General features: G+C 48.7%; 5 protein-coding genes and 1 long non-coding RNA gene across 16 annotated transcripts in view; 4 read left to right on the forward strand and 2 right to left on the reverse strand.

The window, feature by feature from the left end:
* Positions 1-5,105, forward strand: part of GPR157 (G protein-coupled receptor 157) — a 15,117-nt gene extending 10,012 nt beyond the window's left edge. For all 4 annotated transcript variants that reach the window (XM_074377492.1, XM_074377493.1, XM_074377495.1 and 1 more), the window contains 3 exons: positions 494-707; positions 3,871-4,065; positions 4,464-5,105. In XM_074377492.1, coding sequence (XP_074233593.1) covers positions 494-707; positions 3,871-4,065; positions 4,464-4,667 — 613 coding nt within the window. In that variant the 3' untranslated portion in view covers positions 4,668-5,105. The remainder of the gene's footprint in view (positions 1-493; positions 708-3,870; positions 4,066-4,463) is intronic.
* A 5,654-nt stretch (positions 5,106-10,759) lies between these two features.
* On the forward strand, positions 10,760-40,120 carry SLC2A5 (solute carrier family 2 member 5). 6 transcript variants are annotated; one of them, XM_045518563.2, is made up of 13 exons: positions 10,760-11,109; positions 11,600-11,825; positions 28,269-28,367; positions 28,970-29,130; positions 32,762-32,886; positions 34,207-34,359; positions 37,115-37,240; positions 37,345-37,532; positions 37,618-37,728; positions 38,185-38,286; positions 38,597-38,672; positions 39,134-39,261; positions 39,354-40,120. In XM_045518563.2, exons 2-13 carry the CDS (start codon positions 11,781-11,783, stop codon positions 39,555-39,557), a joined length of 1,518 nt encoding a protein of 505 aa, XP_045374519.1. In that variant the 5' UTR covers positions 10,760-11,109; positions 11,600-11,780; the 3' UTR covers positions 39,558-40,120. The 6 variants fall into 6 exon arrangements, with proteins under 6 accessions (XP_045374519.1, XP_045374520.1, XP_010955889.1 ...); XM_045518564.2 differs by having other exon boundaries at positions 10,760-11,092; XM_010957587.3 differs by having other exon boundaries at positions 10,760-11,825.
* LOC105071002 (uncharacterized) lies at positions 14,365-20,927 on the reverse strand. The gene is made up of 4 exons (XR_835470.3): positions 20,793-20,927; positions 15,658-15,754; positions 14,880-14,983; positions 14,365-14,728 (listed from the first exon to the last, which is right to left on the reverse strand). It is a non-coding gene; the product is annotated as an uncharacterized LOC105071002 (long non-coding RNA).
* Positions 40,121-49,213: 9,093 nt separating the features above from the next.
* On the forward strand, positions 49,214-66,901 carry SLC2A7 (solute carrier family 2 member 7). Of its 2 annotated transcripts, XM_074377828.1 has the most exons (11): positions 49,524-49,550; positions 51,579-51,581; positions 51,829-51,949; positions 52,675-52,827; positions 54,341-54,466; positions 54,925-55,112; positions 56,484-56,594; positions 59,123-59,224; positions 62,094-62,169; positions 63,987-64,126; positions 64,715-66,901. In XM_074377828.1, the coding sequence occupies exons 1-11, from the start codon at positions 49,539-49,541 to the stop codon at positions 64,934-64,936; spliced, it is 1,254 nt and encodes a 417-aa protein (XP_074233929.1). In that variant the 5' UTR covers positions 49,524-49,538; the 3' UTR covers positions 64,937-66,901. The 2 variants fall into 2 exon arrangements, with proteins under 2 accessions (XP_074233928.1, XP_074233929.1); XM_074377827.1 differs by lacking the exon at positions 51,579-51,581 and having other exon boundaries at positions 49,214-49,648; positions 51,825-51,949.
* A 14,433-nt stretch (positions 66,902-81,334) lies between these two features.
* CA6 (carbonic anhydrase 6) lies at positions 81,335-104,420 on the reverse strand. Its single transcript, XM_045518377.2, has 9 exons — positions 104,354-104,420; positions 100,124-100,264; positions 97,684-97,863; positions 92,014-92,162; positions 91,718-91,810; positions 89,496-89,565; positions 86,114-86,271; positions 84,037-84,160; positions 81,335-81,792 (listed from the first exon to the last, which is right to left on the reverse strand). The coding sequence occupies exons 2-9, from the start codon at positions 100,200-100,202 to the stop codon at positions 81,680-81,682; spliced, it is 966 nt and encodes a 321-aa protein (XP_045374333.1). The 5' UTR covers positions 100,203-100,264; positions 104,354-104,420; the 3' UTR covers positions 81,335-81,679.
* Positions 104,421-132,548: 28,128 nt separating this feature from the next.
* ENO1 (enolase 1) overlaps positions 132,549-140,223 on the forward strand; it is a 14,695-nt gene continuing 7,020 nt past the window's right edge. Inside the window, exons 1-4 of one of the 2 annotated variants that reach the window (XM_074377504.1) lie at positions 132,549-132,696; positions 135,418-135,511; positions 137,961-138,056; positions 139,148-139,206. In XM_074377504.1, the coding sequence (XP_074233605.1) occupies positions 135,427-135,511; positions 137,961-138,056; positions 139,148-139,206 (240 nt within the window). In that variant the 5' untranslated portion in view covers positions 132,549-132,696; positions 135,418-135,426. Of the gene's footprint in view, positions 132,697-135,417; positions 135,512-137,960; positions 138,057-139,147; positions 139,207-139,529; positions 139,589-140,223 lie in introns of both variants that reach the window. The other variant, XM_074377503.1, reaches the window with a different exon arrangement.

The following is a 140,223-nucleotide window of genomic DNA, read 5'->3' on the forward strand; positions in this document are numbered from 1 at the left end:
AGGACCTTGGAATTCCCCACCCAGACAACCCCATGCCACCAGGGCGTGCTCCCCTGGAGCCAGGCTGGCCAGGGAGGGCTGACTGTCAGCAGGGTGTGTGGATGAGGCCCGGACACGTGGGCTGGTGTTTGCAGGCCCCTGGGTGCAGGAAGGAGCCAGCTGTTCCCAGGCCACAGCATCCCAGAGCCGGCCTCCAAGGAGCCTGGCAGTTCGAAATAGAACCTGAGGGGTTGGGAGGGTGTGTCTGTCCAGGCGAGATGCCGGGACATCCCTGGTGTCCCCTTCCCCAGGCTCTACGACTTCAGGGTGGGCCTGGCGGGTGGGGTTGGGGGCTTTGAGGACTCCCGCCCCTCTTTTCTCCAGGGACACTGTCTGTTCCAGACTCCCGAGGGCACTGCTCTCCTTGTCTACATGGCATCCCGGTCACTTCGCCCTCGCCCTGCCAGGAACCGGGCCTGACCTCGCTGCCTCCCGTTTGCTCCTTATTCCTCAGCTGGGGGGTCCCGCTGGTCATCACCGTAATAGCCGTGGCTCTAAAGAAGATCGGCTACGACGCCTCGGACGTGTCCGTGGGCTGGTGCTGGATTGACCTGGAGGCAGAGGACCGCGTGCTGTGGATGCTGCTGACTGGGAAGCTGTGGGAGCTGCTGGCCTACGTCACGCTGCCCGTGCTCTACCTGCTCATCCGGAAGCACATCGGCAGAGCGGTAGGTGCCCCTCGGGGCCCCGCCCGAGCTCTGTGCGGCCGCGGGGTCCCAGGCCAGCCCCCCTGGGGACAGGCCTAGTGACAGGCCAGAGGGACAGAGGGTTTGCTGTGCTGGGCAGCGGGACCACACCTAATTACGAGAATTGTGGGCTGTCTGGCTTGCTAATTACGCAGCCCTGTCAGGAGCGGGTCCTGTGATTCCTACTTTTGTGGATGAGGAAACAGGAGCTTCCCGAGGTTAAGGGGCCCCCCTAAACTCGCCCAGCTCAGAATGAGCTGCTTTGGAGTCAGAAGGCTGAGGGCTCCGCCTGTGTTCTGAGCCACAGCTCTCTACTGCCCCCTCCTGGAAGTCTGCCATGGTTGCTTAACCTTGAGAGGAATTTGGATGAAAGATGAGCAGTATCCAATAAGAAGGGAACTGGCGTGTGCTGGGGAGGGGAGGGGAGGCCGTGGAATTTTATAATCAGTGATACAAATAACTCACCTCACTATCCGTGGTGATTAAAATACCATAAATGGTAGACTTTTCAGGCTCGCAGGAATTCATAAATCAATAGGCAGGGCTGGCCAGGAGTCTAGGAGACTTCTGACAACGTGGGTTGGCCTGCAGCTCTAGGAAGGAGTGGTTTTCCTCTTGATAATCTGGTGAAATTGTCCCTTGTTCTGGCCTCCTGGTTCTGCAGATGTAAAGCATGGGCTTCCTCCTGGCCACAGGCAAACTGCTGCCAAAAAAAGGCTCAGGTTAGCCCATCCATTGATCTGCTTGACCATTTTATTCAGTGCATCTTTACTGAGCATCTACTATGCACAAAAGCTCTGTGTGGCCCGGGAGTTTGTAATGAGAACTCAGGCGTGAGTCCTGCCCTCCTAGAAGGAGGCAGAAGTGTGAGTGATTACGATGGAAAAGAAAATGTGACCCGTGGCTGGAGCAGTAACACAGGCTTCCGTGAACACTCTGGGGACAGACTTCCAAGCTCCTGCTGCTGGTGTGGGGTCCTGTGTTCCTTTTTGCTCTGAGTTTTCAAGGCTGACGTCGTAGGAGAGTGTGTCCCCATCTTTCAGGGTGTGCTGTTGGTGTCAGCCGCCACTGCCAAGTGTGCAGGGTGCTCCCGCAGCTGTCTGACCCTGATCCGCACCCTGTACTCCCATCTGTGTCTTCCCGGACACAGACTTGTTCTCTTTGTACTTCAAAATTTACCTGATTCTCACTCCTCCCTGCCACCCTCCTCTGGCTCAGCTTGGAGTCGTTGACAGAGATGCTGGCAGGGCTTCCCAACTGGTCTGAAATCCTCTTTGTCTTCTTCAGGCTTTCTGGTTGGTCTCCTGCCTGGGCTGGGGCTGCGCTGCTCATCTCCTTTTTTCTGCGGCCCTGGGAAGGTCTCAGGCTCCCCGATGAAAGCTCCCAGGAGCTCCCCCTGGCTCTGCCTAGGAGCCCCACCCCCACCCCACCTCCAGCTGCGTGTCTTTCTTCTTCCCTTCCTGTAGCGGGGCAGGAAGCCTGGGGCCCTGCCTGTGAGGCTGACCCTCACAAGTGTGAATGGGGCGTCTTTTACAACTCTGTGAATGTTTCCGGAAAAAAGGAATAATCACGGGCAGGGAGGTGAGAATGAGTTGTTCCTGCCTCCAGCTAGGAGGGAGAGCTGAACATAAATGAGCTGGAGCAGGCTTTGCTCTTAAGAGGAGTGGGCCAGCAGCCCTAGCTGGTGCCCGGCGGCTCCCCCCACCCCCGCCCAAGTGGTTCTGGGGGGTAGGGGTGGGGCGTGCAGCTCTCTGGGTGCTGCTGACGGTCCCAGGGGAGGCGGCAGGTGCTCTGAGCAGGTGAGCTGCACCAGCTTGGGTGCCCAGAGATGCCAGGGTGTGTGGCTTCTCTCCTAACCTGGGCCTTCAGTGTCCCCACAGATGACCAGGCTCAAAACCACATCTTTGTTTTGGAGTAGGTTTTTTTTTCCCGTCTATTTTTACAAGTGCAGTTGTGATCTGGAACTCCCTTTCCTCTCACTGAAGGGCATGCGGAGGAGCAGGGAAGCCAAAGCAGGTGCCTGCTCACCTTCTCCTTCCGCCCCAGCTTTGGTGGAAACCCCTGCTGGGGGCAGGCCGGGGTGGGGCCCAGCAGCCCTGTGCCCTAGATTGGGGGGTGGTTGCATTATGGAAGGAGAGGGTGATCGTGAGTAATAGGTTTGATAAACAAGGGTGAGTGGAGTGTAGGAAGGAGGATGATAAAAGCTATGAAAAGCAGATAGGAATAAAGAGCTGGCTGTGGGGACAGGACCACCCGGGGAATGCCTTTGCTGTGTAAAGAGGGCTATCAGGGTAGGCCCTCTCCAGAAGGTGACATTGGAGCAAAGACTCAAAGAGGGTGAGGAGTGAGCCACGCAGACCTCTGGGGAAGAGCATTCCAGAAGGAGGGAGCAGCTTGTGCAAAGGCCCTGGGGTGGGGGTGTGCCTTGCATGTCTGGGGCATTAGGAAGCCTGTGTGACTGGAGTGGAGTAAACAGGGGGATAGCAGCAGGGATGAGGTCAGAGCTGCACTGGGGTGGGGACATTGTAAGGAACGTGTGAAATGGGGAGCCACCGAGAGCTTTGAGTGGAAGACTGGCTTGGTCCGACTTCAGTTTTCAAGGAACTGCACTGCTCCTGTTTTGAGAATAAGACTAAGATGGGGAGGGATCAGGGTGGGGAGGGCGATGGAGAGGGTCAGTTAAGAGGCAGTTGAAAGTATCCAAGGAAGCAGTGGTGGTGCTTGGACCAGGCTGGCGGCAGTGGCAGTGGATAGAATATCCAGGTCTGGGTCTGTTTTAGAGGCAGAGCCCTCAGGACTTCCCTGGGGATGGGCTGTGAGCTGGAGCACAAAGAAGGGTCAAAGACGGCTCCCAAGTTTTGGGCCTGGGCAGCTGGAAGGGCAGAGTTCCCTTAGCTGAGATGGGGAAGCATGCAGTGGGCTTGACGGTGGAGGTCCATCACCCATTTTGGACACCCATGTGGGGATGTGGAGCAGGCAGCAGATGGAGTTGACGGGAGATCAGAAGGATCTGGGCCAGAGGAGGGAACCTGGGAGAAGGCATCGCCCACCGTACATCCTCCCCCAGCCAGCCTGTCCCTGCAAGGGTTGTGAGCAGGGCGGGAGGTGCGTCTGGCTCACCCCAGCTCTCTGTGTTCCCGCCCAGCACGCAGCGCTCTCCGAGTACCGGCCCATCATCTCCCAGGCGCAGCAGCTTCAGCGCCAAACATCCGTGGCCGATAAGAAACTGGTCCTGATCCCGCTCATCTTCATTTTCCTCCGGGTCTGGAGCACCGTGCGCTTCATCCTGACCCTCTACAGCTCCCCAGTGGTGCAGTCGCCGGTGCTGGTCGTTCTGCACGTAGGTCTGCCCAGCCCCTCCCCTGGCGCAGCCCAGCTCATCCAGCCCGAGCTGCACCCCGCCTTCCCCTCGCCCACAGGGAGCCTTGACCAGAGGAGGTGGGAGGTCAGTGTGGCCCTGGGGCAGCCCGGGGGAGCTGCGCGGCTGCCCAGTGGCTGAGGAGTAGCCCCAGGGGAGTTGACTGATCCGAAGTCCTCCCCCACCCGGAAGACCTGGAGACGTGCACCTGCAAGTTCAGGCCCACCCCGAGCTGAACCACACTGCCAGGGTCACCGCAGACCAGCCTCAGGGGGTGGAGGGCAAGGTCCTGGGGTCCCAGCCCTCCCCAGCCCCCTCACGTGTGGGGATCAGACCCGCTCCAGCCCTGGCCCTGACACCTCTTCTGTTCTCCCGGCCAGGGTATCGGGAACACGTTTCAGGGAGGTGCCAACTGCATCACGTTCGCCCTCTGCACGCGCGCCGTCCGCACCCGGCTCCTCTCTCTCTGCTGCTGCTGCCCTTCTCAGCCCCCTGCCCAGAGCCCTCCCAAGGCACCGGCGCCCTCCCAGACAGGCCAGGCCCAGCGACCCACGCGGACCCCAGGCGAACTTCCGTGCACCTGAGCTTCTCCCTTCCTAGATCTGTGCATGGGTGCTGTGACCTGGGGCCCGGCGGTCTGAGCGCTGGCTGCAGGGAGCGGGCGTGGGTGTCGGTGCGCTGCCGGCCTTCCGCTAGCCAAGCTCTTGACCCCTGCCGGGGAGCAGCGCAGTCTCAGCTTCTTCTACCTCCTCGACCCTCAGGCGCACGTGCCCCTCACACTGCATCCTTCTGCACCCGGGGGTAGTCATCTGCATAGGGTTGGCACTGAGATTCAGGGAAACTAGAGGTATGTGATCATTATCAGGGCACCTTGTGGTCCGGGGGTCCTCGGCCTCATGACCACGCAGCACTGTTTACAATTTGAGGGACCCACACCTGTGGGAAGAGCATGAAGAGACTTGTACACTGTGCACCATCCTAAATAAAATGTCAGGGGGACCAGAGATGTGTCCCCAACCAGACGCCACGGAGCAGATTCCTTGTTTATCAGAGTGTTGCAATTCTCCCAAGAGCCTGGCTTTTCTTGGATAGCTCTGCTGGTCAACAGAAGTGCCAGTTACCTTTAACCAGGAGGTTCCCTGGTGACCACCGTGAGCACAGCCCAGCACAGCTGCTCAGGACAGCCGGTCTCCTTGGGACCTCCCAGGTTCTCTCTGTGGGCTGCCAGCCCTTGATGGAGATTGTGTTTGAGTTTCAAGCCCGGGCCAGAATCCTGACACTTAAAATACAGGTCCCTCCTCCAGGGCAAGAGCTGGACCAGGACAGGAAGAGGCCGCTGCAGGGAGTCCCCCGGGTTCCCCACTGCCACCCGGGTCTGTCCTTGTGGAGACTGAAATAGGGGTGGGGTGGGGGAGGACCTGGCTTATCAACTTCCTAGTTTAATGTTTTATAGGAAAGGTGACCAGAGAGGGAGTGAATCATCCAGATCCTGATTCCTCCCTGACGGTGAAGGTTCTGGGAATTGGTTAGGGGAAACTGACACACACACATCACGGGGTGATTATTTACATTGAAAAGAAAAAGCATTTAAAATAAGCATATGTATCTCTGTGAGAAGTGGCTGTTCCACCAACACGTTCCACTTATTTCAGAAAACAGTTTCTCTGTGAAGTCACAGAAGGCACTGGCCAGGAGTGAGCCTAGGGGGAGAAGTACAATTTTACCCGGTAGATGCCCCCCCCCTTGGGTCCCATGAGAACTCTGCAAAGCTGGAATGACTTTCTGAACCTATAATACGGTTCTGGATTAAAACCGCAGCCACACCGTATTGTTGATGCCCGTTTTACTCCCAAAAGCAAAACTCTGTAACCGGAGGGGAATCTGAATAGGCTTGTCCTCTACAGAGCTAGGTCCAGAGTGCTCATTTGGGGTTTCCTTTAAAAAAAGGTTTTATGAAAATCAGCAAGAGGTAGACATCCCCTCAGGATTCAGAGAAAGCTCTGGGCTGCCCTGCAGAAAGCTGCTTGTCAGTAGGTCAGTCTCCTTACAGAAACGGCCCATATGCGGGGCACCTGGTTCCCCTGAAGATGTTACAGCACGTCACGGGCACCTGACTGGTAAGGACCCTCACGTTAGCTTCTGGAATGGAGCAGAAATTCAGGAAGTTCCTTGCTGCAGAAAAGAAAATGACTCACGGCTGAGTTAGAGCATGGGCCATGGGACAATGATGCCGGAATAAAGCCTGCTGTGAAGGGGGCCCCCGGATTCCTCGGCTCAGGTGGTGCAATGCCGGCTCCCGCTGGGCGTGGCCTCTCCAGAACCAGCCTGAGACCTGGGTTTCCCCAGACCAGCCGGGAAGGACCTGCAGAGGGAGTCAGGGCTCCGAGAAGAGCATCTCTGTGTGCCCGGGCCTCCCTCGTATTCTCCTTCCACCTGTTCGTTGCTGCTGTTGTGCTGTGGGGTGCAAAAACCACCCCAGAGTTGCACCTGGCTGTTTCCGTTTCAACTCCCTCTGCTCCACACCACGTCTCTGCAGATGACTGGATGTGTTAGTACTGGGGGGGGGGGGGCGGGGGGGAGCATGTCCCAGTGCCCGGGGCCGGTGCTGACGGCAGCAGAACCTTGGAAACACAGCATCACCTCTTTCTCGGGTCAGTCTAGCTCGGCGGGTGGCGTTCAGGATGTGTGAGGAGGAAGTCATTTCCTGAAAGTCCAGGAGGGGCTCTTGCCTCGGACCAGAGCAAGACGAGCTGTGAGCCTCTCACACTTTGCTCGGCCTCAGGGGGTTCCTTCTCTTCTGTCCATGTGGTTCATGTCTGTCCACCCTCACCCCTCGGTTACAGGTGTGTGTCCTCAGCCTGAACAGGTGCTAGTTCTCGTTCCAGTGTGTTCTCAGCCCGGTGCCCCTCTCTCCTCAGGTGCTTGGTCTTTTCCTCAGGTCTCCTGCGCACTTTCTGCCTCTTTGGGCTCCTGAGTCGATTCTGTCTGCGTTTGTTTTTCAATAAAGATGAGGACTTGGCCCAGGCTGAGGGTGCAGACAGCTCGTCATACACCCACGACAAGAAAACACCTTTCTTCAAACTTCCCATCACGCCACAGTAACATCTCATGCGGTTTTTTGCACGTGCAGGTTGTACTGAAAACCCTCACCGTCTGGGTCAAGGCCAAAGTCTTGCTGCTCTCAATTAAATAAAAGAATTATTTTTCTTTTGCGTGTTTGGTGAACTGATTGCCCATGATGTGTGTGTGTTGAGGGGGATGTGCGGGGAGGAAGGATGGGGCAGGGCGGCTCAGACCGACCTGTGCTAGTGGGGGCGCAGGTCCAGAGCCTTCTGTGAGGTTGGGCCCTGGAGACGACGTCTGGGCCCTTCTCTGTGAGCAAATGTGGTCACGTAGGAGGCTGCCGGGTTGGCATAGCCAGCTTCTCCTGAGTTGGCCTGATAGAATCACAGGTGTCTGTGGACGAGGTGGAGGGTTAGAATACAGATTCCCAGGCCTCATCCCATATGAGGATCAACAGATCCAAGTTCCAAGGACCCACACTTTGGGGCTAAACTTGCACAAGTGAGACACTCCAGCACTGGGCCACCTACTGTGCCTCCCTTCCTGCACGATTTTGTCACAGCCCCGTGACCCACCGCGATGGCAGCTAAGGCTCCCTGGCAGCCCGGGACCGCTGGCACACCAGGGCTCTTCTCTGAAGGGAGCAGCCTTCCAAAATCAGCCTTCGGAGCCGCTGCCTGGTTTTGTGCAGAACTTCACAGCCCGTGCAGCCCTGCCTTCAAGTCTTTTTTTTTTTTTTTTAATTGCTACATCTTGGGAACTTTGCTCTTAAAGATGCTGCTTGTTTCTTTGTTCCACTTCCTGGATCTTGTAAAGCTAAAAATACATTAACTTTGAAGAGAACGAGAAGATGAGCCGCAAACTAGGAGAAATATTTACAAGAGACACATTCATGTAGGATGAGGGTTGTTAACCTACTGTAATCATTTCATAATATATGCAAATCGCCCTCATTCTCTACGCCGTCAACTTATATTGTGATGTATGTCTCAGTGAAACGGGGGGGGGGGGGCGGAGGGAGACATACCTGATAAAGGACTGTTCCCAAAATTACAGCTGAGGGCAGAGATGTGCAGGACAAGGCGCGGGGAAAGGACACAGAGAGTCCGTGCCCTTTGAGTTCAGTTATCCCCAAGCCTCTATGCTCTCCTGTCCTTTCAGGTTTTTATGGAGGCTTCATTGCATGATTGAGTAAATCATTGGCTGTTGGTAACTGATTTAACCTCCAGCCCCTCTCTCATCCCAGGAGGTTGGTGGGGTCGGACTGAAAGTTCCAACCCCCTAATCACTGGGCTGGCCACCAGCTCCATCCTTGGCTCACCTAGGGGCTTATCCAAAAGTCATCTCATTGACATAACAAAGACACTCTCAGTGCTGAGGAAGTTCCAAGTATTTTAGGATCTATGTGCCAGGAACAGAGGAAGACCAAATACATACTTTTCCACTATAAATCACAATATCACAATGCTGTTCCATATCATCCCATGCTGTTCCCTCTCCCTGGAAAGCCTTCCTTTTCCCTTCCTGCCTGGCTTCCAGCTTCTTTAACCAACAGACACCTTGAAGGGCACCTCCCTCTGCTCCGTGGCATTCTAAGCAGACCACTTGGATGCCACAGTATCCGCAGAGACCAGACGTTCCCGGGACCACTCTCCTGGGCCTGTTTCCCCAGAGCCTGCCCTGTTCCCAATTAGAGCCAGACTAGCACGCACCTGGGCTTACAGCTGAACGCCTTTTACATCTGAGAAGGTGGAGTTTGGGAGGAAGAAGTAAGCCACACTCTGAATGAAGCCTGTAGGTTCAAAAAAACCAAAAAACAAAATTAAAAAAAAGCTCAGAATCACTTATTAGAGCAGAATCCAGAATCCAGGCTCCATGAAGAAAAGGTTTTCCTGGTGCTATGGGGTCAAGACACTGTGAGTAGGTAACAGTAGTGCTTACTGACTCACCGCATCTGGGGCTAAATGAGGTGGCCGTTCTCAGCAGAGCCTCGAGTGACTCACGGGTCGCAGACCCATAGAGTCTGCCCTGCCTTTTGATAAAATCAAACCGGGCACTGCCTGCAGGGTACGGAAAAGCACTCACAACGAGGCCCTAGTGGGGTCTCAGAGCAGGAGGGGCATTTAGTGGAATAAACGTTTAGTGGCTTTAAAAAAAAATTGAAATATAGTTGATATATAAGTTAGAGGTGCACAAAATTGTGATTCACAATTTTTAAAGGTTATACTCTATGTATAGTTATAAAAAATATTGGCTCCATCCCCCGTGCTGTACAACATATCCTTGTAGCTTACTTTATGCATAATTGTTTGTAACTCTTAGTCCCCTCCCCCTACATTACCCCTCTCCCCTCCCCTCTTCCCATTGGTAACTGCTAGTTTGTTCTCTGTATCTCTGAGTCTGCTTCTTTTTTGTTCTATTTACTAGTTTGTTGTATTTTTTTAGATTCCACATATAAGAGATACAATACAGTATTTGTCTTTATCTGTCTGACTTATTTCACTAAGCATAATACCTTTAGGTCCGTCTATGTTGCTACAAATGGCAATTTTTCATTCTTTTTCGTAGCTGAGTAGTATTCCATTGTGGGGGGGGTGTGCATGTGTGTGTGTGTATCACATCTTTTTTATCCAGTCATCTGTTGATGAACACTTAGGTTGCTTCCATGCCTTGGCAATTGTAAATAATACTGCTATGAACACTGGGACGCATGTATCTTTTCTAATTAGTATGTTTCTTTTTTTTTCAGATATACACCCAGGAGTAGAATTGCTGGGTCATAGGGTAGTTCTACTTCTAGTTTTTTGAGAACCCTCCGTGCTGTTTTCCATAGTGGCTGCACCAATTTACATTTCCACCAACAGTGTACAAGGGTTCCCTTTTCTCCACATCCTCACCAACATTTGTTATTTGTGGTCTTTTTGATGACAGCCATTCTGACGGGTGTGAGGTGACATCTCTCATTGTGGGTTTTGATTTGCATTTTCCTGATGATTAGTGATATTGAACAACTCTCCATGTGCCTGTTGGCCATCTGCATGTCCTCTTTGGGAAAATGTCTATTCAGGTCTTCTGCCCATTTTTGAATCAGGTTGTCTGATTTTTTTTGATGTTGAGTTGTATGAGCTTTTTATGTATGTTGCATATTAACCTCTTATTGGTCATATCATTTGCAGCCCCCTTCAGTGGGTCATCTTTTTGTTTCGTCAAAGGTTTCTTTTGCTGTGCAAAAGCTTTTAAGTTTAATTAGGTCCCATTTGTTTATTTTTGCTTTTGTTTCCTTTGCTTTAGAAGACAGATCCAAAAAAAAAAAAAAAAATCATTGAGTGTGTCTTGGAAGTTCTTGGAGAGAACTAGAAGTTACTTGTGGAAACAAAAAAAATGTTGCCCACGATTCCAGTCCTACAAAGATCAAGTTATTAGCCCCTGACCTATAATACACCCTGAAAGGAATTCAGGGTGAAACATCCTGTGTTTTGGGTACATGGGCCCCTAGACAGTCCAGATGCATATCTAAGGAAGAATTTTGATGACCCTAGATTCTTGCACCTTCTCATACACAGCAAAGCACTAAAATCACTAACTGGAGAGATCGGCTTTTTTTGTGTGATTAGCAGTAATCTTTTACCAAGATGTATGCTTGACTACATGCATTTCCCAGCCAAAAACTTTCATATACGTCCTGGCTCTTCTAATACCTCTTCAGGGCAGTCTCTCAGAGCTATCTGGGAGGCTGTCTCCCAGGCTCCAGTAAGACCCTGAATAGACCTCAACCCACAGCTCTTAATGTTGTGCTTTTTTTTTCCAGCTGATACGTGCACTTTGCATCTCCCTGGACCAGTCTCCTGGGAGTCGTAAAGTGATGCTGATGAGGGCACTCATGTCTTCACTCAGCTGCGTCTTGGCAGACAAGCCATGGTCCAAGGAAAGGGGTCAGAAGAGACAGGTGAGCCCAACAACCAGGTATGTGAATGATGAGTCTCCGGAAGGAAAGAAACTGAGTCAATGATGACTCTGCCTTTCTGAACTGTGTCACTCTGGGCAAAAAATTGTGACCTCTCTTAGTCTCCGTTTCACCTCAGACAGAAATAACACTGAGGCTGAGATGAGACCCGGCACTCAGCACCGTGACTGAGCCAGGGCCAAGCTCTACGAGCCCCCGCTATCGTTAGCATCAGTGAATCTTTCTTGTGTAACCCAAGGGCCACTCAGGAGTCCCTGCTCCCGCCCCACCCCCGCCCCACCCCCACAGCTGGTTCCGCCCCTCTGCTTCCAGCGCCCCAGGCCCCGCTCCGGATGGCCCCCGGAAGAGAAAATCTCACACTGCCTCTCCCTGGGCAGCCCCTATTTAACAAGTGTTTGGGGAATTTCTCACGACCATTAGGTCAGGGATGGGAGCAGGCCCTCCTCCCCTCTAAGACTCTCGGTAGCCTTTCTTCTCCCCGGCACACAGCCAGTCCCTGGATTTGCCTGGGCCTCCTGCACCTGGGAGAGCCTCTCAAAAACCAGTAGCCAGCGTTTGTCTCTGCCCTGTCTCTGCCCCACCATCTTGGGAGGAAAAGCAGACGGGAGAGTCCAGAGCCAGCGGAGGGCAGGAGCTGAGTGCCGTCTGAAGTCAGCCAAGCAGCACCCAGATGAGTGACGATGGAAGCACGGGGGGCGCCGTGTCGAGCCTGGGGGTAAGTCCACCCTGGCCGGGCCCAGGTCCTGGGCACAGGTCCCGGACACCTCGGAGCTGGGTGTCTCGGGACAAATCGTTGACACCGTATTCGGGAAAAGCACAGAGCAGTGCGCTGATTTCATGAGAGCCAGAACCACCGGGGGTTCTGGTTAAAACGCAGGTTCTGATTGAGTGGGTCTGGGGTGGAGTCCGAGAATCTGCATCTCTCACAAGCTCCCAGGTGAGGCGGTTGCTGCCGGTCCGCAGACCTGTGAGGCCTGGAGGAACTCTGGTTCCAGGGGCTTCAAGAGTGTGGGCTGATGCTTGCGTGTTTGGCTTTGAGGGGAACTTGAGGGGCCGGGCAGCACCCGCTGGGCTGCCGACTTCCATTAACGAGCCCCTCGGGGTCCCAGGTTGGAAAGGCACGCTGTGCTGTCTGGTCCTGGGGCCTCGTGTAGTGCTCGGTTCCGTGGGGCGCTGCAAATGCTCAACGACAGGCCGGGCTGGGAGGGGAGGCATTGATTTCTAGCCTTTGCTGGCACCGCTGATGCTCCCACTGAGGGCGATTTCAGACGACTGCAGGGAAAAGCATCCGCTTCAGTGGAAAGCCCTGCACTGTTCACAACATAACTTAACTTCCTGACGCTACAGGGCTGTGCCCTTGTAAACCTTTGAGCTTACAATTCTGCAGGTTGTAGGTAACTGACGCTAGGACTCACAGAATTCAACATTAAAAACAAAACAAAACAAAACAAACCTGATTAAAAAATGGGCAGAGGACCCAAACAGACATTTTTATAAAGACATACAGATGACCAACAGGCACATGAAGATACACAACATTATAAATCCTCAGGGAAATGCAAATCAAAACCGCAATGAGATATCACTTCACACGTGTCAGAGTGGCTACTATCAAAAAGACAACAAATAACAAGCAGTGGTGAGGATGTGGAGAAAAGGGAACCCTGTACACTATTGGTGTGAATGTCAATTGGTGCAACCATTATGGAAAACAATATGGAAGTTCCTTAAAAAATTAAAAATAGCACTACCATATCATCCAGCAAGTCCACTTCTGGGTATTTAGCCAAAGAAAATGAAAGCCCTAATTTGAAAAGATATATACACCACTATGTTCACTGCAGCATTATTTACAGTAACCAAGATATGGAAGCAACCCAAGTGTCCGCTGATACATGAATAGATAAACAAGATGTAGTATACACACATGCGCACATACACACACACACACACACACACACACACACACACAATGGAATACTACTGAGCCACAAAAAAGAATGAAATCTTGCTATTTGCCACAACATGGATGAAATTTCTATGTGGAATCTAAAAGACAAGACAAGTGAACACCCATACCAAAAGAGAATCAGAGCCGCAGACACACAGAACAAACAGGTAGTTGCCAGAGGGGAGGAGGGTGGGAGGATGAGAGAAGTAGGTGAGGGAGTTTAGGAGGTAGAAACTCCCAGTTACAAAATAAATGAGTCACAGGTATGAAATGTACAGTGTGGGGAATATAGCCAATAACTATGTGACATCTCTGTATGGGGGCAGATCATAACTAGATTTCTCGTGGTGATCACTTTGAAACATATAGAAATATTGAATCACTCTGTTGCACACCAGAAACTAACAGAGTGTGGTAGGTCAATTATACTTCAAGAACAACAAACAAACAAATTCATAGGAAAAGAGATCAGAATAGTGGTTGCCAGAGGCAGGGATGAGGTGGGAGAGGGGGAATTGGATGAAGGTGGTCAAAAGGTACAGACTTATGAGAGAAATAAGGATTAGGGATGTAACGTACAACATGATACAGATAATTAACACTGCTGAATGTTACATATGAAAATTGTTAAGAGAGTCGATCCTAAGAGTTCTTGTCACAAGGGAAAAATCTTTTTCTTTTCTTTTGTGTCTGTATGAGATGATGGATGATCACTGACCTCCCTGCGGTGATCATTACATGACATAAGTCAAATCATGATATTGTACCCCTTAAACTCACACAGTGCCGCATGTCAACTCTATTCAACAAACCTGGAAGGAAAAAAGTCATAATTTTTACCTTTTTTGGAAAATTGTCTTTTAACACTATTAACGTGAGGTCACTAACCACCGAGTCGGGAAGAGATGGGCAGTGGGACACCATTACAGAGTATTTCAGCATTTATTCCCTTTCTTTTATAAGGAGAAATTCACATGACATAAAATTAACCTTTTTTAAAAATCTTTTTTCTTTAAATGAAGTCACTTTTTTACATGAATATTTAGTGTGGGCTCATCCTTAAGAAAACATGTAAGTGAAATCATGATTTTGATTTGCCGGTTATGTTTTTATACTTATTGAAATAAATACAAAGCCATTAGAAAATTTTAATCTACCTGCATACTGCCTAAAATTCTTATTTCCCGTGCCCTCAGTTGTGTGCAGGTTAGACTTAGGGAACCCAGACCTGGATGAGAGCAGAAGCCACTAGGATTACATATGTTTTGTTTTCTTTGCCCTCCCTTGGGTTCCCCCAAATTAACCTTTTTAAAGTATACAATTCTGGGGTGTTTAGCACATCCAAACTGTTGTATAATCACCACTCCATCTGGTTCTGAAACATCTTCATCACCCCCAAAGAAAAACTCATAGCCGTGAAGCAGTCACTCCTCACTCCCTTCTTCCCCCCAGCCCCTGGCAAACACCAATCTGCTTTCTGTTTCGATGGGATACGCATTTTCCGGATTTGTGCTGGCATCTTTCTCTTAGCATGAGGTTTCCAGGCTTGGGAGCTCGTATCAGGACTTCATTTCTTTTCACAGCGGCGTACTCTGTTGTGTGTCTACGTCACAATTTGTTTATCCAAGCATCCACAGGTGGACATGCAGGCTGTTTCCCCCTTCTGGCTATTGGGATAGTGTTGCAATGAATATGCATATACATACATTTGCTTGAGTATTTTTTTAAAAATCTTTTGGAATTAAATTATCTCTAGGAGTAGAATTGCTGAGTCATATGGCAATTCTAGGTTTAACTTCTTGAAGAGGAACCACCAACCTGTTTTCCACAGCAGCTGCCTTATTTTACATTCCCACCAGCCACGGACAACAGTTCCAGTTTCTCCCCATTCTTGCTCACGGCATGGATGAACCTGGAGGACACTATGATAAGACAGTCAAAAAGACAAATGCTTGGAGAGTGTGTGCTTAGCATGCAGGAGGTCCTGGGTTCAATCCCCAGAACCTCCATTAAATAAATAAATAAGTAAAACTAATTACAATTACCTCCCCCACCAAAAATTTAAAAATTGAAATTTAAAAATAAAAATAAAATAGTTGGACAAAAAAATTAAATGCCTGACAGACAATAGATTTTTTTAAGATTAAAAAATACAGACAAATACTCTATGATCCTACTCACACGAAACAAATAAATAGTCAAGTTCATAGTAACTTAAAGTAGAGTAGGGGCTGCCAGAGCTGTCGTTTGATGGATACAGAGCCTTAGTTTGGCAAGATCAGAAAGTTCCAGAGATTGGTTGTGCAACAATGAACATACTTAGCACTACTGAAGAAGACACCTAAAAATGGTCAATTCTGTTGTATTTTTTTTAATCAGTTTGGGGAAAACAAGGTTGTCCACCCAGGGTAATGTGTAACCATCACAAGCCACTCGGGTCCCTGAGGAGCCTAGTGACCCCCTGGCTTTTACGCATTCTGTTCCTGACACCTAAGGGTCACTCCCTTTTGTGCATAAGCACTCTGACAGGTGAGGTCAAATTCTGTTCTTGGAAAGAAAACTTAGGAACCTTGTAACTTCTCCAGCATTTACTCACCAGGTGTGTCAGCAAGATCCGCAGCCTTTCTCCCTTGGGGGCGTCTGATAAAATCTTGGGCCTGATTCGATGATGGATGGCAGAGTCTGGAACTGGCCTGTGGAGCAAGAAATTTAGTTCAGATCAGGCATGTGTTCTCCCTCTTCCCACCCACGTAGCAGAGTTAGGTTCTGATGGCCAGAACCCAGGCAGGCCCTGGTGAGGTGTGGTTGGCCCCACTGGGCTTGGGAAGTCTTATGTCAACCTACTGGACCCTCGCACCAGGGACGTTGCCTGCACAGAGAGCTGGATGCATGCTGAGACCTGTTAATTACCCCTTCCTCATCTGAGCCTAGCAGGGGGATGACCGGGAGCTGGTTCCTGCCTTCCTGCCCCTCCCTCCAACCAAGCAATCTGCGCACACACTGCACCCTTGCTGCAGCCTCGTTTTGTGCAGACACCCCTGCTATAGTGCAATACATGTGATCCTAGAGGACCCCACATTCTGTCACGTGGCACTTAGAAAATAATAAGGCTTAAGGGAAGAGAGAGTTGGGGCAGACCATTCGAATCCCATGCAATTTTTAAATCTGAGCACAAACGAAATCAAATGCAGTCTTGGTGGAAACAGCAGCCTGGGTCACTCTCCACTGACACGTGCACCCAGCAGTCTGGGGGTTCTCGCTTCCCCCTTAAAACGAGGGTCCTTAGGCCGTTGGCTTTCAGGAGAGAGCTTAAAATCACAACTTAAAATCTGATTTAGGCTGTAGTCAATTAAAACAAACAAATACATTTATATGAAAATGTCTTCATAACTTCTTTAAGGGTGAGAGTCCCTTCCGGTTTTCTGTCCTAACAGACTTTCAGGCAAATATTTCATGGTTACATCAGTAAGAATTAGGTTCAGCTGCAAGGGACAGAAGATGAAAAAGAGGAGTGTTTTTTGTTTTTTGTTTTTTTCCTCCCTTGGGAAGTCCAGGTAGTGGTCTGGGCTGGAATGGCACTCCACAGGGTAAGGGACCCAAGCTCCTTCCATCTTGTTGCTCTGTCCTGTGTAGCCTCAGTGACATGGTCCAAGCTGGTGGTATCCACACTTGGGGCATCAGGATGGCAAAAGGGACAAGGAAGAGAGCTTGGTTCTTAGAAGCCAAGTGCATGACACCTTCTCAACGCTCCATCAGAGAGAATTTATATGTGTCTATGCCAGCTGCAAGGGTGATGGGGAAACACAGGTTTCCTTCGGGCAGCCTCAGGTCCTGCCTCCAGTTCTATTACTATTGAAGAGGGACTGGGCAAATGGATTTGGGATGGGTTGGGGGAGCCATAGCAGTCTGTACAATAGAGGCCTGGGACAAAACTTTAAAATTCAAGATCATTCCTAACAGAAATGAGCCAGCAGTGACTTGAAGTCCTGGTATCCTTGCTTGGTCTCAGAACAGCCCGGGGATCTGATTTGCCCACCTGCTTTGTGATGCTAACTCAACATCTTACATTCTGGTTAAATTTTCCTATATACATTTTTTTTTTTAATTTGGGAATGCTTCATTTTCAGAAAGATCATCTTTATTTTTTGTTTTTTTTTACAGCAGTAATAAAAAAAGCTCTTAATTCCCCTTGGTGTCAGTCACCAAGCTTTGTCAATTTTACATCCTAAATATCTCTCAAATGCATTTACTTCTCTAATCCCTTCCAGCACGCTGGTCCAAGTCACCATCATCTTTCACCTGCTCTACAACAAAGAATTCCTGCTCCCTCTCCTCTTCCCCAACTCTGCTGGGTTCTTGTCCCCTCATCAGTTCTCCTCTAGGCAGCCACAGGGAACTTTTAGAAACACGAATCTGAGCACCCTCCAAGACTCTCAGTGCCTTCTCTCTGCTCCTAGAACAAAAATCAAGCTCTTTAACGTGGTCTACAAGTGCTAAATGGAGTCTGGCCCTGCCCACCTCCCAGCGTCTTCCTCTGTCTCCTCTTCCTCCCTGCTTTGTGATCTTCAGCTGCACTGACCTTGCAATTTCTCTCCTACCACAGGGCCTTGGCACGTACTTTTTCTTATCCAGAAGGCTCTCTCCACCATCCCATCCCCAGCCCCATTTGCTTAGGTAAACTCTTCTCATCCCTCCTTCCCATCTCAGCTCAAGCTCACTTTTCTTTCTCTGTCTTTTTTTTTAACTGAGATATAGTCAGTTTACAATATTGCATCCCCTTCTGGTGTACAGCACTGTTTTAGTCATACACATACATACATACATTCCCTTTCATATTCTTTTTCATCATAGGTGGTACACAAGATACTGAATATAGTTCCCTGTGCTGTACAGTAGAAATTTGTTGTTTATCTATTTTGTTTTATTTTGTTTATTTTGATTGAGTTATAATCAGGTTACACTGTTGTGTCAGTTTCCGATGTACAGCACAGTTTTGTTTATCTATTTTATATATAGTCAAGGTCCCTTTTCTAGGGAAGCCTTCCCTGACCAACACCCACCCCGACTTCCTTCTTTAGAGTCCTTTTATAGTTATAATTTCATCAATCTGACTAAATTCTGTTTTCTCAACTAGAGTCTAAGCTGCATGGGGACAAGGCTATTTTTTTTCCACCCTGTTGTATCCTCCATCTAACAGAGTAGTAGATTCAGAAAATATAAATGTAAATACATGTTAGAATTAAAATCATCCATAAATCTCTCATCCCAGAATAACCACTGTTTTCAGATTCTAAGTCTCCTAAAATTGTGTTCCTACCTATTTACATTTTATGTTAATAATAAGGATTCCAGAATTGAGATCTGGGACCCGAGTCCTCGTGTCAGAATCCTTGGCAAGCCAGGTTTCCTGACAAGCACCTTCTCCGCTGTGAGAGGTTCCAGGGAACCTAAATCAGCGCCCTCTGAGAAAGAGGGAAACTGGGCTTCTGTTCCGTTCTCCATCAAATGATAAAATCCTAATATAATTTCCCTGTAATGAATCAAACTGTCTGGAAGGTGGGGGAGAGACCGTCAGGAAGGCCCTGGTGGGATCCGGGTCTGTCCACTTTCCTTTTACGTTACAAGGGATTCTTTGGTTCTCAACAGAGGTAGTTTCAAACACAGGCCAGTTTCTTGGAAACATCAGTACGTGTTCCTGTGACACACCTTGGCCTGCTATGTGCAATTAGCCAGAATGTCCTTGGGTTAATCAGTGCTGTTTATTCTCGTCATTTTAAACCCAAGGCAAAAACAGGTTTCAATAGGCAGGTTCCCTTTGTAGTCCAGACAGGACTGAGAGGAGGGCAGGGCGGGGAGGGCGAGGACCAGTGATGGGAATGAGAACCGCCCCCACCTCTGTTTTTCAGTTCCCTTGGGTTATAAACATGGAAAGTTCAGAAAACTGAAAAGGTACTTGCAGCCGGGAGGGTACAGCTCCACAGCAGAGCTCACGCTAAGCACCCACCAGGTCCTGGGTTCAATCCACTAAAATGCTCGCGTACATTTCTCCATTAGAAAAATAATAAATAAACCTAATTATCTCCCCCCCCCCAATTTTTTTTTAATGCTTGCAGTGGGTGAGCCCAGGCCGCACACCTCGGGTCAGCCGGGGGCCAGGTCAGGAAGGACCCCCCAGCAGGGGCAGTCCCTGCCTCCCATCAGTGGGCCGCTCCTCGTCCTGAGCCCCCAGATCCCTGGGCGCGCGAAGGACCCCCAGAGGGGCCTAATGGCGGCGCGAAGCCCAGAGGCTGCTGTGCCCGGTCCCGGGGCCGGGAAGGACCCTGCAGGGGACACGAAGGACCTGGGCAGGGGCAGTCCCCAAGCATCTGGGCCCATTCCCTTCTGCTCCAGGCCCTCCGGCGCCCCAGGCGCCCGCGGCAGGGGCTGTAGGGTCCCGGGCAGGCGTGCGGGCGGCCAAGGAGCGGCCCCGCGGCCCAGGCCCCCGCGTTCTCTCCCGCTCGCGCTCCCCTCCTGCCGCCGCGGAGGCGTTGGTGACGCCGAGGCTGTGCCTGGATCCTGGTCTGGCAGGAGCCAGGTACTGCGGCTCCCCGCTGCCCGGACACACAGCACCCCCGGGCTCGGGCCTGGGCCGCCGGCGGCTCCCGACCATCCAGGTGGGCGCGGGGCCGGGCGCGGCCGCAGGGCGCGCAGTGGGAGATCTGGGCCAAGGGCGGGTCTCTTGATTTTCTCTGGGCCTGGCGATGGCCGAGGACTGCAAACTTTTGACGTTTCTTTTTGTTTACGCCAACTGTACTCTCCCTTCCACTCCCCAGTAGTGGGTTCTCACCACCCCTCCCCCACTAAAGTGCCTTTTCTTTGGAAAATCTTTCAAAACGCTTTGAAATAACTGGAAACCTCTGGTCTTGCCAAATCTTAGTTGGAAATCGCTGTGTCAGGACACAGAAGGAAAAGAACAGGAAGAAGTTAGAGAAAAGATATGGTCCATCCCCGTCACCCACCCCCACCGCCCCAAGATTGGGGATGTAAGGACGCCCCAACACACACACAGACACAAGGGCCATTGCACTGTCACCCTCCTCACAGCCTTCCCCACGGTCACCTGCTCACAACTCCTGAGTTTGCCACTGATGCCCAGACTAGTGCCAGATACACGGGGGCCCCCAGTTAACAGTTATTTGAAGGTGAACAAGGGAAAGTTGTGACTACATTCACTGGCTTTGTGCCACAGCAAATAAAACGGAACATGCCCTGTAAAGACGAAAGACGATGGGCCTTGTGGGACTTTGCTCTGGATTTTGGCCACTTGAGCTGGTGTGCCCCATGGCAGCGGGACACGTGCTGAGCACAGGGGGCCGGCGGTGGCCTGGCCATGCGTAAAGGACCCAGTCAAGCAGCTGTGACTCACTTTCCTTGCCCTGCAGATAAAGGGATTTGAAATATTCACTGCTTTTGCAATAGTGATGATTACACAGAAAGCAGCGTCTTAGAGCCAGCCTGAGTTCCTTAAAAAGGAAAATAAGAGACTTTCTGAGAAAGTGTTGCGTGGTAATTTGGGCCAAAGCCCACTCTTCAGTAGAGAGACTTGGCTGCAGGCTTCCTGGCAAGGACCACTGCTGAGAAGCCTCTCATGACCCCATCTCTTGCCCCCTTGTTACCTGGTGTGTTGTAGGGTTGGTGGCACCTGTTGCCTTCCATGTGTTTGTGACAGAAATAACCCCTCCAGTCACTCACCACGAGCCTGACTGGTGGAGGCTTTCGCAGTAAGGAAACGCCGCAGACTGTCCCAATCAGGAAGGCACGGTGCCTGCAGTCCCTGGGGGGTGCCCGCTTGCTGAGCTAGACCCCAGACATCTCGCTTGAAAGAAGAAGTGAAAACAAGGCAAACCTCTGGGTTCCCGAAAGGGTTATTCCGCCTTAGACTGCCTATAAAAATGCTATTGGCTGTTACCTGGCCTGGCCAAAGTACAGCCGGAATGTCTTCTCTTGCCATTCAGTGCATTTGCTAATTTGGCTGAAGGGAAGTAAGCAGCAGTCTGCGCTTCCAGAGCAAAGATGGAGCAACAGGATTCAGTCAAGAGGGACGGGGTAAGTGTGCTGGCCAGGGAGGCAGCGGGGAGCAGCCCCGCCGCAGGACCTGTTCAGCGCTGTAGGGGATGCTCTTGGGAGCTCTGTGCACCGGAGGACCGTTGAGGGCACCTACCCCCGCCAAGTTCACCCAGCAGCTGGTCTCTTACAGGGACTAGAGAGAGGAGAGCTTTAGAGACATGTAGATTTAGAGGTTCTTTGGGAATCAGTCTCCTGGAACAACTCTTAAAAGTACCTGGAACTGAATGGATGAGACAAAGGTCTAATTTGTCACATCCTCCTTTAACCGTAAGAATTTGGGGTGAAAGGATTGTAAAACCATCAACAGAATCCTTACATGTTGCTTGTGAGATGTTTTTTGATTTGTTTTGATTTTGGCTTCAGCGCATTTTATTTTTATTAAAAAAATTTTTTTAATGGAAGCAGCAGGGATTGAACCCAAGACCTTGTGCATGCTAAGCACATGCTCCGTCATTGCCTGTGCCCACCACCCCTTCGGAGCATTTTAACTAACCTTTTCCATAGGTAAGTGGCTAAGCCAGCAGGAAAAGAAGATAGGCTCAGAAAAGATGTTGCAGGATTTGAATTCAACACAAATCTGGAACAGAGATTTCCTCTCTCTTAGATAATGAGACTCCATTTTTTTAGAGACAAAAGATTTTTCCGGACCTCTCCTCACCCACCCTGCCCTCCATATAATTACCCTTGTACTTTTAGAGTCTCTTAATTGAGGAAAATGCATAAGGACAGAGAGGTAATATAAATTTATTAACACTTAAGAAATTTGCGTTTTATTCATCACAACAGCATCTGCTTATGTTGATGGTGGGAGGTACCTATTTTGCAAATTATTATTTATTCAGTCGTGGAGATGAGACCCTTGCCATAGGCAAGTTGGACACATGCTCTGTAGCTTATAGATTAAGAGCAGATTTGAGAGGTAGAAATACCTGGGATTCATTCCTGCTCCATCCTATTCTAGCTGTGGGAACTAGGGCAAGTTATTATTTTTTTAACATATATGTATTCTTTTTCAGATTTTTTTCTATTATAGGTTATTACAAGATACTGAATATAGTTCCTGTGCTCTACAGTAGGTCCTTGTTGTCTATTTTATGTGTGGTAGTGAATATAAATTAATCCCAAACTCCTAATTTAGCCCTTCCCCCCTCCCCACACTTTGGGCAAGTGATTTAACTGCTCTGTGCCTCAGTTTTCTCATCTATAAAATGGGAATGATGATGATACTGCCTCAGAGGGCTGCCCGAACAGTTAAGCGAGGTAATGTATGTCAATTACGTGGCGCAGAGCAGGTTCCTATTAAATATTATCACTTTTTTTTTTAAATCATCCTTTAGAGCAGGGCACTACCGACATTTGGGGCTGATGGATCTTTGCTGGAGGGGCTGGCCTGGGTGCTGTGGGGTGTGTAGCAGCATCCCTGGTGGCTACTCACTGGATGCCAGCGGCACTCTCGCCAGTGAGAGGGGCTGCTGTAGGGATCAGGGTCAGTGCGTAACTTCACATGGGATTGTCTTGTTTGACCTCATGAGAACAAGAAAGTGCAAGGTCAAATGTTAGCTCCTCTGTTTTATTGAGAAGGAACTGTGAGGTAATGAGAATGCAGGAGTTCCGGGGGGGCAGGGGAGGCCCTGGTCTGGTCTGTGTCCCCTCTTCCAAGAGAAATGCACCGCCCAGCTGTGCCTGCCGGCGCAGCTGCAGAATGGAAACGCCTCAGGAGGTGATCCCTGAAAAAAATACTTTTTGAAAGGAGATGATTAAACGGTCGTAAGCAAAAGGTACGGGCTGATCCCAGCTACTTGCCCCCCAAGATTCCCCGAGGAAGAAAGCCTCCCCCAGGGCCAGGTGGGAGCAGGCTGCCCTTTCCCAGGTGCCTGAGGGCGTTCCCGCCCCTCTGGGTAAATAGGTGCTGAGTCTCCTGGGAGACATCAAAACAGAGCTATTCCGACAGTGACTGTAAGAATCTGCAAATGTGAAGTGAACCCCAGGAAGGATTTAGAAGCCGAGGAGAAGGGGAGGGGCTGTCTCAGGCCACAGAGGCTGGGTTGCCAGGGGCTCAGGCTAGTGGGCAGGGGCCAGCTCTGTCCCCCAGGGGTTGGCTTTGTGACCACCGCCTCACTGGTCTTTGGGTTCCTCATATGTAAAGAGAAAAGGCAAGAACCTGGTGTGCATCAGTGACTTTCTGCCAGGAAAATAGGACTCGTGGCCTGAAAGAAAAAAAATAAAACGGGATTTTTTTTTTTTTAATGCCAAAACGCTTCAGAAAGTGAAAAGACAGTTTTTTTGTGGAGTGCTTCCGCCACCAACCAATTTAGTGCTGCTGAGCAAGTAACTTCCCCTCTGGGTCCTCACTGTTAATAGTTAATAATAATAGCAAACCTGTGATGTAGTGGGTAACACTTGTCACATGTCCTACAAGCTGGCCGTCTAAGTGTTTCACATGTATGAACTCCCCACATCCATCCTGTGAGAAGCAGTATCATTGCCCCCATTTTACAAATGAAGGAATGGAGGCACAGAGATGTTTCGTAGCTGGCCTAAGACCACACAGCTAGCAGCAGGAGAGGCAATATTTGATCCCTTGCTCCAAAGCCCCACAGCAACGAGGCACCTTGGGCTTTAAAGTGTTAGGGCGTTTGTCTCTCCTCTCTCCCCTCAGCACTCAGACCTCAGGGTCTGTTTGTGAAGCTTTGGGTTCATTCCATACTGTGATAAAGTGACTTAGAGTGTCCATGATTCATAGGAACTCACTTTTCCGGGGATATTTGCATTCTGATTGGAGATTCCTGGCCAGGAAAAGTCTTAGACCGAGAGTGTCTCTCTGGTGGTAGAAATGGAAATTGGAAACAAATTCTTAACAGAAATGGTTTGGGTGGGGCTGTCTTCTCAGCAGCCTTGAGTCACACCCTATCAGAAGGCTAGCCCTGAAGGTGGTTATTTTACTAAAGTCTCATGATGTTTTCAGCCTTTTGAAAAACAGGAAGCCAGGTAACTGTAGGCATGAGAGATGTGGCTCCTGGTTTCTCCCAAAAGCACAGCTCACAGCCACTGCTCCCCTCTGGTCTCAGAAGGGGCCCCCTCTCATTCGTGTGTTGAGGCCACTGAGCCATTTATCATTTTAACAAGCTGGCCAGAGACCTGGACATCATCTTTGGCCCCTTCCTCTCCCTCATGCCCTAATCCAGCCTAGTACCAAACTCTTTTTTTCCCCTCCTGGAAAGAAAAAGAAAGAGAGAAAGAGAGAAAGAGAGAAAGAGAGAAAGAAAGAAAGAAAGAAAGAAAGAAAGAAAGAAAGAAAGAAAGGAAGGGAGGAAAGAGAGAGAGAGAAAGGAAGGGAGGAAAGAAGAGGGAGGGAAGGAGGGAAAGAAAAGGAAAAATAAAAAGGTGGAGACGGTATAGTTCAAGTGGTAAAGCACATGCTTAGCATGCATGAGGTCCTGGGTTCCATCCCCAGGGCCCCTAAAAATCAATCAATCAGTCATATGACCCAGCAATCCCACTCCTGGGTATATATCCAGAGGGAACCTTAATTCAAAAAGACACATGCTCCACAATGTTCAAAGCAGCACTATTTACAATAGCCAAGACATGGAAACAACTTAAATGTCCATCGACAGATGACTGGATAAAGCAACTGTGGTATATTTATACAATGGAATACTACTCAGCCATAAAAAAGAATAAAATAATGCCATTTGCAGCAACATGCATGGACCTGAAGAATGTTATTCTAAGTAAAGTAAGCCAGAAAGAGAAAGAAAAATACCATTTGGTATCACTTATATGTGGAATCTGAAAAAAAAAAAAAAAAGACAAACTTATTTACAAAACAGAAGCAGACTCACAGACATAGAAAGCAAACTTGGTTACCAGAGGGGGAAGGGGATGGGAAGGGATAAACTGGGAGTTTGAGATTTGCATGTACTAACTAATATATATAAACTGGATAAACAACAAGTTTATACTGTTTAGCACAGGGAACCATGTTCAATATCTTATAACATGGTGAAAAAGAATATGAAAATGAATATATATACATTCCTATATGACTGAAGTATTGTGCTGTAAACCAGAAATGGACACATTGTAAACTGATTATACTTCAATTTTATATATATATATATATATATATATATATATATATATATAAAATTAGAAAAATAAGTAAATAAATCTAATTACCTCCCCTCCTAAAAAAACCTAAAACTAACTAACTAAATAAATAAATCACTCTTCAAAAAAATTTTTTTTAAAAAGGAAAGAAAAAGAAAGCTTGAGCCCTGGCTTTCTCTTCCATGCCTTTTTTATGTAGTTACTTTATCGAGAATGTAACCCACAGATCATACAATTCACTCATGTATACAATTCAGCGATCCTCTGACATGTCTAACCATTCCCACAATCAATTTTAGAATATTTTCATCACCCCGGAAAGAAGCCCCGTGCCCACTGGCCATCACTCTGCATTTCCCCCATCCCCCTCCCTTCTCCCCCAACCCTAGGCAACCGTTGATTTATCGTCTGTCTCTGTGGATCTGCCTGTTCTGGGCACTTCACATAGATGATGGGACCAGACAATAGACGGTCTCCTGTGACTGGCTTTGTTCACTCAGCCTGTTCTCAAGGCTCATCCACTTTGTAGCAGGTGTCAGTGCTTCGTTCCTTTTCATGACCGAAAAATATTCCGTTGTGCGGGCATCCCATGTTTTGTTTATCAGCATGGCCATTTGGGTTGTTCCCATGTTTTGGCTATTATGCATAATACCGCTGTAAGCATTTGTGATCAAAGTTGTGTGAACGTATGTTTTCATCCTCCAGCGTGTACGCCTAGGAGTAGAATTGCTGGGCCACATGGTTACACTCTGTTTAACTTTCTGAGGAACTACCAGACTTTGCCAAGGTGGCTGCCCCGTTTCCATTCCCATCAGCAAGATGAGAGGGTTTCAGTTTTCACCACATCCTCATCAGTTAGTAGTATTCTCTGTCTTCCTGGTTTTAACCATCCTAGTGAGTGAGATGTGGTATCATATTGTGGGTTTGATTTTCATTGTTCTCACAGGGTTTCAAACCCTTTGATTTTCCTTCCTAAATAGTCCTCAAAACTGGCACTCCTCACGCCTGCCACAGCCGCTCCCCCTACCCAAACCCCCAGCCTCTCTCAGTCGCTTTCCTGACTCCACTTCTTAACCACGTCCGTGGATTTTCTTCGTAGAATTTACTACAGTTCTAGTTTAATACATTATTATGTAGTTTTTAGAAAACAAACTGTGGTTACCCGGGGGGAAAGGGAGAGATAGATTAGGAGTTTAGGATTCACATATACACGTCACTATATATAAAATAGATAAACAATAAGGATCTACTGTGCAGCACAGGGAACTATATTCAATTTCTTGTAATTAGTAATGGAAAAGAATCTGAAAAGAAATGTATATGCAGAACTGAATCGCTTTGCTGTACACCTGACACGAACGTTGTATATTGACTACACTTGAATAAAAAATAAGAATTCTAAAAAACTTTAAAAATTATTATGTAGTTAAAAAAAGTATCTTTCCCATTGGAGCACAATCTTCTCGAGAGCAGCCGTTTGGCTCACCAGACTGTAGCCTGGTACCCAGATCACAGTCAGCTGTCAATAAACATTTGTTTAATGAATTTTGTCCATGAAAAATTAATCAGCAGTCAATCTAAGAAAGAAATGGAAATTTTTATTCAAGCCATCCTGAGGATTATAACCTGGGAGACAGTCTTTCGGAAGGCTCTGAGGACTGTTCCACCTGTTAGAAGTCAAAGCACAGGTTTGTAAATTTTTGAGACAAAGGGTTATTTATTTACATCAAAGTAACACATTGACAGTTTACACAGTCTAACAAGGCTAGAAGTGGGTAATTGTGACCCTTTACAGGATTGAGAAAGGAATGTTATCTCCTAAGGATTTGTCTTGTTAGTGCCAGGAAGAAATGCTTTCTTCCTTCCTTCCTTTCTTTCTTTCTTTTTTTTTTTTTTTTCTTTTTTGCAAGTAGACATTCCTGTGTCTTCTAAGGGGATCTAGTTAATGGTTACTGCAGACACCCACACACACTAAAAGGGAGGGCGACAGTGGCTCAAATGACAGAAAATTTTATGTTAAATTTTTCTTTTCCCTCCTTAACAAGAATTTTGTTTCATAAGATTGAAGACATTCGGACCAGCAAGGTCAGTGAAAGTATCTCTGCTATTTCCACCAAGGCTGAGCCCTGATTCCTGCAGGTCCATAGAACGTGCCTGTGGCTTCAATCTAAGTAGGAAACCAAAGAACAGAAGGTGAATTATGGGATCCAGGCTTAGAGATTCTACAGCCTGATAAGGACTTCAGACCTCAAGACCCATCACAGCAGAGCGTCAGAGTTGCACCCATAGTGGGGATGAAGACGCCCATTGCACTTAGAGTTAATCATTTACTGGGAAGAGACTTAGAAGAGATTTTTTTTTTCCTTAAATGGAGGTCCTGGGATTGAATCCAGGACCTTGCACGTGTTAAGCATGCACTCTACCACTGGGCTACACCCACCCCCCAGAAAAGGAGAAAGTTTAATCAATAGAAATCAATCAAGCAATAGAAACAGCTATGGGGGAGGGGTCTCTGTTTTACTCTCCACTATATCCTAGTACCTAGAACATAGAACAATGCCTGGCTCACAGTATGTTGAACGAATGAGTGAATGAATGAATGAATGAACACCCAGAGCGCTTCAGGAGGCGAGCTAAGCTGGTCCTGTACTACATTTAGGTGGGACTTGCGGGGGTAGGGGTGGAGGGGGTGAGGTGGCGGTGTGCGTACTTGCGGACCCCCTGCCTTTAGAAAACACAGTGCAGCAGCAGCCCTGGAACCCGCCTTCCCCCCGGGCACAGCACCCACTCCCCCTTTTGTCACCTGCTCCCCCTACTTTTGTCATCCCAAGGTGAGTGGAGGGTAAGTTTCAAGACAGGGAGCCGGTGAAAGACCTCGGATCTTCAGACCCCATTTCGGCCGTCTTTCCACAAGACCTGAGTAAATCAGGAGTCCCCTGGAACCCCGGGCTGCTCCCCGACCTCACGCCGTGATCTCTCCTCCCACAGAGGCTGACACCCGTGCTTGCCTTGGCGACGCTGATCGCTGCCTTTGGGTCGTCCTTCCAGTATGGGTACAACGTGGCCGCTATTAACTCTCCTGCCGAGGTGGGTCATTGTGGTGGGTGGGACACAGCCCCCAGTGAACAGGAGGGTGGGTTTGGAGCAGCCGGTGCCCAGGTGTGGCCGCCAGGGTGGGACTGCACACACACGGGGGACACACGAGGGGGCCTCACATGAAGGAGTTGGAAACACCAGGAGACACACAGCCCCGGCCCCAGGGGACTTGCAGGCATGGGGACAGGGGATACATGGGGTCCCCAAGCCTCAGCTTCTCATGGAGAGCCAGGCCTGGCTGGACACACGGTGGGGGGTCGCTCTGGGGGGCTCTGATCTTCCATAGCCTTGCAGTCCATAGAGGCATCTGGAGGGGCAGGGGTCATCCAACATTGATTCCTTGATTGGAAGGCTGGAGTCACTCCTTCCTGGCGCTAGAAACATCCTGGGCAGTTTGCCTCTTAGAGGCCTCAGCGCCCTCCCCCTGGGTGCCCCCTGCTCATTGCTGTTAATCCTCACTCCCTCTCCTCCACTTGATAATGTGGATACCCGTGTGCCCAAGTCATCCCATTGGGTGGCCTGATAATGTACATTGTTCTTTCTGCAAAGCCAGCTCAAATGCATTTGGTGTTCTGTTTTGCTCTGCTCTCCAGCTCATGAAAGCGTTTTATAACGAGACCTACTATGACAGGATTGGTGAATACATGAGCGAGTTTTCCTTGACCTTGCTGTGGTCTGTGTCCGTGTCCATGTTCCCCTTCGGAGGCTTCCTGGGCTCCCTCATGGTCGGCCCCTTGGTGAATAAATTAGGCAGGTAAGGGAAGAATTTCCAACTCACTGAAACTCAGAGACCCCTTCAGCATTGAAAACCTGGGCCGAGAGCAGAGATTGTTACGGCAAAACTAGGTCGTGACCGCGGTGATGATTTTTGTTTCCTGCTGTGGTCTTAAGAAGACCAGGTATTGTCCAAGTGCCTTCTGGGGACTTAGGCCATGAGGCTTCAGGGCTGGAGGTGGGTGTGGGTGACGGGTCTCAGGCTCTGGAGTGACATGGGACAAGCAGAGGGTGCTTCAGGGCTCAGGACTCACTCCCGCTTCTGCAGTTCTCTTGTCTCGAGGTTTTCCTTACCAAAACGTCCTTTTGGTCTTTGGATGAGTCAAACGCCAGATGGCATGGCCAAGACTCAGGCCCAAGGTTGACTGTAGCCTCGTGTTCTTGAACTCCTTCTCCTAAATGAGCACAAACTAATTACTCTGTTCTTTTACCTCGGGATCAAGTAACATGCAAAATTTTACCCAAATTAAATTCCTGTGAAGCTCTGAATTGGCTGAGATGAATGTCAGCCCCTTCAGTGTGAAACGTTGTGGTCTGAAGGTGACGCTTACTGTGAGTGTCATGAATTGCCAAGGACAGAGCTTGAATCCCGGCCCCTAATTCTAGAAGCATTCGAGATTCTATATTTGATTCCAAAAAAGATCCTTCAGACCTCACATTCCCCTGGTAAATTTCATGGGCAGGAGAGGGCAGCCTTGTTATGAACGGAATTTAAGAATTCCTCCCTCCCAAGCCCCTCCCTTCCAGGGTGAGCTCATGGAGGCTGGGTGAGGTCAAGTTCCCGTTCTCGGTCACAGATCTAGTGATCTCAAGGGTGAAGGCCAGACCTCGGTTCCTTCTCCAGTCATTTTCAAAAAGAATCTGAGAATAAAACCACACAAAATGTGGTTCAGCGATCGAGGGATCCTTAAGTCCTCCTGGGAGGTTGGTGTTGAACTCGCAGTTCTCCCTGTTGACCACCAGGGGGCAGAACATCGGTCAAACCTTAGTGGGATCTGCAGGACACTCTGTCCCTTGAGGACCAGGTGTCTGGTCTGCAGATGGAGCTGACAGCGGCTAGTCCAGCTGTCTGCATGAGAATGTGATAAGTGCTATTCAGCCGTCCACGATTTTCTTAAAGATGTGTCAGTGTTTTTTAACTCTCAGTAGCAGCTAACCATTGATTGATACCAGGTTCCTACGTGCCAGGCTCTGTCCTAAGTGCTTTTAGGGGATGTTACTTCCTCCAATCCTTACAAAAGCCCTACAGCACAGAGAGGTGCTGTAACTTACCCAAGATGACACAGCTGGGAGGAAATTTCACTTCTGAGCATGTGCAAATAACGTTCACACTGTACCCTATCAGGCATGTATCTTCTCAGTCTGCTGCTTTTTGTTGTTGTTTGGTTTGGTTTTGTTTTTTTAATCAAACATGTAGTATCTTTTTGATATGAAATCTTTAAATATTCAAGTGGTCACATTTAACTCTCACTTATGTTTTTTTTGCTTTTCTGTCTTCAGACAGTCTTCCCTACCCGATGTCATAAGGATAGTCTTCTATAATTTAAAAAATAACTTTACAGCTTTGTTTTTCTCAGAGAGATTTGGAATTTTATGTTGTATATGGTGGGTAAGTGGTAAGAGAGAGCTAATTTTATATTATGTTTTTCCATGTAAAAAATCAAACTTATCTTAGTTATCCACGTTCCTTTACTCTTCTGTGTTAGGCTTAAAATCAGTTTACCAAAATCCCTGAAAAAAGATTCTGCTTGGAATTGCTTTGGATGCATCATTTAATTTGAGGAAAACTGATATCCTTTCACTGTTTCATCTTCCCTTTCATGAGCAAGTTATGGCTGATTCATTTACCTCAAAACTCACTGTGGTTCCTTGCCTGAGGTTTCATGTCTTTGTCATCAGTTCTGGAAAGTTCTCAGCCATCTTTTCTACAAAGATTTTCTCTCCTCCATTTTCTATATTCTTTCTTCTGGAGGTTCCTCTATGTTTGTGTTGTTGTTGCTGCTTTATTGACTTCTTTAAAAATTTATTTTTAAAAAATTGTGGTAAAATATATGTAACATAAAATTCACCATTTTAGCCAGTTTTTAAGTGTATGGATTCACATTGTTGTGAAACCATCACCATCATCCATCTCTAACTTTTACAAAACGGAAACTGTGTACCCATGAAACAGTAACTCCCCATTCTCCTCTCCCCCCAAGTCACCATTGGACCTTCTGTCTCTGTGAATGTGACTACTCTGGGGACCTCATATGAATGGAATCATGCAAGGTTTGTCCTTTTGTGGCTGGGTTAGCTCACTTAGCCTAATGTCCTCAAGGTGTTTATATACTGTAGCCCGTATCAGAACTTCTTTCCTTTTTAAAGCTGAATAACATTCTCTTGTATGAATATACCACATTTAGCTTATCCATTCATTCACTGAGGGACATTTGGGTTATTTCCACCTTCTGGCTATTGTGAGTAACGATATTGTAATCCTCCACATCTTAACCTCTCATATTTCCCATCTTCTCTCTCTCTCTCTGTTGCTTTCTATGTAACTTCCTCAATGCCTTTCCATTCATTCGTCCTCTCCTCAGCCATAATTCACCTACGTGTTTTTTATTTCCGTGACTAAATTTTTCATTTCAAGAAGTTTTTTTCGTTTGTTTTTAAAATCTGTCTTTTTTTTTTTTTTTTTTTTGATATTGCTTTGGATAGTTTTCGTTTTAAATAGTTTCTTGTTCTTCCTTTAGTACCATTTTGATTCCTTATTTTATGACACTACTCTTTTAAAACATATTTTGTAGCTTCTGTCTAATCCTGAGGTCTGACACTGGGCTGTCTGTGCGTCCGGCCTCTTGCTTGTGTGTTCCCTAAGGGCGCTGCCCCAGGGGCCTTGACTGCGCCCGATGGGCGTCGCCTCTCCAGAGAGGCTCTTCCTCTGCCTTTGTCTGACCCTCCAGGGCCCAAGTCCACCCCGAGTCTTGACTTAAACGGGAGTGCTTTTTAAGGTTTATTAAGTTTGATGTTTGTTGTCGGTTTCTAGGGGATACCCTTTATCTGTTTATGTAAGTTCCCTCATTTTTATAGTTTGTTAAGGTTTTTTTTTTTAATCATAATGGGTTTCAAATTTTATTGACTTCTTTTGCTGCTTCAATTGATAATCCTATATTTTCCCCCAGTGTGATCTTTAATATAGTGTTTTTAACTGGGCAAGATGTTCATGTATGCTGTTGAAGTCGATCTGCTAATATTTATTTAGGATTTTTGCATCTATGTGGCTAAGTGGGGTTGGCCTAAACCTTTCCTCTAATGTCCTTACCCAGTCTGGGTTTCAAGATTACACTGAAATCATGTTAGTTTATGGTTGCAAAACCCTCTACTGTAGTGTAATATGCGAACCTTCCCCTCTGTTCTCCACCACTGATGCCCTCTGCATCAGGTCACGTACATTAGCTCCCACAGAGAATATTCCCACACCAGGCCATGCACTTGACCTGAGTCAGTCTTAGGTCAACAGCAAAACTCACAACACAGCAGCGACCGCTGTTCCTGAGTGGACAAACATTTGTTAAACCAATGAGTGAATCCTTAAGCCGAACTAACTGATATTTTGTCCTCTGCAGAAAAGGAACCTTGCTGTTCAATAACATCTTCTCCATCGTGCCCGCGGTCTTAATGGGGTGCAGCAAAGTCGCCGAGTCGTTTGAGATGATCGTTGTCGCCAGACTCTTGGTGGGAACATGTGCAGGTAAACTGTTCTGTGGTTCAGGCCGCTCGAGGGGGGTGGAGAACGGGTGCCTGGGCTCTGGGCCGGTCGGCTGTGTCTGAAGCATGCAGGTTCTGCATGGGGTCAAGCTGTTCCTACATCTCTGCTGTGAATAGACCCCGAGGCCCCACGTGGTGGGGCCGTGTGTGGGTAGCAGGCAGACCTTCACTGTGGAGTTTCCTGCGAAGAAAGCTGTTCTTTGAAAGACCGAATCTTAGAATCCGAGGGGTCCCTCCAACCAGTCCTTTACCTCAGTGTTTTCTATACTGCAAGTCAGGACCAGCTCGGCGGGGGTGGGGTGGGGGGGTGGGGGGTCATCTGTTTAGCGAGCAGCGTTTTCTTTTTTTTTTTTTCCTACTGGGGTAGACTGTGTCACAGGTAGCAAAAGTAAGGACTGTCTTTTGAAACTTCTGTTTCAGTTCTTTATCTACATGTGAGAACCAAGTTGGAGGTAAAATGTATTTCTGTATTTTGTACTGTGGGTCGAACACGTTTTTGAGAAACAGACATCAAGAAGTCTGGTGTTGGGGGAAATGGCGAGAAACTGCAGGGTCGAGGAGTTAAAGGAAAAGCAAAATTCCCAAAGAGAGAAGAGGCCACTTCGAGGAGAGAACGAAGGGTCCCCTGGCCAACCTCCTTCGTGCTGGCTTTCCCCGAGCGCCCGGACGCTTATCCGCCATCTGGGTCAGAGCCCCGAGGCGGCCGGCCCGGCTCCTGTGGGTTTTCCCTGCAGCCGGGCTCGACTTTATGAAAAACAGGCAATTCCTGGAAGTTGTCAGCAGAGGGCAAGTGCAGACCCGTTTCTGTCAGCGTCCCAACAATTCAGAGTTGATTCCAACAAAGAAATGCTAGGCTCTAATAGATAAAGAATGGCAGTTTAGAATCCTGACCTTTGCTGTCAGACAAGCAGAACTGCAAGTCAGCAGCTCTTCGGCTTTCTGGCCTCAGGACACCTTTACATTCTTACAATTATTGACACTTCCCAAGAGCTTTTGCTCATAGGCATTGGATTAATCAATATTTACCAGGAAGACCTGACTGAGGTCCTGGTGGCCTGTGTCCCCAGGTGACACCAGTCCAGAAGCAAGGGCTCTGTCCATGAGCTTCTTTGCTCAGAATATTTTCTCTTAAAGTTTAAAGGACTAAGAATTGAAAAGAGGTGTTTGCTTACTCCTGCGGTTTTGAGAATCTCTCAGCCCCATTAATGTGACTGCTGCGTCAGAAGAAACGTGTTTGAAGACACAGCTTGTCCCCGCCAGCCTAGTGTTTCCTGATCGTGTCTTTATTTCAACCCCCTCCCAGGCCTGTCTTCCAATGTCGTCCCTATGTACTTAGGGGAGCTGGCCCCCAAGAACCTGAGGGGGGCCCTGGGGGTGGTGCCCCAGCTCTTCATCACCATCGGCATCCTGGTGGCCCAGATCTTTGGTCTCCGGAGTATCCTCGCAAACAAACAAGGTGAGCTCAGGGCGCCTCCAGACCCCCAGCCCGTTCCTGCGAGCTGGTCTTTTCTCCCTGACAGGCTGTCCTGGGGGCCCCCGCATGGCCCTGAGCCCCGGTGCTGAGGTGGTAGCTGCACAGAGCGGGCCTGAACAAGTAGGTGGGGACAGATAGGCTGACATTCCCTAGTCCCTCTTGGGACACGGAGGAGGTGGCTTTGAGGGAGCCAGAAGCACTGCTGTCTTTCTCTTGGCCAGCTTGGTGGCTGTCACCCCGGGGCCCGGGGCATGTTAATGACGGCCACCTGGGGGCCAGGCTTGGCGCTTAAAGCCTCCCGCACCGCTTCACTGGGGCCTCCCAGCCCCGCAGCTGCCCAGGGGCCCATGATCATCCCCTTCACAGACCAGGAAAGAAGGTCACTTGACCCGGCCCCCAGGGTGAGGTGATGAGTCCCCAGGGCTGGTGTCCACTCCAGACCCTAACTCCGGGACACAACCCCCTCCCCAAGAGCCCGGGGCCTGGCACATAGTAGGTGCACAGCAACTCATAACTGTCATTGTCTTTGCATGACCTCCCCTTTCTTTGTCTTGGGTCTGGAGCCCCTGAAAGGGGATCACCATTCATAACAGCACCAGTCAGAGCGTATGAAGTGCTCTTCATGGGCCAGACATGGAGTCTTTTATGTTAGTCCACTTGATCCTCCAGACAGCCTAGGAAGCATGTACTGTTACTATATACCCATTTTATAGATGCAGAACGTGAGGCACAGGGAGGCTGGATAACATAACACGTCCAAGGTCGCCTTAGGGCACAAATCCAGGTCGTGCAGGCCTGGGTCCGTGTTTAACTACCATCTCTCCCACCTTTCAATCCCCCTCTTAAAGAGCTGGGACCAGGAGTGAAGGAGCTAGGTTCCTGCCTCCCGGTGATGGCATGTAAACAAGCAGCAGGTCCCAGAAACATCCACTGAGCCCTGGCATCTGGGGATGGAGGACCAGCACACCAGGTGTGGGCAGAGGGGACGGAAGCGTAAAGCTCTCTGTGCGGTCAGGGAGCTGCAGGTGGTCTGGTGGACTCCACTTTGTCCCTCCACCCTTGGTTGTCATAATTGGACCATCGGTAACCTTCCTCTAGACAGAGTGTGGAGGTCAGGGCTTGGCCATATTCATCTTTGAATCTCCAGCACAATTCGTGGCACGTAATAGGTGCTCAGGAAAAAGGAAGGGAGGGAGGGAGGGAGGGAGGAAGGAAAGAAGGAAGGAAGGAAGACCAGAAGGAGGGAAGCGGGGAGGGAGGAAGACCAGAAGAGAATCGTGTCAGAGAATTTTTGGGAGTGAGGGGCACAGGAGGTGGACAGTCACAGCACAAAAGCTGCAAAGAAGTCAGAGGACCAGGACTTGAACAGGGCGTCCAGACTTGGGAGTTAGGGGTCTCCAGGACCTCGTAAGAAGAGTTTCAGGGTAGGGGGTGGGGTGGGGCCGGGAGGCCAGACAGTAGTGGCCCAAATGGCAGGGACGTCCACTTTTGCTGAAGGCTGTGCAAGGAAGGGTGATGGAACAGGACCCAGATGAGCTCTGCCCTGGATTCAGATCCAAGGGGCGGGAGGAGGTCGGGAGGCCAGCGATCCAGGGTTCAGTGTCTGGGTTCGAATCTCAGCTTTGCTTCTGATCTTGGACAAGGGAGCTACAGCCTCCACCCTCAGTGTTTGCAGGTGTGAAAATGGGGTTGATCCCGGTACCTGCCTCACGATATTGCTCTAACGGGGAAGGGCTGCGCAGGAGGAGCCGTTGGACTGGCACCTGGCAGGCAGACGTCCGTGGTCGTCACCCACATACTGCAAGCCCCCAGAGGAAAGGGGCGAGTCAGGCACCCACGGCCCGAGAAAGGACCTGAGCTACTCACTTACTTAACCGTTTTTATTGTGAGATAGAACACCCATAAAGGCCCGGAACTAGAAGCTCGCTGCCCCCTGTGCCCCTCAGGCACGGGTCTCCCACCCCCAGGAGCCATCACGTCCTTGCTCTCTCCTGCGGTTTCACCCCTTTCCTCCAAGGCAGAGTTAATTTCCCGTCTCTGCACTCTATGCAGTGGAACCTTATCGTGTGGGTCATTGCGCCCAACATTGCGTCGGTGGGATTGGCTCCTGCCCTGACTTGCTTCATTTTCATCGCAGTGTAAAATCCCGTCTTACGAATGAACCCTGATTTACGTATCTGTCCTACTGGACATTAGCCTTGTTTCTGGGCTTTGTTTTGATCATCAGTGCTGCTCTGACCATTCTGTTTCCAGTGTCCCGAGGGCCCGGGCATGCTCCTGAGCAGGATGCCTGGGTCAGAGCGTGTGGGGTGTCCAGCATCACTAGCTGCTGGCCAGACTGTCCCCTCAAGATGCCATGTGTCCACACGGCAGTGTGGAGACATCCCATCTGCCCTCATTCTCGCCGGCACGTGGCACGGTCAGAGTTGTCGGTGTCGTCCATCTGATCGGTGGTGGTGGTCACTCATCACTATCCATTCTGGAAGCACTTAGAGTGCCCACTATTCCTTAGGCACCACTCTACGTGCTGGGGACACGGGATGAGAAAGACACAGCCCTGTGCCCGCAGAGCCCCTGCTCCCGCTCCAAAGAAAGCCAGTCAGGATAATGGGCCAGAGCAGCCAGCTGGGGTCCCCGGGGCTGGAGGGGACGGGAGCAGGAGGGGACTGAGGGTGGGGGGCCTCTCTGAGAGCTGGGCGTTGGGACCAGCTCTCCCGTAAGACTGGTTTCCTTGTAGGCTGGCCCGTCCTCCTCGGGGTGACCGGGATCCCGGCGGCGCTGCAGCTCCTCCTCCTGCCCTTCTTCCCCGAGAGCCCCAGGTACCTGCTGATTCAGAGGAAAGATGAAGAGACAGCCAAAAACGGTAAGGCTTTCCCGTGAGATGAGGAAAGGGGACGGAGGTGGCGGCATCCTTGCCCCGGGGATGCCGTGGTCCACCCCCAACGCCCCCTCTGCTCCTTCCCCCAGCGCTGAGGAGGCTGCGCGGCTGGGACGACGTGGACACTGAGATAGAGGAGATCCGAGAGGAGGACAAGGCCGAGAAGGCGGCGGGCTTCGTCTCCGTGCGGAAGCTGTTCAGCATGAGGTCCCTGCGGTGGCAGGTCGTCTCCATCATCGTCCTCATGGGCGGCCAGCAGCTGTCGGGAGTGAACGCGGTACGGGGGCAGCCAGGGCCGAGGCCGGGGCGGCAGGCAGGGGCGGGGATGCCCCGGCCCCACCAGCCTCTGGGGTTCCTTCCAGATCTACTACTACGCAGACCAGATCTACCTGAGTGCGGGGGTGAAGGAGCAGGATGTCCAGTATGTGACGGCCGGCACAGGCGCTGTCAACGTGTTGATGACCGTCTGCGCCGTGAGTGTCCCCAGGAGCTGAGTCCCCTTTGGCCGCCCAGGATGGAGGGCACCTTGAGAGTGACACTCTTGGCTGAGGAAGGAGCCCTCGGTCCCCTCATCTCTAGCCTCTGGGGTCTCCTCAGATGACAGCCTATTTCTTGGGTGGGGCAGCTTAAGGCCCCCCAAAATGGACACCCCCACCCTCCACTCTAGAAACTTCCACCGTGTGGAAGCATCTTACCCTGGGGGCCACTACCTGTGCCAGGGCCACCATGTGACAAATGGGGCCCCTGGACTGGGCAGTGCAGTGGCCTGCTGGCTATCCAAGGACACACACACGGGTGGGTGGGTGCACAGCACACCCGGCTCTCCTGGGAGCTGCCCCTTCAGAAGGAGTGTGCAGGGCGGCCAGGACTTCCTGTCCGGCGGGACACGGGGCTCCTGAGCCTCCCTCTCCCCACAACTTCCCCTCCAGGTGTTCGTGGTGGAGCTCCTGGGGAGGAGATTCCTGCTCCTCCTGGGCTTCTCCATCTGCTTCGCCGCCTGCTGCGTGCTGACGGCTGCCCTGGCTCTGCAGGTGAGGCGGCGGGGCCTGGGGTGGAGGCACCCACCCCGCGCCCTCATGCTCATTGTCAGGAAAGAAGGCCAAAGTGTTTCCTCTATCACCATGAGTCAGATGCCTTGGGCAGCCCCCACCCCCACCCCAGCAGCCCACTGCCTGCTTCCAGCCGATCTTCCGGAAGCCTCCAGGTTGAAGGAGGCGCCAGGTGCCTGCCCTCCCACCCTGGGCAGAGCATCTGGCCTCTGGGGACCAAGATTCCTGGTGCTCTTGTCCCCGGCGGTCTCCACTTTGCCAGGTGTGGTCCAGCTCTGTTCTCCCTGCACAGGATGCGGCATCCTGGGTGCCTTACATCAGCATCACCTGCGTCATCTCCTACGTCGTAGGACACGCCCTGGGGCCCAGTATGTACCCCGAGCTGCTTCTGTGCTTTCATTGCCCCTCTCCTGTACCATAAGCCCTAGAAACTTCTATCCTGAGCTCCTTAGAGAGGCTCCTGGGAGGGCGGGATGTGGCCCCGAATGGCTTCTCTGCCTGTGTTCTTGTGGCAGAGGGGCTTGAGTGGAGCACGACTAGAGCAAAGACAGCCCATACAGGCTGGAACACGCTGCTTTGTGCAGCTGGCACAGAAAGCCTGACAGGTGGTCATGGGCCCCTTTGAGGGACGTCACAGGGTGTCGCCTATCGTGCCCAGCTCTTGCAGATGCCTTCTCACACTGCTTCTCCACGGGACCAGGAGTGCTGGCGTCGCGCCACTCCGCCTTGGGCCAGATGCCTCGGGCACCTTGCCCTGGGAAGGGGCTCCAGGACCCTTTGTGGGCTCGCTCTGCTGACAAGGAAGACAGCTCTTCCTCTCCTTCCCCAGGTCCCATCCCCGCCTTGCTCATCACCGAGATCTTCCTGCAGTCCTCCCGGCCGGCTGCCTTCATGGTGGGGGGCAGCGTCCACTGGCTCTCCAACTTCACCGTAGGCTTGATCTTCCCGTTCATTCAAGTAAGTGTGACCCGGGGGCCCCAGATGCAAAAAATCCTTGAGCAGTAAAGTGAGAACCTTTTCAGAAATGTGAACCCGCTCCCCTCCCGCAGGTGGGCCTCGGAGCTTACAGCTTCATCATTTTTGCCGTGATCTGTCTTCTCACCACCATCTACATCTTCCTGGTTGTCCCTGAGACCAAGTCCAAGACCTTTATAGAGATCAATCGGATCTTCACCAAGATGAATAAAGTGTCAGAGGTGCACCCAGAAAAGATGGAACTCAAGGACTTTCCGCCCTCTGCTTCGAGGCAGTAACTCAAGAGAAGGAGCCTGTTAACCAGGGCTGCGTGGAGATTGCCTCCTGGGCTGTGAATCCAGAATGGGGACAAGGCAGTGTGGAGTGCAGGCCCTGCTAGGACTGTCCGAAAGGCTTCTGTGCAGTTCTGAAAGCCAGGCCGTCTTTTTCCAAGTTGACCCACCACCGACCCCAAGGCACGGCGGGCAGTTGTTCCTTGATCATGCTGGGTCAACCATTGTGTGGTTCCTGGTAACACCAGCTTTTATAACAAAAATCATCACCATGGTTTCGAGATGGAAGGACTCATATGTGGCCAAAGAAACTAACTCTTCTCCAACTCCATGGTCTTCCAGGGGCCATGGACATGTTCTCAGAGTGGAATCCATTTTCTGGTCAGATCCATTCCAGAAACACTAGTCTCAGAAAGTGTAATGTCATAAGTAATGATGTCTAGGAAGCTGGGAAACAGGTCCCTATGGAGACTTTAACCAAGTCAGAGATGACTGATCCTAAATTATATTGTTACAGAACAATAGAATTGCCTATATGTACTCAATACAATAAATCTGATCACTCTTTACCAAGATGTGCTGCTTCTCTGTGAGCAGGAGGAAGGCAGGGAGCATTCCCTGCTCCTTCAACTAGCTTAGGTGCATGGGAGTGTCAGCCCCTTGAGGGCAGGGATTTGGCCAGTTTTGTTTAGCCTGGAATCCCCACTGCCAAGAAGGGTCTGGCATGGAGGAGGCCCTCCGACAATATTTGCTGAAAGAGGCAAAGAGTGAGAGGTGAGGTGGTAAAGTCGTGATTTTTAGAATTTAAGATTGGGGAAGCCTCTGCATGTCTTCAGGGGCATAGTGACCATCAGGGGGTCTGAAAGTGAGACAGGAGGCGTGTAGTGGGAAGGAGGGAGTGCCCCCAGCACACAGCAGAGCTAGAGGCTTTTCTTAGAGACGTGTGTGTGTGTGTGTGTGTGTGTGTGTGTGTGTGTGTATGTGTGTGTGTGTGTGTGTGTTTGTGAAGAGGGTGTGTACAAAAAGGGTGAGAAAACTAAAGCACGGAAAAGGAGAGTGGAGGGACCACCTGCTGAAAGCCCTCTGACAGGATGTGAAATCTCCTGGGAGTTAGGGAGGCAGAGGCCAGGGGGCCAGGCTGAACAGAGGTGGGGTTGGGAACAGCCTTTGTGGGAATGGAATGCGGATTCCCCAGGTAGTGAATTCCACGACTTACAAGAGGAGTGAGGCCCTGGACGAAGCAGAGAGCACCATGCTGTGGTTGAACCATCCTTACCTTCTGTCGCAGGGATCTACAGTGTGAGGGGGCAAAGAAGACAACCCACGACGGAAGCTCGCAGCACTGCGGAGAAGTTAGGCCACAGTGTCGGAAGCCGACGGACTGTGGCATGATTAATTCAGCTCATGCTACTGGCAGCGCCACTAACGCACAGGAGGCTGTGGCGTTCATGGCTCTGTGGGTCTATTCTCTGGGGTCAACCTTGGTTCTGCCACTTAGTAATTGTGCAACTTGGGTAACTCACTTGGCTTTTTCTCTATTCCTCTTTTTCTCAATTTCCTCTTCTTATTGAGCTAATAATAAATGTCTCACATGGTGGGTTGTGAGATTTAAATAAAATGCTTGCAGTGTTTAGATCAGCGATTAGCTGGTAGTAAGCACTGAGCTATTTTAAAGTGCTTGGGAGTGAGTGTTGATCTTGAAGACAGATATACCCGCAGGTAACATGCAGTGAGAGACCACTATACACATAGACTGGGATTAAACAATTAAGTAAATGGACAGTAGGTGTTGGAACCATCTCACCATTACAGTGGGAAATTACTTATAAGCAAAGAGAGGGAGTCTAGAATGATCCATGTGGTAATAGACTAGACTTGGAGATATTGTTCAGCCTAATACAGACACGGATGGCTGCACATAAAAATATTTATAGCTATGAGGATTCACATGGGTGTTAAAGTGCAACAAGTAGAGAAAGATATGGGCCTGGTGTTGTGGTTGCACAGAAGGGAGCGGAGGAGTTAGGAAAGACAGATGGATTTCTCCAGGTGGAGAAGATGCAGTGGGAAAGTGAAGGATGGGGGTTCCAGGTGAGGAACAGCGCAGAGAGCGGTGGAGGCGTTGAGGGGAACTCCAGGTAGCTTAATGTGAAAGTGATGCCCAGAAAAGCTGAACGAGATCCCATGGGTCCCTGTGAGCCAAGCTGAGCCTGAACTTTGTCCTTGAGATAATCCCTGAGTTTCACGATCACTGAGTCTCAGAGAGTGCCGTGGCAGTAACAAGGACCGGGTGGGACTTGGGTAGGGAGACCAATTGGTGAGAAATAATGAGGGCCCCGCAAAACCAGCAGTGGTGGGGCTGAGTGAGGGGGACTCAGAGGGACTTGGTGGTATTTAGGGGCCACTCGGTGTCTGGCAACCCTGCCAGGTTTCTAACAGGGACCAATGGTGAATGGTCTGGGGAGCTGAGTGGCAGGTTTGGGGAGAAGACAGTAAGATTTTTGGATCTGCTGAGATGGAGATGCTCATGGGACACACACAGGATGTCTATAAGGAAGTTGGCCGTATCGCTCTGGACCCAGGAGCACAAGGATATAGATTTGAGGGAAACAACATACTGATCAAGCACCTACTGTGCTCCAGGCACTGGGGCTGCCGCAGTGAAGAAAGCCGTGTCGTGGGGTGAGAGGCTCAGTGAAGAGGGTAGAGTGAGGCTGACAGGTGGGGAGCAGCTGTTTTCCCAGGGAGGGAGAGGGAGCCCTCCTTGAGTGACAGAGCGGGTGGCCACCAGATGATCTGTGCAAGCGCAGGCCTGGTGCAAATGAGAGAGGGCTGGCCGCGGTTCGGGGAGTGACGAGAGGTCAGAAAGGAACAGGACCGAGGTACCACGCAGAGGTGTAGCAAGACACTGGGAGGACTGGGGATTTTATTCTGAAGGTGATCGGAAGTCACTGGCTGACTTGAGTCAGGCTGTCCTAATCTGATTTGCAATTTAGAGTCATTCCATTAGAAAATTATCTGGAGATAGGCAGCCTGGGGATGCTGATCAAGGTCAGTCAAGGTCAGGGCAGTTAGCAAGTGAGAGAGATGGAGGAGGCGCGGGGCTACAGGCCCTGCTTGCTGGCGGCTGTGGATCCACAGTGCCGGGAACAGGGGCTGGCACAGCCGGGGCTCCCTGGGTGTTGTGGTACATGGATAAGTCTCGGCAGAGAGGGTTTAAGCGGCAAGGGCAGAGCCATGTGAGGCTGAGCTGGCGAAGGAAAAGCAGAGCTGGAGAGGAGTTGCCAGCCCCAAGGCAACGCGCTCATGACCCCCCCCCCAGGCAGTTGGAAGGCAGATCTCACCAGTGGGTCCACGCTTGTGGATTTCAAAGCCCACAATTTGGTGAACTAACACTGGGCTGCCTACTTTTTATTTTGTAAGCAAAAGCCTAAAAAAAAATAATATTAATAATAATAATTCCCAACTACTATCATAATGAAAATTAAATGACTTAAAAGAAAGAGCATTTTACTATACAGGAATGATATGAACACGGAATACATTTCAATCCTTTAAACTGAATAGATTTTTCTTGTGGAAATCCCACTACACTGCTCTCTGATGTCACTTAACCACCAGGGGACAGGCTTCAGGAGCAGAAGGATGATGATGTTGGCAGGTTTTGTTATGAAAAAGCTTGGGGGACAGAGTCTGAAGTCCTTCTCTGGAAAGTGAGTGAGGCAGAGTCTTGCCATTTTAAGTCTGCTTCCTTGAGGGCTGGTTCCTCAGTTCCTAGAGGAAGGGTGAGGAGGCTGGTAGCCGTCATCCTGACCCTCACTTGCACGGGTGTCACTATAAAACTATGTGGTGACTTGATTCTCTTACCCATGAAAGCTGCTGAGGGCTGCTCCGGTCTCCGCTACCCAGCTCAGCACCAGGACAGATGCACACACAGCATCTTTTGTCTTCAAGGAACTTACAATCTAGCCAAGAAGATGAAAACCACATGCAAAAAGGAATTATGGGGCCATAAGAACTGACGAAACAGAAGACTGTTGTATCTAATTCTGAGTCTTCTGTGAGCATTGTCTTAACCATCTGAGCAGCTCCAGTGTCTGGCAGGGAGCTTGACCCTAGTTCGCACTTAATACATGTTGACTAAACGGACGTGACCTGGGATGGTCTTCAAGGAAAAGGCTGTGAGCTAAGCCTTCAAGAATGGGTGAAACAACAAGGTCCTACTGTGCATATAGCACAGGGAACTATATTCAGTAGCCCGTAATCACCTATAATAACAAAGAATATGAGGGCAGGGAAATAGCTCATAATAGTGGTAGAGCACATGCGTAGCATACACAAGGTCCTGGGTTCAGTACCCAGTACCTCCATTTAAAGAAAAGAATATGAAACAGAATATATATGTACGTATAACTGAATCACTATGCTGTACACCAGAAACTAAGAGAACATTGTGAATCAACTATACTTGAATTTAAAAAAATTGAGATTTGCACAGAAGGGAGGATAAGGTGTTTGGAGGGTAGTGGAGGAGGGAACATCGTGAACCCAGGACATCCATCCATTCAACAAAGATTTGCTGAGCACCTACTATGTGCTGGGCCGTGGATGTAATGGATCGCCAAAAAGAAAAGTAAGCAGATACTTAAGGTCATGTCACATAGCGCTCGGGGTAAAGTGTTGGACAGTGCTGGGCGAGGGGTGGGGGTGACTTTCGAAAGTGTGGTCCCAGTGAGGACCTCCCTGAGGAGGTGACACTGATTCGCGACCTGGGGGAGGAATGTTTCAAGCAGCAGAAGCAGCAGGAAGAAGCTTGGTTTTTGCCATCAGCTTGATTTTTGCTGTTGCAGCCGGCTCAGAGGAAGGCGGGAAGACCTACAGAGTTTAATCAGCGTTATTAGACTATGAGCATTGTGTCTAGCCAGACAGGAGGCATCCCAGATGAATACAGAATTCAATCACCTGACAAAGGTGAACGATCTGGTGGACTCACATTCAAGAGTCTTTAGGAACAAACTGAGAGAGAAGGGTGGCCAGCTAACGCTGAGATGGGAAATTACTGTGGATTATTCAATGGGCCCAAGGTAATCACAAAGAGAGAGAACCAGAAGGAAGGCAGCCTGAGACTCAGTCTGATCTTGTCAGCCTTGAAGATGGAGGAAGGGGCTGTAAGCCAGGAAAGCAGGTGGCTTCTAGAAGCTGGAGAAGGCAGAGAAATGGACTCTCCCTTAGAGCCTCCAGAAAGGAATACAGCTCTGCTGACACCTTGATTTTAGCACATTGAGACCCTTGGCAGATTCATAACCTCCAGAATTGTAAGGTAGTGACTTTGTGTTGTCTTAATCCACTAAATTCGTGGTACTTTGTTACAGCAACCACAGGAAACTAATACAGACCTTGGTACTGAGCAGTGGGGCAGGCTGTCATAGAGATGGCTTTGCATGGGGCAATGGAAGAGGCTGGAAGAACTCTGAGGAACATGACAGAAAAAGCCTAGATCACCCCGAACACACTTGGTAGACCCAGAAATGTTAATATTCCCTGCTCACTGGGTGACCTGGCCGTGCAGCCAAGGTGAAAAGGCAGGTAAGTGCCACCCAGGGGAGAGATGGGTCCATGATTCAAGGTCACTGAGGACAGATGCCTCGAGGGTACAGTGTCTGCTTACAGCAAGAGAGGAGACAGAAAGCGGACAAGATTCAGCCCCTGGCAAACTGTCCATCTCCCCCCGAGCGGGTCCACTCCGCGACACCAGAGGGCAGTGCGGCTGCGCACACCCTACTCCATGCCGTGTGGGAGGACCCCCAACTCCTCCCCAGCGGGGCCTGAAATACAGAAAACTGGGGGCCGCCGCCGCAGGCGCAGTAAGCAGGACGCAGGAGCACACACTGAGCCCGAAACAGGGAAAGACGTTCCCGCGCAGGCTGGGAGGCTCTTTGTGTCTTAGCAAAAAGTGTCCTGGGCCCAGGACTCATTTTTATGCGGCCGAGCTAGCAGGGGAGAAAGAGAGGTGCCTCCCCAAGAACTAACAGTCTGCTAGCGAGGCCCCAGGAGGGGTGAGGGGCACAGCAAAGGAACATACAGCACTTTGGAGAAAACCTGAATTGTCATGGGAGGAATAAGGACCCCACATTCTCATCTCTGCGGCCGTCAGGCTGCTGTCCACGAGCCAATGCGTTTTTACCCAAGCCCACGAGTGTATTTCGCTCTAGTCACTTAACATAACGTTCATAACATGTTTTCATGTCCCTACCTAATTCTCCTAATTATCCTTTGAAATGGCAGCCTGGCATTCCAATCAGTTGATTTGTCATAATTTGTTCAGTCATTCCCCACTGTTTTTTGTTGTTGTTGTTGTTAATAAAGATAATTCTGAAATGAGCACCTACGTTCAATGCTTTATTGACTTATTTAACACTAATAAGTGTAATTAGAAATAATTAAGTTGTATTTCTTTAAAAGTATTTAGTTCGCTCTTTTCCCCAATGGACAATTAGTCCCAGTTCCCAGGAGGAAACGCAGACGGAGAAATAACACAGGAGACACAGAACAGATCCCGGCAATCAGGCCTGACTTGGTTTCCGAGATGCCTCACTTCTAGGGACCAAGGGCAGATGGCATTTTTCTTCTCCTTGGTGCCACCAGGGAGCTTCTGGTTTGAGGCTTGGTGGAGACAAAGACAAAACTCACGCTGTACATTAATGTTAATCTTATCTTATCAGCACTTCCTCGGAAAATGTCCTCCTGGGGAAAGTCAGTAGGGTCCAGAGACCAAAAGGGTAAAAAGGTCTGGCAGGCCCCGGGAAGTAACAGCCGATCCTGCTAGTGGTCAGCACAGAGCAGGACTCACGTGTCTATCTGGGAGAGAGAGCACACCTGTTTCTCACCTGAAAAAGGGTGGAGGAAAAAGAGGCAGGGACGCCTCCGCTCGCCCCATCCAAGAAGGGGGTGAGTACCAAGCCTAGGAAACTGTCCCTGTCCCTGTGCTACTAGGACTGTGGTGGGAGGGGCAGACCTGACACGCTGCTAGCAGAGAGGACAGCACTGCCCCCACCTCTCCTGGGTTGGGTGCCAGCCCTGGGAGAGTAGTGGGGGGAAACATCCCAGCTCAGACACAAGACAGGGGGCTGAGTCCAGCTCTAGTGAAGTGTGGGAGACCCCTGCCCCCATCCTGCTCCCCCCACATCAGGAGGTGCCAGAATCCTGCTCTTCTCTGCCAGGTTGGTTCTCTGGCTGCACAGGGCTGAGGCGGCCAGCAGTCAGGCAGCTGATGGTGGGGGTGGGCGTCGGAGGTACAGGTAACAGGCCAGCACGGGGCGGGGGGGGGGGGTCTGGGGCTGTGGCTCTGCACCAGCTGGTTTTTTGGGCCCTGAGTGACACTAACTCAGGCAGCCACAGACCCTGCCCCAGTTCTGCCACCCCCTCCTCAGACTTTGGCCCTGGGGCCACTTCCCCGAAGCGGCCCTGGGTCCTGGGCTAGCTGAGGAAATGTGATTGTCTTGGTTTTCCCAGGAGTGTGTCCTGGAGTCAAAGACAAGCCACACGTGTCCTTTGGGGCCTCTGTTTGCTGCTGCCTCTGTCTAGAATGCTTTTCCCCCAGATGCTCACAGGCCCTTCTCAACCGTTCAGGTCCCAGCTCAGAGGCACACCCTCAGAGAGGCCATCACCGCCCACTGGCTTCTGTCCCTTTATCTGTTTGATTGCCTTCACAGCATTATCATTATTTGGAAGTTTGTTTTGGTTTGGTTTTTGGCCTCCCCTTACCAGAATGTAAGCTCAGCAAGGGCAGAGACACTGGCCCTGTTCCCTGAAGCTCCCCCCTACTTCATCCAGGGTCGGGCATAGGGCCAGACACGGAGGAGATGCTCAGATACATCTCTGAGGATGGGGACATGTGCAAGGCACAGGAAATGACGCTGCCCAGTCCCCCAGCCTCGGGCCACCTTCCCCGCTTCCCGGGGCCCCAACCCCCACTTCCGGCCCTGCCTCAGCCCCACTTCCAGAAGCTCTGAGGGCCAACCCCCGAGTCCCTGATGGTAGACCTCCTCTCCCACAGAGGCTCCAACCCACACTGGTGTTGGCCACACTGAGCGCAGCCTTTGGCTCGGCCTTCCAGTACAGCTACAACATCGCCGTGGTCAACACGCCGCACAAGGTGGGCATGAGGTGGGCGGGAGACGGCTGCCATCTTGCTGTGTGGAGGCCGCCATCTTTCTTCCAGAAGCCAGGTCCTTTTTCCGGAAGTCACCGTCTTCCACTAGTACTCCTGCCTCTGGAGATCAGGGGATGACTAGGGTTGTTGGGTTGTTCCCCCGGGGTACATTGGGAAGAATGTGGGGGATGGATCTGGACTCCCTGCCCGTGGCTTTGGTCCCACTGCCCTTCCCCTGGGAAGGCCACTTGCAGATGGCAAAGAGAATGAGGTCAAGGACTGAACTCTTAGGGGTTGGGATGGGGTGAGGGGAAGCTAAGGATAAAGAGTGTCCCCAAGGCCTAGTAAAGCATGCAAGTCAGGAGGGAGGGACAGGCCTGGGTGGTGAGTCAAGATGAGGAAGGAGAGCTGACCACTGGCTTTGACCTTACAGAGGGCATGAGTGACCTTGGCAGGAGCAGCTCAGGTGAGAGGGAGATTGGAGTGGGTTCGAGGGAGAATGAGCAGAGTGGAGGAGAGACAGTGGGGACAGACAGCATTTTGAAGAAGCTTTGTTGCACAGGAGAGCAAAAATGAAGCTTAGTGAAGGGGGTGAGGGGGTCACGTAGGTTTTTCTAGGGCAAGAGTCATGTTGGTATAGTGACAAGAAGGATGCAGTAAAGAAGGAAGGACCAAGGGGGAGGGTACAGCTCAGTGGCAGAGCGTGAGCTTAGCATGCACGAGGTCCTGGGTTCAATCCCCAGTGCCTCCATTAAATAAATAAACCTGATTACCTCCCTATCCCTCCCCACCAAAATTTTTTAAATGAAATTTTAAAAAAGAAGGAAGGGCCAGTGATGCAGGACAGACAAGGGACAGTTACAGGGAGAAAGTCCCTGAAAGGCACAGGCAGGACCCAGTGTCTTTCCCATTCGTTTGGGTACGCGAGTCCTGCTGCCCTTTAAACATCACCGTCATTAGTTTATAGCTACACTTTGTCCTGCTTCACAGGAGATTCTGTAGCAGTTGCTCATGGCTTACTTCAATATACTTATCATTATTACCACTGAAGGAACATTTTTTCTCAATCATACAGTGTACCATCACTAGATCACAATGAATGCTCACAAATTCTCTATTATTATATTATTATTTCTGTAATCGATGAGGAAACTAAGGCTTATAGAAGTAAGATCACTTGCCCAAAGTCCCACAATTAATTTTGTGGGGAGGGAAGAGGCAACTAAGTTTGTCTGCTTGTTTATTTGTTTATATATTTATAAAATGGAAGTACTGGGGACTGAACCCAGGACCTCGTGCATGCTGAGTGCACACTCTACCACTGAGCTACACCCTCCCCCTAAAGTCACACAATTAGTAACAATATTTCTTACATTGTCTCTTGCATAGTAAGGCTCGGCAGAGTGATTTTTTTTTAATTATTTTTTATTTATTTATTTTAGGTGGGGAGGTAATTAGGTTCATTTATTTATTTACCTTTAGAGGAGGTACTGGGGATCGAACCCAGGACCTTGTGTATGCTAGGCATGCACTCTACCACTTGAGCTATTTCCTCCCTGCAAGGTGAATTTTTAACAACTTTTTGTGAAGTCTGGTTCCTCATCTCACCCCATCATAAAGTAGGCTTTTTTATTTCCAGGTAACAACAGAGAATCAGGTGCGTCCTAGGGGCACTGGCAGAGCCATCCTTCAGTACGATGACAAGAGGCAACTGAGAATTTTACCTCCTCATCTCTCATGAGTAGCCCGCTGTTCTTGACCATGGATGGGGCGATGTTTTCTAGGTCTTGAAGTCCTTTTATAACGAAACCTACTTGGAGCGACACGGAGCCCCCATGGACGAGAGGGTCACGCTGTTGCTGTGGTCTTGCACGGTGTCCATGTTTCCTCTGGGCGGCTTGGTGGGCTCGCTGGTTGTCGGCCTGCTGGTTGACAAATGTGGCAGGTAAAGGGGGGCGTGCTGCTCACGCAGAATTCACATTAGTAACTCTCACTGTCTCTTGGTGATCGTACCTCTGGTGGGGAGATGTGTGACCTTGAAAATCAAGAGACCTGAAGACCAGTCCCCACTTTGCCATAGACATCACGCCCCTAAAAGCAAGTCCCTGAATTCTTGGGAGTTCTTCCTCTTGTCAGCTGCACGGAACAGCGATCTCTCCGACGTCTGCCCCGTGGGGGGTGGTCCAGCCTTGGAGAGCAAAGTTCTTGGCGATACTCAGCAGAGCGCCTCGTCAGCACTTCCAGCAGGTGTTCAATTAATGCTTGTTGATTGGCTTTGATTCGCGGTCAGGTCACCCCTGCCTCCAAGTTGTAACGGCTGCTGCCTCTCCCTGGGCGGCCCCAGCAGTGTTGTTCTGAGCTTTGGGGCGCAGACCAAATCGCTCCACGTGCCCCCGTCTCGTGTCCTGTTTGAGAGGGAACACTAGTTCTTGCACTTTGCTTGGTTTACATGGACTCGCTAATCTTGATGCCTAAGCCCAGGTGCTGTGAGAACGTGACTCCGCAGATAAGGACGGATGCCCAGGCCAAGGTTCCCAGGGAGGGACGGAGGGCACCGAGGTCTCAGGGTGAGGCCCCGAGGAGCTCCATCTGGCCAGATCCCACTCTTTGGAATTCACAGTTACACTTGGATTTGAGGTGCCAAGGTTGGCAGTTTGGTTGGGAGTGAGTGGAAAGCCCTCTGAAGGAGGCTAACTTTTAAAGACACAGAGCAAGCAATTCAGTCTTCGTGCATAAAGGAAAACATTGGCAACTGGAAATTAATTATTTACTAAGCAGGACCCATCACAGGATCCTTTCTGTAGATACTCGAGTAACAATTTATTTGCCACTTGTTGTATTCTGGAATGAAGAAAACATTCAACATACTGCAATCATGCCATAATCTGGGCTTTTCTGTAATTCCAACTGCGCTGTTCTTAGCTACACCGAGAATGGCTGGACTGTTCTGGAAGCTTGGCCTCCACTTCCTTGTTGGAACCCACAGTCACACACCTTGGGACCTCAGAGATGGTTTCATCACTGTCCATTTTGCAGAGGAGGACCCTGAGGCCGGTGTGGTGGAGCTGGCCTTGTCCTAGTGGGGTCTGGACCAGCCCTGAGCTGAGCTAAGGCTTCCTGGTCGTCAGGAAGGGTGGGGCGGGGCGGGGGGCAGGCACTGTGAGCTGTTTTTTCTCTCTGCCCCCGAGGGCTGCCGATCCTCTGCTCTCAGAGTTTGGGCTCTGATGCCAGCTCTCAAGCGTACAGCCACTCCAGGGAGAAAAAAGTGGCCTGAGAGAAGCAGTATCCGGTGAGTCCTCAGTGTTGCCCAGTGAGGACTTTCATAGGACTCTCATGGCTAGCCACCCCCAGGAGCGTGTCTGGGTTTCCCTTTAGAGACCTCCCTCCCACACTCCAGGCATCAGAGCCTCACCCCTCGGCTGACGGACTCAGGGCACCTGTGACAGTCAGGGTCCTGATGGTCCCCAGAGGTGGGCAGGGGGCAGGGAAATCACAAAAGGTGGTGCAGCCAGCCTTCCTTCCTGATCTACTGCTGTTTCCTCCTTTGGCAAAACCCAAGCCAAGTATGGGGGTGAGGGGCAAGGGCGCCAGTGGTGCAAGTCAGCAGGGTACACAGAGCACGGTCTGGAAGGTAGGGGTGGACCCTGGGGGGAAGCAGGGTGCCACCAGCATAGTTGTTTTTCAGACGCTCCCTCCCTCCCCTTCGTAGACTCCTGTTTTTTCAGCCTTGGGAGGAACCTTTGTGATCATATAATCCAACTCTGTATCTCACCTGTTGTAGGACTCCCCTGCTCAACATTCCTGACAATCTTCATTTAGCCTAGTCTCTGCTTGAATACCACCAGTGGCAGGAAGCTTCCGACCTGCAGAGGCAGCCCGTTCCTTTGTCCTTCCCTATGGTTTTCCATCAGCCCCAACCGTTAGCATGTTCCCACTCCCCACCCCACCCCGCCGACCCTAAACCTCACTTCCTGGGGTTTCTGTCCATCGGCCCCCACCTTCTGTCCTTCCCATAATCAGCCTCTCTCAGGCCCTTCCCCAGCCCATCTGCGGTGGCTGCCCTGCAGCGCAGGAGCTGGGGTCAGAGAGCATGTGCCCTCTGGGCTCTGCTGTCCTTGCAGAAAGGGCACCCTGCTGATCAACAACGTCTTCGCCATCACCCCCGCCATCCTGATGGGAGTCAGCAAAGTGGCCAAGGCTTTCGAGCCGATCGTCTTTTCTCGAGTGCTGCTGGGAGTCTGCGCAGGTACCACCGTCACCAGCGTGGGGAGGGTGGGAGTCAGAAGCGCCAGCACCATTGGTCAAGGCTGGCCGCCGGGGCGACTAGGGTCTGCCTGGCTCTGCATGGCTCTTTTCCCTTTGGGGGCATCCTCGTGTCTCCACTCCCAGACCCTTGAAAACCTCTTTCTCCCCTTCCCCTTGTTTAACAAGACTTATCAGGGAAGGATCTTCAAAAACACACTTTGGCCTTGAAGTAAAAACGGATAAGGTTTTTCAAGGTATCTTCCCATGAGGGTTACCATTCACACTAGGATGAGGGGCTTCGAGCAAAAGGACCACAGAATCTGGGACTTTGGTCAGCAGGGGAGCGAGATTTCTTAACTATAGTGGTTTTTTTCCTATTAAAAAAAAAAGTGATACAAGTAACTGGTGCTTTAGAAAAATCAGAAAACAAGCCAAAGCCAAAGCCATCTCTTTAAGTCTTCACTCCCCAGGGACACGGTCCTTGCCTGGGACCAGTGGCCCCAGCTCTGCAGCTGGGGAGGGGAGGATGCTTCATCACGGGCTGCTGTGCACCCCGGGAGTCCTGAGGATCCTGGAAGGGTTTCCATATACGTGCAAACTAAACGGTTGGGGCCGACACCGTGGGGAAGCTCAAGGACTATGAGATAAATTAAATCTGGGGCTCCGGGGCCCCGGGAGGCTGGGACTGCCTTTCTCCTCCTCTGATTTTGGTTTTGCCAAACCCAGGCATCTCCTACAGTGCCCTCCCCATGTACCTGGGAGAATTAGCTCCCAAGAACCTCAGGGGTGCTCTGGGAACAATGACTGAGGTTTTCGTCATCATGGGAGTCTTCCTGGCACAGATCTTCAGCCTGCAGGCCGTCCTGGGCAACCCAACAGGTACCAGGGGCTCACTGAGGTCTGGAGGGAGGGGAAGCATGGGGGCCGCAGGCACAGGTCCAGCCACTGCCCAGCTGTGCCCGTGTGACTGGTGGATCAAGTCAGAGGTGCCCTTCGGGTTGGGGAATGCGTGGTCGGGTGGGCATGGGTGACCCTGACAAGGGCGGTTTTGGTGAGTGACGGGGACACACTGTGCCTGGGACTGGGAGGAGAAGGCGCGCGGACAAGAGGCACACACGACTCTTGGGAGTTTCGCTGTGAAGGGAAGGAGGGAAGCCGGGTGGTAGCTGGAGGGGGAAGCAGGCTGGAGAGGAGGTTTTCTCAGCTTGGAGAAATAACAGCGTGCTTGGCTGCTGAAGGAACGGTCCAGCCTCGAGGGCAGTGGATGCAGGCGGGGGCGGGCACGCAGCCACGGTCACTGTTACGTGGGTGGATGGGACACTTGCAGACATTGTCTTCTGGTTGTTTCAGTTTCCTCTGTGAAAGGAGGCAAGGCCATTGCCTGAGAGTGGGTGAGCTGGGGGGACCGGGGGAGGCAGGTTAGGACAGAGAAGAAAGGGTGAAATCACTGTCTCGGGGAGTGGGTGAGAGAATGGCCCAGGGCGTGGTGTGGCTTGAAGACAGGCCAGCATTCAAGGGCCAAGGAACACAGTGGGGTTTGTTATTTGGGGTTTTTTTTCCTTCATAAATATTCTCAGAGTACCTAAATGCCACATGGGTTCCTTAAGGGGTGGATGTACATCTCTGTGTTCCCCTTAGCGCCTTGAAGAGACTCAGCACCCAGCAGTGCTCAGTGAAAGGCCGTTAGTTTTAAGGATTCCCAAACTGCCCCAGGGCAGCTGAATGCTAAGCACTTGTGTCCTGGAAGGGGCTCTGAAAGGAAGCCACACCACCCAGCTCCTGCCTCTTCCTGCTGCCTAGAGTGCCCGCACATAATCACCACCATCGTCAACCTCTTTGTCTTACTGATGAGAAAACTGAGGCTTAGAGAAGCTGAGTGACTCAGCCAGTTCCCGTGGGAGCTAACAAGGCTTAGCTGAATCTCAGTACCGCCTCCTTAACCCAAACGTTCCTGAAGGAGCTCACACTTCCACAGCACTGGCTCCAGCTCCCTCCCCGACCCCAGTCTCCAGGAAGGTAGCAATTAGGCCGTTTCCAGCCATAAAGTTAGGAACAAGGCTTGGCTTCATTCTGTCTAGGGCTCACTCTTTTAAATCATACACTGTTCCTAAGAAAAGCGATGTTCTTCCTGCAAAATAAACTAAATCACATAGCTTTTGAAAATTGAAATTATTTTCCCCATTTTTAAATGAGGACGCCCTTTGTGGGTAGGTTCTGGGCAGCCGCATCCTGGCAAGGACTGGGTCCCTCTGCCCTTGGTGCTCATCGAGGGCTGGAACCACGTAGGTGAGCAACTTTGTAAAAGGAGAGGGTCGGGTCAGCTGGAGGGTACCCAGAGCCTCTGGGGGTACCGGCCGGTTAGTCTCAGGTTCCTGCTGTTGATTCCTTCCAGGCTGGCCTGTGCTCTTGGCACTCACAGGGGTCCCCGCACTGTTTCGGCTCCTCTCTCTGCCCTTTTTCCCCGAGAGCCCAAGATACACTCTGATTCAGAAAAAAGATGAAGAAACAGCTCGACAAGGTACTGAAGATACAGGCTGCTCTGTCAAGACCCTCTCACCCCGTTCACTTTCCTGCCACCTCCCCATGCCTGCGAAAATGTCCCTGCCTAGTGCCCAAAGCAGAGACCGGGCAGGTGACAGGGTAGCGAGGAGGTGTGCTCCAAGATGCAGGTGCCAATGGGATGCGATGGAGGTGCTGTTGGCACTGGGGAGTCCAGGGCACCTCCGGGGTGTAGTCCAGCAGAGAACATGGTCAAGGTCAAAGCCGGCATCATGACTGTTGCAAGCTTGACCAGGGTGGGGGTGTGACTGGGGACACCACGTGCTGCGGCCCTAACTGGGGTCAAATGAGCACCTGCCCTGGGAAAAGAGCAGCCTGTGGCCGGCGGGGGGCCCCAGCTCTTGCGGAGCTGTGCCTCTGCGTTTCTCTCTGCCTCCGGGAAACTGCGATGAGTGGGGGCCGCTCTGCTGCCCACAGCTCTGAGGAAACTGAGAGGCTGGACGGATGTGGAGGATGAGATAGAAGAGATGCGTGTGGAGGACCAGGCCGAGAGGGCCGAGGGCCGCCTGTCTGTGCTCAACCTCTTCACCTTCCGGCCTCTCCGCTGGCAGCTGGTCTCCATCATCGTGCTCATGGCCGGCCAGCAGCTCTCCGGGGTCAACGCGGTAGGCGGGTGAGGGATGCAGGCCAGGGTCGAGGGTGGGGCAGCCTGGGTCCCCGCCAGGGGCAGGATGTTGGCAGGGGGCTGTTAGCCCTGCAGTGGGGGTGTCTGAAGGGTCCATGCGAGGCTCCATCTCAGAATGTTGGTCCACTTGAAAGCTATTTGATTCAGTTAAACCCTACAAACATTTACTGAATCATTGTGAATAGCATTCATATTAGCGCTGTACTGTTCGTGTTACCGCAAAGGTCAAAGCGTGCAGAGCAACCTCTGCATCCAGGGGGAGTGGGAGTGAAAGGCAGCAGCTAGATAAGCCCAGGGTCCCAGCTCAGGGCAGCCGGGCAGTCGCTCTGTCACACAGGAGGCTCTTGTTTGCAAGGACCAAGGCCCCCTGGGAACAGCTTACCCAATACCGCACTCAATTTAGAGAAACAGCTTGGTGCGGAAGGCCAGGGATGCAGCTGGGTGTCAGGAACAGAAGCGGGGACAGAAAGGGACCTGGGGGGCTCCTCTGCCTCTCCACGTGCTCCCTGCATTCTTTTCTTGCTGCAGAACCTTCTTCCTCACTTCCCAGTGCCCAGAGAAAATGTCTCCCACGATGGTCCCTTCCCCTCTGAGATGAGCAGGCGCCCTCCTGGAACCAGCCTCCAGTTCCCGGGGAGGGCGATTACCCACAGGCTCAGGTCAAGAGCCCGCCTTGGGCTCACTCAGCCACGACCTTTGGTGGCATCGCTTTCCAGGAACGTGGTTCTTTTGCTATAATTGTATCTATCAACGCGGGGTGGGGAACGGGTGGAGATCTACAGAAAGAGGGGTGCAGTCTGCTTCCAGAAACGTCGGAGGCTAGATAGTTAACCCAGTTGGTGATCAAAGAAAGTGACAGGAAGGGATGGCATCAGACCTCTGGGGACTCATGGGTGTTTAGCCGGAGATGTTGAGGGGTACACAGCCTGGCAGGAGCCACAACCCGCGTGGCTTTCTGAAGTGCTGCACTGCCCGCATCCTTGGGGCTGGGCCAGGAGGGAAGCTGAGCTTGGGGCTGGCTTGGCTGGGAATGGGAGGCGAGGGGTCGTTCTGTGGGGCCTGAGACCATAGACTAGCAAAGCAGCAGAGGGAGAACTCTCGGGGGCAGCTAGTCCAGCTCCCCGTTTTACAGATGCAGAACCCGAGGCCCAGAGAGGGGAAGGGCTACCAGCCGGGCTCCACCCCAGGTCTCCTGAGTCCAGTCACAGCACTCTGCTCCCGCCTACTGCCTCCGTCCTGCCCACGGGGTCCCCTGGGCTTCTGGGGCCGTGTGCTGTATGCAGTCAGGAGAGGTAAGCCAGCGGCCTGCGCCTCTGGGCCGCTCCTCACCACCCCCGTGTTTTGGTTTTAGGTCAACTACTACGTGGACATGATCTATTTATCCGCTGGGGTGGAGGCCGCTCACTCCCAGTATGTAACCGTGGGTGCTGGCGTGGTCAACATAGTGATGACCGTCATCTCGGTGAGGACCCAGAAGTGTCCTTTCCATTGGGCATCTCTGAGCAGGAGCCCACTGGCAGACAAGAGCCCCCCAGAGGCCACTGAGAGCTGCTGGTGGCACGGGTCCTGGGGTCACTTAAGGGACATGGCCTTTCAGATGTGCGCATACTTGCCACTGTGTGACCTTGACCTGGGTACTTAAATACCTTCAAATTTAAGTTTCTTCCTTTGTACAATGGTTACAGTGATTGTAACACCGAGTATAGCGATGTAGGTGTTATTTATTGTTGGCATAAAACTATTATTTCAGAGTTTTATATTTAAAATCTGAGCCACTTATGCCTGTGTTGAAACAGTGAACTAACAGGGGTGTGCTTGCTTACGAGGTCAGGTGACCACGATGGTTCTTTCTCTAGAACTTTTCCAAGTTATCTTACTATGATTTTGATTCTTGTTTCTTGAGCTGCCTAGGGGGTTAAGGGTGTCTTGGAAAATTATGTGTTGCTTATCTGTATTTTCCCCAGAGCCAGTTTAAGCCCCAGTTAACTTTCAGAGTATTTAGCATGGTGGAGAGGGACAAGGGAAGGAAAACAGCAGGAAAGGAGGACTCCAGGAGGGGCTGGGGGACCCCCAGGCCCAGTGGTCCACCTTCCTGGGTCACTCCACCCCTTCCTCCCTCGGATTCCCTGAGCCCCTTCCCCTCCCTCTAGGGCAGGATCCATCCTCCGTCCTCAGAGCCCTCCTCCTCTAGGGCATCCGCATGACTAGGACTCTCTTCCCCGTCAAACTACCTGGAGAAACCCAAGCCAGAAAGACAGGGGCAGCAGCATCTGGGTACTAAGTGTTGGGGAACACGGCGGGCAGGAATTGCAGGAGGTAAAAGAATTTATCAAAGACAAAGGAAAGTTTGAAAAACAAAGACATGTTTAATAGATACACTGCTATGGACAGCAGCAAGCCACACAGACAAGGGGTGCCTGTGTGAGCACCCAGGGTTGGTTGTTAGGGTCTTTTATGGGTGAGGTGTTGGTGAGCACAATGGATTGGGGGCTGCAGGTGTGCACAGTTCTCTGATTGGTTGTAGGTAAGAAGATTAGGGTCTATGAAGGTCGGTGGGGTTTGACTCTGATAAGGTGGGCTGAAACCAGCCAGCCTGAGCTATTGTGAGGTTAGGCATTCCCTAGGGCTATTAGTTTGTTCAGGAAAACATGCCCAGTAAAGAATGTACTTTATCTTTTGAGGAACTGTAGGCAGACATCTGAGAGCCCAGGAATGGGGGCTGTTGGATCTTGAAGGATGCCATTTGGCCCCACACTAAGCATAGAAGATGAAGCTGGCCGGCCCCCTCTAACTTTCTCATGCAATCCCCAGACTGCCCTTTGCTCCTGTTGGGCCATCACTGAAAGGCAGTGACAGTTCCCATCTGTAGAGCTGTTCAGAGGACGGAAGTGACGTGTGTAAAGTGACCGTGCAGGGCCTGGCCTGGAGCCGGCCCTCAGCGATGGCATGGGTGTTGATGCTGCCGGGGGAGGGGGATGGAGTGGAAAGGGAAATGGCTTTATAACTGGAAGGAAGGCAGGCACGCTAGTCAGACGGAGCATGGGCCAAGCTTGGAGTATTTGAGAAGGTACAGGCTCAGCAGGAGGTGCATGTCCTGGAAGTGGGAAAGGAAGTACGGGGGTGAGTGGGCCCCTCATGGTCTGAGGCCAGATTCTGGGTGACCTTGTTGGGAACTGAAGCAGCAGGCAATGGGAGGGGGCAGTTTTAAAATGCAGGTTTTATTACTATTTGGGGATGTGGTGAGGCCAACAGATCAGGAGAGGATTGCCATTGAAAAGAGAGCTTGTTGCTCACAGTCCCCAAGGGAGCGAAGGGCACACAGGGCCAGGCGGAGAAGCACCTGCGCGGCTCAGGAGGCAGTGGGGGGGGGGGTGAGGGCAAAACCCTTTGCTGTGGTTTCCATGGGAAGGAACAGGCAGGGTGAGCAGGGTTAGGACAGGCTAGTTGCAAAGATTTCAGGGGGTTCCAGGGCATCGGGGCTGGTCCTGGTTGTCTGGTACCTGCCCTGGGTGATAGGACAGGGGACACTGGCTCAGGGTGTGAGAGCCTGATTGGGGCGGGTTGGGGGGACTGGGCTGGTTTCACAGAAAATGCGCACACAGGTGAGTTATTTGCTGTCTCTAGAAATTAGCTAAGGGTGGAAGGGGCAGTCCATCCAGAGTCAGCAAGAACCCTAGATGTCAAAGCATCAAAGCCAGAAACTGGAAAACGTGGTTATTACCAGGGGGCAGGAGGCTGGGGGCTGTCAGGGAGCGGAGACCCGGGTCTGTGGTTGGCTGAAACAAGGAAGGGCAGTGCTGCAGAGTCTGAGGCACCAATGTCAAGGTCATACAGGGTAAGCAGCCTAGGTTCCACGGAGCAGGCAGCCCGGGCAGGAGGGCACTTAAGGAGGGGCTGGAGGAGGGAGTCGAGACCCAGGCCAAGAATTCTGGGTGCCCCCCCAAAACCCTGTGCCACCGAGGCTCCTCACCGCCCTTCCTTACCCCCAAGGCGGGCGCCGTGGAGCGGCTGGGGCGGCGGCGCCTCCTGCTGGTCGGCTACGGCATCTGCGGCTCGGCCTGCCTCGTGCTGACACTGGCGCTGCTCTTCCAGGTTCGACCTTGCTTTCCAGCAGGGAGAAGGGGGAGGGGGCTGGAGGAGGGGGGCACAAGAGGGTGGGTGGTCCCGGTAACAGACCAAGGGGTTCTCAGCCGTGTCCGACTCCGCGCCCCCTTTGTGTGCAAGTTCTTTGTAATGCCCTGTCCTGAAGTGGAGCTCACGGGGGACTTCAATTACCTACCACATACCTGCTAGTAAGTAATTAAATATAATGCCTTTACCATAACGCAGAGGCTAAACAAGAAGAATTTACAATAAACTGTGTATTGCAATATGCCAGTGCTTAAGCGCACGGCACTAGGCAATGCCCACCAACAACGGACTGGATTAGAATAAAGAGACAGAAGATAGGGCGTCGTTCCATTCGAGAAGTAAAAGAAATGAGCAGATGGAGGTCAGCATGGACGGCGGAATAAAGTAGCATTAGGATACAGACCCACTGCGGACCGAACATCTGTGTAAGACAGAGAGGGAAATTACCTTACCTGAAGGAGGACCACCACCGCACAGGCGAATCCGGAGGTTAGGATGCAGGACGTGAGGTTCTGGCAGATGAGCTTGGGCTGGTTTATAAATGTGCTTTTCAAATACCCCCACCCAGGGTATAAAATGGGGCAGAGTTCTCACCTTGAAATCCTACCGCATGTCAAGATGGGTGTCCGTCTCTAATATCAAAAGTATCTCTGAGACCAGATCAGAAAGATGTGGAGACAGAAACAGTTCTCGGAGAGGCTGTGCAGTAAGGGGGAATGGTATCAGAGTAAGATCAAGACACCAGAGGCCGCCCAAATAAGAAATGCATCATTTTAATTTGTCATTTTCTTAGTATGTATTTATTACCTGTGCTCTACAAAAATTTTGAAAATACATAGGGTGGCCGTAGTATGAAATATTCTGAAAACAGCGAGCATGTTGTGTCTCCTTGGCAGCTTCTGCACCATTGTTGCTTTTGCAGTAAGTGCCTTTACAGTTACACTATATACAGATGGAGTGAGTGAGATTTCCTGGGTCTGTGCCATGTATACATGGGATTTTCCTCTATTTAAAAAACCAACCAACCAACCAACCATATACATCTTCCTTGACTTACAGTGGGGTTACATCCCAGTAAACCCACCATAAGCTGAAAATACTGAAAATCAAAAATGCATCTAATATACTTAATCTACTAAACATCATAGCTTAGTCTAGCCTACCTTTAATGTGTTCAGAAAACTTACATTAGCCTATGGTTGGGCAAAGTCATCTAACACAAAGCCTATTTTATAATAAAATGTTGACTGTCTCAGGTAAGGTATTGAATACTGTCCTGAAAGTGGAAAACAGAATGGTTGTCAGAATGGTTGTTGACCTTCGTGATCACGTGGCTGCCTAGGAACTGCCCAGCATCACGAGAGAGGATGGTACTGCCTATCCATAGCCTGGGAAAAGCTCAAAATTCAAAGTACAGTTTCTAGTGAACAAGTATCACTTTTGGACCATCGTAGAGTTGAAAATTGTTAAGTCAAACCATCGTTAAGTCAGGGAACCGTCTGTAGTTGGAAACACAATCATACACGAGGATGAGAATGTGAGAAGAGATTATTCTTGTAATTCGGAGACATTTTTCGCCTTTTCCCCCAAGCTGTCCTCTCCACGATGACTTCCTCCTTAACTCCCAGGTGAGCGCAAAGACCTTCAGGTGGACGAAGCTGGCTGTGCTCGGGGAACAGCATGGCAGTGGGGTGTGTGCAGGAACAGGCGAGGTGGAGGGTGATGGTGAAGCCGGCGAGGAAGATCCTAGTTACATTTCTGTTTCAGATGATTCCAAGTCTCCCTTTTAAAGACCTTATTTTCTCATTTTAAAACCAGTCTAAGTTCTTAGTAGAATATTTAGGGGCTTCAGGCAAGTGAAAAGAAGTAAGTGAAACCGGACATTAGCTACAGAAATCGTTGCCTTTTGGAAACCTTGGTGGCGTCCCCAGCAACTCTTTTTCTCCCACTCTCCATTCCAACCCATCGGCCAGTCCTGTTGGCTCTGCCTGAAAATGCATCCAGCAGCTGCCCAGGTGGCACCGCGTCCAGGGCGGCTCCTCCAGCCTCAGCGTCTCCTCTCTTCCTCCCCAGGTCATACAGGTCCCTCCCTCCCAGTGCTCATCTGTCACCTTGCCACCTGAAGCAACTCCAGTGAAGGAGCCGTTCCCGGTCCCCCCACACCCCCAGCAGCGCCAGCCCCGCACCAACTTCTCCTTCACAGCGGTTTTCCTAATTGTAGGGAGATAGTTACCTGCGTAGTTAGTTTGGTTGAAGTCTGCTCACCTGAGTTTGTACCATCCGTTGCCCTGGTTGTGGGGAGCAGAGCTGGGGATTGGCCAGCTCTCCTGGCCCAAGGGCTTCTAGAAGGATTCTGTCAGATGGCGTAGAGGCTGGGTCTCAGCTCCATCCCCTGCTGATTGTCTGACCTGGCCACTGCCTAATCCCTGAGGGACCCAGTGTCCTCTTGGCTGGTGTCCAGGCTCCCTGTGCTGAGTCTACATTTGTAGGATTGAAACAATTAATATCCTCACTCAGAGGGGTGTCATGAAGGGTTAACACTGGTGAAGGGCAGAGAATAAATCAGCCGTAGGCATTTCCGCTGCAACGTTGCTCTCAGTCAGGCCCGGCTCGCGGAGGCCCCTGCCAGCTAGAATGCCAGATGTCACTCCTGGTCTCCTTTTCCCCTCCTGCCCTCAGAGCCCTGGAGGCCCACATGGGTGCTCAGGAATCCAGGTGTGCCTCCTTCCTGTGGCAGGTGGGCTCATCTGCGTGGGCGGCTCTGAGTCCGAGCCCTCGGAGGTCCCAGCCCTGGCCCCTCAGGCACAGACAGCCCTGCCTCTCCCCGCAGGGCACGGTCCCTGAGCTGTCTTACCTTGGCATCATCTGTGTCTTCGCCTACATCGCGGGACATTCCACCGGGCCCAGTGAGTACCTGCCCACCCCCCACCCTCCAGGGCCTAGCACACAGTGTGTGTCCAGTAAGCATGTGTGGAATGAATGGATGCGCTGGTTTTGGTGAGTCTCACGATGTTCTCTCCACCTTTGCCTCTGTTCCTACACAAGCCCCACCCACACTGGAATTCTCAGTTCAATTACCTTTCTCTTGAAGGCCATTCCAGTTCACATTTGTTCATTCAACAGACGTTTGCTAAGTGCCAACCAGTGCCACAACCTGCCTGACCCTGACCCCCCCATCTCCTGCGGCTGCCAGAGGTGCCCAGCTTTTTGGTCCAGTGACCAACAAGGAGATGGGCCTCTGCAAATTGGGAGCTCTTGCCAGCCAGGTCCCACTGGGGGCAGCTCGGTGCACATCCACACCCTCTACCTGCTCACTTTAGCCTCCAAGCCCACAGCCCACCCGCGGCTCAGTTGTCTTTGGTCCCCTGACCTCCAGCTACAGTCCCTTGTTGCTCTGTCCCCATGTCCACCTGCCGCCAGCCTCGGGCCTTCACCTCCACCTACCTCTCGGGCAGCCTCCAGGCTTCCCTTTCCCTGTGTGTCCTCCTGAGACTCGAACCCAGTTCTCACTGCCTGGGGAAAGACACCTCCTTGCAGAATCTTGGTTTTGAAAGAGCTGTCCAGAAACCAAAATAAAGGTTTGGATCCATTTAACACACACTTAGTCTGTGCTGTGGCAGGCACTGGGGATACAGCCGTGAACCAGACTGACACAGTGGTGTTTAAGGGTATTGAAGTGGGATTTTCGGCAGGAAGCCTTCCCAAGGCTCCTCCAGTGTGGAGGCAGGAGGGCCTCGTGGGAACAGTGCTGGTGTTTGTATCGAGAGACCTGGGTTCTGGGCCACCCTGTGCCTTACTGCCTGTGTGGACCCTGAAGCAAGCCACTGGGCTTCTCAGGGCCTGAGGCTGCTCCTGGAGGAACATGGGATCAGATCGCAGACTGATTTGACATGTGAGCCAGACCCTAAAGGACTGCTCGCTGCCAGTCCCCTGGAGGGCAGGAGGGAGGCAGGACTGGGCAGGCAGCATGGACAACTTCCCGCACCACCACCCGCTTTGGGGCACAAAGCCCTGGGGCAGGGGCCCCCTCCTCACGGGGTTAGGAGTTTCCCACTTGACATCCAAGGGCAGCTCGTTCTGGGGCTCTGAATTCCTCTCCATCTCCATCTCCATCTCCATCTCCATCTCCATCCCCTGAGACTGTGCGTTTTCAACGTGGCCATATCACCCCACAAGGGTCAGAAATTGGTTGGGGGGAGGGACAGAATCTTATTCTTTTTAATGTATGAAGCCGTAGATAGACATACTGTATGTAAACAGATATACAACATATCTGTCATATTAAAATTTCACGAGGATGGTGATTGAGGAGGGAAAATAGCTTTAGGCATTTTAGGCAAGTCTCATTGAAAAAAGGTTGAGAAACCTCCCCAAGGCAAGGTGCCTGCCATTTCCCAGATCTACCACAGGGGGGCAGCACTTCCCAAGCACAAGAGATCGTTAAGCCCTACTCCCCCTTCCCTGTCTGCGAATTTAAAGATGACACCATCACGGGGGAGAGTGACCTTGGTGTGACCTTAAGGCTCAGCTCGGAGCTCATCTGAGGAGAAGCCGAGGGAGTGGAAGCAGCTGGCTGAGAGATGTGCGCTTCCTCCCCCTGCCGTCTGGGACAGACTGCGCTCCGAGGGGTCTGGGTTTGGGACCAGGGCCCAGGGCGTGCGGCTAGCCCGCTGGGACCCTCCGAGCCCCCTCCGCTCCACTCGCCAGTGCTCTCTGCCCCGAGGTCCCGTCCCCTCCGTGGTGAGGACCGAGATCTTCCTGCAGTCCTCGCGGCCGGCCGCCTTCATGGTGGACGGGGCTGTGCACTGGCTCACCAACTTCATCGTGGGCTTCGTGTTCCCTTCCGTCCAGCTGAGTGGGGGCGTCTCCGGCGGGAAGCACGGGGGGTGGGGGGGGGGGGCAGGGGCCCTTGCCCTTGCTCTCAGCGCGCCCCAAGGCAGGCAGGGCTCCGGGAAATAGGACTTGCCCTTCCACTAAGAACATCATTTGACAAGAGGGGCTGCTCTTGGACACGTTCAAGGTCCATAAAACACACATGGCACCACTTCTGCCAAACTGTGACTACCTAGGTTTCCCCCCAGCTAAAGGGAGCTCCTGGGTTTGGACCGTGAAGGGCTGACCACACAGGGGCTCTGGTCGGCCAAGTTCACAGCAAGCTAGAGCCTGGGTGAGGGACCAGTTCCCCCCTCCCCTGACCACCACCACCTCCTTCCTCTGTTTCCGAAGGCTAGCAGTCAAGTCTAGAGGACATAGTGTCCCTGTTGTTAAAAGGCTAAGGAGCCTTTTTTGACAGCAGGGCAAGACCGAATTTTCTAGCTATTTCACTTCTCTGAGAGTAAAGTAAAACTGGCCCTGGAGAAACTCCTGCATGACTCACAAAGGCCTCACCCAGAGCTGTTTCTGGCATCTTTCTTCCTCCACCCCCTCCTTTCTTCTTGTCTCTTGGCCTAGGAGGTCATCGGTGCTTACAGTTTCATCATCTTTGCTGGAATCTGCCTCCTCACTGCTGTTTACATCTATGTGGTCATTCCTGAGACCAAGGGCCGAACGTTTGTGGAAATAAACCGAATTTTTGCCAAGAGAAACAGAGTGGAGATTCCCGAGAAGAAAGAAGAAATCACAGATGTTGGGCCTTGCGTCCCGTCTCTGACTGCCCAGGAGACTTCCTTTTAGTGGCTCTGCACATCCCCCAGGGGCCATGGTATAGGCCTCGAGGGAGGGTAACAGCTGTGAGACTTCCGAGCCCCCAGTGGCAACCGGAAGATGTTGGAAAGTTTGGCCCCTGATTTATTGAGAAGCAGTTAGCTTCCGACGCTAGCTGCTGGGAAAAATGACGCCAGAGGACGGGCAGGGATGTATTGATTGGCAAGAATAGATTCTCTGATTCTACACCAGCATCAAAACTTGAATGATGGATGGACACACTCTCTTAATGTTGGCCAAGTGAGCCCAGGGTCATCCAAACACATTGTCAAGTTCAGAGATTGGTATGGAGGCCTGAATCCTGATCAAAGCATTGGTTAGAGCATCGAAGGAACTAGAAGCCAAGGCGTGGATTCTGTCGCCTTCCTGGGGTGGCTCCTCTCTCTCTCTGCGGCTCTGGGTTGCACAGCTACTCCTGGCTGATGTTCACAGCTTGCGGGGCTCTCTCACTCACATTTCTGAGGGTTGATGCTGGCTGACACTGATGCATGATCTAGGCTTCCTCATACCTTGGCAGCTGGATTCCTGTGTGCGGGGGAGGAGGAGAGAGGAGCAGAATTCCCTGCACACTCACACCCCTAGCTTCGGACGTCACATAGACAGCGTCAGTTCGGCCACATTCTGTTCTTTGGAAACTAGTCACTAATTCCAACCCACACTGAGGGTGGGAGGAATCAGACTGCAGCTTTTGAACAGAGGCATGGCCAAAAATAATTTGCAGAAATCTTTTAAAACCACCTTAAGATCTTTCTTTTGGGCCCAACGTTTTTGTTGTTGTTGTTGTTGTTTTGGGTTTTTTTGCCTATTCTGGTCCTTCGGCAAGTAAGTTAATCTTGTTTAGCTCCAGTTTCTACTAAGTTAAGGCTGATAATTCTTACCTTAAACCAGCTGGAAATGCTTAGTAAGTTAAGAAGCATTTGAAAAATGTCAGGGGTTATTTTAATGATGATTATTATAACATATCTGACAGCTGAGGCCCCCAGCATGCTCACCACAGAGGTCCCACCAGGCCTTGTTCTCTTCATGTGGATCTGTGCGGTGCCCTGTGGCAATGACTGAATTCCCAGGAGGTTCAAGATGTGGCCCCAGCAGGTCCTGTGGCTCATCCAGCCTGGGTATTTCATTCAGGAGTTTCGTGAGCTCATCATGATTCTCCCCCGGAATGATGATTCCTCCCTCCTCGATCATATACCCCATTTACAGGTCTTCTCCACCAGCCTTTCCCCGTGATCCACAGATAAGCCTGTCCTGAAGGGGACGCCCAGGTCTCAGGGCACGGGGCCCAGTTAGTGGTGCAAGAACAAAACAATAAAGGAGACACCTACCACAATGTTGGCCAAGTGAGCCCAGGGTCATCCAAACACATTAGCTTCCCCCGTGGAGTAAAATAGAAGATGGTGCATTTGTGGTTGGTGTGAGCGGATGTATAGTCTGGGCCTGGACAAGGCCGACTTGCTTCTACCCAGCAGGATACAGCAAGGTGACAGGATAATAAAGGGATATTATGAAGTTTTATGCCAATAATTCGACAATTTAGATGAAATGGACAAACTCCTCAAAAGACGCTAAATACCAAATCTCACTCAATAAGAAATAGATAACTTGTTTAGTCCTCCAACGACTACAGAAATTGAACTTGTAGTTAAAAACCTTCCCACAAAGAAAACTCCAGGCCCAAATGGACCCATTCGTGAATTCTACCAGATATTTAAGGAAGAAATAATACCAATTTGACACAAACTGTTCCAGAGAATTAAAGAGGAAGGAATATTTTAATAAGCTTTTTATTTTAGAATAATTTTACGTTTACAGAAGAGTTACAAAGATGGAACAGAGCTTCCTGTATATAACTTAACATGTTTCCTTACTGTTAAAATCTTACATTACTATGGACATTTGTCACAACCCAAAACACAACATTGCTGCATTACTATTAACTAAACCCCAGCCTTTATTTGAATTTCACCAGTTCTTCCACTAAGGTCCTTATTGAGGAAGGAATATTTTAAAACTCATTTTAGAAGTCATTTAGTCTGATACCAAGACCAACCTAATGACATTACAAGAAAACTACAGACCAATATGTATAAACATAGATACAGAAATTGTTAACCAATTGTTAGCAAATAGAATACAATATGTTATAAAGATAATAATATATCTTGGCCAAGTGGGGTTTATTTTGGGAATGCAAGGTTGGCTTAATCCTCCCCAAATTGATTGATCTATAGATCTAACACAATTCCAGTCAAAATCCCAGCAGGCTGTCTTGGAGGGATAGAAATTGACAAGCTGATTCTACAATTTATGTGGAAATGCAAAGAAGCTGGAATAACAAAAACAACTTTGAGAAAGACGAAGTTGGAGAACTAATGTTACCTAATGTCAAAATTATTATAAAACTACAGTAATCAAAACAGTATGGAACCAAAAACAAATCCATGAGACACAATAAAGAATCCAGAAATAAGGCTACTCATGTATAGACAGTAATTTTTGACAAAAGCAATTGAATGGGGACAGGATGATATTTCCTCCAGATGTTCTGGATTTTACAATTACATCCATAGGCAAAAAAAAAGAATTTTTATCCATACTTTCCATCATATATAAAAATTAACACAAAATGGATGATAGGCCTAAGTTAAAACCTTAAACTGTAAAACTTCTAGAATAGAACACAAGAGATAAATATTTGTGAGCTTGAGTTACACAAAACAATACCAAAAGCACAATCCACAAAAGAAAATATTGATAAATTGGACTTTGTCAGAATTAAGAATTTCTGCTATTTGTAAGGCCCTGTTAGGAAAATGAGGAGATAAGCAACAGACTGGTACAAATATTTGCAAATCATATCTCTGAAAAAGACTTTATCTAGATGTGGAATGTGTAAAGAACTCTCAAAACTCAGTAATAAGACAAACAACTCAATTTTTTTTAATGGGCAAAAGATTTTAATAAATACTTCACCAAAGACACAGGATGGTATGTAGCACGTGAAAAGATGTTTAATATTGTTAGTAATTAGGGAAATGCAAATTAAAACCTCAGTGACATAGGACTACATACCTGTTAGAACACCTAAAATTAATGAGACCAACTACATCAAGTACTGACAGGGGTGTGGAGAAATTGGAGCTCTTGCTTATACACTGCTGATAAGATTGCAAGTGGTACAACTACTTTTAAAGACAGTTTGCCAGTCTCTTACAAAGTTAAACACACCTCTACTCTGTGATCCACATTCACTCATAGGTATTTACTCAAAGAAATTAAAGCGTATATCCAGATGTCCATACAAAGGCTTGTATACAAAGGTTCATAGCAGGTTTACTTGTAATGGCCCCAAATTGGATGCAGTATAAAAGTGCATCCCTATGTGAAGGAATAAGCAAATTGTGGTATATCCATTCAATAGAATACTATATAGCAATAAAGATACCAACTCTTGACACATGCTGCAATATGCATGAATCTCAGTAATTCTGCTGAATGAAAGAAGCCAGACAAGAAAGTATATACTACATTGTTTCAATTATGTAAAATTGTAGGAAATGCAAACTAATCTACAGTGACAGAAAACCGATCAGTGGTTGTCTGGGGGAAACTTGGAATGATGGACATGTTCACTGTTCTTCTTGTGGGGATAATACTGGGTTCTGTATATATTGTCAAAACATCAAACTGTACATTTTAAGTAAGAGATAAAGTGATTAGTAAAAATATTCTCAAAATTCACTTTAGTAAACCATGCTGCTTCTTGGCAATTGTACCTGTGGTGGGGAGTTGTGTGACCTTGAAAATCAGGAGACCTGAAGACCAGTCCCCACTTTGCCATAGACATCACGCCCCTAAAAGCAAGTCCCTGAATTCTTGGGAGTTCTTCTCCTTGTCAGCTGCACGGAACAGCGATCTCTCCGACGTCTGCCCCGTGGGGGGTGGTCCAGCCTTGGAGAGCAAAGTTCTTGGCGATACTCAGCAGAGCGCCTCATCAGCACTTCCAGCAGGTGTTCAATTAATGCTTGTTGATTGGCTTTGATTCGCGGTCAGGTCACCCCTGCCTCCAAGTTGTAACGGCTGCTGCCTCTCCCTGGGCGGCCCCAGCAGTGTTGTTCTGAGCTTTGGGGCGCAGACTGAATCGCTCCATGTGCCCCCGTCTCGTGTCCTTTTTGAGAGGGAACACTAGTTCTTGCACTTTGCTTGGTTTACGTGGACTCGCTAATCTTGATGCCTAAGCCCAGGTGCTGTGAGAACGTGACTCCGCAGATAAGGACGGATGCCCAGGCCAAGGTTCCCAAGGAGGGACGGAGGGCACCGAGGTCTCAGGGTGAGGCCCCGAGGAGCTCCATCTGGCCAGATCCCACTCTTTGGAATTCACAGTTACACTTGGATTTGAGGTGCCAAGGTTGGCAGTTTGGTTGGGAGTGAGTGGAAAGCCCTCTGAAGGAGGCTAACTTTTAAAGACACAGAGCAAGCAATTCAGTCTTCGTGCATAAAGGAAAACATTGGCAACTGGAAATTAATTATTTACTAAGCAGGACCCATCACAGGATCCTTTCTGTAGATACTCGAGTAACAATTAATTTGCCATTTATTGTATTCTTGAATGAAGAAAACATTCAACATACTGCAATTATGCCATAATCCAGGCTTTTTAAAAAATTAGACTGCGTTGTTCTCAGCTGTGCGAGAGTGGCTGGACTGTTCCAGAAGCTTGGCTTCTACTTCCTTGTCTGAACCCACAGCCACACATAACTTTGGTGGTGGAGGCAACAGAGGTGGGTACGTCACCGCCATCATTTTGCAGATGAGAACCCTGGAGGGGTAGGGTGGAGCCAACCTTGTCCTAGTGGGATCGGAGTTTCCTTGAGTCTAACATGGGTCTTGGTTGACAGGAAATGCTGGCCGATTGCATGGCTAGCAAGCTTTGGGCTCTGCTGAGCAGCCCCCCAGTGAGAGAAAACTGGCTCAAGGTATGGAGCCAGGTGGCCACTAGAAAACCCACTCAGCAGAGATTTCCTTTAGCCCCACCCCTACATCTTCTGGCATCAGAGCCTCCTAGATTGGCTGCCTGGACCAGATTTTCAGATACTCCCCCTGCCTCCTCATAAGATCTTGGATTTCAACATTGAAAGGGACCTAGGCTGTCTCTTAGTTCCTGTCCCCAGTAGGAATCCCTCGTTCAAATCCCTACAGTTGTTGTCAAGCTTCTGCTTGAATGCTTCCATTAACAGGCAGCTCACCCCCTCCAAAGACAGCCCATTCCAGTATGGACTCTGGAGCCAAACTGCCTGGCTCTGCACTTGGGTAAGTTACTTAACTTCTCTGTCTCAATTTCCATTCTGAAAAATGGGGATAATCATAGTATTTGCATCTACCTTGTAGGATTGTTGAGAGGGTTATGGGTGTCAGTGTGTCAGGGGCAGACACCTTTCTGTGTGCTCCGGCTGACACTGTGTGTCCTTGTCTGCCCTCCTTGTCACTTGAAGTTATATTTCTGAGCCCAGGGTGAGCCATTGGAGCTGGGGGTGGGGTGGGGGTGGGGTGGACGCCCCCGCACCACAGGCTGATAGACACGGTGTGCAGATGCTCCAGTACCCTCCGTCCCTGGTGGGGTCAATCTGAGTGTGTTCTACACGTTTCCTTGGGTAACTTTTGGAGGTAAAGCAACAGATGCCTGTCGGTAGCTTGCCCCAGAACACACCCTTCATGGGCTCCTTTCTCAGTTCTCCACTCTACGCCAGTATTTTCTTCCACGTTCCAAATGAACTACTTGCCCTGGGATCCTTGACTCGGGCTCTGCTTCTGGGGGACCCAACCTAAGTTGACCTTCAAAGCACTTTGCTGTGGCCGCTGTGAAGACCATGTGCATTCGGTGTAAGCGACTGATTGACGTCAGGCAACTTCATCCCATAAAACGTCCTTCCTACATTAATCCTTGGAGCTGGGCCCCTTTGGTCCTCACTTCTGCGTTTGTCCCATCCGTCACCCTGTCCTAGACACCTTCCCAGCACCTCCGTAAGGATGCTCAACCACCCCATTCCCCCCTCATTCAGTCTGTTGGGGTTTTGATGTCAAAGAGATCCTGCCATCTCAGCCCCCTCCTATCCCGAGTCTGACCCTAGGCTGCGCCCTTGCTCTAGAAAGGGCGCCCCGCTGACTAAGAATATTTTCTCCACCCTGATGGGAGCCTCAGAGCGGTCAAGGCCCTTGAGGTGACTCTTCTCGGGCTATGCTGGCAGTCTGTACCTGCTCCGACTGGTGGTGCTGGCGCCCTGGTCCAGGCTCATGTCACCAGCAGGGGAAGGATCTGTGTGCTTTGGCCTCTGAGAGGGACAGGTCCACACCAGCAGCCAAGGCTGGAAACAGGAGTGGGCAGGGGTCAGGGCTCCTGTGGCTTCTTTTGACTTTGCCATGAGAGTCTGTTTCCTTGTGAGGGCACAGAATGTGACCAACTAGGAGGGTCCCAGACTCCACCCTCGTCCCTGTCCACCTGTTCTAGTCTCTACTCCTCACTCTAGGTCTTGAGAGGCTCCCAAAGCCTCAAACTCAGACACACCACAGCAATGATTAGAAGACTTATAAGTGTGCCTTATTTCCTCTCCTCCTCCTCTTTCTTGCAGAAATATTTTAAAATAGTTTACAGACATGACATTTCATCCCTAAATATCTTATTATGGGTCTTTTACAAATAAGGTGATATTTTTATTTAATACTTTTATTTCACATACGAAAGTCTTAAATCATTCCTTCATATGTAATGTTCCTGCCATATTCATGTATCTGATATTGCCCCAAAATATTTCTGTGTTTGCTCCTGTCAGAAACCAGGAGACGTCATTGAGTTTTGACAGTTTGGGGGTTTGTGGGGGGGGGTGTTCAGTTGTTTTATCATTTTTTCCTATTGTTTTTATTTTTGTGTCCTTTTAACATGAAGGTAATATGAATCTGAACCCTAAAGGCAGGGAAGGGCCGGCTGGTGCTTATGGATGCTCAAAGCCCACGTTCTTACTCTCCCCCCAGACCTGAGCGCTGGGCGGGCAGCTTTCCCGGCCGTCACCCCTGGCTGGGTGGGCTTCTGTCCTGCTCTCCCCTCTGCTGAAGGTGTTCTCCCCGGGGCCCCACTGTCGATAGGGGTCCCTATTCCAATTCTCCCCCTTGGTTGCTCCTGGAGCTTCTGGCACCCATCTGAGGGAACATACCTGAGAACAAGGCCAGAGGGAGGAGGGCCGGGTGAGGGAGGGCAGACTTGGCTCCCACCACACGGCGTCAGGGGGACCCTGCTGTGCTCGGAGCCAGACTCCATCTGAATTTTTCAGTTCGGTGAACCAGTAGATTTCCTTTGTTGCTGAAACCCATTTGATTTGAGTTTTCTGTCTCTGAAAACAAAAGTCTTGAATGAAATAGTTTCTTAAGGAACAAAGCAAATCAGAGCAAATCTCCACGGCTCACTGGAGATTTAGCTCTACACCCCAGTGCTGACTTCTGGTCAACCAAACAAGCAGCACCAGGGGTCCTTGAGCACAGTGGCCCCATGACCTGGGGGCTTGTTAGAAGTTCTGAGCCCCCACACCTGCTGAATCAGAAGCTCCGGAGCGGAGCCTGTGCCTTAACAAGCCTCCCCAAGGCGTCTAACACACCCTGTGGTTTGAGAACCAGTCCTCTACGTTCACACTCTGGAACCTAGAACCAAAGGCCACCTCTGCCGTCCCAACCCAAGGACCTCACTCAAATCTCATCCTGGGACCCCATCAGATTTCCATTTCAGAAAGATCATTTTGACCTGCTGCTGGACCGGGATGGGGCAACCAAGTGCGGAGTAAGCAGGGAGTAAAGAGACTAATGAAGAGACGGGGGGGTCCGTGAAAAATGGAGGTAACTAGAGAGAGTTGAGACATTTAGGAGATAAGAGCAATGGGACTTAGCAATGGATTGGATGGTGGGTGAGGAAGAGGAAGTGTTAAAAATGTTTGCAGGGTTTTGTTTTTTTTTTTTTAAATCCTTCATTGGATGGATGGTGGTACCCTTTAGAGTTTGGGGTCACAAGAAGAATCCTGGGTTTTGTGGAGGAAAACCATGAGTTTAGTTTTACGTTTGTTGCGGTTGAGTTCCCCATTTTCTGGGATTGGCTCTGATTGGGCCATTTGGAGCCATCTATCCCTGAGAACAGTCCTTGTGGCCAGCAAGACGGGGCTTGCTAACTGGCCACCCTACCCCACCCCACAAAGCACGTGGACTGAGCCCTGGGGACGACAAAGAGAATCAGCTGCTCCTCATAGAAGTCTCTAGGAAAGGGGGGTCTGGACCAGGGCTGGGTATTCCTGGCACCCTCAGTCAGTGCTATTGAAGCGCCAGCTTGATCACATCACAACATCCCAAGAGTATGTGAGAGCTGCTCTTTCAAATTGCATGCAACGCTTTCAGTCCTGGGTTATGTTTGCCACCAAGACCCGCTTTCTGTTTGCATTTGCCTGGCATGTATCTGCTCACTCCTGTTATTTGTAACCTCTCTGTGTCTTATGTTTTAGACACGCTCTGGCTTTTTTGTTCTTCAATCTAATTTGAAAGTCTTTGCCCTCAAATATCAGAGTTTAATTCATTTATATTTATTATAATCAATACATTTGTTCTTTGGCATCTGATTTTGTTTTGTTTCTTCTGTGTGCATACTAGTTTCGTTTTTCAATTTTCATTCTTTTGCTCTGTTGATGAACTTCGCTTCATTGTTATATCCACAATTTGGAAGTCTCACATTCTATTTTTACTTGATCAATAACACCTGCAGAGCCCCTGAGGCCCATGTCAGTGCTCAAAATCCCAGGTGTGGGTCCTTCTTCTTCCAGCAGGTGGTGGGACCCAAAGGTTAAATCCATGCACTCAGGGCTCTCAGAGGTCCCAGGCCAGGCCCCCTTGGCCACAGACAGCCCTGCCTCTGCCCTCAGAGCCTGGTCCCCAAGCTGTCTGACCTTGGCTGTCTTTACCTACATCCCTTTCATTTTGCACCTGCCCTACCACCACCATCCCTCCAGGAACAGCCCAACTGACACCCTAGCAAATCTTCTGTGGCCCCAGAGGTTCCTAGTTTCAGATCCAGAGCCCAGTAAGGCAATGAGGCTCAGTATGGTGGCCTCACAGCCACCAGGCTCAGGTGGAGGTGCCTTCAGCTCCATTCTGAAGCCCTCTAAACCCTTTTGCTCTGGCCAAAAGGCCATGGCCCACCACAGAGAAAATAGTTTCCAGCACCTTCTCATCTTCAGACACTTCTTCATCACCCTACCCGCGAACCCTGAAGCCAACAACCTCAGGCCCTCACCCAGTCCTAGCCCTCGGCAGCCTGTGACACTTCAAAGTACTCTCACCTCTTCCTCCTCATCAAAGCCGGCATTCTAACCCCAGAGGAAAGGTCTCACAATCCTTCATGCTGCAAACGTTTACCGGGCTCGAGCTGTGCCGCATAATTCACACTGAGATTTAAATAACTGGTAACAGCCTAGGCTATGAACTATCCTCATAGTGTTTTCATTTTCAAAGAGAAGCTTGCTTATCATAAAGGATTTTTCAGTCTCTGATGGTAAAAACTTCTGACAGAAGCCCTATGGTTCCCCTCAAAGGGGGAATTAGTAGAAAGATGACTAACTTAAGATACTGGGACCTGGTTCCAGATCTGCTCTGCCATTTGGTACCCGGGGCCCCTGGAGCAAGTCGCTTAACCTCCGCGCCTCTGTCCCTTGCTCTTAAATGTGCATCGTATGGGTGCCCTGACCATCTTGTGGGTGGGGGTGCCGCATCCTGAAGGGTGAAGTGGGGCTCACCAGGGGAGGGGGTGACAGAGCAAGCAGCACACGTGACACCCTCATTCTCGTGCATGCGGGGGGCACTGCCTCACAGGCCCCCTCCCTGGATGGTGGGTCCTTTGTTCTTGACAAAGGCTAGTGGTCCTGGCTGGTATTTCCGATCCAGGCCTAGTGATGCTCTGTTTGCCCACCTGTTTCTGCCTCTAAGAAAGATGTGCGTCAGCAGGTTTTCCTGTGTCCCCCCTGAAAGAGAGGCCAGGGCTTGAGCAGCCCACCCTGGAGCAGTCGGGGGCCTCTCTCTCTCTCTCTCCTTCTCAGCTTCCACCCCGGGGGCCTGTTGTGATGTCAGGGTGGGGTAGGGAACTCTGGAGCAGGGGCCAGTGGGGGCATTTACCATGCATCTGGAATATGCTGGGGTCCTGACACCCTAAAATTCAGCCCAGGGGTCTTCCTTGGTGGAGCTGAGGCTGCCTAGCTGTGCCCCCAAAAAGGCACCCCCTGCCTTGTGCTGACTTGTTCCCTAGGCCAGTCCCAGGGGCCCAAGGTGTTGACAAGAAAGTACTTTGAGCATAGGACTTGGAGTTGAATTCCCATTTGCCCACTAAGATGCTGTGTGTCAGAGCACACTCTCTGGTCCCAATTTCCTCAGCTGTAACGTGGAGACAATAGGGCCCTTCAGCCTCCCTGGTTGCTTCTGAGGCTCCAACAAAATTAGAGGTGTGTCATGTTTTAGTTGGGGATTGTGTGTTTGTGAAGAGCAAAAATGCAATCATGCCTGTTCAGTCAAGACCTGAAGGGGGGACTTCTGTGGAGCCAGCCATGTCCAGCCCACTCCAGTGGTCACTAGCAGGTCATCACCTGCCATCCTCAGCCACACTGACTCCCCTCTGAGGCCCAGAGTCCTTCTCTGTTCTCTCCAGCACCTGCCTCCTTCTCTCTGGACAGCAGCTGTCCCTGGGAAGGCTGGACATCTGCTCCTCCAATGGTCACTTGTGTGGGGGTCAGCGTTCCCAGAGTGCCAGTCCCGGGCCCCTCTGCACAGCCTCGGTCAGATGCCAGCTGAACCCCAGTCGCTAACTCCGGCCTGGGGGGGTGGGGGGGTGCATCTGAGTGGCCGGCTTGTCCATTCAGCAGGGGCGAACCCCAGGTAACAGGAGGGTGGATGGGAGGGGTGGGGATCTATCATTCAGGTGCTTTGAAATTCCAAAGAACTTGGAAGCAAGAGGGACCAGAGCCCAGAGCAATCCCACATCTTACTGTGTGAGAAAGGATGGCAGTCCAGGGACGTGCACAATGCTGCTTGTCCCTGATATGCCTGTAACTTGCCAGGTGGCCTTTAGAGGTCCTGTGTACCCCGCTTCCCAGTATGAAGGATGGGAGGAGTGGACTCTAAGGCCCCCTGGACACAGGGCCCGCCATCCTCACGGTGGCCACTGGGAGGCAGCACCTTCCCTGCAACGCCCATCCACTCAGCCCTCTCACCTGTCTGCAAAACCTTTGCTTTAGTTTTTCACTAAATGGCACCAACACAGAAGGCTTTTGGGGAAATTTCTGGCACCGGTGAGAGGAACACTCGCTGAAAACACCGTGGAACGGCTAAGGGGCTGTTTCTAAGGGATACTGTGTTTCTCAAAACTTTCTTTGAGCACCGTCAACTCACAGAACCCAATACTGGAATTCTGCAGTCCCAGGGCCTGCCAGGGGGATCTTCCTGGCTGTCAGCCGGATGACTTTCTTCCCACTGACGAGGAGAAGCTGGTTTCATGGCTGTGTGAAGAGAAGATCCTTTCTGCTCTCACTGAGGCAGGAGGAGCCCACCATTCTCCGCAGCTCCCGGGAGCAAACTTTCGGAAAACAAAGTCTACAGCAACTTGGTTTAAGAAGTATTCACAATGACAATCTGAGGGAAATAACATTCGCCCCAAATTAATACCACCTGAAGCCATTTTATTTGTTTTCCTTGGGTGTTTTTGGTTTTGTTTTATTTTTTGAACTAAATTCAGCCAAACTCCTATTCTGTATTGTTTGTATAGCAAAAAGTTGGAATCATAAATTAATAGTAATAATATGATTAAACAGTAGTATTTACAGTTTACATAAAAGTTGTAAAAATGTCCATTGATGATTGGAAACTTTCATTTTCAACCTCTTAATAACGTCTGTGGGAACTTTTGAAGCACAACATCTATGTGAGTGAGCTTTAATTTTATGTAATTAAAACGCCCCTAGAAACAGGGTCATAGGGTGTGCACATCTCACGAGGCGTCATCAGACTGCTTTCAGCGTGGCTGGACCGGGCCCCACTCCCACCAGTGGCATGGAGCTTGTTCTGCATCCTCAGCAGCACGTGGTACCATCAGACCCCGATCTGGGGGGGAGAAATGGTATCTTGCTGTGGTTTTAATTTTTATTACCTTCATTGCTGGTGAGATTGAGTCTTTTCGTGTATTTACAGATCATTCCCACTTCCTCTCCCTGTAAATTGTCAGTTTGTCCCTTTTTCTGATTTTTTTGGTTTGCTAGTCCTTTTCTTATCGATTTTTAGCATTTCTTTATATAGCTCAGATTCCTCCGTTTAGCGCATTTTCACTGAGTGCCTTTGTGTGCCAGACACACTCCTTAGCTCCTTGGAGTTTATTGTGGGAAAAACTTCTCATGGCGCTTGCCTCCTCTTGGTGAATACGTGCTCTAGCCCCTGAATTTCTCAAAAACTGCTTGTTATTACTTAAAGCCTTAACTACATTCAAGTTCAAAAAAATTCTCTTTGCTCCTGGTCTTCATCGGCAGTGCTGGATGCTCCAAGAGGCACAAGACATTAGCTTGTCCCACGTCGAGCGGTGTTAACGCTGCTCAGCATCTCTAAAGGCGGGCACCCGAGTCCATCCATGGTGTGAAGACCCCATCAACATTCACCTACTGGTGTTAGGGACCAGTGGTGATCTGCACCTGGGCCCATTAGTTCACTAAGTTGCAAAATGATTCCTTCTGAGCTTAACAGCTGGAATTGCTCCAACAGAGCTCCCATTCACCAGCTGGAGCGGGTTGAATGGTGGTCCCCCGAAAAAAGATATGTCCACCTAGAAGCTTTAAATGTGACCTTGCTTGAAAAAAGGGTCTTTGCAGATGTAATTAAGTGAAGGGTTTTGAGATAAGATTGTCCTGGATTCTTGGGGTGAGACCCTAAATCCACTGACAAGCGTTCTAAGAGAAAGATGGATGCAGACACAGAGAGGAGGAGTTTAAGTGAAGACAGAGGCAGAGGTTGGAGTGACGGGTCCACATGCCAAGGAAAGCTGAGAGCCACCAGGAGCTGGAATAGGCAGGAAGGATTCTCTCCCAGAAGCTGTGAGGGGAGCTTGGCCCCATCAACACCTTGATTTCAGATTTATGGCTTCGAGAACTGTGAAAAAATACACTTCTGTTCTTTTAAGCCCCGCAATTTGTGGTCATTTGTTACAGCAGCCACAGGAGGCTCCTTCAACCAGCTATGAGATCCCTCTGGCGGGGAGGGTCTGCGTAGCATACGCGAGGCCCTGGGTTCAATCCCCAGGACCACCATTTAAAAAAAAAACTCTGAGATTGCTCTGAAATACAATGTGGACAGGAAAGGCGGGACAAGCTCTTGATTCTCCCCCTGTACTTGCCAACTTACAGAATGATGAATGGCTTCCCTGGCCGTCTCCGAAGCTGGGGTGAGTTTCCTTTCATTTCTTTAGGACCATTGCGAGCGCAGGTCTTTCTGCGTATTCTCTAGGTTTCAATCCATTGCCGTTACTGTTCTTTTTCTGATATTATTCTTTTTGATGCTTAAGTTGTCCCAGGAACCCCTTCAAGACGGCATGGCCCCCTTAGACTTACATAGATTTCCTGTTTTCTGGCCGAAAAAGATATCCCAGCTTCATTTTGATAACCCTTGTCCCAGGTCTGGACTCAGCCTCTTCTCCAAGGAGACCTGGTTCCTCATCGCAGGAAACAGAATTGAGAGACCCTGACTGGGTATGAGGGTGCTCATTGCTATGGGGTTACATGCTTTTTCATCTTTTTTTTTCTTTAATTGAAGTATAGTCAATTTCTGGTGTACAACATAGTAATTCAGTTATACATACATATACATATATTCCTTTTCATTGTAGGTTACTACAAGCTATTGAATATAGTTCCCTGTGCTGTACAGTATGAACTTGTTGTTTATCTATTTTATATATAGTAGTTAGCTTTATATATAGTAGTTAGTATCTGCAAGTCTCAAACTCCCAATTTACCCCTTCTCATCCCCGTTCCCCACTGGTAATCATAAGTTTGTCTTCCATGGCTGTGAGTCTGTGAACAAACAACTTCATTTGAGTCATTTTTTTAGATTCCACATATGAGTGGTATCATGTGGTATTTTTCTTTCTCTTTCTGGCTTATTTCATTTAGAATGATGGTCTCCAGTTCTATCCATGTTATTGCAAATGGCATTATTTTATTCCTTTTAATGGCTGAGTAGTATTCCATTTGGGGTGTGTGTGTGTGTGTGTGCACGCGTGCGCCACAACTTCTTTATCCATTTTTCTGTCAATGGACGTTTAGGTTGTTTCCGTGTCTTGGCTATTGTGAATAGTGCTGCTATGAGCATTGGGGTGCATGTATCTTTAGATAAGACATGCTTTTTAGACAGTGAAAAAAAACTCATAAATTCATATTGATATTTCCAATTCAAGTTTATGATTACAGGGTTTTTACTGAGCTTATTTAATTTTATATTTAGATCTCTGTGTTCTTATGCTGAAAATCATGTTACTCAGGACGTAAACATAATTATTTACATATGTATAGTCATATAGTACAGTAATTACACACACATGTTCTTCTGGTCCTTAGGCTGCACCCCACTAGGTATGATAGAAAAACACTGTGTTGAAAATAACTTGGAAATACTCTTCTCTGTGTGTTTATGCTACCAACTCAATGTACGATTGTTCATTTTACTAGGTTTTTACATTTTAAGTTAACTGAAGTTTTAGGGATTTTCAAAAAAATCATTTAAATTTCATTTAGTTTTAAAGTTAGTAAAACCCAGGTTTCCAAAGTTAAAACTACCAAATGGGGTGCATGCAGAAAGAGGATCTTCCAGCTCATCCTCCACCCCTTCCCCTGGCCCCTGGCTTAGGCAACCACTGTAATTGATTTTGGTTCCTTTTTCCATTTTCAAGCACAAACAGGCTTGCGTAATCCTGTTCGTCTGAGACTTCGTTTACTTGTGTGTGGCATCTCTCGCCGCTCAGGAACGTAAGCTCCTCGGCTGTCTTGTTCACTGCTTCATCTCCAGTTCACCGCAGACTCTCGCTCCTTGTTGAGAGGATGACTATAACCACGTTATCACGTCATCCCCTGCAGAAAACCCATCACCCAGAGTAAAACCCAAAACCTGCAGCGGCACAGAAAGCACGGTGTCAGATGCCTGACCTCCCCTGGCTGCACCCCTACTTCCCCTGCCAGCTCCCCGGAACCTGGGCCTCTGGCCACATCAAACTATTCTCACTTCCCAGTGTGTTTTCCCGCCACCACGTGCTACTCCTTTGGCTGCAGTGGCCCCACCCCGCCCCCAGCTTGGCTCACCGGGTGAACCCATCAGCCTTCCAAACCCCGACCAAGCACCAGCCCCTCTGTGGTGGTTTTAAACAGCCATTCTCCCCACGAGAGGGCAGCAGTTTCTAACTGTCTGTCTGCTCACTGGTCCGGAGCTCGGAGCCCGGGAACCATCCCTCCCCATCTTGACCCCAGTACACAGGCCTCTGTAGCCTGCAGCCTGCAGCCCCACGTCTGGTACACAGCAGGTGCTTTACAAAGCTTGTTGAATAAATGAGAAAAGACAACTCTGTAGTTAAAAGAACTTGGATACAAAAACTTGGGCTTAGGTTCAAATCTTGACGATCTTGGGCAAGTCACCTGGACTTTCTGCATCTTGGTTTCCTCTTCTATAAATTGGGGATAATGCAACTTCCCTGAGGATTACTTGGAGGGGTCAGTGAAGTCAGATGTGAACGTGCTTTGGATACGATGAACAACAACGGGGAAGAACAAAAGTAGCAACGAGAGCAGATAAAGGAATTCAGAAGAAGGAGGGTGAGCTCAGTGGGAGACGAGGAAGCTGCAGATGGTCCAGGAAGATCCTCCACGAAGAGTACCCATAACTGACCAATAAAGGTAACCGCCAGTTCTCAGCCTTATCTACTCAAACCACAGCCCTAAAAGACAGGTTACTTCATTATCCCATATGGACTAGTAAGTGGCAGAACCGGCACTTGAACCCAGGGCTGGTGACAGCAAGGCTCAGACACCCCTGAACAACAAGGACAAGATCTCAGGGAAGCCCCCCTACCTGCTGGGAGCCAGCCTCCTCACCCTTCCGTCCTTCTTGTGCTCACTGGGCACGATCACTGCTCCAGACCTCCCCACGGACACGTTCCTAATGTAAGAATCGCTTTCCTTTTTCTTAATCTTGGTCCTGGAAATCCCTCCCACCTTGATCTCTGTCCCCTCACCTGGGTCCCTCGGGGTAGAGCAAAGAAGGGATATTTGAAGTGGTATAAAGGAATAGAAAACAGAAAATTTTAAATCACAAATTTCCAAAGTGATTTTATTACATCTAAATGCTACAGGCAAGTTCTGGATGATTTGTAATTTAGACAAATCGATGTGCGTGATTTGAGAGGAGGGTAGTTAGGGCTCCATCTTCCTTGAATTCCTATTCCAGTCAATTTCCCTTGGTGTCGTCTGACTCAGATCTCTTCTCATGCACTTAAACAACCTCAGTTCCTTTCACGGACGATGGCTTTCCCGTTTTAATCAGAAATTAAATAGGTCCCTCAGCGGGAATGGTGCGGTTGGACGGACTTCTTGGAGGCAAGACAGGGCTCACTCTTCAAGGTCATTACTCGCGTCTTCTTCTATTTACTTTCTTCTGTTCAATAAATCTTCTCAAGTACTCAAGGTTATTGTTGATATTGCTTAGATAAAGCTGGAAGTCAGAGCCTAGAGTAGATCCTACAAAAAGAAGAGTTAATAGGAGAAGGTCAGAACTTTGGAGGTTCTCATGAAAACAGAGAATGCAGGACAGCCAGACATCACTCCCCACATCTGTACTTACAGGAACTATTTCTGGTTCCTTAGAACTCCCTCCATGTTCCCATCCCATTGGTTTCAAGCATCTTTACTATGTCTGAATTTAGACTTGGAAGCTGCCGGAATCCAAGAGGTGACAAGATGAAAATGTTCTACCTTTGGACCTTAGTTTCTCATGCAAGGCTCAGTAGCCCTTACCTTAGAATGCACAGATCTTTTGTCTAATAAATAAGTTGCAAAGGGGCTGGATTTGGCCGTTGTCATGTGTTTATAACTGACCTTGGTTTCTCAGGTCATTCCTCACTGTTGAGGGGATCATATTAAACCATCTGGTGTGGAATTCTACAGAACGATGAGATATCACGTGGGGCACACACTGGGTTGACTGGAGATGATGGCTGCTACATAGAAGTCTGGGGGGAGGGTATAGCTCAAGTGGTAGAGCATGTGCTTAGCATGCATGGGGCCCTGGGTTCAATCCCCAGGACCTCCTCTAAAAATAAATAAACAGACCTAATTACCTCCCCCCAAAAAATAAAATTAAAAAAAAAAGAAAGAAGAAATCTGGGCCTTAGGGAAAGTGGGCAAGATGATACCCAGTTCTCTTATCAGCAAGTTCAGATCCCTTGTTTGGGGTTGGGGAGGAAGCCCACTTACTCTCTACTGGGAGTTGAAGGAATAATCCTAAACAGCAAGTCTCGGAAGGGAGGACCACGACAGACCTACTGCAACCTGGGACATTCTGGTCTGAGAGGTGGGTATCTAGAACATCGGCGCTCCCCCAGGAGGGTAAATTGGAGTGACACCCCCCCCCATGGAGAGATCATTGACATAAGGCCTATGGGGAACCATAGCATCTGTTCATGCCTGTTGTAAGAATAGTGCAAAATGTTATTGGGTAAAACAGGGAACATGCGAGATTAGAACAAGGAGACAGGTCCGTGGGTCTAAGCCTGCTGGTGACTGGACCTGTTTAGGAAGATGCCACCCTTTGGAAAAGACATCGTTACTGTTAACGTCGTATGACGTAATTATAGCTGGTGTCGTTTTTCCTGTTAGCATTGTATTAAAGGAGCGAACTGATGCAAGGAAAAACAATAAATGAACCAGGAAGGAAAGATGGGGAGAAAACCACAAACGGACCTTCATTGTGTTGGGGGAGTATGAATGGAGATGTAGAAGTTTTGCAAGGTACCTGCAGACATGGGGCAAATTGACTGGAGACCAGTTCTACTGCGTTAGGAGATATGAAGGCATCAGGCATGGTTAACAGAAATACATTGTAAAGGCAGCGGACGCAGGGCATGTGTATAGTTCACCACAATGTTACAGAGAAGCAGACAAAATAAAGATGGGAAATCCCAGAATATGCGTATTCTTGCAACTACAGAAATGAAGCGAGCCAGGCACAGAGCTGGAGCCTGGACTGGAGGGTCTGGGGAAGCGGGACTACTTAACGCCTACTTCCCACACCCTGGTGTCTGGGGCTTGACTCCCAAGAAAATGTGGAAAGCAGTACGTGTTCTGGTTAGCCCCACCTTGAGGGAATTTATTGGAGGAGTTGGGGATGGGTTTGCGATACAGACTGAGATGGAAGTGTATGGGAAATAATCCGAGTTGGGTTTGATAAGGTTAATTTAAGCCGATACTCTTTTTTTAATTTTTAAATTTTTATTTATTACCTTTTTTTTTTTTTTTTTTTTTTTTTGGCAGTCGGAGAGGGGATAGGTAATGAGGTTTATTTATTTTTTAGTGGAAGCACTGGGGATTGAACCCTGGACCTTGTGCATGCTAAGCATATGCTCTGCCACTTCAGCTATCCCCTCCCCCCAACCCCAAGCCTACACTCTTATGGGAGTGTCTGGCTGTTGCTCACATCCTGAGTCTCCTACTGCCTCTGGCCAAGACCAGGTAGGTAATAAATCACATCGTTGCCCACCTTCATGTGTCCTTTGTTCTACACACTGGGCCACTGCCTGGACTGGGAAAATGAGTCACCCTCTTGGCCCAAGCCCTGGGCAGTTTGGCCCACCTGAGCCGCCTGCTGTTGAGATGAGTCTCCCTCCCTTGCTGCTGCCAGAAGAGATGGGTCCACCCAGGGAAGGGGGAAAACAGAAAATTATAATTGCAAATGGCAGAGAACAAACAAGAGTTGATCTGACTCACGCTGATGAGGGAGAGACATGAAGCTGGCTTCTACCACTCTGTGGTTCAGGGGCTGGGTCCTGCGGTAATCGTTCTGGAGGGTCTTGTTCTCGGAATCCAACAAGGAATTCTCTAGCTTCAGAATCTGCAGCAACATGAAGAGAATTATGGAGGAGAGGCACTGGGTGACTTTTTTTTAAAAGTCTAGGTAGCAATTGACCTAGAGCTTAGGTTCATGTAAGCCTGATAAAGAGGTTGTGAGATCTCAAGATGAAAGGAGGTTCTGGGTGCTACGTGCCAGGCATAGTGTCCGTTCATCCATCTAACAGCCTCTCCAACATTAAGCAATCTCTCCAAGATTAAAAAGATTCCTCCAGCAGTCTCTTTTAATCTTTTTTATAAGTATTTGGTCAAAGGTAGAAAGGAGAGAAGGAGGTAAACAGAAACATATCAAGTAGCAAGCTCAGTTTTTGTTTTTCTGAAAATGTCTGTATTTTGTCTAGGTCCTTGAGAGACATTTTTGCTGCGTGTCCAACTCTAGGTTGGCTATTCATTTCTCTGTTTGAAAATATGGTTTCCTCTGCTTTCTGATGTTCATTGTCGCTGTGTTGAATCAACTCTTGGTCTACGATGATTTCTTTCATGAAAGTTTGTCTTTTCTCTCTGGCTGATTTTAAAATCTTCTCTTTGTCTTTGATATTTTGTGGTTTCACAGTGATGTGATTAGTGTGGGCTTCTTTTTATGTTGATTGACTCACGGGGCTTCCTGAATACATGACATGTCTTTCAACCCTCTGGAAAATTGTCGGCCAAGATTTTTCAAGTTATCCCTCCTCTCTATGTTAATCTCTCTTCTTCCTCTATAATAATGAGACATCTGTTTGACCTTTCTACTATTTTCTCTATGTCTCTTTAGTTCTTTTTCATATTTCCATCTCTTTTTCTCTTTGTGCCACATTTTACATAATTTTCTCAGCTCTGTCTTCCAACTTACTAATCCTTTCTTGAACTATGTTTAAGAGGCTACTAAACCCATTTGTTGGGACTTAATTTCAGTCACTATCTTTTCGTTTCTGGAAATTAACAACCCATTTATTTTATTTTCTTCAAGTTTACTTGGTCATTTTTATAGTTTTTTATTCTTTCCTCATATTTAAAACTCTTATACATGTTAAACCTACTAAATATGTTTAATTATACCTGTTATGTATTCTTTATATATTAAACATACTTATGTTTTTTACTGATAATTACACTATCTGAAATCTTTGTATATCTAATTCTGTTGACACATACTCATAGTGTCTTTTTCCTGGTATTTTGTGATTTTTTTTTTTAATTGAGCTCATTTCAGGTAACTTTATTCATGAAAATTCTTCTAGACCTGGATTTAAGGTGCATTTCTCCTGAGATAATTGACAGTGGCTCTTGTTAGATACCCAGGGGCATTTCCAACCCTGTCATCAATGTCGTTGTGTGTGAGTACAGGAATGGGCCTTTCCACCTTTTCCTGGAGTAGGAGATGGAAAGTTTAAAAAAGAAATATTTGTTTCTGAGGAAGAACATCACCCAGAAGGAAATGTCAGCTTTGCTTTGCAACCCAGTAACATTTGTCCTTGATTTAAGTCAACAAATACTTATTATGTGCCCATGCTATGCTGAAGGACAAATGATGACTGATACAGCTCTTCTCCGCAAAGGGCTACAGGCTTTTGAGACAGTGAAGAGCTACATATGAAGCTATCCATCTTGCATGAAGTCATTTATGAAGTTAGAATGTAAGGTGCATGAGGACGGGGTTTTGTATATCAGGGGCCGGGGACGGTCCCTGGCAAGAGCAGCGCTCAGTATCTGCCTTCACCGGGCAGCTCTTCGTCTATGACGTGGATCCGGCCCCAGTCCTTCTGTTGCATCACCTATAAGTTTCTTGGACCCCATGATGCCTGTTTGCCCACTTCCACCACAGCACTAGCAAGACCACCCATGGCAATAGGGGGGAGGCACCATAGCCCTGCACGTGGAGAACGGAGTATTGGCATTAGGGGAGATTTGGGGGAGCACTCTCGACAACCAGGCCATTGAAAGCAGAGGCACTAACCTGTGCCCTGGAGAGCTTAACGGTATCTGCCAGCACAAACCAGTGGACGTTCTCAGTGCAGGGAGGAGTGGTGAGCGAGCCCCAGTAGCTGTAGTAGGAGTGGAGGTCCTTAGGTAGCATATCCTGGATGTCAAGGCCATTCAGAACTGTTTTTTGTCCTAACGGAAGGGACAAGAGATAAAGGAATGTTAGGGACCCCTGCTGCCCTGTGGGAGAACAGCTCAGGCTCAGGCCTCACCATTGTCAACCCTCCTAATTTAAGCAGAGGAACGTAGAAATTGATCATCAGGAAACACTCCCCAGTGCGCTGCTTCCCAGAAAGGGTTAAGAACAAAGACCCACTCAAACACCCCCTCCTGGCCGGGTGGTCCCGGGCCGGGTGGTCCTGGCTCGGTGCTCACGCAATACTCAGGAGCACTGCTGTGAGGGTAAAGGGGATGTGTTTACAAAGTGCTGGCACCGGACTGCACAGAAGAAAGTGCCCCCGCGTGTATCCATCACCATCTTCATTGTTAAGCAGAGGAGACGTTTGATAATAAATGAAAGAAATTGTGATTCCAGGGGCTTTGGGGTAACTGCTCTCAAAGAAAGAACGAAATTCCTTGGTTTGTGCCCATTTAGAAGTGGGGGGAGGGACAGAGGTTAGAGAGGCAGAAGCAGAAGTAAGCGGGGGGTCCAGGTGCAGGCGTCAGGTCATGAGCCTTCCTGCTCCTCCCGTGGGGAATCAAGCTCATCCGCAGGTGGGGTGCAGGGACGCGGGCTTCCGTGGGGCATCTGAAGCCTCCACAGCACCTACATCTAGTGCTGCATCTAGAGAGTTCTCCTTTTGTTCGTGTCAGTGACGCTGAGCCCCTGAGCTCAGCATGAGACTATCAAAGCAATGTGGAGCTGAGTTGAACGTTACCACACTTTCCCCGAGCACTTTTGCATTTTTTAACAGCAAAGATGACATGGTATTGATATACACATAAACAGGCTTGTTTAACCAAGGCTGCGAAGTCTAGTAGTGCACAATCCCACGAGTAAGCAAAAGATTTCTCAGTTTTCTTGTTATTGGATAGATTTCAAGATGCAAACTTCTAAAGGCCTCTATGGTTTCTTAACTCAAATATCTTTGAGTGAGTCAAGAATTCAAGAAGCATGGTGCCCCTGGTTGTGAAAACAACATGGTGGTTCCTTAAAAAAAATTAAACAGAATTGCCATATGACCCAGCAATCCCACTTCTGGGAATACATCCCCAAAACTGAAAGCAGGGAGGTAAAATCAGCGGGGCTCACTGATGGTTTGGATTGGGAGGGAGGGTAATGGAAAAAGGAACATCAAGAAAGATTCAGAGATTTTTGGCTTAGACCAGGGGCTGGATGATGATGCCTTTTGCTGAAAGGAGGTTGGCTTAGGGGCAAGCCTGGCAAGGGAAGGGAAGATAGTTACGCTTTGGCCGCGTGAAATTCTAGGTCCCTGTGGCAACATCCAGTGAACAGCTGGATAAAGGAATGAAGAGTTCAGAGAGGCCAGTGTTGTGGGCAGTACTGATCAGAAGCAGAATTTACCGAATTGGAGAAGGAAATATATCAGGGTCAGTCAATAGGAAGAGAACACCTGAGGTCAGCGAATACACGGAAAGTCCTAGCTATGCCGCCGTCCTGTGGTCCCCCTGCTGGCCGAGCTCGTGGCCAGCAGATTCCCCAGCCAGTTCTTGCATCTGCTTTGCCTCACCTGTCCTGTCCTGCCTGATGCCGCCGCTGCCGGGAGAACCAGATACACGTTTGTAAGTCCACGTTTATAATTGCCTAGAGATGGCAATTCAGGCCATGGGACTAAATCAGGTCCCCAAAAGGAGACAGAGTTATGGCATCCGCCACCATTAGGACAGGAGCCAGGAAAAGAGTGCAGGAGAGAACCAGGGGAGGGGGCGGGTTGTGGCCAGAGTGAGAGCGGGTGATGGGTTATAGTTGGGAGACAGATTCAGAGAAGAAAAGTGGCCAGGAGATCTGACAACTGGGGCAGCCTTGACCTGAGCGTGAGCGAGAACAGAGAGCACGGCGCTGGACGCCTCTTTCAAGGGGAGCCCAAAGTGGGGTGGAAGCCGAGGAACCAGCAGGACTGAGATGGGAGGTGCGAGAGCCCAGAGCTCTGGGCTGAGTGGAATGACGGGACGAAGGGTGAGACGCAGGGGAGTGGGGAGACGGGCAGGGGAAGAGGCCCTGAGAACGAGGGGGTGGCCAGCGCCCACATGGAAGGGCGGTCCCGGACCAGAGCAGGGACTTCTCACCCAGGGTAACAGAGGAGGGGACGTGGAGCTTGGTCAGGTGCAGTCAGGTTAAGAAGAGGAGGGAGTTTCTGACTACTTCCCCATGAAGTGGGGGGCAAGGCATCTGCTCCAAGGGAGAAGCTGGGCCCGAGGTAGAGCGGCTTCAGGGGGGAGGAGAAAATGTGCAGCGATAATTTTGGGGAGGGGAAAAGCAAATGGCCGGAGTAGTACTTTAGGATTTTTGAGCAGTGTTAGTACTTGTTTACTTGTAGTTATGAGTGAAAGGAATACAAGTCAGATGTCTGTGAGTTTCTCTGCAGACACATTCAGGCTCTGAGTAGGTGGGAGCTGGTCTGGGGATTTGCCAGGTGAGCTTGTGGAGGGGTCGGGGGCGAGGATATGGAGGGCATTTGCCTTGGTGTGTTAGATGATGGCTCGTGGAATCTAAGCTAGGTAAAGAGAGATGAGAGGCATGCGGCGTGACTAGTAGTAAGAATGTGGAGGCCCATAGATTGGAGGTCAGGAGAATTTCTGGAGGGCTGAGAACTGAATTCAGGGAGCTGGAGTCTGGGAAATGTGGGCACAGTGGGATGTGACACAAAACCAAGGCTGCAACACTGATGTGGTTACTGCTCCAGGTCAAGGGTTGACCATGGCAGTGACTGAACGCTCTGACAAGAACTCTGCCTCTTGGAGGCAGAAGGAAGGAAGCTCAGCCCTGGGTCTGCGTGTATGGGCACCATGCTGAGAGGCTTCACTCTTGAGATGCTTCTCAGCCTGAAGCTAAGGAGGACCACTCTCTTTAGGGACCAGGACCATCACCGCCAGCTGGGGCTAGAGGTAAGAATCACTTAAACAAAAATATCCCTCATTACTAGAACTCTGGCCTCCAGAAGGTCTGGCTGTGGGCATCCACAGGTAGAGTTCATGAGCAGGTCTCTCGGAGGTGCACAATCTGGGCCAACTGCAGGAGTTGCTGGCACAAGAGACCTTGCCCAGGGAGGGGTGCGTCTCCTGGCAGGCTTATCTGCCACTCTCCCCACCAGCAACGCTCTTCCTGGCTCCCCGTCCCCCACTTACTCTCAAGCTCAATTCTCTTCCCTCCTGCAGCCACTGTTGGTTTCCCTTACCTGTATACTTGACGTTGTTCAAGTGAGAAAGAAAGTTGCTGAAGTAAGTGTTTTCATCGTAATCCTTGACCTGCAGGAGAAGCACAGAGCAGTTAACCTAATGGAGGAGGAACCTCCATCCAGTTCTGTCTCCACTAATCCAGCTGTTTGGTGTTCTGGCTGGTTGGGCAGAGCCATGAGGGCGAGGAGGAGGCAGCCCATCTGTGCCCTAGTTGTGTTGGGGGAGACAGTCTGGCTGTTCTTGGCCAAACACTGCCTGGGCTCAGCAGTATCTTTCAGGAAGACAAGATCCAAAGCATTTGGGCAGCTTCCAGGGAAAGGAGCTTCTTGGCAGTGACTGGTGATGTCCTCAAGGAATGGCCAAAAGTCACTGTTAAAATATCCCCAGTGATCTTGCTTTGGGCAGTGTCAGCCACAGTCAGATTCGCTGTAATGAGGAGGGGGCTTGCTCGCGGGTGCACCTTTCTTCATCCTCAGGACTTCGGGCAGAGTGGAGGAGACCAGGGGTACAAGGCAACACTGCTCCAATTCTGACCACCGCCACCCTTTGTTTTTTGTATGTGTTGACTTTTTAGAAGTCAGAAGAGTTTCTTTCGGTGATAAAGATCTGTGGACAATGGTTCTTTTCAGTCAGTGATGTTGATCCATTCTTCCACTGTGTATAAATTCAGACTTTCTTGGATATCTGACTGCCATTTATTTGTTTTCTAAATGTCTAATCTGCTTTTTGCCTCTCTGTTCTACCTTTTGCGTTAAATACTTTTAGTCTTTTGAGTCATCGTCATCATATTTTCCATTATTTCTTTGAACATAGTTTCTTTCATTCTTTGAACATATTTATGACAGCTGTTTTAAAGTACCATCTGCTAAATCACTCTTGGCCTACTTGGAGTCAGTTTCTATTAACCACTTTTTTTCTTCCCTCCTAAATATGGATTACATTTTCCTCTTTCCTTGCATGCCCAACTTTTTTGTTGCTGACATTTTTTGTTGACTGGACATTTTAGATAATGGTAGAAAATCTGAATTCTGATTTTTAAAAATTGTCCTGAGGGATTTTTGTTACTGCTGTTCCTGTGACTGGTGACTTTCCTGGGCTTCGTCCACAGCGGTGTGTAGCAGCTGATGTGTCTGCCCGGTTCTTAAGTCTTATTTGTACTTTTTTTAGCCTGGATTCCCAGGGGCCGTCCAGGGTCAGCAGAGTTTTGTGGTCAGTCCATGATTTTAGCAGGGGTTGTGCTCAAACCCCTGGAGCCTATAAGACGTGCACCCTCTGCTGATGGATCAGTCGTGGGTGGAAAAGCAAATTCAAAGCCAGTTACCAGGGCAGCCTCAGCCTTGACTTTCCATCAGGCCTTCTTGGGAAGCCTGTACGGCCTTGCTGTGGCTCCCTTGTTTTCAGAATGTCCCAGTTAAGTTTCTGATAGGTTGCCGCTTGTTACTCACCCCAACTAGGACCACAATCTCAGACTCTCAAAGCTGAAAGTTTTCCCCGTTTTCCGTCTTTTCTGTCAAGTTTGCTACTTTTCCTAACAGCGCCCCAGGCATGGGTTTTCAACTTCCACTGCAAGTCAAATTAGTCCCCCACACTGGGCAGTGAAGCTGCTGGTTTTCCGGTCCAGCTGCCCCAGTAAAACTACCTTGCCAACCAATTTAGGGGATGGGGATGGGAACAGCCCCAGGCAGAAAGTCCACAAATTCCTGTTGTTCTTACTCTAAATTTTAGCTATTTACCATAAAGAAATCCCTCACCTTGTTACTTGTCTTTGGTCCATTTCCAGAGCACTGACATGGTTGTTTTTGACAATTTTATCCAACATAAAATTTGGGGGGGGGGGGTTTGACCACTTCTTGCCACCTAGACCCAAGTCCCACCCTGCGGACTTTCTGAGAAAAGCAGAGGCTGTCTTTGCCGAGCGGGCTGCAGGCCTCCTCTGGTCCTCAGACCAGTTTATGTCCAGTCAACCTTTCTGTGACCCCAGCTCTTTTAAGTCAGCTTGTCCAAGTTATTCAAGGTCCCAGAGGTTAGTGAAACAGAAAGCTCACAGTAACCATGAACAAGGGCTGGAAAAAACGCCGACTCATCTTTCACTGAGTCAGGGTTTTTCAGAACTGCGAGTTCAGGAGTGGAGGAGGCGGGACAGGTAAGAAGGCCCTTTGTCGACACTCAACGCTTTGTTTTGACGCCAGTTTCTAACTTCACACGTGTGGTTTCAGCCTACCTCAGTGAGGGCTGCCAGCACAGCCAAACCATCCGGGGCCTCCTGGGCTTCATCGTAGCTCTTGTATTTAGAATTGTAGTGAACAACGTGAATCTGGGGAAGCAAGAAAGGGTAAGTCAAGGGCAGTTCCTATAGACTTCAAATAGTGATAAATGCATAGTTGTGAGAGAAAAAAAAAAAAAACTCAACCTCAGGGTGACTAGACTCCCCATTACACAGTCTTTTGCGCTGTTTTCATCAGAAAAGTGACTATGGGGTTTGAAAGAAAGAGGACCTGGTTGGGGTCCTCAAGGTACCTCGGTCCCATATCTGATTCCATCAATGGTGTGCTCGGAGCCACTGATCTCCAAGAGGGCGCCGCCCCAGTGGAAGTGCATCTGCTGGGCTATGTACTGGGTGCCGTCAGAGGCCGTCATGCGCATGGTGGAGGGCAGGCTTATCTGCACTGGAAGAGAAGACAAGGGGCGGGAGAGGTGCAGGTGGGCACAGATCGGTCAGGCCTAGAGGTCAGCCAGCTTCCCTGGTCACCTGCCCGGTCATGAGGCAAGCTGGTATGATGGGCTGGCTGAGATGGCCACGAGCAGAGTGACCTACAAGCAGGAGGAAGCTGGCACACAGGGCAGGGTGGGGACCAGGCTCTGAGTTGGCTGGGCTGCACAGGCACCTCTCCCGGGGCACACACCTTCCCACCCAGACCCAGGTCGGGGGCAGAACCATGATGTGGAAGGTTCCAGCTTGTTAACCCCAAGGAAGGTGGGAGCCCTGAAAAAATATGGTCCATGATTATGGAAGCCAGAATTCCACTCTCCACCTCTGGCCAGTTTGCGGATTTGTCCATGTGTAGGAATAGGGAGCGGGACCTCCTGGGACTATTTTGATTACTTTTACTACCCAGAGTGAGTACTGTTTGCAAGGCCAACTTAAGATCGTTACCTTCTTCATGATGTGGTTAAAATCTTCATCCCTTGTAGCCTTCTAGAACGAGCCCAACTAACAACCCATCCTGCTTCATATACGGGAACATCCCTGCGGGGCTTCAGTACTTTTTTGCCTTAATAATTTCACATTTTAAATTTTGTATCACTTTTAATTTTGTCTTGAGGGGAGTTAACTAGGTTTTTATTTACTTATATTGGAGGTCCTGGGGATTGAACACAGGACCTTGTGCGTGCTAGGCACACACTCTACCCCTGAGCTATACCCTGCCCCGGTTCAATACTTTGATTTTATGGACAAGGAAGCCAACCCAGAGAGGTAGAAAGGTTTTCAGAGTCACTAGTTTGTCGGGGCAGAACTGGGCCAAGACAAGATGTCACCATTACAGGCCGCAACTTGTCTTCAGAGGAGACCAAATTCTGCCGCAAATCAAGGAACACATGGACTCTTGCCTTGGGATTTAATCTGATGAGATTATCAACAAGTGCATTTAAATGTTAGGTTCTTGCTGATGGGAAAATGGATGACTCTTCCAGCTTCTTCCTGCCCCATGGCCTACAGACTTTCTGCAGGGAGGTCACTGGGTCAGACAGTTGCCGTGTTCATTCCACTGGCTTAGGCCTTTGAGAAGTCTCTATATTTTGGAATGAGCCAGGCAAAAAGGGAGACATGGAGAGTGACCCCAGAAAGCGACCAAGAAAAATACCCATGAAGATATAATTTAGGACTTGGAAAGGGACAGGCAGCATCTGTCCTGTTAATAAGGTTTTTCTATTTAAAGTCATCAAAGATGGTGACATATAAGGATGCTTTCTTAAAGAGCAAATATTAGGTATTTGACATCTGTCAAATGCCTCCCCCTTCCCTTCCAATTGTCTAAAGCAGCAGGAAGCTGTGATGAAATTCATAACGTAATATACCATAAGGCAAGAACCGGCCTCAAAGATTTGAACAGGCCCTTCGGCTGAACAGGTGCTCTGTATTTCGTGCTTAAAATGCAGTCAGCCTCAAAATCAGGGCTCGCGTGAGAAGAATGGAAGTGCCTTTAGAGACAGATGTGCAGGCGTGTGGGTGTAGCTCAGCAGTAAAGCGTGTGCTTGGCGTGCACGAGGTCCTGGGATCCATCCCCTGTACCTCCACTAAAAAAAAAAAGAGGTGCAATCACCTGTGCCCAGAGATTGGAGAACTAAGGACCATTAACACCACATGAGCAGTAACAGAGCCTGAGAAGCACGTTTCCCCCCGAAGCACAACTCCCTACAGACAGAAGGAATGTCTCAATTCTCAAGCTTTATGCACAGACTTGCTCAGGCCAGACTGAAAACCAGCAACATTTCTGAGCCTGGGAACCGTGCTTTTGAAAAGGTGAAGCCACATATCTGTGCCCCGCCCCCAAATCAATTTGCTGAAACTTCCAGATTCTGAAAATTGATTTAACTTCCAGAAGCTACTCTTCGCTTGCTTGAAACCAATTTAACCATGTTCTCATCAGACAGGAAAAAAAAAAAAACCCACATGATCTGAGCATTTTCTGTGCACAAGAAACAACAGCAAAGTGTCAAAATTACAAAAACCTGAGGAACTGACCACGATTGGAGGAGACTGAGGAGTACGATGGCTCAGTGCGATGTGGGATCCTGGATTAGCTCTTGGACCAGAAAAAGGACCCCACGGGCAAGTGATGAGAATCAAATGAGATCTGCAGCGTGGTTAACCACGTGGTATCAATGCACTATGACTGCAAGATGTTAAAACGAGGGGAAGTGGGAGAAGGGCATATGGGAACTCTCTGCACTATTTCTGCAATTTTTCTAGCCTAAAATTATTTCAAAATAAAAGTTAAAAAAAAAAAAAAACAGCCTTGCTCCCACAGCTCTAAAGATTAAAACCCACTCATAATCCTGCCTCGCCCTTGAAGTCTATTTGGGGATTTAGACTTTCGTGCACACAAGTCTCTTTTCCCCTCAAATGCATTCATCCGTGTCAGGCTCTGTGCCAGGTACCAGGACGAAGGATGAACGAGAGATCCTCCCTCCTTTCAAGGAGCCTCACGGATGGAGTGGCTGACAGTACCCAGTAGGAGAGCAGTGTTGTTTTTCCCACTGAACACTAGAGGCCCAGTACCTCCAGCCTTTGAGCTTTTCTGGAGCCTATGAATGTGTGGGAATTAAAAAAAAATTAACCAATCAATACTGGTCCACTGCTACTTGTCTACAACAAAATAGAGAAATTGAGAATAAGCGTTAGAAAGTTTTGTGGCAAGTTAAGTTTGTCTCAACATTCAAGTGTGTTTTCCATTTCTTTTCATTAAAATGTAATTTTAAGTGGGGAGAGTATAGCTCAAGTGGCAGAGCAGGTGCTTAGCACGCACGAGGTCCTGGGTTCAATCCCCAGTATCTCCTCTCAAAAATAAATAAATAAACCTAATTACCTCCCCCCCAAAAAAACTTTTAAAAAATGTAATTTTATATCTGTATTCTAATCTAACAATAAACATGGAAGGGTATACATATAAAATATGAAAATAAAAACACAGTGCCATTTACCTTAGCACACCCAACCATTTAAATAGGTTTACATCTAACAAACTATGTACTGGATCTATATGAGGAAACCTGGAAAGCTCTGATGAAAGAAACCACAGAATACCTAAATAAATGGAGAGACATTCCATACTCCTGGGTAGGAAGACTCACTGTCATCAAGATGTCACTTCTTCTCAACTTGACCTATAGATTCAGTGCGATCCCAATCAAAATCCCAGCAAGTGATAATGTGGAGTTCAACAGACTAATGCTAAAGTTAACACGGAGAAGCAAAAAACCCAGAACAGCCGACACAATGCTTAAGGAGGGGAACAAAGTTGGAGGATCGGTGCCACCCAACTTCAAGACTTACTATAAACCTCTAGTAATCAAGGCAGTGTGGCCTTAGCGAAAGAATCCACAAACAGATCAGTGGAACAGAACAGACAGCCTGGAAATAACTAGACCCCATAAATATACTCAACTGATCTTTGACAAAGGAGCAAGGCAGTGCAGTGGAGCAAAGAGAGTCTTCAACATGCGGAGCTGGGACACCTGGACATCCACAAGCAGGAGAACGAATCTAGACTCAGACCTCACACCCTTCACCAAAATTAATTCAGAATGGATCACAGACCTGAATGCAAAGTGCAAAACTATAAAATTCCTAGGCGATAACGTAGGCGAAAACCCAGATGACGCTGGTGATAGCTTTTTAGATATAACACTAAAGGCACGCTCCATGAAAGAAATCATTGGTAAGCTGGACTTAATTAAAATTTAAAACTTCTGTTCTGCAAAGACAACATGAAGAGAATTAGAAGACAAGCCACAGACTGGGAGAAAAGATTTGCAAAAGACACATCTGATAAAGAACTGCTATCCTAGTGCGAGGGTAGAGCTCAAGTGGCAGAGTGCATGCTTAGCATACACGAGGTCCTGGGTTCAATCCTCAGTACCTCCTCTAAGAATAAATAAATAAACCAAATTACCTACTCCCCTAAAAAAAAAAACTAAAAAAAAAAAAAACTGCTACCCAAAATAAACAATGAACCCTTAAAACTCAACGCTAAGAAAACAAATAACACAGAGATCATAAGAGACACTTCACCAAAGGAGATATACAGATGGCAAACAAACATATGAAAAGATGCTCTATATCAGTTCATCAGGGAAACACAAATTAAACTAACAGTGAGATACAACTACACACCCATTAGAATGGCCAAGATGCAGGTCACTGACAACACCAAACGCTGGTGAGGACGTGGAGCGACAGGCACTCTCCCTTATGGCTGGTGGGGATGCAAAATGGAGCAGCCACTTTGGAAGACAGTTCGGCTGTTTCTTACAAAATTAAACATACTCCCCTTTCAGCAATGGAGCTGAAAACATGTTCACCAAAAAGCCTACGCATTGATGTTTATAGCAGCTTTATTCATAATTGCTGAAACTTGGAAGCAGCCAAGATGTCCTTCAGTAGGTGAATGGATCAATAAACTGTGGTACATCCAGACAATGGAATATTATTCAGTGCTAAAAGAAACGAGCTATCAGACCATGAAAAGAGATGGAGGAAACTTAAATGCATATTCCTAAGTGAAATCAGCTGATCTGAACAGGCTACCTGCTTCTGACAAGCTGCTGGAAGCTTCAGAGAGTAATTTTAGAAACAGGAGCTTGGCATTAATGATAAAATGAGGCTTTCCTGAATTGTTTGTGGCATTCAGTGATCCAGACCACAGGTATCTGAGGGCTGCTACATTCTCCAGCCCCATCAAGGACAGCTGGTTTTATTTTCTCAATATCCCAAGGAGGAAACCTGAGTCCTGTGGCCCCCATAGACCTACATGGGTGGGCAGTAAACTGGCCCAGCCCCGGCAGGAGTGGAGGGCAAAGTGTCTGGGGAGGACTGGCTGAGGAATCAGACATCCGGGGGCTGAGTCCATCTCGGCCACTAGACAGCGTGACTCCGAGTAAGCCCCTCAGCCTCCCGAGCCTCTGGTCTCAGGCTGAAAACTGCCCTGCTCCGGGCCCGTTGTAAAGCTCAGAGGAGATGAGCCCGCTGGGAAAACCAGAAGGGTGTCTGCCGAGTAGAGGCCGGGTTTCACAGTCGTCCGGTCTAGGCTTCCGAAAGGGGGGCCCCCAACACCCAGCTTTTCCTGTGTGACCTTCACACACAGAAAATCTGGCAGATCAGACCCGGGCCCAGATCAGCAGAGCACAAGGTGGGTTGTGTGCTTTTGACTCTCTGTCCGCTGAGCCTCCCACTGGTCGGTCAGGGTGAGCTTGGAGAGAGGCCAGTGTGGAGTGACGTGGCCAGAGGGGACCGAGTCCAAGGACAGAGGCCGCACGACTAGGGCAGAGCCGCCTGGTTTCGGGGCTCTGCACCCATCGCCCTGGCGTCTGAGGCCTGCAGCCCGACGCTGCACTCAGGCCTCAGGGGAGCGCCGCCACCTTCCCCTGCTGACCGCCCGGGGAGTGGGGACCGCCGCCCACCCTTACCTGTGTGGCCGTTGTTGGTCATGGAGAACTCGCCCGAGTGGCCCTCGTAGCCTGTCAGGTTCAGAGGCCTCAGGAAAGGGTTGTACCGTACTTTCTTCCTCTGCACATCGATGGGCGACTGTCTCATCCCCCCGCAGTCAGGGTACTCGCTGGACCAGTGTGCTTCATCCAGCGTCCCCCCTGACACAGGAGACAGCCAAGGGGGTCACAATTCAAGGGGCTGCCCAGCCGGGCCCTCCCTGTGGGCACATCACTCAGGGCAGACGCCAGAGCCTGCAGCTCCCGGCAGGGCCTGGCCAGCGGGAGGCCCACAGCGGTCACCACCAAGGCCAGAGTCTGCCTTCCAGACAACAGGGCAGGGCCCCGGGAGGAGGCAGGAGGGGCGTCTAAATCATCTCCACAGACCCAGATGTCCGGGGGGTGGGGGGGGGGGCTTTGGGGCTGATTCCTAACTTTCTTCTTGCAACCACTGGTCCTGAGAGCATGACTTGGTGTTTTGAAAGCAATGGACGTCTTGAATGCGTAGCATTAGCTTCCCCTTTGAATTACTGTCCGTTGCTGACCGTCCTGGAGCCTCGGCGTCCCCGTGTTACCTTCCAGGCCTTTTGCTCACTTCCTCTGAACAGCAGTTTCCCTTTCCCCGCCCCTCCCACCCCCGACAGCAGGACCCCCCACCTCCTTCCTTCCTCCCCTTTTTCCTTGGTTCCCAGGACGATAAAGACCGCCTGGGTGCCCACATCCATGGGTTCAGGGCAAGAAAGGAAGCCTGGATTCAAAGATGACCTGGAATGCTTAGTTGGAAAGAATATCAGAGCAAGGAAGCCTGTCTTTATTGGGGTGGTTATTAATCGCAGAGACGATGACTTCATTGCAGTGGGGGACTCGGCTCTGCATCTTGGTCTCGGGCATCTGCGATTAGGCATCCAAGCCCCCTTGCCCCGTTTGGGGACAGCTGCATCATCCAAGCACATGGCTTGTTGGAAGGAAGATGTCTGTGTTTGGGCCCCTCACATCTCGGTTTTGCAGTCAATAAAAAGTCAACTCTTCACTAGAAACTAACATAGCATTGTGAATCAACCATACTTCAGTTAAACAAAAATTTAAGTTAATTTTTCATTTCTCTGTTTTCTCCTCACTGTTTAATCATGCAAACCAATTCGTAAACAATTCTTTCCTAGAGGCAGATGCCAGGGTCACGGGCAGACGTCTCGAGCACAGCCCCTTCATGAATCAAAAGGCTTGGCCGGGTTCGGGGTGTCTCAAGGATTCCTGACAAGCGTTTGCAGCAGCTGCCCCACTGCTCCCCGAGTCCTCTTGGGCCCCTGGTGGCTTCCCAGAAGGCCCACAGTCTCAGAGACTGTGCTGAGCTGGGGAGGACCGACCCGCACCATTGGAATTCTCTGTCTTCCTTACCGAGTACCACCGCCAGTACCAATGGGCCTGACAAAGCAGAAGTCCCAGGGTCTCATGGCGCTGCCCGGGGAGGGAAGCCTCAGCTCCAGAGCCTAGCAGTTGGTCAGAGCTGGCTGTCCTGCTCTCTGAAGATAGTCACACCGAGCCTCCCTGCATTGCTCCTGGTCCTGATACCCTGGGCTTAACAGGACACACATCCCACCCTGAAAGGATGCTTCTCCCTGTGTCAGGGGCGGGGGCGGACCATGCAGAGAATAGGCTCAAAACTGTTTGCTCCTGGCTCCTGCACCAGCCAGTGGCCATGAGCATCCTTCCAGGCCTCTTGCCTCTGTCCAGAACAGAAAAGAGGGGGACCAGGCAGGAGCTCGCTTCCCTGCCACACGGAAGGGCTGTCTTGTGTCCAAGCCCCGCAGACAGCCTTCCTCTCTTGGTCTCACACGTGGGCCAGCACCTGTGCCAAATGCTAGGGTTTTCAATTTCACGTTCTGGAAGCAGGGCTCAGGATGGGACACTGGGGTCTCAGTAGGGTCACGGTGACCCAGAGAGGCCAGCTTGGAGGCCGTGCCATGGTCACTGCGTTCTCGGCAAGTCGAGATGCTCTGGGCAGACAGCAGATCATGGACTTTCCTGAAAGAAAGATCTCACCCACCCCTGCACCTGCTCCATGGGACTGCAGGGAGCCCTCTCTAACCACTTTCTTTTCCATCTACATAGACCGAGAGGGAAAAAGGGCTTTGCAGCCAGAAGCAGTGAGCAGGCTCTCAAAGCAGCAGTGTGGGTAGAAAGGCAAAAAGCTTGCAGGTGACTCAGCGATCTGGGAAGGGGAAGAGCTCTGTCCTCCCCCTCCTGACCCGGCCCTGTCTCCAGCACACCAAGACGTTGAGCCCCAGGAGCAGACCCAGCACAGGCAGCGCACACCTCCATCGTGCACGCCCTGAAATGCCAGGCTTTGTCCTCCAGAAGGGGGGAGCCCCCTCCCTCACCGGGAGGGCAGAAAGGGGGCACGCGGCCCCTGGGTGGGCCTTACCTGAGTAGGTCCAATGGGCCCCCTGCACGGCCTGGGATCCCAGGAGGAGCAAGGACAGCAGCGTGACCCAAGTCATCATGATGCCGCACGTCTGCAGTCAGGACGGATTCTGGGGAGGCTCTTCTTTTAAAAGCTTGGGAACTGTAAATAACAATTTACCAGGTCTGGCCAGCTGATCCACACTTTGCTGTGCCCACGGAAACAAGAGCACCTCCCCACCGTGGCCCTCAGTCCCGCTTCACGTCGCCAGGTGTGTGCACGTGCCTGATCTCCTCTGGCACCAGCACCGTGTCCACTTAGCCCAAGGGTTCGGTTGTTTGCTAACTTAAGAAAAATCACAAGCAAGGTCACACAGTGCAGCCTTTGTGGGAGAGTGACTACAGGCCAGAGAATGGCCCAAGGACAGAGAGAGACAGGATGGGGAGGCTTTCCCAGAACAACAGCTCTTCTTCCCGTGCCCTTGCTCCAGGCAGGTGACCCCTGGAAACCGATGAGTGGCATGACCAGTGCCTGAAAACCCAGGCCGGGTGCCGCGTGGCATTTCTTGCCTGTCTCTGAAATCGACACCTGTCATTCGGACAGACTCAGGACTGCGCTCGGTCAGGCGTCTAGAGAAATGGCTTAAAATGGAGACTCTGACTGGAGGCGGCCCTGTTCTCAACCTCACTCTGGAATCACTGGGGTATGCCAGAGCCCCAGCTCACGGGCCACATCCCAACACGTGTCTTGGGCTGTCCAGGCTGGTGTGGGCGTCTGTGTTTCTCCGTGGGGTGGATTTGTTCCGAAAGCTGCAGTGTGCTTGGTCACACCCAAACCGATCCAACACGTCGGATCAATGCATTGCCTAATCCCCCGGCATCCACTCGGGTAAACAGTTCTTGAAATTAGCTGGGGGCGAAGCTTTTGAGTCTGTACCTGCTGACAGGCCGGCACTTCCCAAGCCCTTTAGAGAGGGCACAGGCAAAGGGCAGCCGCGTTTCTGCAGACTGCATGCTGACCTGGCCAGACACAAAGGACCGTCCTGTTCTGCAGAACCGAGCTAATGCCCCTCACAGCCTCTTTTATCTCACTGTGCCCTTGTCGCTGCAGTCTGAGGGATGCTGGAATGGCAGGGTGGCAGCATGAATTAAGCACGGTTTAAGAGCAAGGATTCTGCAGCCAGGCTGACAGGGTTAAGATCCCTGCTTGGCCACTTACTAGCTGTGTGACCTTGGGCAAGTTACTCAACTGCTCTGTGACTTCATTTCCCCACCTTTAATAGGAGTTATTGATAGTACCTCCCTCCTGGGGAATTCGATAACAAATCTGTGTGTAATACTCGGAGTAGCACCTGGTGTGTGGCAAATGGCATTATCATCTATTCAGACCTCTCATTTTTATGGAGAAAGAAGGTGACTTACTGTCACTCAGCCTGTCTGTGAGGGAACTAGAGTAAAAATGAAGGATGCCTGACATCCTGGCCAGAAAACACGAACTCAGCCATCTGAATCTCTTTCTTGAAAATCACAGGAAGAGTTAGGGAGCTGCGGAGGGAGCCTGAAAGCTCAGGATGCAGTGGAAGCCGGGGAGGTTTGGATGAGCCCATGCAGAGGGAAGCTGGAGCGAGAAAGAACTCTGAGCAAGTGTGAGCCACTGGCAGGGGCAAACTGCAGACAGAGGGGGGCAAGAAGGGGCTGTGGGGAGGGAGGGGAGGCAGGATCAGGCTCTCAGAGAAAGGAGGGCTCTAGGAGAGGGACCCACACGGCCCGTGCTGGGAAATGGAGAGTGTCCACTTCCAAGGGCTTCACGGCTCCACCTCTCTCGGGAAATGTGGTCCGTGGTCAGCACTTTGGGATGCCCAGGAGAGCCCAGGTGCTTCTGTTGCCCCCACAGAAGCCTCATAGTAAGTGCACGGTTACTTCTGTGGGTCTGCAATTTCCGCCACCTCCCGGTGGAGCCCCACTGCCCCGCACACGTCCATCAGGCCTGTGGCTTTGCCCTGGTTTCTCTATATCGTTGGTTCAAGCAAGAGCCTGGGCTGCCTGGTAATCAGTGCAGCTGGCTAATGCTGAGAACAGGTGGTCTGAGTGAGTAATTGCGTTAATAAAGCGATCAGACTAGTCAAGCCCCATCTGCTAACGAGGGCATGCTGCTAGAGAGAGAGGGTCCTCCCCGTTCTGGGTTGCACACTCCAGTGACCTCACCCACACCGACTAGGGCAAGGTCATCTGTTGCTTACTGTCTAACTCACAGTATTCTTTGACTTTGAAAGTTTCCATCAACTTTGAACATGAGTTTCCGCCTTGTATTTGTGAAGCACATTGTTCGTTTTAGTTTGGGTTGTTTTTTTTTTTTTTAAGTGTGTCGCATTAGACTCTGAACTTGCTTTTTCTGCCTTCACCCAATCACACCTCCAGCTCATCATCAAGGATGTAGCTTATTTTAAACTGTTTTTCTAGGGCCTATGGTTTGAGTGGCTGTCTCAGATGAGTTGATGAGCATGGCATTTTCACCACAGCAGTGTCAGAAATGAGAAAGGAGCTTTGTTCTTCCTTGATGCCAATCACACTCCATGGCGGAAGCCCACTGAGGCAAAGACAAAGAAAGGGCAGCAAGGTGGGGTCAGCCCAGGTGAGCGGGAAAGTACTGTCAGCCCAGATAAACAGGGAAGCACCCTCAGCCCAGGTGGGCAGGGAGGGGTGCTCAGCCCAGGTGAGCAGGGAGGCAAAGTTAACCCGGGCGAACAGGGAAGTGCTATCAATCCACAGAGACTGGGAAGTAAGTCCAGAGGAACACGGAGGCCCTGTCAGCCCAGGACTGTGAGCCAAAGCTCAGGTTCGCACAGGACTGGCACGGAAAAATGGTTCTGGCTACACAAGAATATGCACATTTTGGCTATAAGTAATATAGACAAGCTATTGTTCTGTTTCATTCAGGAGTTCCAGCTCTGAAGTCCTGAAGATTGAGCCATTCTGGACAAATTAGCTGTCTAGGTGGATAAAGGCTCAATTCTGTGGGAGGGGAGAGGGTATAGCTCAGTGGTAGACCATGTGGTCCTGGGTTCAATCCCCAGTAACTCCATTAAAATAAGTAATAAATGTTTTTTAAAAATTCTGTATAAACACCAAGACATTTAGTCCACTTTGGAATCAAACTTCTAACGTGCACCATGCTCTTGCCTGCTTTCTTAAACAGATTAAGCTGAATGCAATTAACCTTTTCTTAGTGACTGAGGCCCACACGTATAAGTATCAGCGGCTATCCTGTATTGTCCTACGTCGATGCTCACTGGGCCTGTAACTATATGTCTTTTCCCTGCATGAAACAACCCTGTTACACTTTTGGATTTCTTATTTTAAATATTAACGGTGTGGGGGGGTTAATTGCTCAATTAATAAAGCAACGTACATGTATGTTCGTGGGTGGTAGTCAAATTATTAACATCCATAAGGCCAGGGTACGACCACTCGGAACAGAAGTGAGACTTGGTGCTGAGACGGGGTCCAGAAGCCCCTCTGCGCTGCCAGGAGTTAACGCTTTAGTTGATGGGTTACAAAGAGATTGGGAGATCCTGGGGAAAGGCTGGGCGGCAGGGGCACCTGGAGGTACCAGTGTGTATATGTCCACTTTTTTAATAGTTAGCATTGCTTACATAGGCTGCCAGCTGTTGCCTCTCAGTTGTCCATTTGCCAGAAAGCAGATGACCACACTTCTTAGAATTACATACACAAGAAGAATGGATAGAGCTGAACTGAGGGCCCAGAGGCTGGACTGAAACTAAAGAATGTTAACCCTGAAATATTTTTTGACGACTCACAAAAGTTTTGTTTCCTTTCTGACTTTCAGTTATGCCCAAGTAAGTGAAGCATTACTGAGCTGTCATGTTAAATAACCACGTGCAGAATATCCAGCCATACCTAGCCCCAGTTTAGTGGGGCCCGTGCTTTATCTCACCAGCCTCCTGGTTGATGGATTCCCCAGCCTCATAGGCAAGCTCCAGTCTCATCCATCCTCCTGGAACCCAGCACCTACCGTTTCATCTACCAGCAGGCATTTTCCTCCATCATATCTATCCTTCTACTTCACTGGGTACCAGTAACCCACATCAAAAAACTCCCAGACCAAAACCTGGTGGAAATTTTCTTCTCCATTATTAATGTAGTTATGAGCAAAACAGGAACCAAAGACCTAAAAATATTTGCAGCTCAGCCTACCATCCACATTCTGTGCCTCTTGTCTGTGCAAACTCACCGTAGGACCAGCTGCTGGAGATGGAAGTCTCATTTGCCTCTCCTGCTGGCTGTGCCTTCTGCTTCTTGGAAGACTCTTGGGCCAAGTCTTGCTTAAATTCCTTTTATGTACTCCTCCTCTTGTTTATTTCTGTAGGACAGGTCTGTGTGCCTTCAACTCCACCCTTAACTTGTCAATAAGCAATTCCAAATCTATAATGAGTCCTAACTCTTCCCTTACGCCCAAGGGCCTGGTTACACAAGCAGAAGACTATTCATTCTCTGTTGTCGCTGTAATGAATTGCCACAAACCAAAGGCTTAAACAAGACAAATTTATTCTCTCACCAATCTGGAGGTCAGAAACCCAAAGTCAGTTTCACCGGCTGAAGTCAAGGCCTCGGTGGGCTGCTTCCTTCTGGAGACTCCGAGGGAGGATCTGTCCCTTGCCCTTTTCAGCTCCTGAGGCTGCCTGCTCCCCTTGGCTCATGACCTTTTCCTCCAATCACTTCAATCTCTAGCTTTAGTCATCACATCTCCGACGTACTCCTTTGATCTTCTTGCTTCCCTCTTATAAGGAGCCTTGTGCTCACATTTAGGGCCCATCTGGCTCATCCAGGATAATCTCCCCCATCTCAAAATCCTTAATTTAAACATATCTGCAACTCTCTTTTGTGACATTCATGTGTTCTATTGATTAGGGCGTGGACATCTTTGGGGCGGCTGTTATTCAGCTAACGCAAGGATTCAGGGAACCACCAAGCTAAGTCAAACCACAGGTGGTCAAAAGTGGGATTTAGACTCTAAAAACAGAGGAGCGAATCAGCCATGTCACGAAACGCATCAGAAAGGAGGGGGCAGTGGGAAAAGGAAATGGACAACGGCTGACCTGTCAGGAGAATACACAATTGCCAGGGGCTTCAACATGTGGAGAAAAATCAATTGATAATATTCACCATCCAAAAGAGAAAATCAAAATCCATTTATGATTTAAAAAAAAAAAAAGACCTCTTCAGAAACTAGGGGGAAAGGGTGGATTTCCTCATCCTAAATTGTAGATAAAGAATACTTACCAAAAACAGTCTACAGCAGACATCATATTTAATGGAGAAATATTAGATGCTTATCCATGAGACTGGGAAAGAAGCTAAGATACTGGCTTCCACAACTCATATCAAGATTTTCCTGAAGGTCCAGGCAAGTACAATAAAGGAGGGAAGGTTTAGGGATTAGAAAGGAAGAAATAAAATTGTCTTATTTACAGATGATATAATTGAGTAGGTAAAAAATCCAAAAAGATCAACAGATAAATTACTACAATTAATAAGCAAATATATAAATTAATATATCTAAAGTCAATATACTAAATGCAATTGTATTTCTATACAACTGCAACAGAAAATTAGGATATAAAACTTAATAATATTAATTTTAAAAAATGAGTCCACTACAGGAACTCCCTGAACTATCTTTGTAACTTTTTTGTTAAACTACTAAAGTTTAATATAAACAAACCCTATGACCTAACAATTCTGCTCACAGGTATAACCCAAAAGGAATCTCTGTATTTGTTTACCAAAAGACACGTACATGAATGTTCATAACAACCCTATTCATTATAGCCCCAAACTGGAAACAATCCAGATAGCCATTAACAGAAGAATGGATAAGTAAATGACGGTATATTTACACAATGGAATGAATTAGCTACTGCTCCAGGCAACGACATGGGTGAATCTCACAATGTGTTGAGTGAAGTCAATCACATAAGAAAAAATAAAATGTGATTTTGTTTATATAAAAAGTTCCAAAATGGGCAAAACTAATCAATGGTGTTGGAAGTGAATGGAAGAGGGCCTCAAGGGGTCTTCTGAAGAGCTGGTCGTGATTTTGATCTGGTGACAGTTCACACAGGGTGCTGATCTGAGGTGATTTAGTGAACTGTACATTTATGATGTGTGCAATTTTCAATATGTGAAAGTGCAATTAAAGTTAATAATGAAGAAAAAGAGTATGAAAACAAATATACGTATGTATATGTACGACTGAAACATTATGCCATGCACCAGCAATTGACACGACATTGTATACTGACTATACTTCAATAAAAATTTAAAAAACGTTTAAGTTAATAATGAAGGAAAACAATTTGACAATTCCTCTAAGAGTTAAACATAGAACTACCATACGAGCCAGTACTTCCTATTCTCAGTGTACACCCAAAAGAATGGAAAGCAGGGACTCAGACATCTGCATACCCACGTTCACAACAGAATTCATCACAATTGCCAAAAGGTGCAAATAACCCAAAGGCCCATCGACACATGAATGAGTGAACAAAATGTAGTAGACCCACACAAGGGAATGTTATTCAGCCTTAAGAAAGAAGAAGATTCTTTTTTTAAATTTTTTACAGCTTTATTGATACATAATTGACATAGTAAGTTTAAGGTGTACAACATGTGAATTTGTTAATATCACGAAGTGATTACCACCATAGCATTAGCTAGGAATGAAATTCTGACGCGCTACAACAAGGAGGAACCTTGTAAACATGATGCTAAGTGAAATAAGCCAGACACGAAAAGACAAATATTATATGATTCCACTTATATGAAGTACCTGGCATAGTAAAATTCATAGAGACAGAAAGTAGATTAGAGGCTACCAGGGCCTGGTGGTGGGGGAGAGGACTGGGGAAGTATTGTTTACTGGGTACAGTTTCTAACTGGGATGATGAAAAAGTTCTGGAGATGGATGGTAGTGATTGTTCCACCAAATTATATACTTAATAGCTAAAATGTTCAGCTTTGCAAGGTGAAAAGAGTTCTGCAGATTGGTTGTACAACAATGTGAATATACTTAACGCTACTAAACTATACACTTAAAAATGGTTAGGGTGGTCAATTTTATGTTATGTGTATTTTACCACAATTTTTTTAAATGTTGGGGGAGAGTATAGCTCAAGCAGTAGAGCGCATGCTTAGCATGCATGAGGTCCTGGGTTCAATCCGCAGTACCTCCTCCAAATATAAATAAATCAACCCAATTACCTCCCCTTCATGGGGAAAAGAAAAAAAACAAGAGTAAAATGTTAAGTTTTATGGTTAATTTTACACAGTTAAAAAAGTTAATAATGAAAAATTCTTTGTCCATTAATTTGAAAACATAGATCAAAATGGGCAAATTTCTACAAAAACATAATGTAATGTAATGTCTCTTAGGAGGAGACAACCAGAGCAGTCCTATAATTATTAAAGAAATTGAATCAACAGTTTAAAAATATTTTCACAAATCAAAAACAGGCCCATGAGGTATTTGAGGAGAGTTTACCCAAACATTTAAAAACAAATAATTCCAAACTTACATAAAACATAGTCTAGAGCAGGCACGGGTAAACCGCAGCTCGCGGGCCGCACTTGGCCAGGCGCGTTCTTTTACGTACCGTCTGGTTACTTTCACACCAGAACTGCTGCGCTGGGTCGTTGCAGCAGACGCCGTAGGATCTGCAAAGCCTGATATTTACTCTCTAATGTTTACTCCCTCTACAGAAAAAAAAAGCTTGCCAAAAATAGAGAACTCTCTCTAACTCATGTTATAAGGCTGGTATATCTTTGGCACCACATCTAACAAGGACAGCCTGAAAAAGAAAAATTATAAGCCAGCATCACTCGTGACCTTAGGACAGAAAAAATCTAAACCAAACAGGAATGAATGGATGAATGAAGGTCTTCCTGAGACTTTCTTAGTTTTCAGTTTATAGTCACTGGGCTTTTGAATCACTGAGATGAGTGTCATCTTTTTTATTGATAAGCCTCTTCCAATCCGTTTATTCAACTGTGGAAGGCACCACTGCTGACTATCCATCCTCTTTACCTTTCCCACGTCCCACCCCCTCTTGTAGCTAATGAGAGTCATGTCACTCACTGAGACATAAAAGGTAATCAGCTGGGGACACCTGTGGGAAATCTTTTGCTTTCTTATAAAAACAGGCAAGGGAGAGGAGGAGAGCTTGCCAACATTGTTTCTTCCCTCTCCTTTGACACTAAAATCAGGTCTGATGGCTGGAGTTGAGGCAGCCATCTTGTGACCATGAAGATAAAATGCCAATGTGCTAATGATGGCAGAGCAGAATGAGAGGAAGTTTGGGTCCTCAGTGGCTTCATAGTGCAGCTGGAGCAATACTAGCAACTGCCTCCACACTTCTTGTTATGCAAGAAAAATAGCCCTTTTTTTATGAGTCTCTGTATTTGGGAATTGGGAGACCCGTCACTTGCTTATGAAAGCATATGGCATCTCCACAAAGACACAAAGTTTCTGTCCGTTTTGTAAGCTATGCTGTCACAGAGCTAACATTCTGGTTAGAGGAAACAATTATTAAAAATATGTAAGATTTTTCAAAAAGTGATGCACATATTCAGAAGATAAAGCAGGATAATGAGTTAGAGGATGAGGGGAGGGTGGGAGGGGAAGACAGGGAGGCTGGGGAAGTCCTCTCTGAGGCAACATTTACGCTGAGGCCTGAGCAAGAAGGAGCCAGTAAAGATCTGAGGGGAAGAGTTTCCTCGCAGAGAAATCAACAAAAAACCTGAAGGTGGGAAGAAACTCGGTAAGTGTACAGGTCACCCATACCCGATCCACTAACAGATCCTGAGCCATTACCAGCCTTATCTAAGCCACCAGCTCCCTTGCTCCCACTGTGATCCCTGCAGGATTTTGTCCAAGTGGCCACAGAGAGCCTTCTAAAATACTAGCCAGCTCATGGAAGTCCTTGCTCAAAGCTATGCAGTGGCTCCAGCCTCACTCAGGGCAACACTGAGTCCTCACTATGGCTTCCAGGCCCTGCCCTATCTGCCTTGCTTTCTCTGCAACACCGTCTCCTACCACTCCACCCTCCTCTCATCCTGGTCCTTAAACCTACCAAAAGTGCTCACACCACAGGGCCTTTGCACCTGCTGTTCCCCTGCTTGGAATGCTCTTCCCCTAGATAGTCACATGGCTTCTCCCTCATCCCATTCAAGACACTGCTCAAAGAACATCTCTTAGGAGAGGCTTTCTCTGACTGCCCATCCTAAAACACCCATGTCACTCTCTGTAGCTTCCTATTTCTTCCTGTGCTATGGAATGGCCCAATCTTCTTTTCAAGTTCTGAGTCTGATCTTTTTTCCATGATGAAAGTTAGCATTAAGGATGGGGAGAATTTGGGTGAATTCTCAAAGTCAGAGCATCCCCTCTCTTCCCTCCTGGGTTTGCACAGACGTTGGGCTTCTGCTCTCAATTACCTGTTGTTGAATACCTCAGAGAAATAAAAATATAGTGGTTAGAAGTCTTAGCTGAAAATGTGGATCTTTTCTTTTTTTTCACCCAGACCCCTGGCTCCAATTTCTCTTAAGCCCAGATTTCAACAGTTCCACCTTTGTGAACATGAACAGGATTTTAACAAACCATTAAAGTCCTTATAACTGGCAGACAGACTCGCTGTGGAGATAAATGACCCCGGTGCCCTCAGAAGTATTGGATTTAACCAGCAAGAGCCCTAATTTACTTCCTACTTTGTTCATTGACCTTCCTTCCTAACTAAAAAAAAAAAAAGAAATGTTAATGATGTTATTAACACGGGTGATTTCCCATAGCCAAGAGAAGTAATCAAAGGTGCTGGTTTGTGAGTTCAGGCATCCCCCAGCCATCCCAGCTTAGAGAGGAAACCAAGAGTACTTTTATCAGTGAGGAAGTATTGGTGCCAAAACGCTGTGTAGCCGAAAATTCCATAATCACACAATTCTGAAGTGCTGAAGTGCTCAGGACAATTGACAAGGCTACTCTTTAGTGAAATTAAAAGACCATCCAATGGGAAATAAGATCATGACAACTGACATCTACTCATCTGAATTTTAGTTTTTTAGAGGAGCAGAGCCCTGTATTGTCTGAGGCCAAAGGGCTCCAGGTCACTCAACTTCCTTAGTCAAAATATGTAAGAAATGGCCCTAAGACTCCCTTATGTTAGATTTCTATTTTCCTCCCATAACTGGTGATCTTTAAAATATTCTAGAAAACACAAAGAAGAAGCCAGTACTGTATTTTTGCTTATCTTTAATCACCTGAATTTTGTTTGCCTCTCAAAGATACATTTGCAGAAGCAGATTTTCAAGGGCTCATTATCTGCCGCGTGCTCTCAGTGCAGGCAGGCAGAGGACCGCCGCCTTTGTGGGTGAAGCCACGTTCCCTTAAGTGTGCAGTTTTTCCAGCTGAAGCATATGTTGTGCACTCATGACATCCAGTGGTCAGAAAAATAACGTGCAGAATTTTTTTTTTTTAGGTTTTTGTTTTGTTTTGTTTTGTTTAACAAGAGCCAGAGTAATTGCAAACAGCTGGTCTGTAGAGGGATAAAGGAGCCACAATGAAAGAGGAATGAGTTTGGCGTCTTGCTAATGTGATGTCGAGGAGGGATGTTGAGGAGAGTCCAGGCTGGACTGGGAAACCTATTTGATGGATACTTAGAAAAGGCTGTTGGGATAAAAGAACATCTCATTTCCCAGACCATCAAATACATGGTTATAGAAAAAGCGATAGCATTTTTTAAATTGAGGTGAAATTCACGTAACATAAAATTAAATCTTTTTAAAGAGTACAATTTCAGTGGCATTTAGTATATTCACAATGCTGTGCAACCCCCACCTTTATCTAGTTCCAAAACGCTTTATCACCCCACAGAAACTCCTGTGCCCATTAAGCAGTCACTCCCCATTCCCTCCTTCCTCCAGCCCCTGGCAACCACCAATCTGATTTCTGTCTCTGTGGATTTCCCTGTTCTGAATATGTACTGTAGGTGATTTCTATGTCTGGCTTCTTTCAACTTAAAATAGTTTTTTGAAGTTCATCCATTTAGCATTGTATTAATATTGCATTTCTTTTTATGCCTGAGTACTATTCTATTTTGTTTATCCATTCATCTGTTGGACTTTTCTACTGTTTCCACCATTCTACTACAAATATGAGAGTCCTTGCAAATGATAGAGGAAACTGAAATAGATTTTTAGATTCCTTGAAATAAATAGAGGAAGAATTTTATTTAAACCAGGATCCACTTTTCCCAAAAGGACCCGGTTTTTTTGTTGTTGTTGTTGTTTTTAACAGTTTTCCATCATTCATGTGTATCTAACTTGCTAGTCCCCTCTGAAAGTGCCCACGGGAATGAATGCAGATGAAGGACATAAAGGACCCTTTCAGGGAAAGTTAATTTGCCTAAGGATTCTCTGTTGGCGTTTGTTTAGCTTGAGATGACAGCTCAGCAAACAGAAATATTTGCCCCAAATATTTGGGATGAACTCTGTCATAACATTTTGTTTGAAAATTGCCCGCAGACCTAGAATGAATTTGGACAGCCAAGTGAATTAATTAAGCTGAAAAAGAACCCTCGAAACAATGATTTCCCTGATGTGTTTTTTTATTCAAATCTTCCGGGTCACCAATTTGTCATGTTTTCTTTAAAAGGAGAAAACAATGAAGGGGTGTGTTTGGTGCCCTCTACAGTAAAATATTTCTGATTTAGCATCAGTGGAGAAGGGGCTGCTTTAAGCATTATAAATATGTTAAGTATTTTGGATGAAATGCTTTCTAAAACTGAGAGTCTGATTTCCTGTTTTCTTAAACCGAGCATTCTGAGTGTGACCATAAACATATCTGCTAGGCCCAGTTTGAGCTACGGCTCAGCGGTATTCTCAAGAGGGAAGAGTTTGGAAAGTGGGTATAATGCCTGTGACCTCCTTTAAAATCCTTCAGCAGGACCTATCTGAACACGTGAATTAGTTTCAATCTACTTCCCAGGGACAGCAGGCTCTGCCAAGCTGGAAACGCAAAACTCCGGAGGTACGTAGACACTAAAAGACTCATCAAAAGCTCACTTTGGCTCTCTTGACCTCCAATCGGCAGATGGCTTGTTAACTAGAACAATGGGTGCTAAGGGTAATTTTTCACTGATGAAATGATGGAATTGCCAAGAATATGGTCTAGGACCTAGACTCTATACATTCTTACCTGTGTATGAGCAGGGTGTACGAACCTAATGAGCCTCCGTAGGTCATTTTAATTCTCTAGTAGCCACCTGTGAAAAAAGTGAAAAAGAAATGGTGAAATTAATTTAAATAATACATTTTATCTCATCCAATATATCCAAAATATTATCACTTCAGCAGGTTATTTATATTAAAAATATTTATGAGATATTTTATGTTATTTTTCACTTGCTAAGTCTTGGGAAATCCAGTGCATATTTTGCATATTACTAGCCACACCATCATTGTGCTAGGAGCTTTATATGCAATTTATATCTCTAATCCTTAAGTTAAGATATCTTTGGACCCATTTTACAGATGAGCAAACTGAGGCTTGAAGGTATTCAGTAACTTTGTCAGTTGCTATAAAGGTGTAAGTGGCAGCCAGGTGTAGGGAATAATATAGTCACATCCAGATGCCCTCTTCATGGCAGGTAACCATACAGGCAAGGATGTAAAGGCCCAGTCCTCTTGCCTCAATTTGGGACCAGAGCTTTCCCACAGGATGGGCCTCAGTTGCAGCCACACTGGGGTTGCCTTCTCCCTGTGCCCAGTCCTGCCCTTCTCACCACCTTGGGGCATCTCTCCCCAGAGACTCCCCACGTGACCTCTGCACTGTTTCAAGGGAACCCAGTCTGAGACACCAGGACTTGGACTCCAAAGCCTTGCTTAGGAATTCTCCCTTTTTATGGGAGTCTTCCCCACACTGCATCTCCCTACCAGGTTAGGTAATGAGCAGGGTGGTCATTTCTCACGTGGAAAGGGGTTTACCCAGGAGGGGATGGCGCCCTGCATTACTGACCCGTGGTCTTTAGAAGGTGGACAATATGAGCTCATTAAGAAAACAAACTAGAGGGCAAGTTACCTGCATTTGTAGAACACACACACAGAACAATCGACAAGCATAATGTCTGGGTGATTTCTGAGGAGTCATGCATGTGATAAAATATATCTTTAAAATGCTCATTGAAAATAGCATGAATCCTCATGAGACCTTAGTCACCCTGGGTCTCTGCGTCACTTTCAATCAGCCCAACCTCAGAGGTTACAACGGCAGAACTCTCAAGTTGGCCAACTAGCAGGCCAAGGCCACCTGGGGGTCACCCCTGCCCCAGCTGCCCGACCACTCCAGCCCCCTTGAGTGCGGGCTCACCCAAGACCCCTGTGGTCGTGTAGAAGCTAATCCGAGGGGCCCTCCAGGACCAGCCAAGACTTTACAGTTTTTAGAGACCCCTTACTGGGAGATCCAGGTGGTTAATTAATCAAAACAGCCCTAGTCACTAAATTTAAACCTTCTGTTCAGCACAACCCACAGCGACTATGCGTTTGATTCTGGGGGTCCTTCTGGTTAAATTATGTAAGGCTTTTCCTAAATAATCAAAGGGACGTTTGGAAACATGCCCTGGCTGGTCCTTAACACCCCACTGGGGAAGACAAAGCCAAAAAAAATTTAAAAAATAAAAAGACTTAAGAAAATAAATGGCTTTTATTTACCTCTGGAGCCCAGGAGCAACTCTGCACAGCAAAAAACTAATCTTCAGACAAACCCTTCCCCACAAAAGAGGAAAAGGCAGAGGGCCAGAGTGGACCCTCCCAGGCCCCACCAAGAGGTCCAACTAGCCTGTGGTTCATGACGCTGGGTGGGGACGGCCACCCCTTATTGTACCTGATCTGAGTCCCAGCCACAGGCAAATCCGTGCTTCAGATTGTCAGGGATTTTCCCCCTTAACCTATATATGTCCTGGACTGTTCTCAGACATTATCCTTTCGAACATTGCCTCTGCCCATTCTCTCTTCTTGCTGTGAAACTCCAATGAAACCTCACTTAGATTATGTCTTTGAATCCCCTGTGTTTCTTAGCCTCTCAGTTTTTCTCCACGTCTCTCTGTGCTGCCTACTGGCTAACGTTTTCCACTCAGTCCTGGTGACCAATTCTATCTTCAGTTGTGTCTGATCATCTGATTTTTAACCCAATCGTTTTCATTTCTAAAAGCCCTATTTGGTTCCTTTTAAAACACACCTGGTCATTTTTGGAAGTCTCTTCCAAGTGTTCATTTTTTAAACTCTTTTTTTTTTATTTGATATACTGTTATTTGGTGATCTGTATCTGATTGCACCCCAGTCTGAAATCTTAGATGATCTAAGTCTATTGTTCACCGTTTCTGCTGATTCTCACTCGTGATGACTTGTTTCCTTATGCGTTTGGAATCGTGTATCACGTGTTTAGTCGAACTTAATCTGTGTCATCCTGAGGGCTCAGTTGAGGGGGATATAGACAGCATCCCAGACAGGAGCGACATGGGACAAGATCAGCTACAAATTGGAAAAGCAGTGAATGAAATGTAATAAAATGCCCTGTAGTCTGACACTGGAAGCAGTAAGTGTCACAGGAGGGGAGAGGAGAGATCTCAGACAAGTGTTAAAGTCAGTGAAAGAAATGGGTAGTTGTGTGATGAAGTCATGTGATATCCTCTTTAGAAAAAAATCGTTTCAAGATATATGTATGTATATGCATGCCTGGGACATTGTGCTGCACACCAGAAATTGACACATTGTAATTGACTGTACTTCAATTAAAAAAAAGAAAAAAATTGTTTTCACAGTCACACAGGAATGTTACCATCGGCTCAGAATCCTTGCTAACTTGGCTGGACAAACTTAGCCAGGAAAAAGAACTCTGACATAAAGGACACTGATCCACACTGAGCAGTCACTCCAGAATTTCTATATAAGACGGCAACTGGGTCAGAAGAAAGACTCGAAGATTGGCCTTAAAATTGCCCTTGTGCGCTATTTTACCTAGACTGTGTTTGGGGAGATGACTTGGGGGAAATGCTGGTGGAGACTGTAAGGCAGCTGCAGACCCTCTGTTGGTGCCCCCACTGAAGGTCTGTCCCTAAGCTGCAGAGAAATCAGTACCCCTCCCCCCAGTCAGGGAGGCACTGAGCTGGGCCTGGAGCTGCCGATTTCTCAGCCTACTCCACCCGCCCCCTCTGACATGGTGTCTGGAGCTGGAGGGCTTTGCAAATTGCTGATTGCAGGAGAAAAACATTATCCAAACAGCAGACCAGTGCCAAAACCTGCATGTCACAGATGCCTGCCCAATGCGGCCTTGGGCAGCCTGCTGAGCTGAGTTTGACTAGGTTCACACCCTTTGTCCGGGAAGCTGGGGAGAGATATGGCTGGCCCTGTCATCCTTGTACCCTCCAGAGCCCAGAGAGACCCTGCTGGAGCCATGGGAAGATGGAGGTGTCTTCTGTTATATCTCCACAGCCGGTCCCCACTGGAAAGAGGAGCTGGATGCCTGCGAAGGCTGGGTCCACATCTCCTTAAGATCCTCACGGGTGCAGGTGGATTCCTGAGAAGGGGCACCGCAAAACCTCGGCAGAGGACAATGAGGGCAATCTGAGACTCAGAGAGTGGGTCTGAGGAAGCTAGAATGTGGAATCCAACATGCCCTGTGCAGAAGCACCTCATCCACCCAACAGAAATGTATTAAGCATCTGCTTTGGGTTGGACGTGTGGATATGGCGGCCAGTAGGAGGAGTCCCTGCCTGGCCTTCCCAGTCTGATGGGGCAGACGAACCTGCGAGCAGGCAGTGGTAGGGTGTGGGAGATACAGGTGCCAGGAGCCCAGAGGAGGGAGCACCCAGTCCAGTCTGGCGTCAGAAGCACTGTGGAGACAGAGCAATGAGGAAGAGGTAGTTGGTTTACAGTGTCCTCCATATGGGCACAATTCACAGCATCGTAAGGGGCTTTGCCGTTCTGTCATTTTGATCAGCCAAAGAGGAAGACGGACTGTGCCCCAGGTGGGAGGAGCCCCATGAAAAATCAAGGGTTGTCGCAGGACCCCCCATATGCCCCCCGACCCTACCATGTGCCAGAGGAGCTGGGAACAGTGCTCCTCCTTATCCTCAAGTCTCAGGCTCCCTGGCCCTGCACCCAGGATTCCACCCCTCCAGGTGCCGTATTTCTGAGTTACACAAACTAAGCTCATCTCACTCCACACCTGGTTATCAGTACTTTCCAGAAAGCTAAAGACCTACTTATTAATATCATGAATGCCTTGACTTTGTATGGAGCTTTATTCTTTCTAGTCCATGCTTTGGTTTTGGGGACAGAAACCGTCTTCACTGACACTCAGCAGAGCAGACCTGACTGCCAGCGACTTTGCGTTTCCCCCATCTTCCATAGCCTGTCTCTAGGCTTCCCAGTGTCTCCTGCCCAGGAAAATGCTTTGATCATCACAAGAGCTGGCTGAAAGACCCGCCAGCTCTTCAATGGAAAGCACCACCAGACAGCTTGTGCCCTAAGAATTTTTGAATCCCTTGAATTCCTGGTTTATTTCAAAACCCTCGTCTTGCCGTTCCCACCAACCCTGAACGGTTGTGTCACAATCCTCACCTGGTCCTAATCCGGGCTCCTCGCTGAAAGATTTGCCTTGAACCATACTTCCAACTCTTGATAAATTCTGGCATTACCTGCCCCTCCCTTCAGAGGCTCTGTTGAGACTGCAAAGTAGGCTTCCCCCTTACTGGTCAGCAATAAACTGGAATCTGTCTTCTCAGCAGATTGTGTTGGTGATATTTGGGGAGTCAGCTTTCAACAGTTTCTTTCTGTGGCAGCCTTCTGAGTTAGGCCAGAAAGGTGTTTCTCCGCTCATTTAACAGAGAGGGAATCTGAGGTATGGAAAGCCATCAGTTGTGTGCCATGTAGGGCCAGGACCAGAGCCCCAGTCTCAGGGGTTTATCCCCCACCAGCAAGCATCATCTAGTTCCCAGAAGGAAAATCAAGTCCCTAAGCCAAGGGTGGTTCCAAGGGGCCAGAACCCGGATGCCCACGGGCCCCAGCTAGGGAAGGCCAGGGCAGAGCTCTGCAGAAACCAGATGTACAGTAAAGGCATGTGGAAAACTCACTCAGGTGGATTCCCCCAGCACGCTGCCACAACACCTGGGCACAGGTAACCAGGACGAGGTGGTGAGGCTGAGAATGGGAGGGACTGCCATCGTGAGATATCAAGGCACAAACATGTGAACCCAAGTACAGGGGTGTTCAATGGCCATCAAATCTCTGTTGCTAACATGAAAAGGAGGCGCCTGAACAATCCGTCCTCAGTAGACCGGAAACACAAGTTGGATTACTCCTACAATAGGGCCCTCCTGTGTTGTGAAAATGAGCGGGTTAGAACCACACGCAGTCATCTCGGGCATGAGATATCAGAGGGCGGGGGCGGGGGGCAGGAATGGGGTGACAGTGAGAGGAAAACAGAGTGTGATTCCATCTCGATAAAGTTCAGGTCATGGAAGTGATACAATCCATGATTTAGAGATACAGGCACAGGTAACAAAACTTTAAAGAAAGGCAAGGAAGCAGTAAACACAGCTCAGGACCCTGGGACCTCTGTGGAGGGTGAGGGGCGGGTGGAGCTGGAGGCCAGGGGTCTTCACAGAGAGCCCCAGCAGGTGGGGGTCCCGGTGTTCAGTGTACCTCAATTGTCTATAACTGATTTTTAAAATAGCATTTTGTGTCTTAAAAATAAAAAATAAAAAAGATAAAATGATTGCTTTTCAAAGCAAATATATATATATCATTTTATGTCTAATCCAAAATTTATTCAAAATGATGAAAAAACAGAGATGTGAGTCTGCATCTCTCCCTCTGCAACTGACTTTCTCCTGCCTCCTTCTTTCCATCCCTCGCCTTGGTCTCCTCATCTGAGACATGATCAGACATGCTGGTTTGGTTTGGTTTTATTTTATTTTATTTTATTTTTCACATAGAAGACATGCTGGTTTTAAAGGACTTAACTCACGTGTCCTGTATTGTACCCCAATGGACCATTTTAATTTTTAATCATTTTTAATCCCAGAATTTCATTTTTGGTATATTTTATGTATTTGGTGTTGGAACTTTTTAGACCCAAAGAGTTTTAAAACTGAATTGAAAAATCCCTAAAGCCTTTCTCAGGAAGTCTGCTGTGGCCAGTTCAGAGCGCTCTGAACACCTGGTGGGTCACGAAGGCGCTGAGGACAGCGGTGAAACCCCTAGAGGACCCCTGGCCCCTGCTAGTCACACAATGAACCACTCCCTGCAGGAGAAATGGCCCCTTCTCCCTCCCGCAGGGCCTTTGTTGGGGAAGAAGCCCCTGACTGAAGGTATCCAAGTGGAAATAAGTGGCCCATAATCCTCAGAGTAAAGAATTCTTATTATTCCTTATTGTTGGTTTATTAATATTTAAAAATTATGTATCACTCCACAAAAACAGACAGTCTGTGTTTTGTTTGACTGTAGAATTAAAATCACAACAGGAAAGTTGGGGGTGGGGGCATCTGGGGAAAAGCCTACAATTCCACCTCCTAAATATTATTTTCCAGACTTAGGTTGTATTTTGCCCAAAACACAAATTTTTTTTTGAGATTATAGGCTGGGAATACTTAATGATACGAAAAAATGTTTCAGATTGTTTTAAGTGTAAAAAAAATAAAAGCAAGCTACTTAACAGTATGTTCAAAATGAGTACATTTATGGGGGGAAGCCCCTATATTAACGCGTTAGCAAAGGGAAAAAGGTGACTATGACCTAAGAATTTCACTTCTAGGTTGACACTCAAGAGAAATGAAAACATATTCTATTCAAAAACATGTACGTTACTGGTCATACACAAGCATTACTCATGCTAGCCCCAAAGTGGCAGCAGCCCGAGTGTCTGCCCGCTGTGGAATGGATGAATACAGTGTGGTATATCCACACAGGAGATTATTATTTGGCAAGAAAAAGAAGTATTGACACATACTTCAACATAGATGAACTTTGAAAAAGATTATGGTGAGTGAAAGAAGCCAGACTCAAAATGTCACATATTGAAAGATGCCATGTGTATGAAAATCAGAATAGGGAAATTTTGTCAGAGACCAGAAACAGATTTGGTTTTTAGGGCTGGTGAGAGTGGGAAGTATCTGCTAAGGGGAAGGGGCTCCTTTTAGGGGGGACAAAAATATTCCAAAATTAGATTGCAGTCATGACTGTGCAACCCTGCGAATATACTAAAAAAAAGTTTGAATCAAATACTTAGAATGGGTGAAGTCTCTGTTATGTAAACTCTATCTCAATAAAGCTGTTAAGAAAAAAAAAGGACAAATTCTAAATTGCTGCTAGGATTGCTTATGGGATGATGAGTGGGTGTAATCTGCTTCCATTCACTTGTCTGTATTTTCTAAATTTCTGGCTACTTTGGTAAAAGGAAAAGGGCTATTTTTAGAAGAGTATGTTTCCTAGTGATATGCATGTTAATATTCCTGCTGTGTTCCTTTTGTTCTGACCCAGGTTCACAAACCAGACTGCTTTCAGAAAATAAGGGGGTTGTGTTTTTCACGTAATACCAGGCAATGAACATTTATGAAGGTCTTACGGGGGCTCCCTGTATACTCTGTTTACCTCTAATTCTACTTGTCCTCAGGCTTCCTGGAGACACAGGCCTCCGCCTTCATCAGTAGCTAACTTCAGAGGTGCGTTTAAAAGGTTTAATGACAGGCTTAATAGATGGCTTGCCGGTATTTTTTTTAAGTATGAAATTTGCATAACATTATTCTAGTTGATTCTAAAAATGTATGCAGGCGTAATAGTCTCAACTGATGGTCGTGATTTATTTGGTGGCCCTTGTTTCTTGTTTTCAGGTTGGTTTTTTCACTTGTAAATGTTGATGATCTCTGCTTCCTACTGAGTTGTTTACACTGTGAGATAATCTCAGTTGAGGTGCAAAGGAGTCCCCCAGGCTGTGAAAGGGAAGGGTTCCCCTGGAGACAGAGCTGCTGGCTTGGGTGAAGCTCGCAGAAAAGCAAGTTTCAAATTTCTTTACTCCCCTCCCCCAACTCCTTATGCCTAGAGGACTGCAGGGGCTAAAGAATAAACAGGGAAAGAAGTTCAATTTAGCCAACACTCATAAATGCCAATGCAAATGAAACTAAGGTGCTGTAAGGAGTGGGTGTAGCTCAGTGGTAGAGCACATGCTTAGCATGCACGAGGTCCTGGGTTCAAACCCCAGTGCCTCCATTAAAAGAAAGAAAGAAAGAAAGAAAAGGCAAGGTAAGGCTCTTCATCTCATAGACTAGCAAGAAATAAAACGTTGGTATTATCATATGTTGGGAAAGATGCAGAGACCTGAGCTCTCAAAGTCCTGGGTGATATTTGAACCACGACGTTCAAGGCAGCAGCGGTGTGCTTGGACAGATACACATGGTCTAATGAAGTGGGGAGGACAGCAAATTGCAGAATATTTGTACCATTATTCCATCTGAATTTTTTAAAGTATGTAACCATCTCTATATGAATATGTATATGTCTTTTGGTTTATGCATAGAGAAAATCTGGAGGGTCACACACCACACTGTAAAACAAAATGGGAGGAAAGGGAAGGAATATATTTCCATTTTGAAATTTTTTTAACATTTTTTTATTGAGTTATAGTCATTTTACAATGTTGTGTCAAATTCCAATGTAGTGTACAATTTTTCAGTTATGCATGAACATACATGTATTCATTGTCACATTTTTTTTTTTCGCTGTGAGCTACCACAAGATCTTGTATATATTTCCCTGTACTATACGGTATAATCTTGTTTATCTATTCTGCATACACCTGTCAGTATCTACAAATTTTGAAAATACATTATTAATGTATGCTGTAAATCTCCAAGAGGAGGAGGATATACGAGATTAGACAGTGTTTCCCACGTTATCTGACCACAGATTTTACCGAAACTAATCACCCATGAGACTCCACTTAGAAGAAATCAACTTAAGTCAATGTCACCTTGAGTATCAGGAAAACTGGCTCTGGTAAGGGGGAGGTCCTCATTTGCATGGCCCTGCTTTAAGAGAGCTGACTGATGACTTCATTTTGTTTTGAATTTTTTTACAACCAGCCTATAGTACTTTTTTTATTTTAAAAAGCAAGTAGCAGAAAGACTCAACTGCTTCTTTTCCACCCTTAAAAAAAGGTCTTTAAAGATATAAACTGCTATAATTTTATATTAAGAATTTTCATACGGATCACATGACTTACTGTTTGTACATGCTCCCCCCAGCACTCCCTTTCCTCCTGGGAACTGTTTTAATGATCTCTGTAGCATTTACCACCAACTGACAATCTGTATATTTACTTGCTTATTGTCTGTTTCCTGCACCAGAGTGTAAGCACCATGAGGGCAAAAACTTTGCCTTATTCTCTGTTCTATTTCCAGCCCCTGGTGTACAGCAAGCCCTCAATAAATTTTGTTGGATGAACCTTGATCAGCAGAGGAAGAGCAAGGTAACTGCAGAGTGGGTAGCTTACATCATATTTCATCACAAATCAGAAACCAGAGGTATTGCTACCCCAGTTATGACATTGTCAGGGAGGAAAAAACTCTTCCTCTACTGTCTTGTGTTCAGTCATTGGGGTCCTGCAAGTTAAAACTGATAAAAGACAGATTAGCAGGAGAAAAAGATTTTTATTCACGTATATAGGGGAGTTCACAGAAAAATGTAACTTGAGGTGATTAGAATTGGGGGTTTATATCCTGTCTTAGTAGAAGAGGGGAGAGGGAGGGGGCCCTTAAGGGAATAGATGGGAGATACAACAGTTTTGTGACAGTATCTGTTTATAAGAACCAATCTTCCCTGGTTTCCCCCAGGGAAGGGATTTATGAAAATTGAGTTCTTTTGGGAGGTTCTGCTTTTAGACAGATAAGGGAGTTCAGAAGAAGAAACAATCCTGTTCTCAAATGCCTTCAGCTCAAAATAATTCTCATGCCACAGTGGCACATTCTGGGTCCCTTCCATGTTTAGTTTTGCATCACAGCTGTGTATGCTTCTGTCCACCCAGCCAGCCCAGGTGCCTTGAAGGCAGGAACTGTATCTGACTCATCTTGGAATCCCCAGCACTGAGCTAGTGGGTGGAAGGTATTTAATAAACATCCCTGTGTGAGAAGTTGTTCTGAATAGCTCATTGATGCCAGAAGCGGATGCTCTCTCCCCTACCTATGTCTAAGAACACCCTAAAACTGCATGAATCTACACATAAATGTACTTTTTTTATTGGGCAAGAACCCTGACTTTAAAAAGGGGATAAAACTCTCTCCAAAGGGTAAAAGCGACCAATATGACTGGTAGGAATTGATTTTTCTTTTCCTTTTTGGTTAGTTTCTCCTGGCATATTTATTGTAGATTTTTGACCCAAAGCATTGCTCCAAATTAAATTGGCAGGGGATAATTCTGCCTGCTAAGGAGGGGAACTTCCTCCCTGCCTCCCTCCATAAGATGCTAAGCTAAGTTCCTGCCTGTTTTTCTGGCAGGAATCAAAGACTCTGATGCACCCTGGTACCTACACATATCCTATACCCAGCACACGTGCAAGCAAGCACTTGGGGGCACTGCCCTCAAAGGACTTTCACAAGAAAGGGCTGGGAGCCAGGACAGCCCACGTGAGGGGCCTCTCGCCTCCTGTTTCCAAGGACATCTCCTGAGATGCTGGTAGAAGAGGGGAGAAAATGAATGGGTTCCTTCAGAGAATTCCCTCCAGGATTTAAAGCAGAAACTTTAGCCACAGAAAATTTGCACAGACACACCACATTGGTACACAGTTTGGGCATTCCTTGGACCGCTAACAACTCGTTCATGGGACTCCTGCCCAGATTAAGAAATTGCTTTGCAGGAAGTGGGACACAGTATACGGACTCTTCTGAGGAACGAGAATAAATTAAACTCACAGTATAAGCAGCCCTGCAGAGCTGGGCTCTGTGGCTCTGGCAGGAGGAGTAAAAGCTCTGCCCAGAGTCAGTCCAAAGACACCATGAGGACGGGACCAAGAGAGGGACCTTGGCACCGGCCCCGGGAGCCCCTCTCCTGTCGGGAGTCTGTGCAGAAGCACCGCATTAGCCAGGTTTGGGACGGTGTCCAAACGGGGCAGACTTGAATTGAAAAGTAACAGAAGCATCTTTGTCTCTGCTGAATCATCTTTGTTTTTCCTGGATCTAAAAATCTATTTGTGATGAATGGAATGAGAGGCAGGAGACTGGGATGTTAATTCTCTATTTTAGTTTTTGGGGATTTTTTTAACCTTTCTTTAATGGTTTTATGTTGTCTTTTTTTGTTTTTTAATTAAGATCAGCCTTGGGGGTTTTGTTTTTCTTTTTTTCTTTTAATCCCAAGGTTTCACAAATGACTTAAAGATATTCTTAAAATTTCAAAAGGCTTGAAAGTAAATTACTTTTAATTCACCTTAAACATGTATTCCACAAAATGCTTTTGACACAGAAAGGGAGACTGCAGACCCCAGACCCTCCCTGAACAGCTCCCAGTGGCAGGAACTGCATGTCATTTTGGAAAAGTTTCCTTCCTCTTTTTTGGGGGGGTTGCGTGGGGGTGGTTAGGCTTATTTGTCTATTTATAGAGGAGGTACTGGGGATAGAGCCTAGGACCTTCTGCATCCTAAGCATGTGCTTTACCACTATTAGCTAGTCTCTGCCCCTACCATTTTTTTTTTCAGGTTTTTGTTTGTTTGTTTGTTTGTTTCCCTTCTATTTCTCTTACTTTGAGTTGCTCTCGGCCTCCCTGGGACCTTCCCTCTGTAATCTTTGTCCTCAAGTTACAGAGTCCAAGCTCATACTGCTGGCCCCTTGACAGGCCAATAAATCGAGGGACAAGCTGTTGGGGCAAGGAATAGTGACTGTTCAGAAAGCCAGCAGACAAGAAGATGGTAGACTAGTGTCCCAAGAACCATCTTGCCTGAGTTAGAATTCAGGCTTCTTTTATACTAAAAGGGGAGGGAGTGAAGTCAAACATTTCCTGTTTCCGGTCAGCCTCTGGAAGGGATGTGTTCATTTCTTCCTGCCTGCACTCATTCCCAGGTGGGCCTGGTCAGGATGCTTCCTGTGCACTAATCAAAGGGATTTTAGCTTAACCCTCATTACCTGGGAGGCAGGGTTCCCAGAAATGGGCCATCATGTATAATTTAAGTTTATAGGCAACATCCCTTTAGTGATTAACTTGTAGCAAGCAATAGAATGCAAAGGGAAAGCAAAAGAATAGATCCAGTATGGAGTCAGATCTGTTCTTCCCTACCACGCTCATTTCTGGAGCCACAAAGGCTGAATGTATGCATTTTGCTGCATAGTAATCCTTCAGTGATCCTCGTTTGGTTCTCAAGACCCCTTAAGTCTGCTCTCCTCCCAGGGGGACGAGGAAGGGGTGTGTTCCTGCATGCCCCACCCACCAGTCCTGCCTCCCTAGAGAGGTCCTTCTTGGGCCTGTTACTTAGAACTGAGCACCCTTCTCCAGAGCATGACTCTCACGCCGGATAGGCAACTTCTATTAATGCTGTTGAAATATTAGTGGCCACATTACCCTGGGCCAGGCGGGAATTAGGGTGAGGCAAGTGAGGCACTCACTTCGGGCAAAAAATTCAAGACAGTGCCCAAAACCTTGGTAATCGAGATAAATCATTTTAAACCATCAAAATTAGCACCAAAAATCCAGGATGAGCCAGACATCAATATTTTATTTTATTTTATTTTATTTTATTTTATTTTATTTTAATTTTATTTTATTTTATTTTATTTATTTATTTTATTTTATTTTTATTTTTCTGTTGGGAAGTTTTTTTCACCAAAATTTAAAATAAGAACCTGATGCAAGAGGAAAGACGTGTGCCCCCCCAGAATACGTTTTTATGTATTTTTGATAGTTGATTTTTTTTCCAGAACACTAAAGTGGTGGAATAAAATGTTAAAAAATTGAACAGCAGGTGTATTAAAACTCACATTATTTTAAGCTTAAATATTTTACTAAGATCAAAAAAAAATGATTTGATTATAATTTTACTTCCCTGGCTCTAATGGAAGCAACCTCATCAATAGTCTCCTCTGACTCTTCTGTACTATGCTTACCACCACGATGACCGCTCACACCCCTCAACGCTTCTAGTGAACTAAGTCCCAAAGCAGCGGGGCTTCGCATCTGTGCGGTCAAAGCGTGTACCTGCCAAGGGCACTGCCTCCAAAGGGTACCGTTCCCATCATGGCCTTCTTTCTTATTTGGACATTTTTGTGTCAGACTATAACTATAGGGGGAAGGTATAGCTCAACTGGTAAAGCACATGCTTAACAAGGTCCTGGGTTCAATCCCCAGTACCTCCTCTAAAAATAAATAAATAAACCTAATTACCTCCCCCCACGAAAAAGAAAAAAAAGAACTCTAAGTACAGACGCCTAAGAGGGAAGCAAAATGTCTTGAGGAAGAGGTGGCTTTTTCTTATCCCCACACAGATGCCCTGTGGCCCAAGGGTGGCCCTGTTCCCTGGGTTTTGCCCCACTCATGCCTGTTTACCCCGCTCCCTTGATACTTAGTGCTTATCTTTCCAGTCTTGATTTAGTATGTATTGATTTTTTTGTTTGTTTTTTTGTTTGTTTGTTTTGTCTTTGGGGTTTTTTGTTTGTTTGTTTCTCTCGCTCTCTTTTTTTTTTTTTTGGTATATATTGATTTTATTGCAGACTTTCTTGGAGTAATCTCAGATCCTTTTTGGAAGCAGATGAACTCAAATAAACACGTGCATTGCCCACATCCGGCCCAGCTCCAACCGTCAGCTCTGCTTGCAAACTTATCTGGCATCCAATCATTTCTTAAGCGTCCACTGCTGCCACCCTAGGGACCTACGGAGCCACGGCAGTCTCTCCCCTAGACAGGCGAGAGTTTCCTCCCTGCCCCCGAGGTAGACTGTTTCCTCGGTGGCCCCAAAGAGCCAACCTCCTGGTATCCGCCCTGTGGATAGCCGCCCACAGTGATGCGAGGCTCGACCACGTGACCTGCTTTGGCCAATGGGACATCAGAAAGAGGCATCTCCATCAGCTCTTGCACACTGAGTCTTGTCCTCTTGGATGGATGCCTTTTCGGCTTCTGCTGCCATAAGAGAAGCTGAGACAGACAAGGGGTGGGCAAAATTTCTCTGTAAAGCGGTAAGTTGGGGGGAGGGTATAGCTCAACTGGTAGAGCACATGCTTAGCATGCACAAGGTCCTGGGTTCAATCCCCAGTACCTCCTCTAAAAATAAATAAATAAATAGACCTAATTACCTGCCCCCCGAAAAAAATCTTATAAAAAAAATAAAAGGGCTGGGTTAGGCTTTGTGGGCCTTAAGGTCTCTGTTGCAACTATTCAGCTTTGCTTTTGTAGCTTGAAAGCAGCCATAGACATATGTAAACAAAGGGGCGTGGGTATATTCTGGTAAAACTTTATTTACAAAAACCGATTTGGCCCATAGACCATAGTTTGTCAACCCCTGGGCTAGACTACTGAATGCTGAGAGGCTGCGGGGAGGTGCCTTCCAAGGAGGCCGTACTGGGTTGACCAGTGTTCCCCCTACAACTGCACGTCTACCCAGAACCTGTAAACATGACCTTGTTTGGAAATAGGGTCTTTGCCCTGGATTAAGGTGGGCTTTAAATCCAATGGGACTTGCTTATAAAAAAAGAGAAATGTGGTCCAGTCAGCTGTGCTGAGGCATCCAAGATCTGCCCAGTCTGAGAAACCCTTCCAAAGGCTCTGTGAGAGAGGCAGGCACTCAGAACCCTCTCAAAAGAGGACACTTTATCAGCCTGGCACCTTGCTTGGCCTGTCTGGTGTCATCCTGAGTCAGCCCTTCTCTAGTGCACCTGTCCTGTCCAGCTCTGCTGATCTGTGAATTTACAGCCGCCACCCCCGTCCAGGGGCGAGACTTTAGTTTGAGACCAGCCCCCTAGGAGACCTATGCAGTCAGGTCTAAATCCCCCCAGTCCAAGTCCGCATAGCTCTTCCAGCCACAAGAACATCCCAACAGGTTCCGACAAATGCTGTGCTGAAATCCACTCCTCTGCACCTTCCTGACCACCAGGAAACAAATGAACAAAAAACTGGATCAGTCAGGGAATTTTAATGTAGGAGGTCCAGGAACCTCGCTTCAAGAGAACTGCCAAGGGTTGTAGAAAATCAGAGCGTTTCTACCCTTCTGTTTAGGAAATGCCAGCAAATGTGTGGTTGGGGACATTTTGTAATTGGAACTCGAATTACGATACAGTTGTAACTGCCTCTCTCACTCTGCAGGCTGCTCTCTCCTTCCGGTTGTAAACTTGTTTCAGCAAGAACACAATACCTAGCAGATAGGAAGTCCCCCTGAGTCATGTTTCTCAAATCCCGATGCTGCTACAGGTAAATTCTCTGTATGGTTATGGTCAGGGTGTAAATGTGCACATTGAGGCGAGGCTCCTGGGACTAGGTTTAGCATTGCGGCATCTCATCCAGATCCAAGGACAAGGTGAACTTCCTCTAGGAGGAGCAGGATGCTGAGTGGTTGGGGGCAAGGGCTGGGGAGTCAGCTTGCCTGGGGCAGCACCCCCCACCCCCGAGCCTCTGTTCACTAGCTTTGGGCTTGGGCAACCCAGCTAGCCTCTCTGTGCTTTGAAAAGCAGAGATGGCCACATGGAACAGGATTAAATGAGTTGTACGTGGCAGATAATGAGGCCTCCTTAACGTATGGGAGGTGGAGGGAGGGTTTTTTCTCTTTATCAAGAAGTCCACGCACAGCTTCATGGAAACCCTGCTCTCAGTGAATCACAGGGGCCACTCCCTCTGAAGGAAGAACTTGGCTCCCGTTTCTCCATGTGGAGCTCACACACTGCATCGTCTGACCGCCCCACCACCATCACTTCCTTCACAGTGACTGGCATTTTGGAGTGGGATGTCCGAGGCGAGCTGTCAGCCCGGCTGATAGGCAGGGCCCTCTGCTGACTGCAGATCTGGGTTCCTTGGACCTTGGGCTGCTGCTGCCCTGGGCCTCCCTTCAAGAGACAATCTTAACAAGTGTGAAAAGAGAGGATGGGAACAGATAGAGATAAAAAGAGAAGCACTGGGGCAGGGGCTGACTGCAGCTGCTAGTTAGAGATATCAGTGCCTTGCAGGCTTCCATTCTAGCATTAAGCAGTGATTCCCAAACTGATGATAAGAGCCCCCTGGGGCTGTTACAGCTCAAAACTGCCTCCTGAGGTTGGTCTTTCACACCCATTTCAAAGATAAAGGAGCTGAGGCACTCGGCCCCCAGTCCCCGCAGAGCTCTCTGACCGAGACAGTGACTCGTCTCTCCGATTTCCTCTTGCTGGTGCAGAGTCCCCCTCTGTCCCCACTTGCCACCCCCCCGCCACCGCTTCATTAGCTTCTCCGAGGGGCCCTCTGCTCACTGGACGCCTGCTCCCTGGTTCCCTGAGCCTCCTGGGGTTTCTTTCTTTAATCCCTCTGCTCCTCACTCCCCTCATTTGGGCACCCCTGATAAACGCCCTCCTAGCCATGACTTTGTTTAAAAACCATACTGTGCTCTCCCTTCTGCCTCCCCAAAGTCTGCCTTACTACTTCCTACTGCAGACTCTGTGAAGTCAGTTTTGAGGAAGGCAGGGGGTCAGGGGAGCCCTGAGATGTGCCCTCAGAGCCATCATGAAGATGGAATGCTGACTGCAACTGACAGAGAGGGCATGTGGGTTTCTTTATGGGAAGGACTTAGAAAGGGTGGTAAATTGAAAATCAAACTTCTAGGGAAAAATTGCAAGGGAAGAGCAGAATTTTATTTTATTCTTTCATACCGGGCCAGAACTCATATACACTGCTGATGGGAAGTGCACAGAGATACCAATACTTTGGAAAACAAAGGGGAAGGTGCTGACACACATAACCCAGGAATTCCATGTCTAGATGTGTGTACTAGGTGTCTGCCCTAGAGAAACTCTTGCACTTGTGCTCAGGAGACATCTGTAAAAAAGTTCATAGCTGCATTTCAGGTTATCACTGTTATTTTATTTATTTATTTTTTTAATGGAGGTACTGGGGATTGAACTTAGGACCTCATGCATGCTAAGTGCAGGCTCTACCACTGAGCTATACCCTCCCCTCTCATAGCTGCATTTTTGGTATCAATAAGAAAAAAAAAAGAACCAGGAAATGAACGTTGACAGGAAAACGTGTGATATCACACAATGGAGTACTATACAGCACTGAAAACAAACCATCTACAGCCACAGGGATTGAGCTCGCATATGTTAAGTTGAGCAAAAAAAATTGTAGCAAAAGGCTACGAATGTACAGTGCCATTTACATCAAATTCAAAAAATGTTAAAGGCTACAAACAGTACAATGTCATTATATAAAGTTATATAAAGTTCAAAGAAATATTTTTAAATTATAAAGCAAAGAAAGGGAATAATAACCACAAAGTTTAGGATAGTGGTTACCTCTGGGGCCAGAGAAGAATACACAAGGGACCATAAAAGCATTGCCAGTGTCCCATTTCTTAAGCTGGTATTGGGTACCCAGACATTAGTTTATTATTCTTTACATCAGATACACCTTATGTAGTCTTTGGTATATGTGAAATACTTAGTGGTATCGACTGAAAAAAAAATGCACAGCCTAAAATTGAGGATTATGTTTTATTTGGTGAATTTACTGAGGACTTAAGCCCAGGATACCCCACCCTGAGAGACTGTTGCAAAGAGGTATGGGAGGCACCAGGATATATAGGAGTTATTACAAAAACAAAAAACCCAAGAAACCAGGTAGTCAAACATCAAAAGATTACATACAGCTAATTAAAAACAAACAAACAGACTTGTCAAACTGATGAATTTAGCGCTCTTCCGGAAAGATGCAAGAGTCCAAGCTGAATGAAATTATTCCTTTGATGTGCACCTTAACTACCTAGGGCCCGCAGCCTCTTTTTCTACACCCTGAATCCCCTCAGGGTGCACCACTGGGAGTGACTGCAGTGGTTAATGAATGGCTTGATGGTCGCAACATCCTTTGTTTACTGATAATGCAGGTGACATTCTTTGTCCACAGTGATAAACAAACACAAAAATTTCCTGTGTGAGCCACCGAGGGCCTTCCTCACTTATCTGATCTCTTTACCTCCCTCAAGCTGCTTATCCAACCCTGAAGCTTCCAATCTGGCCAAAGACCTGCCTTCTGAAAGTGGTATGTCACTTTTTCCACTGACCAGCAATTTTTACCAGGGGTGCGCAGACCACAGATCAAATCAGTCATCCAGACGGGTCACAGGCTGCTGCAGATTCATCTGCCCTCAATCCTGGTCCCCTGCAAGTGTCACACAGGCACTACCTGCCATGCTTTACAGTCTGATCTTCTGATAATAGCCTTAGAAACGCGTTCCCCTTCCCTGCCCACCAGCAAGGCCACTACACTAAAACTGCTCAACAAGCCTACTGTCGGGGAGAAATAATAACTAAATGCCTGTTACAACGTAAATGCCCCTGTGCTGGACTGCAGGCGAACCTGAGTCCCACGCCTGCTAACAGAGCCTCAGGAGCCATGGAGACAAGCAGGGCATTTGGCAGTCTGTGGATTTTGGAAAGCATCTGAGGGCATCTCTACCAATCATTAACATTTGAGCTACAATTTGAGGTCGAAGTGCTGGCTCAGAACGCTGTGCTGTGGCCTCCAAGAATCTTGCAACAGGAGGTGTCTGAGATCATGTTCTACATTTGATTTCCTGCTAGGAATCGCTGGTTGTGGCCAGAGAGCCGTTAGAAGAGCTGTGTCTTTCTATCTTTATCTCTCTAACCATTTTACTGTAAAATGACAGAGATTGTTTTGAAGCCCTTTCACGGCCACACCTTAGAGTTGCTCGGAAAGTAAGAGCTCTAAGTGTCTGATTTCTGCAGAGTTCTTAAGGTTTAGAAGATGGTGGCTGTTGATTTAGCTGCTGAGTCATGGGGCTGGGATCTTGGTTTTAAGCAGCCTGAAACATCACAGTACAGATGATGAAATCATAAACTGCTTGCAAAATTCATATCATTTTTTAGGAAACATTTTACAACTTCCTTGTTGCTTTTTTTGCTGAATTTAATCCTCAAGTTCTTCCTTTTCAGTTAATGGAAAACAAATACTGTAGACTCAATAGGCCTTCACCTTTACCCAACACTAGGAGTTAAGAAAAGCAGTTTTTGTAGCTCACCAGCAGACATAATAATTATTTTCGAATACATACGTGAAATCTCTCTATGCAAGGCAATTTGGTAAATATGGGAATGTATTACATTGTTTTAGCTCTCAGACTTACAGATCAAGAGGAGCGCTGAGAAAAGACAAAACTATAGAGAAAGACAAAACTATTAGAGAAAGAAGCCGTCCCTTGGGAGGGGTGCTGCAGAACTGATTTTAAATGGGTATCAGTGCTTTATCAGAAGGGTAAGATTACTGCACCCGCTCTTTCCTGTCTTCATTTGCCTGTGTAATATTACCTGTTTTGAAGTTGGAGAAATCGCCCAGGTCTGTGTGAAATTCCAGCCCCAAATCACGACTTGTATGGCTCACATGTATGGGAAAGGGAGGGACAGGAAGCCTCCTTTCAAGATGGAACATTAAGAGCTGTAGAATGAACACTGAGCACGCACGTGGAGAAGTGCCCGGCAAGTAGGAAGCGCTCAAAAAATTTTGCTGTAATTAAGGGAAAGTGAACTTCCTTTCAGCTATCTTGACCTGACACTCCTGGGTGACCTACGCACAAGGACAAAGGGACCGGGTCACCTCGGCGGGCGGCCGGGCGCGCACGGCGCAGGCGCAGATGCGCGCACGTGGCGGGCTCTGGGCTCTGCGGCCCCGAAGCCGGGTCAGGGCGCGCGGCCGCCAGCGTCTCCAGGCCGCGGGGGTCTCGGGCACCGCGCAGAGGGGCGAGGGGTGGGGCGGCCGCGAAGGGCGGGCCGCGAAGGTCGTCACCAAGGTCCTGGGGGACGGGCGGCGCCGGAGGGACGCTGCGTGCGTGCGGGACTCGAAGTACGTGACGGAGCCCCGAGCCCTCATGTCGGCCGCGCCATCCCGCCCCTCCCCCGGGGCCCAAGCGCCTCAAACTCCGCTCAGCGTTGGGACCCAGCCCCGGGCGAGAGCGAATGGGCTCGGGGGCTCGCCCGCACCCCCACACAGCCTTGAGGCGCCGGAACCCGGCCCCGCCCCACCTCCCCGGGGCGTCGCCCCCTCCTCCCGGCCGCCACGGCGGCTGCAGTCCCGCCCCTGCTCGGGGGCGAGGGCCCGAGTGACGGCGCTCCGGGCCAATGGCCAGGCGGCGCGGGGGGGGCGGGCCAGAGGGGCGGGGAAGTGGGCGGGGTCTTCTGGGCTGGGCAGGAAGTCCCGGCTAGCAGCGCAAGACGAGCTCGCGGTACTCGGAGCGCTCGGACCTTTACGGTAAACGCTCGGCCTCGGTGTCTGCAGCACCCTCAGCTTCTTTCTCGGGCGACGACCTCCGGCGACCGGGTGAGGACTTGAGGAAGGGCTGTCGAGCAAGCGCCTAGGCGGGCGGCGCGTGGGTTCCCCGGGCCCGCGGGCGCCCTTGGCCCTCAGACGGCGTGCCCGGGGGTTCGGCGGGGAAGGGATGGGTCGGCGCGTGCGAGCCGGCTTCCGCGGGCCAGAGTCACGGCCCGAGGCGGGGGCTCTGATGTCCCCGGAGGGGAAGGTGTTGCTCGGCCTGTGTTTACGAATTACGGGGCTGCGTACTGAAGAACACGCGGTCACCCAGGACAGCAGGCGGGGAGGGTGGGAGGTTTGGGGGAGCGGTACAGGCCTAACCCGCGTGCTCATGAAAGCCAGGCCCTTCCTAAAATGGAGGAAGGGGCCGGAAAAGAGATGCTCGGGAAGCTGCAACTCGCCTGGCCTCCGCAACCCTGCCTCCGGCCGGTGGCCCTCGGCCTGCCTTCCAGCGTCTGGGTGTCCAACCCGTCGCTGCTCTGGAGTGAGCAGGGATTAATCTGACTTCAAAGGGTGCTTGTTCTTGAGACTGAATCAAAGCCGTTAGGTCATCAGGAAGCCCTCCAGGCGACCTCGCCCAAGTCGGGCACGAGCTGCTCCGGGCTCCCCGGGCTGGCCCCCAACAATCGGCCCCTGATCTAACATAAAAAGGATGTATTTTGAGAAAACTTCCTGTCCCCTGCTTCTTCTGTAATGTGGTTTTCCTCCTGGGTGATGTGGTGACCGGTTGACGTGCCTCCGGGGCACATCTCGGCCCTGGCTGCCCGGACCACTCATGGTGTCCCTTGTCCTGGGTTCGGTCCAGACAGATAAAAAGCTCTGCAGCCTCCTAACCAGACCCACCTTCCTCCCTGTCTGTGTGCCCTGATTTTTAATGACTTGGGAGAAAAGTTTTCCTATCCAATTTAAAGATAAATTGAATTTTATTTTTAAGTCATGAAATAAGTGGAATACCTTGTCTTATATCACTAAAATGAAACAAAAAATGAAATCTTTACTGTAAGGTACTGTAGGTAGTGTAATGAACATGTATCTAAAAGTACATCTAGCAGGCAGGGTACAGCTCAGTCGTAGAGCACATGCTTAGCATGCACGAGGTCCTGAGTTCAACCCCCAGTGCCTCCATTTAAAAAATGAATAAATAAACCTAATTGTCTCCCCGCCACAGAAAAAAAGTACATCTAAAAAAATTTTTTTTAACTGCCCCCAAAATCTATAAAGTAAATTAGCGATAGCCTAAGAATGGCATGGGGTGGGGGGCAGTGACTGGAAATGACCTGAGGGGACCTTTTGGAGAGATGAACATGTTACACAGTTATATGGTTTGCCAAAACTCAAAGTTAAATTTTAAAACTAGAAAATATGTTTAAACAAATTTGCCTTTTTGTAAGATGGTAGACAAAAACTAGATACCTTTTTATTGGCCAATGAATAAAACTCCATTGTTACATAGATGACAAAGCCACAGAAGTGACTTCGGTATCTAATTTTGAAACTTAAAAAAAAAATGCCATTTGCTGCTTCAGAACATTCCGGAGAAGGTACTGGAGGGGAGCCCAGCAAGTTAATGGCTACTGAACACTAATTCAGTTCCTCTCATCCATTTTAGTCCTATAAGTTGTTCAGTTAGTTTCTTCCTTGGAGAACCCCTGGCGGAAAAAGCAAGAAAGAGGCTTTGAGGACTTGCTGTTTGCTCTCTATAGCTGCAAATCCTTTTTTTTTTTTTTTAAGGGTATTTTCAAAGGAAGCCTCTTCTGCTGGTGTAGCCTGGTGCTCAGAGATAGAACCTTTTCCTCTAGTTACAAATCATGATTATTTCATAATTAAGTTTTTTAAGTGGAGTGAAATGCCCACTGAAAAAAACACTAATTAGATAACATTATTGGTGTGCCCTGTCTTGCTGAAGACCCAAGTACTGCGAGGTTTGAAAGGCCCAGAAATTGGTAAAGATTACAGCACACAGACCAAGGAGCTCATTCCTGGCCTCCAGACTCAGCATTTCTAACCGATTATCCAGTATCTACCAATTGAACATCTTACTGCTACCTCAAGTTTAATGTGAATTATGTTCTCAACTTCTTTGTTTGTTTTTTGTTTTTGGGGGGGGTAATTAGTTTTATTTATTTATTCATTTATTTTTAATGGAGGTACTGGGGATTAAACCTAGGACCTCATGCATGCTAAGCATGTGCTCTACCACTTAAGCTGTACCTTCCCCCCCATTCTCAACTTTTAATTCACTATTCCACTAGAGACCATATAATCCTCCTGGTCTCTCACCTTCTCCCTGTCCCCCGCCCCCCCACTTTTTTTTCAGTCCTAGATGGGTTTGCTTGTGACCTTCATGTCCCCTTGGTCCTGACTTGGTACCTTTCCCTTCCTGTGCCAACCCCCATTGGCCACTGAGGACCATAAGCAGCTCCAGACTGCCTCCCCTGCAGCTGCTCTGCAGGCCGTCAGCACACACAGTTAGACTTCCCTTGCTTACAGGACAAGAGCTGAGTTACTGGGGTTTAATGCCTTGCAGAGCTGCCCCCAGTGTACTTTTTTAGGATCAATTCCTACTACTTTCCAGCAGGCTTTTTTTCCCACTCCTGTCCACCTTCCTACATCCAATTTTCAGCCCATGCCGACCCTTTCTAGTCTAGGAATCCTCAGAAGTGACCCCTTGGCTAGTGAGCTGGGGCTGCATTATGCTTTATGGGAAATATGAACTGTGTTTCTCCACAGAAATCCACCATGTCTATCCTCAAGGTCCATGCCAGGGAGATCTTCGACTCCCGTGGGAACCCCACTGTCGAGGTGGATCTCTACACCGCCAAAGGTAAAACTTAAAATGACAGAGCCTTAGGCAGGAAAAAGTCTGTTGTAAAAGTCTTTCTGGCCTGCATGTGCTGGCAGGCTGTGATTCGCAGCGCGGGGAGGTCGGGAGGGCTGTGAGGCAAGAGGCACTTGCCTTCTTCTTGGTATTTCAAACAACACAGGTTGGCTCCTAGGTCAGTGAGGAAGAGAAGTAAGGTGATACCTTGTCCCTAAAAGGGCCATCAGTAGTGCGCTCACAGCTTGCTGTGACCAAATAAGTAGACACGATGTGATCGGATGGCCCTTTCTTCCTTGAAAAGGAAAGAGACGAGAGGAACGCAAGTGTATATATAGCGCTTTTATCTCTGTCTCCAGAAATCATTCTAAAGAGAGTCAGACAGAGTTTTTACTTTTGGGTGTTGGAACATTCCAGAGGCTCAGTTTTTACCTGGCTATAAGTCCTCTTCAGAGGAATTTGCCCACATGAGAAAAGAACATAATGGGGACCTTTAAAAGCTCCCCCCCCTTTTTTTTAAGCTTTAAGAAAATCGGGTGCTTCCTTAGCCCCATGTTACCTCCAGCAGTGTCTCAGCTGTCCTCTAAGTGGACACAGTGGGTGAGGGCGGGAAAGGAGCCTCGGGCAGCCTCGGCGCTGAGCGCAGCTGCCAGTCAGAGCTGAGTCACGGGCTGTGAATCACAGGCCTGGCCACGGAGCCTCCAGCCCTTCCCTTCCTGTTCTCCCTTCCCCTGGCCCAGGAATCGAAGCCCCTGAATCTAGATTCATTGGGCAGAAGTCCACCTGTGGTTACAGGCTCAGAACACGATACCTTCTGGGCACACGCCTCGTGGCAAATACCATGGGTTCTTGGAGGATGCCGAGAATTTCCTCTCCATTTATGAGACCAGCTCGCTCAGTCAGAGTGGAACTTTCCACTTGGAAATTAATGGACTTTGAACAACGAAGAAAGACCCAAGACACTAGAAGATTGTTGGGAGGGGGCATTTTCTTTGAAACTCTAGAGTGACTAAAATTAATATATTTTGACATTTTAAACAAATGGAACTTTCTCTCATGCATCTTAATCCTTTTCAAGAAAAAAAAAGGAAATCTTGAATTTGTTAAGAGCCTTTCATCAATTTTTCTTTCATAGAATTTATTTTTTAGAACAATTCTAGGTTCACAGCAAAATTGAGCAGAAGTTACAGAGCATTTCCACCTACTCTCTGTCTCCACTGTCAACACCCCCACCAGAGTGGCACCTTTGTTACAGTCAGACCTGCACTGACACATCATCACCCAAAGTCCATAGTTGACGCTAGGGTCACTCTCGCTTTCATCACTTCTCACCTAGTCCAGTCCTGATGGATACATGGAAAGCAGGGGCCTGGGTCAAGAAGAACGTGTGTCCTGCTGTTCGCACACTGTCACTGCAGTGGGTGACTGGCATGCTGGCAGATCGCGTGACCAAATACCTGGCTGATATTTTCCTCTTTGTTCATCTGCCTTCACATCCCCACGCCCCCAGCAGTTCTTGGCACACCTCACATGGGGAAACCCCTTACAGTTTCAAGTAGATTCAGAGGCCGCCTACACTTCCTGCTCCCCTAAACCTGTCTGGCCTATGTGAGTGGAGCTCCTCAGTACCTTTCTTGATACTGTCTGTCCTTCTCTAAGATGTGTCATTTTTATGTTCCACAGTTTGGGTTTAGCCAGATGGCCAGTTAGATGTCTGGTCTCTGCGTCTGCAGGACGGCGCAGTGCGAGCTCGCTTGTGCTCCAGTGTTATTAAACTCTGCTCCTTTGTTGTCCTTATTCCTTTTTCTTCGAATCTTCCAATCTATCCTGTTTTCTGGTTTCCAGGGAACCCCCAAGTAGTATTTATTGCTGCCTAAACTGAAGCAAACCTGTAGAGGTTCCTCTTGAGCCAACACTTTTAGGACTTGAAAGCTCGCAACCCGATCTCAGTTGTCTAGGGGAAACTTGGCAACAGCGCTGTAAAGCTGGACTGTCTAAACCATCTCAATGTTTTTATTGGTTACTAGCTACTAGAAAATCTCAAAGACCGTAAGTGGCTTTTGTTGTATTTCTGCCAGGCAGTGCTCCTGGGGGTGGTCCCCAGATCAGCCGCAGGCACCCACTGGGAACTCGTTAGAGACGTGGACTCCCAAACCTCCCATTTCGAAGTCTATGTCTTAATCCACAGGTGAAATGTGCGCACATTAGAATTCAGGAAGCTCTGCCCCGGACCTTTTTCTTTACGCTGGAGGAACTCATCAGCTTTGCTGTAGGATCTGCAGAGCAGAATCAAAAACGGGCAGGGCAGGAGGAACAGAGCATGAGCCTCCAGTCGGGGGAGGGAAGTAGCAGTGTTGCCTAAGGGCCGATGCCCCTGGGGGAGGGGAGTGACTTGGGTGAGGGCTGGGACTGTTCTTCATCGGCGCTGTTGTCCCCTCTCCCTCTCACCGTCCAGGTCTCTTCAGAGCTGCTGTGCCCAGTGGTGCATCAACGGGCATCTACGAGGCCCTGGAGCTCCGGGACAATGACAAGACGCGCTACATGGGGAAAGGTGAGTCAGGACCCAGGCCCACCTCCCGGGCGAGGTGGCTCTGCACCTCCAGCCCAACTCCTGGTGGCCACAGCCTCCCGCCCACCCCCATGGCTTGCGTTTGAGGGGGAAAACCTCTGATTCGGCCCAAGGTGTTGAGGGCGCTTGTGTACGCCCGACGGGGAGAGCTGGCAGGCTGCCTGCAGCGTTCCCGGGCCTGTAAGTTCAGGAGCCCTAACGCTTATCTCCACTGCGGTTTGTCTGCAGTCTGAGAACTCCTCGCTGGGCCAGGGAACATAGGATTAGAAGAAAACACGTTAACTAATGAGAAGCCGCCTCTTTCTCCTGGAGGGCTCTGGGCCTTGCAGGCCATTGGTTCTCCTCGAGGGTCTGGTCTCAGAGGAGGGAAACATCCAAAGGTCTGGCTGATGGCTCAGCACTGATGGATTAGTCATCCTTCGATCTTTCTGTTGACTGATTCACAGAAGCCCCGCTCTGGCAGAGCCAGCCTCTGGTGGGCTTATACAGACGGACTTGGTTTTGCAACGTTCACCTTTCTGTAGGGAGAACCTGTGTGGCCACGTTGCAGGAAAGCTGAGAGGGCTAGATCTCACATCCTCAGAAGGGGCGCTGTCACCCCCTGGGGCAGAAAGTGGTCCAGGAGAGGAGGCAGAGACAGTATGATAGTTCATGGTTCCTGGCCCTCTGAATCACCACACCCTGTAAACAGATGCACAGCCCCACACATGTCTGCTGTTAACTGTCCAGGGGAGGGCGGTTCAGGAAAACAGTCTGAAAAGGCTGTGGGGGAGGGGCAGTAACGAGGGAAGGTTGGAAGACTCTGGGCCCCCCAGGTAGCAGCAGTTTCCCCAGAGGAAGGCAGCATCTTCGGTCCTGCTCGGAGATCTACAGAGAGCTCTCCCCGGGTTGCCAGGCCCATAGCCCAGGCAGCTGCTTGCCTGGAGCAGGACAGGGCCTGGGTGTCGTGAGGTTGAGTGCATGGTCCCCACAGCATTCTCCCCACCTTCCTGTTTCCTCTCACTCAGTGTCCTTCGAAGCCTGTTCTCTTCTGAGTCTTACTTTTTCCTTCTCTATCAACCTCTGCTGGTCAGGTGTCTCCAGACCCGTTAAGTATATTAACGAGTTCCTGGCACCAGCCTTGTGCACACAGGTAACACGTTAGACATCCTTCAGTCTCTGCAGCTGGCCTGTCCGGTGCATGGTCTTGCCAACTAACCTCCCTCCAGACATTCTGAGATGGTTGCTCTGTGTGTGGCTCTAACCCTTGGGGGTCCTAGGTGAGAGCACTCAGACTGGGCCAGAAAGCCCTCCCATTCAGAGGGAGAGGGCGATGGGGGTTTGAAGGAGGTCCCATGGAATGTCTTTTGGTAGTTTCCGAATATCCGGGTTAACATGGTCAGTAGTTCTCCCCAGCAAAGCTGCTCAAGCCTGTTTCTCATTATGTCAGTAATTTGATTTGATTATTCCTTCTAGGTGTCTCAAAGGCTGTTGAGCACATCAATAAAACTATTGCGCCTGCCCTGGTTAGCAAGGTAGGACCTGCCTCCTGGTAACTAATGTATATTAATGCCATCAGAGCGTCCCCCAGGCCAGGCCAGCGGGCTTTCCTGTTCATGGAAGAGCTTATTCTGAGAGCTAAAGAAGCCGGTTGGATTCCCTGTAGTGCATGCAAATAATTTTGCCTTTGCTCACCCGCCCTCTGCCTGTGCATCCATGTCTAACAGCACATGGAGTTCAGTCTCGGGGATGGAGGCTGTCTGGGAGCCTCAATGCTGCCCTGCAACCGTCTTGACCTTTGGGGCGTTAGGATGCCGGTTGTCAGGGCAGTTCCTGGGGTGTTGAAGGTAGTATCCGTGGCGACTGACTCATTTTTCATGAACTGTGGAGTTACTGTAGTGTTTCTACTGCCCCCCCCCTTTTTTTTAAACAAGCAGAACTCTTGTTAAATAAAATCTTACTTGGAGCCTCAGTATGTTACACAGATAAAAGTAAAGCTGCTGTAGGTTAAGCAGGCCTGGGGACCCAACACCCATCTACTGGGCAATCATTTATCGCCCCTCCCGGGCCCCGCCTCCATAACTCACAGGTCCAGACCCGGCCTCGGCCTCATGTGTTCTCTTGGGTGTAGGCCCTCTCCTGACTCCACCCGGGATGCTGGTGGCAGGTG

Source organism: Camelus bactrianus, chromosome 13 (assembly GCF_048773025.1).
Source record: "Camelus bactrianus isolate YW-2024 breed Bactrian camel chromosome 13, ASM4877302v1, whole genome shotgun sequence".
In the NCBI taxonomy this organism is placed as follows: domain Eukaryota; kingdom Metazoa; phylum Chordata; class Mammalia; order Artiodactyla; family Camelidae; genus Camelus; species Camelus bactrianus.

Bases quoted from the DNA above. Each gene is read 5' to 3' on its own strand.
- SLC2A5 (XM_010957587.3), top strand. From the start codon at position 11,781: ATGAGTGACGATGGAAGCACGGGGGGCGCCGTGTCGAGCCTGGGG. The intron at 29,131-32,761 runs GTAAGGGAAGAA...TGTCCTCTGCAG, and splicing joins TTGGTGAATAAATTAGGCAG to AAAAGGAACCTTGCTGTTCA. The intron at 37,533-37,617 runs GTACGGGGGCAG...GGTTCCTTCCAG, and splicing joins AGCTGTCGGGAGTGAACGCG to ATCTACTACTACGCAGACCA.
- SLC2A7 (XM_074377827.1), top strand. From the start codon at position 49,539: ATGGACGAGAGGGTCACGCTGTTGCTGTGGTCTTGCACGGTGTCCATG. The intron at 59,225-62,093 runs GTTCGACCTTGC...CTCTCCCCGCAG, and splicing joins CACTGGCGCTGCTCTTCCAG to GGCACGGTCCCTGAGCTGTC. The intron at 64,127-64,714 runs GTCTCCGGCGGG...CTCTTGGCCTAG, and splicing joins CCGTCCAGCTGAGTGGGGGC to GAGGTCATCGGTGCTTACAG.
- CA6 (XM_045518377.2), bottom strand. From the start codon at position 100,202: ATGATGACTTGGGTCACGCTGCTGTCCTTGCTCCTCCTGGGATCCCAG. The intron at 91,811-92,013 runs GTACCTTGAGGA...TTGCTTCCCCAG, and splicing joins GAATCAGATATGGGACCGAG to ATTCACGTTGTTCACTACAA. The intron at 81,793-84,036 runs GTGAGTCAGATC...TTCTTTTTGTAG, and splicing joins CATGTCTCTCCCTCATCAGC to GATCTACTCTAGGCTCTGAC.